The sequence below is a fragment of the Lichenostomus cassidix genome, chromosome 3, assembly GCF_008360975.1.
Source record: "Lichenostomus cassidix isolate B80296 chromosome 3, HeHo_3.0, whole genome shotgun sequence".
NCBI classification, from domain to species: Eukaryota; Metazoa; Chordata; class Aves; order Passeriformes; family Meliphagidae; genus Lichenostomus; species Lichenostomus cassidix.
The window spans coordinates 77,287,356-77,415,422 of NC_139483.1; the positions used below are offsets into that span (position 1 = coordinate 77,287,356).

Here is a 128,067-nt window from a genome sequence, read left to right on the forward strand (position 1 = left end):
GTAGGAAACCAATTTGTGAAATTACAAGTACACAAAACATGCGATATAGAAGGAACCATTGGACTATAGCAATAAAATCTGAATGAAAGGATTTAGAGATGGTCATAAAATCCATCTTGTTGACAAAAGTGCAAAGTTCCATTCCTTGGCATGCACAAACATTTGAGAAGCACAGGCTAGGCTTGCTTTGAATCAAAGGCATGTCTTGAAAAAAATTCTGAAAGCCCTTTGCTAGGACAGTTTACCATGCTGACTTTCACTTGAGGTCCCTCCCATGACCGAGCTGAAACTGGCGTTTTCTCCAAGACTTTATGGCCTCCAGTATAAGCTGGAGGCCATATAGGCCAGCAGGCTGACTCCAGTGCACACCCGCAGTACTGAGCTCAGGAGCTCTTTGGCAAGAGAATACCTATCCTTTACAGTTTTGAGGCACTTAGAAATGTGTATCCTGGAACATAGTTTTGAGCACAGTAAATCTTAATGGCAGATTAAAAGAGTTTTCAATATTAACAAATGTAGAACACAAGTGCTCTCATGTACTGCAGCAAGACAGTGCTTTACTGGGAGCTATAAAGTGAAGTAACAGCTTGCAAAAAGTCCTAGTTCTGGGCAACTCTTTCGAGTTGGTCACTTGCAACATACAAGGCTATTTGGAAAAAGCAGAAAGAAAAACCCTACATTCACATTGAGCTCTTGCTGCCAAAGCTTTTCCAGTTGTTTCTTCTGGCATTTCCTCAGTAACAGCTCTGTGTGGAGATACAAGGATGTAAAAGACATGACCATCAGTCATCAGTCATGAGCATGTCCAGCTCCCTTGAATTGCCAGAGGTAGTCATCATTTCAAGAGAGTCACCAGCCAATGCTACAACCCCCTCATCTTGAAGCAGACCACATTTCTACACAACCTTAGTGTTTTGTAAACATTTAGTCTCATTTTAATCAGAGTTTCCTCAGAGATATCTGTAGTGGTGCCTGGAAGGAAGACTATTAATAAATTACACACATCTTGACATGCAGATATGGAAACCTGTACATGAGGGAAGCAGCATGCTAACAGCTGTCTTGGTCTGAAGCATCAACCAAGAGCAGAAAGCTGCACGAAATATCTTTTAGCCCAGAGCAGATTAACTGACATCTCCCAGAGTTCCTAGTCAGTATTAACATGTCCTTATAGTTGGCTATATTAAAAACAGAAACTTCATATACCTGGCTTGGGCCTCTGCTGATGGTAGCCTTCCTTATATCTTTGCAGAATTCACTCACTGGAGAGCAAATCACCTGCCCTGATTTCTGCTCCTGGGTTATGCTCCTGGGTTATGCATTCCAGACTCTGGGTCTTACCTTGTAGCCCAAATCTTCAGTTCTAGCCCAAGCAACAAGGGGCTCCTCTTAACCCAGATATGGACCAAGAAAAGGTGTGGCCAGTATTTGGCCTCTCACAAGGAGTGCCCTTGCTGCCTTCTAGGGGGAGATCAGGAGAGAAGTGAATCTCTCATTTTCATTCCTGCTGGAACCAAGCAGTCCTCTCAAGGCTTTTATTAACTTTTCAGAATTCTTGGCTTTTGCAAGCCTCATGACTCCTGAAACTCCTTAAATCCTGCTCTGAGGGTCGTGTAAAAACTTCCATCTGCCTTGATGTGGATTCCACAGTGTTGCAAACTGTGGGTATTCTGCATGAGAGACAAGAGGTATTACAGATAATCCACCACAGTCTGAAAATCTGAGTTTGATTTTTATCTCTACTAGAGAATATTTGGCTTTGCTTTAGTAGAAAAATTAATTTGTTGTCAGGTGATCTTTTGGGCTAGAACAAACAACTTTAAACACAATATTTATGTACCAAGAAAGCACCTCACAACTGTTTCTATTTAAATCTGATTTTCTTTGACTAGCTAAACCCCTGTGTTGTTCCATTTGAAACTTAACAGGATTATCTAACTGAAACAAATCTTGAAACAGCTAACCATAATGCATAACGCTCTTTTTTCAACTAAATTTCTTTATACTATTCTTCGTGGTTAGTTCTATCTTAATACATGTGCAACATCATGATATTTCAATCTTAAGCTCCCCAGTAATGCATAAAAGATGTTTGTTCTCAGAAACAGCCTAGCTGGGTCATCTGGGTAATTATCTGGGTATGGTCACTTTTACAGGACAGACAAGGAAGTTCTTGTTTTACTTTTTATCAGAGACTTTATTCAGTTTTCTATGGGCTTTATCTTTAGTCTGGTTTTGTTAATGTTTTTGAACTTCAGATAGTTATCTCCACTTGTATGTCACCATATTGCTGATATTTAAGCAGTAGTGACCTTGAAGAGCTGTTTCTAGCTCTATTTCATGTCATTGCTCTATTCTTAGGTGAGAATAGTTCCTCCCAATAGGTCTCCCAATTATCAGCTTAATCTGATTGTAAATTCTTGGTTTATAGTGTTTGAAGGACTGAATCATTTGTGGTGATACAGGACACATAATATTAGCCATCTTTAAGCTTGCACACATCAGGCTGAGAACTTCCATCTGACAACTTTTACAACCTCTTTTTAAAGTTCAGTTGGAACAGAATTAACTTTAAATGTAAGCAGACTGTAGGATGAGATTTAAAAGACAACACTCTAAGTATTGATTCAAGTGTCTTTCACAAACACAAAATTCAGGACTGAGCTTTGACCTACACTATCAAAGCAGTAACTTACAGATTAGAGAAATGGACATTTGGGGCAAAGCAAGGATTTTCATGTCAGTTCCAAGCCTCATGGCTGTGCTTGTTGCAATTTTTTATTTCAGAAGACCTTCAAGATTTTCAGTCCTTTTCTGAAAAGGACATCTCCTTTTACTTCATCCTGAAGAATGTCCTCTTCCTCCTAAAGTTAGAGTTTTTGAAGGAAGTCCACACTGACATTAAAGCATATTTCTCAGCTTTGTGGACCACCCATAATGCACAAACTGCTCTCAGAAATACCTGTGAAATTCTGGAAGGATGTTCTGATGAAAGACCATTGGTCATTTCTTTGACCACTTGTTTACATTGGAGGTTTCACAACATTCTAGATAATGGACATCTAAATGGGCAAATAAATATAGAATATCAAAAGGAAATATATAGGTTTACAGCCTGCTAAGATCTGTATCCATATGTATCCTCTCTATATAAGACTTCTAGAACTGTCTGGAAAATACTCACAATGTAAAACTTCCCCTAAAAGCTTGAGTTAATGACTACACATCAGTGGGTATATCTGGCAGTAAACCTGTTTATGTCCCAGTCAAGTAGAACCTGCCCAAGTCACACCTTAAAACATGAGCAGCAGATCAAACATTTACACAATACCAGAATGGAATGCTATTGTACTTAGGGCATGCATGAAATAGCCTCTTTGTTCCTGCATTGCACCCCCTACTTCTAATGAAGACAGATATTCCTAGCACCCACATCTGTGGGTGAAGCAGTCATTGGACTACTTTGCTGGTCAAAAAGTTACCTCAGTAAATCAGAGCAGTCTTCCAATGAGTTGCAGAAGGGAATTCTGATCAGCATGTGAAGAAAAAAGCTGTTTCCATGTCCTGTGGAAGACTTGGGGCTAACTAGAGGCCTGCAGCTAAAGGAAAGATGTTTGCCTCTTATCTATACCAGCAATAACAGAGACAACATTTCTGCCATTTGAAGACAAGAAGGGAAGAAGAAAATACAACAGGTAAGAAAAACGGGCTATGGATACAGTGTGAGGGGTATGTGTGAGGGGGAAATAAGTTGAGAGATGACTGTGTATGTGTATATGACATGGAGCTCCTGGAGCAGGTCCAGGGGTGGGCAACAGAGATGATGAGAGGACTGAAGCATCTCTCTTCCAAGGAAAGCCTGAGGGAGCTGTTCAGCCTTTAGATGACTGAGAGGGGAAAACTCATAAATTTTATATCTATCAGTATGTGAAGGGAGGCTGCCAAGAGGATGCATCCAGGCTCTTCTCAATGGTGCCTGAGGACAAAAGGTAATGGGCAGAAACTGATGAACAGGAAGTTCCACCTGAATATGAGGAAGAACTTCTTTGTTGTGCAAGTGCCCAAGCACTGGAACAGGTTCCCCAGAGAGGTTGTGGAGTGTCCCTCACTGGAGATACTCAAGGACCATCTGGATGCAGTCCTGTGCAATGGATGACCCTGCTGGAGCAGGGAGGTTGGACTAGATGGCCCACTGTGGTCCCTTCCAATCTTACCCATTCTGTGATTCTGTGTGACTGTAATTCCCTGAAGATATCAGTCTGCCATTTTCCGCACATTTCTGTGCTAGTTCTGGTTTCCTTGATTCTGACTCCAGTAGATTAATCAAAACCATTTAAATACTTCTAAAAGAAATGTTGTGGTTCTTTCCCTCTGTATGCACATACAGTGACACTACAGGATGGTCACTTTCAGGGGGAGGGAGAAAGAAACTCTCGCAAAATATTCAAGAAATTCCTGCTTTCAGCATACATTCAAGAGGGTGGATTTTAAACACCAATGCTTTTGTCGGTAGTGGCAGACTCACCACTTCTCTGGTCCACACACACCAGATTCATTAAGATAGCCTGCAAGGAAAGGGCAAAGGGAAAGAGTTTTGCCATCCTCAGTAAAAAGCCATACTGATACCAGCTGACATCCAGCTTTTCCAGCACATTATGGTATCAAGTCTGCATGGCTTTTTACTGGAAAGACAGTTCCCACTTTTAAAAGAGTTCAGTAGAAGGTGCTGTAAGAGCATTATTGCCAGGAGCTGTGGAAGGAAACCTGCAGCTGTGCAGCAGTGACTGCAGCAGTGACAAATCTGCACAGCATGTTTGAACTCAGAAACTCCTTAATGCCATAAGTTGGATTTAACAAAACACTTTGTGTCCAAGAGGAAAGAGGCCTGACAGGAATCTATTGAGAAACAAGACAAAGCCACCACCTAACACCAGCTGCCATCTTCCTGTGGGGTTGTAATTGTTCTTACTTTTCCCCTGGGCTTTACACAGTATTGCACCCCTCAGGTTTTCCAGCCTGCTTCCTGTAGCAGCATTTGGGTGAGAACAGATAAGTAAATTGCAGGAGCACAGATCTTTTTGTCCTAAGTAAGGCTGCAAAGCAATTAAAATATGATGATTTTATGTTAAGGATTACAGTATCATAAAATTAATTTTTTTTCACTGGAGGAAAAGAAAGGCAGTTTTAGTATTCTTAGAGGAAAAATAATTTTAGTAAAGGAAAAATAATTTTAGTGAACAAAAAAAAGATGCAAGCAGTAGGGCTTTTAGAAACTTACAGGGCTTATAGACTTGAACCCTTATTATTCACTTCCAAGTCAGCTCAGTTCTTTCAAGAAGTCTTTCAATACCATGTGGGTCCTTTTACACTGCCAGACTTTCAAGACCCACTCCAAGTCACTCGACATATTGCTGCTTAGATAGAACCAAGCACAGAAACAGATGAAACTAAAGCTTTCAGGCTTTTACAGTATTAGAAGCTTTTTGTTCACGAGGATCTTTGAACTACGTACATTCCAACATCTTAACCTGGGATTTAAAGCTAAAAAGATTGGGGGCACATACTGAAAGAGCTCTGCTAGAGTGGTGTGTGTAGAGAATCCCAGGTTATTTTACTTCTGAATGGAACAAAAGAAAGTTTTGCTGTCTTTTTGGCAGCTTCCCAGGAATCCTCTGGCAAGATCACAGTGGTCCCACAACATACTATGAAAGGAATCCAACTCCCCATTGTCCTTGGTGAAAGCCCTGCAGAGGATGGTCTCTACGGAGCTCAGTGCAGAACTGGCAAGCCTGCAAGAGCATGTGTCAGCTTGCACAGCAGAGACACAGATCAAGGCCTCAGACACACAGGTGCATCTCTAATTGACCAGCAATAATGTCAGTGAATTACAGCTCATGTCCCATATGAAGCAGATTGGGTGGCTGGTGGTTTCTGTAACATTGCAAGGTTTCCAGCAAAGTCAACCAGGAACTCTCCTGTACCTGCCAATAGAGCCCTTTTTGGCAGTAGAATTAAAAGAATAAGAACTTTCCCTTGGCAGCAAAGCTAGTAATTCCAAGCTTTCATTTACAAAGCTCAGCTTACTGAACTGAACCCAGTATTACAGCCTTATCTGAGTCATGCTTTGAAACACAGTTTCTTTCACATGGTTTGTGAGATGGAATGGGAAATTTCTGCTCTTGACTACAGCAATCAGTTTCATCTAATGTGGTTTGTAATAGGTGAAAGGATCAGTCCAGCTTGTGATGGAGATCAGATTTCTCTCATTAACAAATACAGCATTCCAAACCATTTAGGATTCTTTAGCCAGGAGAGATCAGCAAGTCTCTATAGAGCACTATCTGCTTAATAACCAAGAGATGGATATTATTGAATATATATATATATATATATATATATATACTCTTGAATGTTACCCACTTTCCATTCTCAATTATCCATAGACAAATTACCATTTCTATTTAATCAGTACCTAAATAGAAATAGGAAAGTAGCATAAGGTGGTTACAAGAATTATCATTTTACAGCTACCATCTGATATTGATTAAACACATTAAGAAATGGGAGATTTTTAATTTTCTTGAACTGCCACCTCTTCCTCATCACAGTGATAGCATGTGTTGGCTTTGCTTTCTCGATTTTCATTGGCACAAGGATGTAGTGTATAAATATACTTAAAGCCAGAAGACAAACACATTTACAGGTTTGGGTTTTTGGGTTTTTTTTTCTGTTGTGGAATTCAAGAGCTGCCCTGTAAAGAAACACACCTGAGGTAGTTAACTTAAACCTAGGCTTGTCCAAGTTGTTATTCAAAAGTGAACACTAACGTGACTTTTCATTTCTAGTGGGGAAAGAAGTTTACACACATCCCACCCCCCTCCAACGCAAAACAGTCAATCTCACAGATTAGAGAGTTTAGGAAAAGTTTAACACAGGCATTACAGCAGCAGCCAGTTCCTCCTCTGCATTCCCCACATGACTAATGACAATGTATTAAACACGCCAGAAAGCATTTACCTTGTCCTCTATTGAATCAAGAGCAAAGGTCCTGTTTTTAACAAAAGATCTACAAATATCTGTTATGTCTGGACTCTCAAGTCTCCCCTCTTAAAGTAGAATCAGGTCCCTGATCCAGTTCACAGCACTACAACAAATGGCTGGGTCATAATAAAAGAAGAGGGTGGGGAGGACAATACAGAACATTTCATCATGTGAAAATGTGGCCTTACTTGAAAGTAATGCTGATGTCTTTTTAGCAAGGTGATTCAGAAAGTGAAGGGGCACCATCTGTTTTCAACACATAACTCCAAGTCCAGAATAACTTTCCAGTTTTAATAAGAGAACTCTCCTTTTGTACAAAAGTGGAGAGGCTGTACTAAGAGTTACCCCCAAAGGATCCCCTTTAGTGCTGCCTTGCAGCCCTGAAGTACCTTGAAGAAGACTGACACTTGAGCTCCTGTGCTGACCCAGCTGGCATTTTGATACTAGCCTTGCCAGTGCTGGGTAAGTTTCAGGTCTACTTTGTACTTTGACATGTCTGAGACACATGCACCCTGGCTCTTCGGGATTAGCAAGTTTGCAGGCATCACGTATTTTATTATGCTTTATGTAATTTTTGACAGCAACTCTTCAAAAAGGTCTTCTTCATAAGAGCCATAGGCTACACTTTTCTTTTTTCAGGAATGCCCATCTTCAGATGACTTTGTATGCGTGTTCAACCATGCCAGTCCCTACTATAACTTGGCAAGAGCTTCCACAAGTTTCTGCTATGGATTTTTCATACTTTTTCTGCTGAAGTAAGAGGTAAGCTGCATAAATGTTTAATTTGCACCTCATAATCTATGTGTGTTACTATAAAGATTGTAACACAACCTGAGTTACAAAGAGCCTGAAATACTGTGAGCCAGTGCCCAAAAGAAAATGTGCTCTACTTTTATGTAGCTAAACAAGAATTGTGAGAACATCGGCTTTGAGAGTGCAGTTTCCCAAAACCTTCTGTGTTGGTTCTACTTAACGAATTAATGAAAAGGCTCAAAGAAGCATTATGATCTCCCTTTGCAGTACATTTTCAGTGTTATACCTTCCTCTTCCTCAAACATAAAGGGCTCTTATGCATTATGTTTATGGGCATTTTTGATTTCAAACTAAATTGGACTGGCTCACATTCTGATAGCCATGCACTCATAAGCAAGAACATGCTTGTATCCAGGTCGTCTGACCACGATTCACAGCAGTGACACAGTGCACAGGGGAACACACCTGTCATGTTGTGACCACATCTCCTGGGCTAGAAGTCAGGTTAAAGGGAATGGGACACAAGCACAGCAGTGATACATTGACTCACATAACCACTACTTACAACATCTAAGAATGCTTCTGTTTGAATTAATTGTTTATTGAAAAGCTCCTGAACACCCCAGAATTATGCTTTGAATGTAGAAAACATGGTTAGGGAGACCTTCTAGCTAGCTAACTTAACAGGTGTTAGCATCTTGATTCCTCCAGCCTTGCAGCCAGTGAAAGTCACAAGCCAAAAAGTGCAAGCATTTGGTGTTGAGAAGGAAGAAGTTAGGCCTTAGAGAAAGGGGTCTGGGAGCTTGAAGAGACACTTTCCAAGGCTATTTAAAGCTACGTCTGTAAACAACAGCTTATGTAGATCAGTTATCAAGTCAGACTGGAAATGTAAGAGAATGTGTATCCCATTGAACAGTATTTTGAGAGTCGACTCCTCAGTCATTTTCTCCTGACAGTCAGCCCTAAAGGTTTAATGCAATTAAATATTCTAGTTTAGTTAACCTGAGAATTAATCTCCTCTTATTACAATGACCTTTGTTTCAAAAGTCCCTAAATTTCATTCCTGTATACAAAGAACATGTTTATAATACAACAGTATGCACAAAACCATATTCCTCAAAATATAGGAAAGATACATTCAATTGAGATCATCATTGATATTAGAAATGTCCTTTGTAACTGAGAAGTGAGATGCAGAACCTGAAAGGTCACAAAATATGAATGTGATGTTGTCCAGCTAGAAGCAGGAGAGCAGAAAACAGGATGAGATGGAGTAATCTAGTCTGTTGACCCAGAAATGAGCACATCTGGCAGACAGACCTACTTAGTATTTTAAAGGGAATGTGACAGAAGGACTTAAGGTGCTCACTAGAATAGCTAAGTGCCTCAGCATCAGACTCCTACCAATATAATGAAATTATAAGATCGTTCAAGGTGAAATTTATGGCTGAAAGTCCAAGTCCTTATTGAAAATCCACACTGAAAATCAGAACTGGCTATAAATCAGGATTATAAACCTCATACTGAAGAGGGACTATCAGAAACATAGCATATGAAAGATGTTTAACACCTTAGGTATAGAGTCAAAGTAGTTCAGATGCTAGCCTCAGAGTTAAACTACTCTTTTGCAAAACCTATTACTTGAAGTACTTGGCTAGACTCAAAGTTAATAACTCTTTTTCTGAAATCTAACACTTGCAGCATGTGGCACATCAGGTAAAAAAAACCCTAAACCTCACAAACTCCAGGAATCACTGTGGAATAGGCAACAGAGGGAAGGGACTGCATTTACTGGGGGTTGCAGCAGTAGCACCCAGAGCCCTGCAACTAATCTGGCATCAGCAATTTAAGTTGCCACGAAACTGTGAACAAAAACAATGAAGTGGAATAGCCAGCAATATTCCATTTATACTGTAGATTAAGTTTTTGAATAAACAAACTAAAAGTGCCCATGCCTTTTGTAAAGTCAACTTGAGGAAGGAAGAATGTAATCTTAAGAGAAAAATAAGGGAAAAAATATGGTGCTCAGTCACCTTGATGGGTAGGATTTTTCTCTAGTCACTCAAGTTTTAGGAAAACAACAGTGGACTGCAGCTATGCAGTGGAAAAGTCCAAGTACACAAAAGAAAAGCTGTAATAAGAATGAAGCTTGGAGTTAGATTACTAGCTGTTGTTAGTTAAGGTCTTTACCTTACCCTTGGTTTGCTCACACACCCCAAGACAGCTAGTTGATTGCTAGTCCCAGTAAACTGCAATAGAGGGGGCACAGGTTTTCTCACTCCTGAGGATGTTTCTATCATTGTTATTGGCTCAGTCTTCCTTCTAGGATTTGTCTTTCCCTCTGGTCACTGCTGACATGTGTCCAGGCAGAACCCTGCCTAGATATCCCCAAAACACCTGTGTAGTGTACTTACTAGCCAATACTAATGCCAGTTGTTCCAGCATCTGCATGTCCCACCAGACACTTGCTGCAACCTGAGATTAGTCACTTGTATTCCTTTTCTCTGTCTTTAAGTAATAGTAAATGTAACGCTGCACTTGTGTTAATTAAGTCCAGCAACAGAAATCACACGAGTAACTCCAGTCACAATGGCTGGGTTTCTCTCTGTGTGGGTACCCTCCGCCCATGCACAGACACGGGGCATTCTTTCTGTGCTCTGGTGCCCATCAGGCTGCGGCTCCTTAATTGCCTCACACGCACAGAGAGTGTGTGCTCACACTCCAAATGCTACCAGCCTCATTAGTTCCTTTCACACTTCATTTCTCCATGCGAGGCATTCAGAGGTTTCACAATCTGCATATCTTCCTTTTAAGACGTCACAGAGCTCTTCTGCAGACCTTTGAGGGACTAACGAGCAAGATGTCTCTATTTTATTAATTAGCTGCTTCTCAGCCGTACTCCACAGCTCTCTGCTAGTTCAGCTGCTCAGCTATAGTAATTAGACAACTCACTTTTCAGTCTTCTATAGCATTGCCTTAGAGAGAAAGTTCAACTGTTTCTGAGACTATGGTACATTCTGGCAATTATTAGGCATCTCCTGAATGACTAATAGAGAACTCGTGCTTTCTGTATTATTCACTGCAGCATTACAGCTCCCTATTCTAGGCTTTGTCTCAGGCACTCTGCTGTCAATATGTGCCATCACTGGCACTCGAGTGTCCAGATGTTATCTGAAAGATTCATTATTTGCATCATTCAGACACAACAGTCAAAAAGCATGTATTCACATTCCCTCAGAATCAGAGTTGCAAGTAAAGCGGGTAGTGTTACTTCTTTTGCTGCAATACTTCTTAAACAGGAACAAAATAAAGCCAACAAACATATGCTGTCTCTGCTTCGTGCGCTGGAAGGCTTGCTTGTATGTCTTAGCCCATGATTTTTCTTAGCTACAAGTAGCTCATGTACTCACAGTACCTGACATGCAGAAATTTATAGAATATGAAATGGTCTTTTTTTTTTAGCTTGCCAGTCAACCATAATTAATATTGTGCAGTGAGTACAACTACGAGGGAAAAAATATCTTACATCAGGCTTAGTTACTTCACTTGCTAAAATATTTCCTTAAAATACCAAACAGTGTCCATGGTGAACAACTCTCCAGATCCCACAGTGATCCTACTGCTTGCTATCTTCTCTATTCATTTATATTACCAAGCTACTCACTTAAGCCAAGCTGTGGCTCCTTTCATCTCTACAAAACCAAGCACAAAAACTCAGGAGGACATGCTGTTTCTTAGTAAACACACCTTCAAGTTAACATTTGAAAGCAGTAAAACAGAATGTTTTTCCCTTCCCAAGAGGCAATGAGAAGCAATGCCAGTGTCTGACAGACTGTTAAGCTGTATGTGCTGTGCATACAGTGATGAATAAGTTCATCCCAGAGCTTGCTGGCAGCATAGATATGTATAGACACAGCTGGCCAGATCTTAAGCACCTGCTGCCTGTCTCCAAACATTCCTCCAAAGGCTGTAGGTCAAGAAGAGCCTGGGATGTGCACTCACTAGGGCCCTTGGTCTTGTCTGGATGAATGAGGTGCCCAGGACTACGGTCCACCTCAGAGAACACCTACCCCTGTAGACAGCCACAGTCTGTATCAGTCACTGCCACTGTACCCCAGATAAAAAGGAGGCTAACCCTGTAAGACAGGGTAACTTCTTTTTTTGCATGTGATCAAAAAGGCATTGCAGAATGATTAGTATATCCTTCATAGTAGAAAAGAACTAACAAATCTACTTACCTATCAGTGTAAGAAAACTTGAACTAAGTTAAGGAAAGTTGAAGCACTTCGACATTATCTTGGTTTTCTGACATGCAGCTTGCAGAATTGCCCCTCTTGTTGCCTCATGCACAGACACACACATGCAAACAGTGTGGTCCATGCAGTTTATGCATTTAATTAGACAACTGTGAGCATAAAGTTTGGATTTTTTTCATTGTGAATGTAAGAGGGGAAATGAACAGGGAATGTCAGCTCTCTATTGAGCTTCCATAATTCAGTGAGATAAGGCTTTACAGACACATCAGTCAGAAATAGTGCCAGAGTATGCCAAATATCTGTTCAAAGTATTTCAATGAATTAAATGTTCCACAAGAAACCAGTGACTTCACTTGTCTTCACTTCTTAGTCTGGTTGAGTGATGGACTTTGAACTATCCTACACTTAAAACCCCTCTTCAATCACTCTTGCATTGATGTGTTTGCTTAGACAGATGATGAGGAAATTTTCCGCTACCAGCTCTCCAAACTCGCTGTTAATAACCACTTAGCTCACTAAGTGCTAAGCTAACCAAGGTTAATGCACCTCTTAAAATGAACTGCCAGAAACAAACCCCAACAAATATAAAACATCTTGCAATTACTTGAGTTGTATCTGACTCTTACTTTGCTGCAGCTGTACCTGCTCCCCAGCCCTTAGTCCCTGGAGCCAATATTATCAGGGCAAATAGTACTTGCTCAAAGCCTGAGCACTCAGGTCTATGAAGATAAGTACCAGGGTTATGGCAAGTAATTGAATTGTTAAAAATGACAAACTGAGCTTCTGCCAGCTATTGTCAGCAGATACTATGACAAGCAAGAGATAGAGCTCCCTTGGAAAACAGCTCCATAAAATGGAATGAACTCTGTTGAAAACTTAGGACCACTGTAAACCTCCCTGCTTTTCCTTGAGATGCCAAGCGTGTAGCTCTGACCGCCTGCAGTATAAACAGATAGCTATTTAGAAACTTGTATAAAATAAAATTCCAAAGCAAAACACTCCAGCAATTCTCTGTGAGCCCTTCATCATCTGGTGGGAGGCTGCAAGACTAAGGATGACAGGTGTCAGACATGCTGCGTAATGCTTGGCTGAGGAGAGCTCTGATGCTCCAGCAGTACAAAGCCCCATGAAGTGGTGCAGGAAGCAGGAAGGCTCAGATCCAGAAGGATCTCTTTGTGTATTTCAGTCTTTTCTCAGATATCCAAAAAGCAATATAAAGCAGGAGCCAAGCATATAGAGAAACATAAAGCTACAGTTGGCATCTTCATTTAGGAATATACATATGCTAGCAGTTTTCCTTCTCCTCCACCCCACATAGGGTCCAGGTTCAGCAAATCTGTTAAACACTTGTTTAGCTTTGATGAACACAAACCTTCCAGACAAATTTAAAGTTTAGCCTGTATTTTACTGCCCTTAGGAAATGTACCTAATCAGTTTCTGTTGCTGGCTGAAATAAGGCCAGTTTGACAATGAACTTCCAGTGAAGTCCATACACTTCATTCAATTAGAAAAAAAAGAAATTAAATGTTCTGAAAGTGAATTAAAAATCCAACCAGCTCAAGCTCACATTTCATCAAGCACAAAGACAAAGCCAGTCATTTTCCAGGCTAAGTACTTTTTCTGGCACTGGAGTTCAAATGTCAGGTGAATAAAGGTCCTGGTTACAGCAAGCATTAAAAAAAAAAACCAAAAAAACAAGCATCTTTTAAAAAAAATTCAGAATTACAATATCAGTTGTCAAACACTAAGTTCTGTCATGATGGCTATTTCCACAGTAATGAAAGCATGTTGTGCTTTATGGCACAGCTCTTCTCCTGTCCATTTTATCAGGCAGTGAAAATAAGTGAAAAAGAAAAAGAGAAGGCCTCTGGCCTTCTGGCTGTGATTCACACTGTGGGTGTCACACTGTGCACAAGGCTGAAGCCTCATGTTCCCAGGCATGCATGGCACTCATCCTGCTGCCAGGGCTCTCAGGACACTGATAAATTCTTGATATTGTTTAAAATAGAAACCAAACACACTCTTCTTCACAACACACATTAAAAAAACCCACACAAAGTGATTTCTACAAAATCCCTGCTGAGCAGAAACTTCTATGACAATTAGGCATAGCATATGCTTCAGATTCTTGCTAGATTCAAACATGTGAAGGCTACCATAAGCCCTTCATCACTGAGGTTATCATTGTGGTACACCATGAAAAAATCAAACCTCAAGAGACTGTACAGAGCTTCAGTCTAAGATCAGGACCCAGATTCATGTGTAAGAAGTTGAGATTCAAGACAAAACATCCCACTTGTGTCCTGTTGAAGGATGATGGGATGATCTGTGCAAATGTCAAATCAAACATAGTTCTTACCAAGGTACTTGAGCTTTAGAAAACACTTGCTAATGCTTTAGCACCTGCAGCTACTTTGCTACAGTTTTTCACACTTTCTTATGCCCAAATCTGAATGCTTCGTGCACCTCTGTGGTTCTGCACAGCTGGTTCTGTTCTCCCTCTGAATATACTGGAGTTACTAATATGTATCATTTCTTTCTTACCAAGATGCAAATGCATTTCTGATGGCCAGAGCACATAGAATCAAGAGGTCTTGGCATTTTCCTAAATCCCAGATTGCAAGGAAAGGATTTCAGAAACGAACTTTCTGAGTATCTTACAGTGAGTTTAACACCGTGTTTCTGTAAGGCTTATATTCCTGGATCCAATTAAAAGTGGCACTGGGAGGTGGTGGTGGTACCCTTTTTGAACACACAGCACAACAAAGGAATCCAGATCAGGACTTCTAATCTTTACAGTGTACCAGTATTGTTCTGTAATAGTTACTAAAGTGTCAGAACTCTATTCCTGACAGATCTCATTTGCAGGCAAAACGCTTACTGTTGCTACAGAAAACACGCAAGCCAGTGAAAGAAGAAAATCATTGGCAATTACTTTTTACCAAGTTAGCTGAAACATTTGCCTTCTGATTAGGATTCACATACACTGACAACTCAGTAACATGCAAGAGGCAGATGATGAGGCAGGGTTTTATGAAGTGACCCCTTGGAGCCTGAATACAGCTTCCTACGTAGCAACTGTTACTGTGTAGGGCTGGTTTTGCCCACAAAGAACTCACTTTCCCTGGTAATAGTTAAGCAGCACCACAGTGGGTTTTGGCCTTTTAATTGTTTAATTGCTTTTTGTTGTTGAATGCCAACACCTCCCATTCTCACCAGGCAGTCCAAGGAGATCTTAGGAGCAGTACAACAGTTATTGTTTTGGATATTTTAATCATAGCATTTTGTTGCAGTTCTTAGTAAAACATGTGAAAGTCAGCACAGACAGTAAGGAACTGGCAAATATCTGAAATCAGAGCTTCTGCCCAGAAAAACATTTTGACTCATAGTGCCTATGAAGCCTGTTATCATCCATTATAGATAATGATCACTGTATTGAAGACTGAAATTGAGAAACACAGAACAAAAGAAATTATATTTGTGCTGTGTGTTTGTCCTCCAGATTCATAAGGCATGACATGCTTTCAGTGCTGAGCAAACAAATTTTGTTATCTATCAAAGCAGTTTTGTTTGGGTGGCATTTTTCTTCCCTTTAATCCTCATACACACATTGTTCTTACAATAAAAATCAGGTACTTAAAACAGCAAATGCCTATGTTGATACTGTAAAATCCCTTAACCTACCACATTCCTCTCTGTATTGGCGCTGCTTTATCTCCTTTTTATATATATTTTTTGTATCATTAAGAGTTACCTGTACAGCAGCTGCCATAAAGAAATAATAGAACAAATTTAAATACTCACTCTTCTTTCCGGCAGTTCTAAAGTAACCTGGTTAACAGGAATTGACTCCAGCCACCATTCAAGAGGCCCCACCTCAGACAGTTTCTGTAAGAAGTGTCACTGGCATGCATGTGCCTACACTCTGTCCAGGTCAGTCTTTTACCTGTTATTCCACCCTGCCCCTCTTTCTTTTCCCCAGTAACTGCCAGGTCCATAGTCACTTCACAAAATATAACTGAAAATCTTGAAAACCCAAATCCTGCATTATTCTCAGATACGTGAAAATCAGAGTGGGCTTTCACTCAATTTATCTGCAGACGATCAAAGTGTGTATTTTAAAAGCCTGCAGAAAAGCAGGTAAAAATACCTACTGTAGCACTGATTTGGGAATAATTTAGTTAAATTCATGCAAACATACGAGACCTGTGCATTTTAATGAACTGAAAAGAGCTAAAACCCTGTGTGACCACTTTTAAAAGAACAGATTTATTCTTAAGATTCATCACAAACACCAAACAAAATGTATTCTGCAGGATATGCACACTACTTGCCACAGTTCTGAATATTTGATCATTTCACCCGGAAATTCCTTCACCAATCAAAAGGCAAGTAGTTTCCCCACCTGCAAACTTAGATTTGCCCAGGAACCTTGTTGTTGTAGGGCAGCAGTTTCACAGAGGGGAATCTGCTTTTAAAGGCTCTAAAAATGCCCTTTTTAAAAAAAGCTTTATCACAGGTAGAGTTCACTCCCCTTCTCAGGAAGGAGGTAGCTAAACAAAAGCCCAGTTGAATTTAGAATACAGTTAACTACAAAACAAGAACAGGACTAAAATCACAGATTCAAAGTGGAGGACTTAGAGGGAGATACAGAGAAATCCGATAGTGCAACTGCTGTCCCTTTTTTATCTTCAGTACCAAAATCTTTTGATAAAACCCAAAGCAATTCCCAGAGTGGCAAAGCAGATGTTCCTGCATGTTCTTTCTCTGGCCTGACAGAAACCACCTCAGTCAGAAGAGAGCTGACAAAAGAGGTCTCTCAGCTTGCTGGGAGCCCTTGTTGAGGCTGTAAATAGGAGAAATTGAGTGGAAAAATGCAACAGAACATCAATAAGGGTAGAAACAGCACAGCCTGGTATGTGCCCTCCCACCATGTTCTGTGTGTTCTGGTGTTTGGTTAATGGGACACTGTCTAGGAAATGTCAGGCACCCAGAAGCAACTGGGAAGCTCATGGGAGAAGGACTCAGTGCTGGAATAGGAAGACACCTGCCTGTACAGTTTGCTCAAAGGCTCACAAGGGACCACCACGTGCTGAGGAAATGCCACAATGCCCACCCACTCTCCAGCCACACTCACTGCAGTACCTGGGGATTTTAGACTTTCCAGTCCTTATTTTGAGTTCAGTAACCGGCAATAAATTAGTGCTATATAATGTACTTTGCAATATAGAGAGATTTAATTTTTGAATGCAGCTTAAATAAAACTAGTCCTGCTAACTAGTCAAGAATATTACACAAGCTCTAGCCAACCTGGAGTTAAACCTATCAACTGGCAGGCTGATGCCAGCATGCTCACTGATCTGTTGTATGATGCCAAACAGGAAAGGCAATGGCTGAATTCTTCCTACCTTTCTGTTAGCAGAAGCACTTGTTTCACTTCTTCTCCTCTATCTGGCTACTGATTCACTTTTTTTATTTGTAAGGAAGAGCATCCAATTAAGAATCCAAGGATTATTTTGGCCAGTATTTCACAGATTCCTTTATTAAATAAAACCCTTCACCAATTGCTTTATCAGATCTTCCTTGCCTTAAAATTAGTTTACTTGCACCACTATTATCAACAGGTCAAGATACCAACTTTTCTTTTCACAGACAATACATTATGCTTTCTGTTAAAAAAAAAAGATAAATCCTTGATTTCATTTAATCAAAGCAAAGAGAAAGCTGAACTACCATGTCAGTTTCTAAGGTATTTACCAATCCAGACTGTAAGTCTGAGGTGATTTCATGTCTTCTGACAAGGATCACTGTGAAGATCACAGACAGCAATCCTTAAAATCACTTTTATTTTCATGTGGATCTATATTGCAGTTTATTTGAACAGGCACAGCATTTTATAAAGGAACTTGAGTTGGGTTACATAGCAAGATAGACATTTATCCATTACTTAAATGGAAAGAGAAAAAAACAGTAGTTGTCTTGAAAAGTTTTGTGTCTGATTTACTGATTTCCTTTCTCACATTCTCAGTCCCACTTGGATGTTTTCCTCCTCATATACCTGGACCCCTCACTGTCAATTGCTTCATAGAGGTCCTTTTTATTCTCTGCTGTTGCATGCAAATAACCAAGGTAGGCCACACAGAGGCTAATTGTTATCAGTCCAAATGCCATCACAGGTTTGTTCTGACAAGAAAAAAAATTGGTACATATTTTTAGTCAAAACACTTTTCATTAAACTCAAACATTACATTCTTCTATTTCAGCTTAGAAAGTGAACAGTAAACTAATGTGACATCTGCAAAAATCATCACTGCCTTCTTGCAGACTGAATTTTCTGGCAGCAGAAGCAATTCCTTTTGAAAAAGAAGGTTCTTTCTGGAGAGAGAACAGCACATTGCCCAGTACTCTGTATTTTGCAGATTGGAAATGCTGTTTGACCATGAATAAACAAGCCAAAACCAATTACTAAGGGTGTCTACTACAAACTTTTAACAGAATTCATCTGGATACTGGGACAATGCACTCTGCTCCTGCCAAGCAACCTTGTTTACAATACTCTAAACCAGATTTTGCATTATTATCACAAAATCTACTTTCATTATATTAAATCTATATTTATAATATGCACAAGATTTCACTCATTGCTGGGTTCTGCAAATGCAAATAAAACCTGAGTATCATCAACTTAATTTTAAAAGTAAGAAAAATCCGAAATAATGAAAAGCTACCAAAAACTGCCTCATTTCATACAAAAAAAGTTTGCATTCTATGATTTGTTCCCTTTTAAAAATTGAAAACAACTCCTATTACTTCACCTGTCAAATTACATGGGTAATGTGCCTCTAAACAGTCTTTCTGAAAGCAACTTGTCTAGGTACAGTAGAATCAGACAATGTAACAGTGAAATAAAAGCTGCAATAAACAATATAATGTTCTGGGCTCTTAACAATCAGAGTGGAAAAAAGTAAAAATATTTTTAGTTACATTTCTGAGTGGTTTGCATAACAAGAGATGGTTATATAAGGCACACAGAACTGTGATAATTACTTCAAAGCAATTATATCCCTTCAAGCATATTTAGTTTCTCTCAGAACAACTGTCTTACAGGTTTAATGAAAAGCTCTGGGTTCACAGCTCGGAAGAGCATAGTCGTCTGAACACTCCTCAGTCCTGGTTTTCTTTCTTTGGGTGTTTCATTTTCATTTGGAGGTTTGGTGGAAGACATGTTACTTAAGGTTGAATACTTCCTAGAATTGAATACAAACCAGGTGTAATTTCTGTAACAATACCGAAAGAGCTGCATGCACTGAATGCAAATTCACGGTCAGTTTGTCTTGTCACAGCATGAATTTTAGTTGGTATAAATATTACTTATCACCTCCAGTGTCACCTAACATTCCCAGCTTTAGCACACCCATTTTCAATCCCATTAATTCTGTGTGTCCTAAAATTAACTTTTGGAGATTCACATCTTCATACAGCAAATCTAAATCTCCTGATAATGGGCTTGGGTTTTTCACTTGCCTTTGGCTAACTCTTTAGCTACCTGTGGACTAAGCAGCATCAGTCTTCAGACCACTAATTAAAAGACAACGCTAGGGAAAATTTTTGGTTTTTAACAGGCCAGCACTCATGTCTCACTTTTGCATACATTGGGCACGTTGAAAATGCCTTGGGTTCAAACTGAAAGAGAAATTCAAGCTAGTCAGAATACGCAAGAAATTCTTTGCTTACAGGGCAGTGAGGCACGGAAGAGGCTGCCCAGAGAAGCTGTGGATGCCCCATCCCTGGCAGTGCTCAAGGCCAGGCTGGATGGCGCTCTGAGCAACAGGGTCTGGTGGAAGGTGTCCCTGCCCCTGGCAGGGAGTTGGAACTAAATGATTTCTAAGGTCCCTTCCAATCCAAACCATCCTATGAGCACCTGAGAAAAGGCGGCAAAACACGTCCTTGGCTGACCCTGATTACAGAGGGGCAGAAAAGTCACGGTGCTGGGGATCCCCTGGGAAGGCCAGGGCAAGGGCAACCGCACACCCTCACGCCGGGCGGCGAGGGGCTCCTGGCGAAGGGGGCAGTTTGGCCCCAGTTTGGAAAACCCCGGCGGGGACACCCGGGACTGCCGGGACATCGGGGACTGCCGGGACACCCGGGACTGCCGGGACACCCGGGACTGTCGGGATATCGGGGACTGCCGGGACACCCGGGACTGCCGGGATATCGGGGACTGCCGGGACACCCGGGACTGCCGGGATATCGGGGACTGCCGGGACACCCGGGACTGCCGGGATATCGGGGACTGCCGGGACACCCGGGACTGCCGGGACACTCGGGACTGCCGGGACACCCGTGACTGCCGGGACACCCGGGACTGCCGGGACACCCGGGACTGCCGGGACACCCGGGACTGCCGGCACCACCGCCGCGGGGCCGTGAGGGGCGATTAACGCCGCGCGCGCCATCCCCCCCCCCAACTCACCGCCCGCAGCCAGCTGCACCTCCCGCGGGGCGGGGCTGCGCCTGCGCACTGGCGCCCCCTGCCGGGCGGAGGCTGACCGCGAGGGCGGGGCGGTGCTCGCGTCCCGCCCTTCCCCTCCCCTCATCCGTGTGGCGGCGGCGGAATGTGTCCGTCTGGTCTGGGGCTGTGGGTCTCATTCCCAAGTCACGGAAGCGTCAAGGCTGGGAGAGACTTTTCAAATCATGCAGTCCTACCGTCCGCCCGGCACTATTGCTGTAACCCGCAACCACTAAATCACTCAGATCAAGATGCCTCTTGAACATCTCCAGGGATGGTAATTCTACCACCTTCCTGGGAAATACTTCAACGCCAGACCAGCCCTAACAATGAAAAATATTTTTCTAATGTCTAATCTGAACATCTGCTCTCTCAGTTCAAGGCCATTTCTCCTAGGCCTGTCTCTGCAGGCACGGCAGAAGAGACCAGCTCCAAAAACCTCCTTTCAGGGAGTTGTAGAGAGGAACAAAGCCCTCATCAGCCTCCTCTTCTTGAGAATAGACAGCCCCAGTTCCCTCTGCCGTTCCTCGAAAGACAAGTTTTCTAGACCATTCACGAGCCTTGTTACACTTTGCTGGCCACACTCGAGCACCTCAATGTGTTTTTTAAAGTGAAGGGCACAGAACTGAATGCAGCACTCAGAAACAATGAACGAGAAATGGGGGAAGGAGCTGGCTCAGTCAGAGGGGCCATTCACCGCTGAGCCACGCCTCAGCACCCAGGCAGATCATTTCCAACCTTAATGATTCTATCATTTTATGAAATGAACGAGTATCCAAATCTCAGAACTTCTTGTTCCATGTTTTTCTTTTTTCTGCAGTAATCAAACTGCCATTTTGGTTCGTTTTTTGAAAGATGGCAGAGTAATAATAAATTGCAGGTTATCTTTTCATGTCTAAATCCAGATGGAGTATCTAAAATCTTTTTTCTTGTGAGCAAATATAATGAGGTGAGAAAAATAATAGGGAAATAAGTTTAGGTGTCAAGAGAGTATTGAGTGGTATGTCTGGGGTTTATGTCAACATTGTGTTCACAACATACCATCTGCTAATCTGGTAGCTATTGTTTTGGTGGCATATGCCACACAGCTGATTTTGTTTGGAAAATATTGAGTAGAAAATTTGAGTGAAGCTTGCTGCTTTCATTTGTTTTCATGTTTGTCTAATTGAAAGAAACTAATGTGAGGTTTTTGCAGGAGCCTTGGGGTTTTGGAAGATAGCTTGGTTTTCTTGAGGGGAAGGGGGATTTTTTACCATACTATAGGAGATGTTCTGCATATAGCTCCCAAGCAATTTATTCCCCACATTTTACATGGCAAGGCAAAACACATCACCACACTGAGACTTGTCAAATTACTTCAAATTTGTTTATTGGCACATGCACCCTTTCCCAGCAGTTACACTGCCCGTGCAGATAAAACTTCTTATCCAAAGTCACCCAGGGTCATGATAGTATTTTCCAGATTGTGGTAGGATGGGCTTATGCCAGAACATATTTGCAATATGTGGGTGGCAAGCATTGTTGGGTTGCTGCTAGTTCTCTAGCACTTCCTATCTTTCTTATAAAGGACAGATACATCCCAGGCATCATTGACAGGGGAAGATCCTACACTGTACAAAGAACACCACTGGCTGGAGAGAAAATATTCTCCATATGAAGAGCCGTGGGATAAGGCTTCTTGTGTAAAAAAAGAAGCAGAGAGGGATGTAGAAATGGGTATGGACTTTAATGTGATTGCTGGTACTTGGCATGTCTTAAGCATGTGCCAAGTAACCAGATTAACCGTGCAGTGATGAAAAGATTGGACTGCTTAGTGTTTCTAGTTTTGCTTTATGACTGTGGGAAAGTGTTGTATTTTATCTTTAGTGTGAATATTATGTTGCTATCATCTGACCCAACAGGATGTTGAAACATTCAATCCATTAAGGCTTATGAAGTTGTTTGGCATATTTTATAGGAGAGACTCTATAAAGTGTAGAATAGTAAACATCTGTGGTATTTCTGAGTCACCCATCCTCTTAATATCTGAATATCTCTCCTGAAAAAACAACCACACAAAAAACCCTTCCTTTTTTAAACCTGAGGCTGTTACTGAGATTTATTTCCCTTTCAAATAAATTCCTTTGGGATTCTGCATTCAGTACTGTGCTTTGTGCCATAGCCATTCACAACCTGACAGCAATTTCTGCTTTTCTTGAGACTCACATGTGCTTATCATTTGAGCTGCAGAAGAGCCTCTGTAGAGCACAGAGCAAAGCCGGTGCTGTGCCCCACAGACATGGTTAGCATGCGACAGCCACGCTGATGCAGTCCGGGGAGCAGCACTGTGCCTCCTGCCTTTGCTGATTGACCTCACAGCTCCTGCGTATTTCAAGCACTGCACAAGAACAGAGCTTCACATTGTCTTCAGAATAAAGATAGCGTGCCTCAAGCTACTGATAAGCTTATCCCTTGCTTTAGAGACAGTTACAGAGCTGTTGTGAACAGAAAAAATTCTTTGTGCATCTACACTAGGACTTCAGCACTGGCATGACTTGCAGTGAGAGGGGCAACTACCATCACATTTTTGTTAGAGTTTTGATATGTGAATGTGAAGTTCACATTTTAAAATTATTTTCAAAATGTTTTACAATAGAGTTTCACAATATTTTAATTAGAGTTGATAACTGGGACTTTTTTTTTTTCACTGAACAAGTCTGGGGTAGAAGGGAAAGCAAAAATTAATAATTAGAAATACTTCTTTCCTCCTTGCTGAAAGCTAGTGATGAGGGTAACCATTGTTGCACTGAAATAGTATAGCCATATTGAGGGCATAAGAAACAAACAGACCAGCCAGACAGGGGTGGCATTGAGGGTATAGAGGGTTTTCTGTGTGGTTGTTGCTCTGCTCATGTCAGTCTCAAGAGTCCTTATGCTGATTTTCAGCAGCTTTTGCTCCTTTGTGTTGTTCCCATTGAAAGAAAGCTGTTTTCAGACAGCAGCATGCACTGTTTGGGACCCTACCACCGACAATCCAAAAGAGTTTTAAGGCAATATGCATTTTAAAAGCAAAAATCTCTTAGTGCAAATCTTCTGTGTTTCATAACATTATGTGTATGTCTTCTATAATACTTGTTCACCAGCCGTGTCTCTGTGAGACAAACAAATCACCCAGCCGTGCTTTCCAGCAAAGATTAAAGCAATTGTTATTCTTCAAACACTGATCAAGCTTATAAATCTTTTTCAACTGAATTCAGTATGGAAGGAAAAAGGCACTTAGGCTTGGCTTTCATTTTTGACTGGGTAAATTGGTTCTGACTGGGAACAGAATATCAAAACTCAAAGCATCCCCTCTGGAAAGAAAAAGCTGGTTTCTACTACAAAGAAAGAACAGAGAAACACATGCAGCCCTGAATTTTCTCGCTACAACAATACATAGCCGGATACCTTAGAGTGGGGTTTAAAGACAGATTTGAGTTCAGACTGCATTTCCAAAAAGGAAGGGCAAGGGGAGACGGCTTTTCACTTGTAATTGCTCTGGACTTCCTTGCATGCAATGTCAAAATTGCTCAGCCTTGAAGTATGCCAATATTGTTCCCTGGTCTTTTGCCAGAAAAGAAAAAAGAGTAAAGTTTACTTTTCAGTTGGATGGGTGAGGCAGTCTAATGTAAGCAGGGCAATGCAGTTGGGAAGGCAGATGGAAGAGGAGGCACAGACCAGGACTAACCCCTGCCTCCGACACCAGGACTCCCAATCAGTTTAAGGCTGTAAGAACTTAAAATCCTTCTAAGTGCCCTTTCTAATGTAGGCACCCTTTCTAATCTCAGGCACGAAACACAGCTCCTAAGAAGACAACAGAGGGTAGAAATTTCACTGTTTCAACAGGACAAACTCTGTTGTAAAGGGCTCTGACACACAGTAATCTGGAACTCTTCATATTTTCTGCACCTTACAGTTGTCTTTTAATATATAAAAACCACCACATAGAATAATAGAATAATTAAGGTTCGAAAAGGCCTCCAGATCATTGACCCTGAGATTAGCTTAGCTGGTTAGAGCATGGTGCTGGTAACACTGAGTTTGTGGCTTCAGTCCCTGTATGGGTCATCCACTTAAGAGCTGGATTTGATGATCCTTGTGGATCCCTTCTGGTTTCTGTGATCTGTGAATCCAGCCTTTGACTGAACACTGCCGTGCCCATTAAACCATAGCACTGAATGCCATGTCTAGTCGTTTCTTGAACACTTCCAGGGATGGTAGTGTTGATTGTTGAACCTTATAAAATTGGCCTCCGCCTGTTGATCCAGCTTGTCCAGATCCCTCTGCAGATCCTTCCTACCCTCAAGCAGATCAACACTCCCACACAACTTAGTGTCATCCACAACCTTATGGAGGGTGCACTCTATCCCCTTGCCCAAATCATTAAAAAAGGTATTAAACAGGCCTGACCCCAGTTCTCATCCCTGGGAGACATCCCTAGTGACTAGATGCCAACTCGATACAGGACCATTCACCACCACTCTCTGGACCTGGCCACTCAACCAGTGTTAAACCTGGAGAGGAGTGTGCCTGTCCAAGCCATGGACTGCCAGTTTTTCCCGAAGAATGCCCTGGGAATGCATTGTCAAAGACTTTGCTGAAGTCCAAAGTTCATCTACAACCTTCCCCTCATCCACTGGGTGGGTCACCTGGTCATAAAAAGAGATCAGGTTGGTCAGGTAAGACCTCTCTTTCCTAACCACATGATGGCTGGGTCTGGTCCACTGGTTGTCCTGTATGTGCTGCATGATGGCACTCAAGATGATCTGTTCCATAACCTTCCCCAGCACTGAGATCAGGCTGACTGGCCCATAGTTTTCTGGATGCCCCTTCCAACTCTGCATGTAGATGAGTGTCAGTCACATTGGCCAACCTCCATCCCACTGGGACCTCCCTGATTAACCAGGGCTCGTGACAGATAATGGCAACCTCTTCAGCTCCCTCAGTACCTTTGGATGAATTCCATCTGGTCCCACAGACTTTTGAGAGTCTAAATGGCTCAGCAGTCCATGAACTACTTCCTCTTGGGGTGCAGGGGATCTACTCTGTTCCCTGTCCCTGTCTACCAGCTCAGCAGGTTGGTTGCCCTGAGGATCACTGGTCTTTCTATTGAAGACTGAAGCAAAGAAGGCATCAAGTATTTCAGCCTTCTCCTCATCCTTGGTAACAATGCTCCCCTCTGCAACCAATGAAAGATGGATATTTCCCTTGGCCCTTTTGATGTTGTTAATGTAATTAACTTTTTATTATCTTTCACAGCAGTGGCCAGATCAAGTTCTAGCTGAGCTTTCACCTTTCTTTTTTTCTCTCTTCATGACCTAATGACATCCTTGTATACTTCCTGAGTTGCCTGCCCCTTCTTCCAAAGGTCATAAACTCTTTATTTTTCCCCAATCTTTAGTCAAAGCTCCCTATTCAGTCAGGCTGGTCTTCTTCCCCACCGGCTTGTCTTTAGTGCATGGGGGTGGCCTGCTCCTGTACTTCTAAGATTTCCTTCTTAGATTATGCCCAGACTTCATGGATCCCTCTGTTTTTAAGGGCTGTTTCCCAAGGTACTCTCTGAACCAGTGTCATGAACAGACTGAAGTCCACTCTCTGGAAGTCCAGGGTAGAGGCTCTGCTGATCCCACTTCCTTACTTCGTCAAGGATCAGAAATCATCATTTTGTGGTTGCTGTGCCCAAGACCGCCACCGACCACCACACCTCCCACCACACCTCCCACCACACCTCCCACCACACCTCCCACCAGCCCTTCTCTGGCTCACTTACCAGCTGTGTCAGAAAGTTACCTTCCACACACTCCAGGAATCTCCTAGTCTGCCTGCTCCCACTGTGATGAGCTGCCAGCAGACATCTGGGAAGGATTTTGTTACCTGCAGTCCAGCTCCAAGCTCTGGCACCTTCAGTCACCCTCTTGAGGCATCAGCTTCTCTGGGGACAGTGCCAAGGTACAGATTCAGGCACACGTGTAAGGCTATGTGATAGCTTCTTTTCTGTAAAACTACACATAAAGTAACATTCACATATAATTCCTAGATAAAAGCCACAGTAAGTTTGAGCTAATTAAATTATACCATGAATAAATTATATTGTGAAGAATTCATTAAAGAGGCAAGGAGTTCAGTCCTTCTGCTTATTTTGTAACATTACTATAGCCACATCCCAGGTAAAAATAGCCATGAAAGCATTGGTGCTTGATGAGATGCATCAGGCAGGATATAAACACTCCATTGCTTAGTTATTAAAAGTAAAGTTACAGGCTTCCTGTTGGGGAATGGTTGTGCTTCCTAGGCCAATGTGGGAACTGATTAACAGATACAGTAAACAAAATAGATTTCAATAACAAACCCCAGGCTTCACTTGCTTGGGAGAAACACTATTTTAAAATTGCAAGAGAAAGGCTTTTCTGAACATTTGTGTAATGCATTGTTAGGAGTTGTGTGTGCCTAAAAGAGTATTTGTGTTTTGTGGACAGCTGACTTGCCCAGGAGAGCACAAAATGCAAATCTGATGTAAAATGTCAAAGAGCAAACAGGGTGTGAGTTAAGGCTCACAGCACACATCTTCAGGCTGTGCTACTGTGCATCTGTGAAAATACAGAGTGCAGCATTTGAGCTGATGCTGATGAGTGCTCAAAAGATGTAGATAAATCCTATGACTTCAAATAAATGCCACAGTTTCCTCATATCTTTCTGATGATACAAGATGCTTTATGGCTCTGGTTTGAGCTGTGTGCCAGCAGAGATGATCAGGTTTCACTCATTTAGTTTCTATTCCCTAGGAGATAAGCAGTTCTGTTTTCCAGGCTTAAAGCAGTAACTCCCTTTCTGAGAAATGAACTGTTGATTGTTAATTCCACTAGAAAGCTGGGATCCAGCTGTAATTGTTCACTGATACACAGGTAAGTTAGAGTTTATTCTTATAAAATACAGTTTCACTGAATGAGAAGTTGATTTTCTAATGTTAATAGGCTTGATAGTAGCCTCATGCAAGTGTCCCATCAGCCAGCATAAACCATGGATATAATCCTCTTTTTGTTGCACTGTTGCAGTACTTTATAAATACTACATAGTTAAAAGCTGTGTGATGTGGCTAGTGACAGTTGCTTATCCAAGTGGAAATCTTTTGACTATGTAATTTCTTTTTTATTTTACAAGTCGACTTTAACAGTAGCCTGAATGGAGGAATATTACATATTAATGTTGAAGATCATTTGCTGTAGAGAGAGTTTTTTGGTTTACATCAGAAGAGCATGGGAGAGATGGGTTATCTGTTTGGCATGAAGGTGGTGAGAAATGCAGCCATAGTCGTGGAGGTGAGATATGGAGGACATCACGACCTAAAAAAAAATATTAAGTAATTTTGGTGATTTCTGAGCTTAATTTTTTAAAATTACGTAGTTTATCAAATAACAAAGAAAATAGTGAACCATTTCTGCCCTTTCAAAACTCATTCATTGCTGCAGAGAAGAGACCACAGCAATTAGGAGCTGGCAAAACTTTACACTCAGCAGCTGCTGTTTTTTTAAGTGGTGTTTGTAGTTTCCCTGAATACAAAACAAGATGGGATTTTGCCATAGTTTAGAAATTATGTTTTCAGAGAAATGAATGTTTGGCAACTAAGATCCTGAAGCCCAGAAAGGAAGGAGATTTGTCCCAAGCCACTGCAGAAGCCTATGCCAAATTCAGGTGTAAAAACCAAATCAACCAGCTCCAGTATTTTGCTAAATGACAAGCTGAGCCCTCTTCCCTCTAGTGTTTTCTTTTCCTTCATATAGCTGGCTGACAAATAAATACCTAGGCTAATGTTTTCATACACCACATACATGTTTAAAACAGTAGTTATTTCTTCTTTTAATATCACGGTAACTAGAGGTTTATCTCCCAATGGACTAAAGGGCTTATTTCTTGCTCCAAGGAGTTAAAAGTTAATAATAGGCATAGAATAGTGAGAGGTTAGAATCAGTGAGCTAAGGTAGGTGAAAGCAAGGGACTGGGCTGTGAGAGACCATGGTTCTTGTCTTAGCTCTGCCTCTGATGTGCTGAGTGATGCTGGATAAACCACATCTACCCCTTTACAGCACATGTTTTCTCTGTCTAGATTGACACTATTTGTAGGAGAGGATGCCCTTTCCCATTACCTGTTAATGAAGGGTTCATATCAATGAATTTCATTCTAAAGTGTCTACAGTGTCTACTTTTTGTCTGGCCATGAGAGAAGAGCAAGCTATTGCCAGTATGTTTACCTCTGTCGTCTGGGGGACTCCACTTCTCCTGGAAGTATCTGAAGGATGAAATAGGTGGGAAACCTTTGGCTCACATCAGCCTGAGAACCTCAAATCTGCTGCATAACCAACCACTAGCAGTGGTCATGGCAGAAGTGAACAACCTGGCCAGAAGGGCTGTGTTTGCTCATGGGTTGTCAGGCTCTACCTGGTTTGTTTTTGAAGAGCCTTAAAAAACAAGTGTCAATACTATATTAATGTTATAGATTTACTTATTTTATAAAAAGAGGTGAGCTGTCTGAAGAAGGCAAGGTTAATTTTTATGTCCTCTGTTTTCTCTTGCTGACTCTCTCATGAAGACCTGGAGATCACCTTGGCACTCTCACCACTGAACAAGAAGCAAAGTCATTGCAAGGTGAGTGACTTGTAACAATAATTTTTCAGCTCCTATTGCAGATGTGCAACAGTTTGAACAGCTGGTGCATGTGCAGCTTTGAATCAAGTGATACTGTTCCTTGGTGTTCCCAGGAGGTCTCCTGATCCTTCCTCTTCCCTAGGGGAGCACTGGAATAGATGCAGCATGCTGAGGGGACTAGTGGTGCTTCCATCAACTTAAGAACAGACTGACCTGCTAGGAACAGTTTCTACACAACTAAGCCTTCTTAGGGCCAGAGAACAAAGCAAATTGGTGTTTCTCAGCCTGTGGACCTCACACCTCTGGTAGTCAGTAAGAAAGCAGTAGGCAGTCCATGAAACAAAGACTCAGCAACCATAAAATGGATGCACACCTCCTTATATCAACAAACAGAAAAGATAAAGGGAAAATGCAGTTACTAAATGCACACCTGAAGTTAAGCTTGATTATCTGTTTGGTTGTTTGTGGAAACCATTGCTTAGTACTTGTTTTTCTTTTCCTCATAACACTGGGACAATCCTTGGTGTTTGGAAAAAAAAGTGTCGTGATGATGTTTTGATTAAAGTGTAAAAAAAAAAAAAGGAGAGAATATACTTTAAAGATTGTTACCAGCTCTGCATTTTTATGATCATTTATCTTCCTCTGTGATTTCTACTTCTGCTCTCTTCTTTATAATTTTTGCCACTATTTACAGTGCTCCTTCTTCCTGTTATAAAAAAATAAAAAAAGGATAAGTTGTAGGTGCAGCAAATACTCCCCAGCAATGTTTAGATCAGAAAAAGGAGCTCTTCTGTCTCTCAAACTGTGAGGATAATTTAGCTTGCTTGTACAGAATTGATAGATCCACTGTTCAGAGGCTTATGTTCTTTCTCTTATTTCTCACTGTTCCATCTCCATTTCCCATAGTACTGTGCCTTCTTCCTGTAACTTGCCAGCTTTTTGAGCTCCCAGTTGCCTGCCCTCTTTGTGCCTCTAACACATAAGATGCTTCCCCACTGCCTCTCCAGTTACTGTTTGTTCTTGCATTTTCTTCTTTCCCTGCCCTCCCCACCGCCATTTTCCTCCACACAAAAATACCTTTTCTGCTTTTAAAGTAATTAAATTAGCAGAGCTGATTGAAATCTAGGTGAAGTAATTCTCTGAGCACTGTGCTTTTCAATGGATACATTACTCAATGCACATTAGCCAACCTCCTGTAGGCCTCAGTGAATGACAGAAATGAATATTTGATGAATATATTCAACAACAATAGCATTATTCAAACACTTTACTCAATAAAGTACATTCAGCACACTCAGAAGTTAATGGTGCATTCAGGTTACTGTTTGCTCAGCAGAACACGTGCCCAGCCCCAAGGGGGCAAACAAAGTCACCGATACATGTCAGGGGAACGGGGCGGGGGTGGGAAGCCTCTTCTGGTTATTTGTGCCTCTCGTGAGCAGCACAAAGTATATGTATATGTTGGTGGGGGGGTGTTTAAATCACATCTAGGGAATAAATTATGTATGTGATAAGGAAGAGAGATTACTTCCTCTATTTCCTGACTGGCAAATTTTGTTTTCATGCTTATAACTTGTACTTCAGCTAGAAATGAGTAAACCAAATCAACATATTTCTAATCTTCAGCTTTTCTTCAGACTGGGGAGTGCATGTGTGTATTGAGCAGAGGGTTGAAGTGAATCTAACCTCAAATCCCCTCTTTTCACTTCTTGCTCCATTCAATGTTTCCTTGTGGACTTGGTGCAAATAATCTACTGTTTAAGACTCTCTAATGCCTGCTTTGTAATTTCTAGTAGAGGCCAAGTTTCCTTTGTGGTTTTTATGTCCACAGTACCAAAGAGATTCCCCCTTTAACGTTTTCTGTAACTTTTTAAAAACTTAAAGTCATTACATTTTTAGTCTCAACATTGGACATTACCCCAACAGAAACTGATGTTATCTGCATTTCCCACAACCTACTCAATTTCTTTAGCCAGCTTCCCTTCTTCACACCCTTTGTTTCTTTCTGCACAAAATGAGCCTCATCCAGATGTTAAGGCTGAAATCTCTCCTTGGCTACAAGGATTTGGATCACACTTTGCCTCTCTTGTCCTCAGGTTAGCCAGAATACAATTTTGCTAAAGCATCATGCCCTGACACTACTCAGCATCTGCTGCTGTGTGTACTGCCACTTCTTGAAGTTACAAAACCTCATACCACTGACATATTTTTCCTACTGCTTTGTTGTGTGCTCACTAGATGGGTTTTTTTTGTTGTCTGAATCCACACCTTGCTCTGAATTTCATATAGCCCACTTAATGTATTTGTCTTCTCTAGCCTCATCTAACTTAACCCCTCATCAATCTGTGCCTATGCTGTCCCATGAAGTCAATTTTCTCTTGTTTACCTGTTGAGTAACTCCTTATCCTTGAAGCCAGTCTTATTTTTTCTGTTCCATATGTTCTTTCCAATGCCTCAGTGAATTAATTGTATTTTTAAACGATACAAAAGCATCAGTTAACATCCACATCTATAGCAACAGTGGTGCATAAAGCAAACAAAGCCTTTTCAAAGCACATTTGCAGCTCCTTTGAGCAGAGGAGCTGGTTACAACCCAAACAATAGTATGAAACAAGCTCTGTGGCCCTTTAGGCTTGAAACTGAAGGTTGCTCTCTACAGCCATTTCTGATTATCAAGTGAAGGCTGCAAGTAGAAAAAAAATATGGCCAAAGTTCTGCAGGCTTCTGGCTGCAGAAGCATTGCTGGCCACAAGACTTGCCCTGCAGTCCTCCAGTAAATTTCAGTTTCTCTTTGACAGGGCACACAATCTAGGAACCATCTTCAGTTCTATGGAATCCCTGATGCCTCATTACCAAACATCTAGGTAGCAGAATGTGTTGCTGTCTTTCAAATTAGCTGTGCAGGGATTTAATCCATCCAGTCTTCTGGCTGGTTAGAATTTGCCCCTTGCTCAGGATCTGTTGGAGATTTTAGTCAAATTTTTGATATCTACTTTCACTGGTCAGGACTTTGTTTTCTCCTTCATACTGTTCTTCTCATTGTGGGATTGAAAAAGAAAGTGTAAAGTTTTTCTTTTCTAATCCCTCTTGTTGCTCAGGTAAGGAATTAGCAGCTCAACTTTGGGAAAAAAGAGACCTCAAGGTAAATTTCTCAATCTATATTTAGATATTTCCATGGCCTGATTTTCACCAGTGTTGGTTCCCACTGATTTTTGTCCCTTGGTGGTGACCCAGTATATCTTTAATTTCTGTTCTTCTGGAGACTCAGAACTGGTGTATCTCCAGCCATGGATTGATAGGTGACATCAGGTTTTTTACATTAGAAACGGATGGTGCAGCTCTAGTGGCCATGAGCAAATGCCCCCTTGCAGCCGTACTTGTTTACATGGAATAACATTCAGTATTCCCTCCAATAGTCCTCGTCCACATCTTAAAGGCTTAGGAAAGGCCTCTTGAGATTTTCCTTCAAATCTCTTCCAGAGGACAGCTCATCTATAAGACACACAACACACACGTGCTAACATTCACTCTTGCTCAGTGAATGCTTTGTTTCCTTGCCCGTGATTTATTACATAGTGGTATCTTCATGTTTGCTGTTCAGCTCCTTTGAGACTATTGTGACTGTGTGTTACTTACCTAGAAAGCATTAAAGCCCTGAAGCTGATGTCTTCAAAAGTTTGATTTAAACTTCTGTTTGGACTCTGTAGACGTGGAAGACAGAAATAGCTCTTTAATGAAAAAGTAACCACCCTGCCAAACATATTTAAAAACATAGGAGCATATGTCTGAAAGGATTTAAGCTGATATTTCCCTGTTACCTTTTTTATCTGCAGCATAAAGGAGTAGCTTGGCAACCATTTTTCCCAGTATAAATCAGCAATATATTAATTTCTGCAGCTGTCCCTCACCTCCTCAAATGAGCCCTCAGGTCTCATGGTAGCAAAGCAGGAATATCCAAGTAACCTTGCTTCCCAGCAGAAATCTGGCCATAGGCAGAGGGTATGAAGGCTGCGGAACTGAGGAACAGCAAAAGAAGTACTGAGCTTTCCATCTGTGTTGAGCTTTACAGTACCACAGAATCATTTAGGTTGAAAAAGACCTCCAAGATGAAGTCCAACCTTTGACCAATTTCCACCTTGTCAACTAGACTATGGCACTAAGTGACGTGTCCAGTCATTTCTTAAGCACTTTGAGTGATGGTGACTCCACCACCTCCCTGGGCAGGTCATTCCAATGCCTGAAAACCTTTTCCATGAAGCTTTGTGATGCTGTGGCCTGATTACTATTTGTACTCAAACTTGCTAGTAGAGGAACTTGTTCATTACATCAGCAGTACCTGCAGCTACAGCAGCATCAGTGGGATGCATGTGCCACTGCAGCCACAGTGGCTAGGCAGAGCCTGCAGAAGTAGATGGGATGAGGGCATTAAATGACAGAACACAAAGATGGGGAAGCTTCTAAATTCCCTGCTCGCTTCATGTCTTCCAGCCAGTCTGTGTCCTGGGAATACATCCACTTTTTGCTCTTACAAAACAAAGGAGGTTGATATCCTCAAAGATCCGCTCAGACCTGGAGGTGGGGCCAGGTGCACAGGTGACTGTATATTCTTGGTGGATACCTCAGGTCTTCTTTTGAGTCTGACGAGTCTCACTGCCAGTGGCTCCTCAGGCAGCTCTTCCAAAAGAAGCATTCCAGAATTAGGACAGGGGAAGACTTGTGTGGATTAGAACCTATAACACAAACACACACACACACACACACACGTATTTTGAGGTAATAAGAAATAAAACAAAATCCAATGAAGCAGGAACAGGTTTAAAATATTGCACAAGTTTACCCAAAAGTTAGACCACAGACAAAAAAAAATCAATTTGCATTTTTGTAGTAAACATATTATGGGACACTTGCCTCCTATGCATAAATTTGAAAGTGAAATCTGACTTGACTGTATGTTGTATTTGCATAACTTACAGGGCTAAGTTGAGTGTACTTTCGTGGTAGTGTCAGCCTGAACTTGACAGAGAAAGCTCTACCTGATAGTCAGAAGACCCTCAGGGAGAACAGGCACATTTCTCATATAGGACAGCTTAACAGAATGATTAGACTTCAGCCTAATTGAAAAAATGTATTTAAAAAGCAAATAAATTTTGTTTAATAGCTTTAGAATGTATCAGAATTACTAAATTATCAGGAATAAGAACAACTTGTTCTTATTTAAATGCTTATTAATTTAAAATTACTTTTAAATGCTTAATAATTGTTTCAGCTACTGGTTATATTTCATGTTGAATGAATGTCTCATTTTTCTTCACACCTGAGCAAGCATCTCTCTGATCTTGTGTTTCTTTGATATAGCATTTCCTTCCTTCCTTGAAGAAAAAATGAGCTGGGCATTCCTACGTGATCTGCTGAGCGGAGTAAATAAATACTCAACAGGAATTGGAAGAATTTGGGTAGCTGTCGTGTTCATGTTCCGCTTACTGGTTTATGTTGCTGCCGCAGAAAACATCTGGAAACATGAACATGATGAATTTGAGTGCAATATCAAGCAGCCTGGTTGTGAAAATGTCTGCTTTGACCATTTTTTCCCTGTCTCTCACATCAGACTTTGGGCTTTGCAATTAATCATGGTCTCCACCCCTTCACTCTTGGTTGTCTTTCATGTTGCTTACAGAGAGAACAGACAAAAACACCACAACCAGAAATTTTATAGAAATCCAGGAAAGATAGACGGTGGATTGCTGTGCACTTACCTAATCAGCCTAATTTTAAAAACAGGACTTGAAATAGTTTTTCTTGTTCTGTTTTATAAATTGTACAATGGATTCAAAATACCACATCTTGTAAAATGTGACATAAAACCATGTCCCAATACCGTAGACTGTTACATTTCCAAACCCACAGAGAAGATGATTTTCCTCTATTTTCTGGTGGCAACTTCATGCCTATGCATCATATTAAATCTAAGTGAACTGAGTTATCTGATTTTCAAATACTCCATAAAATGTTATCTGAAGAGACATATGAAGAAACAGCAAGCCTCAAAACATGCTTGCTGTGAATCAGAACTCATCAGGTACAACAGAGCAGCAGCTGCAGGACAATTGCACAACAGCTCCTCATCTTTGCCTCTGAATACGCAAGATGAACATGAAAAATGTTCCCCGCTGACTTGAAAGAAGGCTGGAGACCACCCTCCCATTACACAAGCTGTTTTTGACAAATTGCTTTTCCAATCAGTGCTTTGCAGAACCAAAAGGATAGTTCCATAGGAAATAGTTTCTCTATTACTTCTCCATTACTTGAGCTGATAAATTCAGTTACATTATGTATGTCGTACATAGAATCATTGAGATCTTTTCATGTTGAAACAAGGAATGTAGAAGTCTGAGATTTCCATGAAGCTTTAATATAAACACAGATGCTTATAGTAAATCATGCAGAAACAATTGTTCAAACAGTTGTGTACTGAATATTACACAGAATTACTTTGGTACAAGCAAAAAGAGGCTTTTTATATGCAGAGATAGGAAGAACTTGGTACTGATTAAGATGAACATTAAGGGGATATACAGCATTTGTCAGGTGGGTGGATGAGGTCTGGTAACTGCTGAAATGGCAATGGGAAAGTGCTGGCATAGAGTGACTGCTGGTGCCTTGAAGTGAGCTGGATAGGCATGAGTTCATTCCACTGGACTACTACAAAACATCTCAAAAAAAGAAAAACTAACAAGAGGTAGATGCATCTGGTTTAGCCCATGGTGATAAAGACAGATTTGGTTATTTAGCTGTTTGTGGAGCACTTCTTTCTGGAATTATTTGAGCTCTTACAGTTTTTAGGCTAATAATCATCAGAAAGCATCCTTTAAGAAAGGCACTTGCCCAAACTTGTGTAAGCAGCATGTACCAGGGTATAGAGTTAACTCCTGGTCACCTGCACCAAGCGTCTCCCATGTCATAAGACTTGTCTTCTTATCTGTTGTTGTGGTTGTGGCATTTAAATGGACAGCTCATTCCCACTTCCCTAGAATCTGAATAGAGAAATGCAGACTACACCATATGGCAGAACAGTAGCCAGTAGTCCCTAGTATTAAGTAGCCTAGAATCTGGTCCCTTTACTAAGGCTGAAAATACTGCTACTCCTTCAATAAATTTCTCTGCTGTAGAAGAACATGTGAAATCTAAAAATATGAAAAGCTTGCAGCAGAAACAAGGTAAAAAAAGAATAATCTATTCCCTCCCACCAAACTCCAAAGTATCTCTTAAACACCACACACCTCTGCTCTTTGTTACGTGTGTTGTTTGGGCTAACAGGAAAGGGACAGAAATTAGCTAACACGTATCTTCTGTTGGGCCCAGGCTCCTAAGACAATGAAAAGTAGTGCCTTAAAAAACTTATTTCAGGGTAGTGCTCTCTTTCTGTTGCTGGAATGAAAGACCTTGGGACATACACCCAGTACTGATTTTCATCAAAATGCACTGTTTAGAGAAAAACACCAACTGAAGTGGAGCTGCCTGAATGCTGAACTAATTTGATTGTTCATGCCAGGATAAGGAGGAAGAAGCAGAAGCAAAAGCATGCTGTTTTTTTTCACTCAGGCCCCCTCTGCTCCCCAGCTTTGGTTATAAAGCATTACATTTATGAGTAGCAGTTACAGAGCGAACTTTAGGAACTAATGAACAAGCTACGAACTTTTGATGGCGATTTTCAAAGTGAGGTTTGTTGTCTTTTTTCCCTAAAATAAACCTACTTTTATAAAATATGCAAAGACATTTGCTGCTGCTGAATTTAGCAGCGACAGCAGTCCCTCAGATACCAGCTTGCCAGCTTATGGCCAGTTAGTTTTAAATCCTGAGTGATGCTGAATCAATGCTTATATAGAGACAAGGTACTTCATACAATTCAGAGCAATTTCTGTTAAACCTCATCACACACAGAATGTGGCTCATGACAGAAATGTCATGAAAGTCTTCTGCAGCTACTGGACAAAGTGCACCAAAGAGTTCATGAAGCAAAACCACTAGGCATGAACCCTGTGCAACTGCAACAGCTTAAGTAACTGACAACGAACCCCAAAATTATCTTAGCCCATCTACATCCTCATGGATAATTTTAAGACAAGGGCAACACTATCTAAGAAAAATATTTCCAAAATATCTGGGTTTTAATAATTAAGGACAGATTTTTAAGGGCACATTAATGAAAAAATATTTACTCATTGCTTTTAAAGTAAGGTTTATTTGAGAGAAAATGAAGAGAAGCAAACACAGTTTAGCCAACACAGGTTTCTGATAAAATTAGTGCATTAGCTGCTCTCTAATAAAAAAGTTTATTAAGTCAGGGCTTGAAGGGTTTTGGAGCATCCCCTAAAGCTCTGTGCCTGGTCAGAGATTCCCACTTAGACCAAAAATTTTCCCATGAAACAAGAACTCTAATTCTTTGGAATGTATATTCAAAGTTTTATTTTCAATTCTATCTTCCAACAGCCAAGAAATGATAAATTTCAAAATCAATGTTTTGAGTCTTGGAGGATAATTCAGTTTTGACAAAGCCAGTACAATGAGAAATATTCTGAAAAATTATTATGGACCAACTCCACATAACCCAACTCACTTGCAGCAAATCCCCAAGTAGCCTTCACATAATGTGCTGCAAAATTTAAGTGTTTGACAGGGCTACTACTGAAAAGGAAATAACTATCACTTAACCTGAGAGAACAGATACAAATTCATCTGCTTTCTGAACCTTGCTCTTGGCAACCGTTTGGTCTTTTACTGGCTCCTTCCCTTTCCCCCCTTTTACATGCCTTTGTTCTCCAGTTTGAGTTTCACTCATCCATGCATCCCTGAAGGCATTTGCTGTTACATTTTTGGTTCAAATGAGTTTACAGGTTTGGTCCCAAAACTTCTGAGTGACTCAGACAACATTTTAAAAAATAGAACTCAAGTGCTGTTCCAAAAGGATATTAGCAACCGATAGGAAGTTGATCTGAGCCCATACTGTAAGGGAGAATTAACATGATCGCTGCATGCACATTCATACAAAAATATTTACCTCATTTGTATTTCAAAACATCCCTGCAAACATCAAAAGATCTGTGTCCTACATAGATTCTCATTTTCTTTAAAAACCAAGTAAGCTTCTTGCCTTGGGACAGAAGTTTGAAAAAAAGACACAGAAAAAGTATTTCCCTATTTGCTTATAGCTTCATCCCTCTATTCCCTTCTCCTGTACCAGTGACCTCATTTCCCACCCCTTTATTCGTATTGCCACCATACCAAGGCTCCAGGTTGTGCTGAGCAGGGCATGAACAGGAGCTTCTCCAGCTCAGGGATATCAATCCCAGGGTAGCCTGTCCCTGCCCACACAGGTGGGAGCCCCAGCCAACTAATTCTTTGGCACAGAAACTAATTGCAACAATTAGCCAACTACTCTCCCCTCACCTGATCCAGCAACTGATTCCAGTGTTACCTGTACAAACATTGCTCACTTTCTATCCAACGGCCGCAGACCGAATGTTCCAGTGTAATGCTCTAGAATCCACAGTCCCCCCATCCTCCTGAGGACCACCCTGAAACATGTGGGGACAAACCCACTATTCTTATTTACACTGAATTAGGGCTCAGGTAATAGCAGATTTCTTTATAAACATAGCTGAGCACCAGAGAGGCTGACTGTCAGTTTAAAGGCGTCTTTCCATCACATAACAGTCAATACTCTGCATCCAGACAGACTCCTTGATTTGGTTACTTCTACATCAGCAACAGCTGTTGCTTTAGTCAGCACATTCCTGATGGCAACAAGGGGCTTAAAAGAAAATGTCTTTGCTTGAATGCTCCAGTTAATGGGGGACAGCTCTCGAAAGTAGAGACACAAAGGAGAAGGACAAGGCAGAAGACAGAGAAGGACTGGGCAGTAGGGCTGACAGCACCTGCAGGGCACCTGCGGGGCAGGCTGAAGTGCTGCTGGTACAACCAAGCTCAGCCACCTCGGAGCCCCATCTCACCCAGCAGCCCAAAGGGCTACGGTGGGGCTACAGGCTCCAAAGAAGCTGCCCATCCAGGCATGCTCTGCTGCTAGGGTGGGAGGTTTTCTGTATCGCCCAAGGTTAAACATCTAAATACAAATTTCCTTGGGAGTTTCTGTAGGTGGCAATACCAAATTGGTGTGCCCTCTGCAGTCTGTGACATTTTTAATCATACCCTTTGGTACCCCACTTTCAAGTTCAAAATATTTTTTTTAAAAAGGATTAACAAACCCCAACCTAGCTTACCTGTTGGACAGGCTGTCAGTAACAACCCAAAAGGGAGGGTGCCAAGGAAGGTACTAATTATATTGGTATAGCACCTGCTTTAACTGGATTGATTGGGATGAGACAGTATTAATATTTTATTCTCAGAAACTCGGATCCAAATCAGAAATTACTTCCTGGATATTTATGACATTGGAATTTTTATCTTTTTTTTTTTTTTTCAATAGCATTCTAGTATAGCACTGTGTAGCTAAATAGTTGTATGCTATTCTCAGTCCAAGAACTGCAAATGATACAGTATCAGTCATCGGGAATGCTGAAACTATTCAACTTACACAACACAAACATTCTTCTAAAGACTAACAGTTGCGAGGTCTGTTGACAGTGATTGCAGTAGATAGGTACAGCTGAAAACAAGAGAATTCAGGTGAGCTTTGTGGATCCTCTCCAGAGGATCTCTGCCCTCTTCTCCCCTGAAGAAGTTCCCTCTACAATGACCGTGGCTGGTATCCAACAGCAGCTCCATCCAAGGGGACCAGTGGCCTCGGGCAGGTAGAACATGGCACCATGTACTTGTAAAAATTACAATGATCTCTCCTAGAGTCAAAATGCAAGGGTTTATTTTGGTTTTATCATTCTCAGACTGCACCTTTGATTTACTAACTTGGTATAATTATCAGTTTAGTCACTTGGGAGGGGTGGAAAGCAAGAGGAGCCGATGGGCTCTGTTCAAATGGAAGCACGGGCTTTCTGCGAAGGTAACCAATTTAGCACCATGTAGCAAACCAAGGGCTGTGCCCAAGGTGAAATGCTGTTGCTTTTCCGCTGTTTCATACATAATCCTCACTCTTGCAACAAGTCACTTCATTTGGTTGTAGGAAGGTGCCCTCTGCACTGATATTCAGGAATTGTCAGAGATTCCAGGTGAATAGCTTACGAGCAATCAAGTGTAGCATTTAATGCAAAGCTTTACATCGCAAGACAAGTTCATAGAAAAAAAAAATCAAGCCAATCTCACCCAAGATAAAGACTATTTTATATTACTGAAGGTAGGTCACATCCAGTAACGAGAATAATCCAAGAAAAATTTTTGGTACCACACAATCCAGCTGGCTGAGTCAAACATAATCATGCATGAAAACCAACACTGAAGATTCCTGGGTACGGACAGCTCCCACCAATGCATTCACACTTTTGGTTACTCAACAAACGGGATACCTGTAATTTCAGTTAGCAGCATACAGAGGAATTGCTCCAATCCAGGGCACTGCAATCAGCACCACCTCTGAGGCTCGTTCCAGTGTGGAAAAGAGAGGGTGTGAGAGTGGTGCCACATACAGTCAGCAAGAGGCAGAGGAGCGCAGAGGGAGCCTATGCCACCAATAGAGCACAACCACCGAGTTTATCTGTAAGATCACAGTCTCACTTCCCTTTCAGAAAGTGCCTTGTTTATTTAGTTTTTAACGGTATGGCATAAGGACTTGTGTATTTTATAGATAGATACCAAACTGGTATTATCAAAATAAACCATCTGTTTTTATAAACCCACTATTTACAAAAACGGTTTTTGAAGTTTTTTTGTTTTGTTTTTTTAACAAAAATTAAACTATACACCAATCTAAGTTACAGAAACAAAAATAACCTTTATAAGATCACATGTATAAAACAAGAAATGAAATGTGTTTTTATTTAAGGCAATACTGGGCTACTTCACAAATCACCACCTCAAATATATACACTGCTCCACACTACTAATTTTCTATCACATTCACAACAGATTCTTTAATACCAAATATTGTTTTAAATCTTCAATGTAGCAAACTATTTTTATTCACATTTCCATTTTTATTATGGAATCATAAATGCTTTGTATCCAATTAAAAGCAATGAAAAATGTAGCTATAAGAAAACTATTATATTTATGTGTTAACTACATATGAATATCATCCATAGATACTGGATGTTAAAATTTACAAAAATGAGGGTGTGTCAGTACGTTTAACCTATGAAATGTGATCTTATCCAGCTTTTCTTCTGTAAATAAATGTTTTATGCAAAATAAACTGGATATGGCAGACTTACCTAGCTTTAGTTCAAAAGTTCTTAATTTAAAATGATTAAAGGACAGTTTTAAAAACTTGCTCTCTTAGTTACAAATTAAAATTCCGAATATAAATGTGTCATTTAATAGTTTAGACTTACAGACTGCTGGTGGCAGCAAATGATTTACAATAATAAATATATACAAAAAATGTATCTACAAATAAAGAAAACTGTTATACATGAGAAGTAACCTGGTGAAAGATACCCATCACAGACAACTCACAAAGATTTAGTTTATGGAAAGGACAATCTGATAGAAAGTTGAGGTCTTGATCAAGTATTTACAACTGAAGAAATTACTCTGTTCTTCAAGTCCCATAGGGATAAAAACAAATAAGACATTTACATGACTCAGGTCATGTTTTTTGCTAGATTAAATCACTTCAAAATAAAAGAGCTCCACAGTTACTAGCATGCTTGATGGCTTCCTATTCAAAATAAATTCTATTACAGGTCACGGTTAAACATATTAGGTTTTCAGTATTTTGATTCCACTTCCTCAGTACCCACAACAATTACTTTTGCAACTATAACCTCTGGATTATCCTCCCACCGTCCTTCAAGCTTTCTCAAACTGACAACAGGTTTCATTTCCTGAAGTTGCTTCAACACATGTTCAGTGCAGTCTTTAAGAGTCTTGTCTAACACGATCTTTACATTATCACCACATGGAAGCCGTGATGGATTGGCAAATGGTACAAAGGTTTCAGTTTCAGAACATGACCAACTGACGTTATCACTTGCTACAGGGGCCTTCTCACTGGCTTTCCGCGAGTTTGAATGAGATCCTTTTTTGGTTCCACTGCTATGGTAGTCTCTTTCCGTGTTTTTCTTTTGCTTCACAGCAGACTCTTCAAGGAACTTAAGGAATGACACTTCAAAACCCATTGGCTTGAATGAGCTCCAGTCGAAAGCTGCAGGTTGCTCTTCAGCTGTTTGAATGGCAACAGCAGTCTCTTCCTCCTTGTGCAGGCTACTCACGTCACTGGGCAGTGCTTCCTCTGTTTTCTCAGCTCTCTTTCTCTTATTCTGAGATACATTTTTTTCTTTATTTGCTCTTTTCAGGTTGTTCGATTTTTGCTTCTCTGAGGGGCAGGAGCTGGTTTCCTGCAAGTCACTATTTACACTGGAAGAGATTTTTGCTTGATTTTCAGCAGTTGAACTATCCTCATTAATTAGTTTCGTAATGAATAGTTCTGTCAGTTCATCCACTTCATCCTTCTCACCTTTTTCAGTTTCCTTTTGTGGTAAGGTAGTTGTGCTTGAATCATTATTGCTCGCTATCAAACTTGGTTCAGGCTCTTTCACATCAGTTTTTTTATCAGTTTCCTCTTGCTCACAAGAGGCTTCCTTTACTTGGGAGACAGAGTGTTTTTTAGATACAATAAGAAGATTCCTGTGTTGGGAAGTAAATGCTTTGGACAGCTTGTGACATTTATAATGCCTTATTATGTTACTTTCACTTGTGACTACAGACGAACATCCCTTTATCATACATGGATATTGAGTTATGAATCTGCTTGTACATTCTGACAAGGCATCACTTCTGGCCTTTATAAAATACACATACTTGCCACGTTTCAGTGAATAAGCCTTATTTTCTTGAACCTGTATTCCTTTTGAGTTTTTGTTTTCCAAGTTCACATTTTTCTTTCGTTTCGTTTTCACTGAGAGCCTGTTACATTCTTTTCCTGATCTATTTTTGAGTCCTCTCTGTTTAGACTTCAATGGTTTCTCCTGATTTGCTTTGCTAGAAATGTTTTCTTGGCCTGGTGTCAGTCTCCTAGGTCTTATTAGATGATCTTTATGCCTGTCATTATGTTTGTTAAAAATATGCCTCAAGAGGTTAGACCTAGTAGCATAAATACGGTCACAGCCTTCACAGTCACACTTGAACAGGCCATCATCTTCTACTTTGTTTGGCTTTATCTTAACACAGTGATCCGTCTCAAGATGCACAACATAGTTAAGGTATGCTGTAAACGAAGACTTACACTGAGACTGGTCACAAAAAAACCTTCCCACCTCTGGGGCTGATTTCATATTTCCAATTTGCTCTGGGGTCATGTCATGAAGCCTCATATAATGCTGTATCAAGCTGGTAACCTCCTGGAAGATGCGGGAGCAGTCACTCACCTCACACCTGAACTCTCTGACAGCAGGTTTGGTTTCCACCTCTTCACGTTCCTCTTTGCTTTGCTCATTCTCCTCCTCCACTTCAGCAGAGAAGGCAGGGAGGTCTGATTTGTGCACAGCTTGGTAATGAAGAATTAGGTTTTGTTGTATTGTGAAAGCTGCAAAGCAGCCCTGATGGACGCACCGGTATGGTCTGTAAGGGCTGTATCTAGGGGGAAACTCCAGGGATTTTGTTACGGGCTTCCTACCATTCCTCTCTTCTTTTTCCTTCCTGTGCTTCCTAACCTTGCGTGCTTTGGCTTGTTCCTGCGCACTATCAAAAGATGCTGCATTATGCTGCTCCAGTGGAACAGAAACCACCTGGGGAGGTTTTTCCAGTCTTTCAGGAATATTATTTTCTGGTAGAAGTTTTTCCAGTACTTTTACAGGCTCTACATCTTCCTTTATCTGAGCTTCTTTGACCAATGGAGGTACAGTTTTATTTTCTATTACTAGTGTCTGCAGAGTTTTTATTTCAACAGGTTGTGGGGCTGTGTTTACAGTTTCATTTTGAGATCTTCTGCCATAAGGTCTCTTAATTTTTAATTTTACCATCTCCTCTGTTGTAAAATGATGTACAAGCTGACAGTGTGCACGGAGATTAGAGTTTCTTGTGAATGTTTTTGGACAGGTAGCTACAACGCATTTGAATGGGGCATACTTCAGTTGATGTTTCTTTATTTCTAGTATCATTTCTGCAGTGTACTGATGGATCTTGCCATAGTGTTTAAATAATGCGTCTTTTGTCATAGCACTGTAATTGCAGCCAGGATTCTGACATACAAAAGGTTTATTAACTCTATCGCTGAACTGAATGGTACTTGCCTCTGGAGATATCTGGATGAGGGGTTTATTTTCAATTGATACAACAGGAACTGCCGGTGCTAGCTTATCTGCTGGAGGACACTGAGAAACACTCTCAGATATGTGAACGGGAGAAGCATCTTCTAGCTTCAGTTTTTGCAAGCCTTCCAAAATTTCTGATATTTGAGTCTCAACCTTTGGAGATGTCTCAGACTGAGCAGAGCTACCGTTTGCGGCAGTAACATTCCCTGTGTGCACAGAAAACTGTGTAGAAGTGGGTAGTTTTACACTGTGTGCAGAACTTTCTGAAGAAGCCAGTGTGTTATTTACCTGCAAGTTCTGTCCTGAAGCAGCAACAGTATCCTGAATTTCAGTTTTCACCTCAAGTATCTGTGAATTCATAGCAGTTTTAATTATTTCCAGAGTTTTTTCAAAGTTCTGCATAACACTGTCTTGTGAAATCTGTTCTTCTGAATTTGCCTGCACACAAGAATTTACAGTCATCATTTGGGAATCCCCATTTTCAGTTTTTACTGTTAAGGGGGGCAGAACTGTAGGAGCCTCAAGATTTGTTTTGAAATTCTCTTTGATACTGGCCATGAGTAACTGATTGTCAACATTATTGAGTTTCTGCGCAAGGTTTTCCACCACCGCTTGAGAGCCACAATTTGCCAGCAAGTTGGACTGAAAATTTTCTCCCTGTATCTGTATGCTTCCTTCAGTGCTTTTGGTTAAAAGTCCCATCACTGTTGCATTATTTACTGCTACTTTCTGTGACGTATTGGGCACAAGCAGGGGTGTAGGTGTTTTCCTCTTCCTTTTTGAAGAGCTGGTTCCCTTCTTATTCAAGTTGCCTGATCCCGAATTCTTGGGACTACTTATAACTGAAACTCGTGAACTGTTCCCTGCAAAGTTCTGCGCTGCTGCAACAGTGTTAGAATACGAGCTAGGACACAAGCCATTTTCAATGGTCTTTAGCATTAAGTCCTCTGTTGCAAAACCTGGCAAACTCTTGCATTCATTTAGTGGAGGAATTTTGGCATTGAGGGTCCTGTTTTGGTCTGTTAGCAGGGTACTGGGGTTACAGACTGTCTGCAGCAGAGGAGGCACAGCTGAGCTGGGGAGAACAGCTGCACTTATCTGAGTTGTACCAGAGACACAACTTGTTGTAACCACACGTGGAAGTACTTCGGTGTTATCAAAGGTACTCGGGATGCCTGCAGTTTCCAAGGCTTGTTTTATAATTTGATTACCTTCCTCATTCCCACCAGTATTAAAGTTAGTCACATTGGCCCGTGGAAACATAGTCTGCAGTGTGGAACGATTTTCAGCTGCAAGTAACTGGAGGAAGGATGGATCTTTAAAACATGTCTCTGGATTGAAGGCAGACTCTTGGGGTTGCTGCAAGTTCAATGAATTTGAAGAAAGAATCATACTGGCAAGCAAAGATTGTCCATTAGCCTGCACAGCTTCTGGAGAAATTTCTGATCCTTCAAGAGGCTTACAGTAAGACCTCTTAGATAAGTGACCACCAAGTGATCTAGGATTAGTAAAAACTCTGAAACACCTGCTACAGATAAATTTGCCATCTCTAATTATTGCTGGCCACTTTGCCCGCTTGTTATGTTTTGGCTTCCGTTCTTTCCCATTTGAGCCTCTGCCACGGTCTTTTTTCACATTTTCTGAAGCTGGATGTTGAGAGCTAGTTTCACTGAAGCTACTTTCATTACTCAGTCGTGAAGGAAATATTTGATCAACACTTTCCTCTTTTGGGAAAGCAGAACTAGTGTTTCCTTCTAGGTGCAATGAAAAGCTATTTGTGTTATTTTCCAGTTGTGAGAAGACTGAATTTGGAGGATTCTCTGCTGATGAAGGAAAGAGAGACATTGGACCATTTTCTGCAGGCAAAGGAAGAAAAGGATCTGAACCACCATCTATATTCAGAGGCATAACTGTTTTTGCCAGATCATCCAACTGGGAAGGTAAGGATGCAGCAGACAAATTTTCCATTTGTGAACATAAAACACTCTCAGGCTCACTTTTAATACGAGTAGACAAACTTGTATTTATGACACTTTCCACTACAGGCAACACAGGATTGGCCAAATTTTCTAGGTGGGTTGGGAAAAGAGTATTTGAGACATGTTGCACTTGACTGGAACAGGTGGGATTCAAATTTGATTTGTTCTGTGCAGAAAAAGCAGCACCACTGGGATTGCCCACTTGTGATGGCATAAGATATACAATCTTCCCATCATTCGGCACATTTTGCAGACTGCTGGATTTTCGTGGTTTCTTATTTTTACGCTGCATTTTAAAAGCAGCATATTCATCAGGGTGTGCTGCCTTCATGTGTTTGCCAATGCTCTGTGATGAATTGTATGTTCGAGTACACCCCTCAACCTGACAATTAAATTTCTGAATTGGTGCTGCTGGTGACACAGCAGGAACTAAAGAGCTATTTATGTTAGGCTGTGATGGAATAAACGTAATACTTTCTAAAGTTTTTAAAGGCAGGTTATATAGATGAGCTGCAGCTTTAATACTGTCTTCAATTTCAAGTTTGGAAATGGGTACACCGTTTCGATACCCTGTCTGATTCTGCATGCTGAATGGATTTACAATGCTCACTTGTCTTTCTAAGCTTTTTGATTCAAGGGCTTCTGGTTTTAATGTGTCTGAGGTCACAGAAACAGTTTGAATATTCTGAGTCTGACTGAGACAGTCTTCTTCCTTTCTCTCTTGGAAAACTGGAAGACAAGATTCAACTGATGGGCACAACTGCTGGACTCCAGGTTTAGTGGTATCTACTTTACTGGCAGTAGCAGCCAATTTACCTCTTTTTACAAAGTTATCTCGGATCTTCTGGTTAACAACAGACAGCTTAATGCTGCCTGCTGGAACTGTCTCTTCTGTCTTCACTGAACCCACAGGAGACTGCTCTGAACCAGCAGTAGGCAAGGAATTGCTTTGCTGCAGTGCACTCACTGATGCATTTACACTTTCATTCCCTACTGGTTCTGCTTTGATTTGGTTCCAGACGTTTTCTCCTTCAATGAAACTACTTTGGTTTTCAGCTGGAGGAGATGTCAATTCCTCTTTAACTGCAACTCCATCAGTACTTTCATTAGTTTTAGAAGGCTGACTAAGATTGGGCTGATTAATTTGGTTTTCAGGCTGCTCTTCTTTTTCAGGCTGCTTGTTGTGATCCTCAACGTGCTTTTCCAGTTCGTTCTGTGAGCGGTACACCTTCCCACAGCCTGTGACTCTGCAGGTATAAGTATTATAGTGTTGGGCTTCATGATCATAAAGTAAATAGGCTTCAGAAAACACTCTGCCACATTTGGGAAACATACACTTAGCTCTGAAGACTTGATGCTCTCTCCTGTGTGTCAGCAGCTCAGCATAACTGTTAAAGCCAGCCTTACATTTCATCTGTATGCAGATATAAGGCTTGCTGCCACAGTGCATTTGTAAATGATCATTCAGGTGAGTAACACTTACAAAATGTCGTCTACAGTACTGACAAATCACTTTTTTGCTTTGCATTTCAAGAAAACGTTTAGCTTCTTCATTATCTTTATGGGCCTTTGCATGTGCTATTAGATTTTTAAAATACTTAAAGCCTTTTTTACAAAGTGTTACAGGGCAGGTGAATTCATTAACAGGGGGTGGCTTTTGAACTGGCACTATCTCTGGTATGTAAGGTTTATCTTTGTCATCATTTTCATCATCTGAGCCATCGTTATCATTAAACACAATGAAGTCTGTTGAATAGAGACTGTTCTTCTTAATGGGTCGCTGCTCCTGTTTGGATACAGAATTAGTTTTCTGATTCTCATTGGCAGTTGCTATTTTAGGAGGTCTTCCCAGTCTCCTCAGTGGTTTCATAGCAGCCAATCTCTCTTTGCTGGATTTTTTCACATGCAAAGTTACATGGGGAACAAAGTTCTCTTTAGAATTAAAATTTTGGGCACAAATAGGGCAACTGTAAATTCCGTCTTTATAATGTTTTTGTGCATGTCTAACTATTCTATGACCTAGGAATTCCTTGTCGCATAACACACAATACTGCATGTAAGCTTGCCAGTTCCTAAACCTAGCTGATATGAACCCCCTCTCTCTCAGTTTTTTTATTTCTCTCTTTTTCTGCTTTTCATCTCTGATACCCCTAAGAAGGCTTGTAGCCTCATCAATACCAGCAAGCCCATTCAGAGAAGTTTCTTTATTGTCTTCTTGGCCATCCTCAACCTTCTCATAAACTTCACTATCGTTTAGTTCATCTATGGATGACACGATGGATGCCTCCTCTCCCATAAGTGCCAGACACTGACGCTTTAGAGTTTTCCAGTCCCAGAACTCTGGATCAAAAGGCCACTGAGTTTTCAGTACAAGTAAGAGCTCACAGCGCAAAGAATTTGGTATTGGAAGATTCTCTTCATCATACTTCTGGTCAGGCTGATTATATAGCATTTCAACAGCATAATACGCATCCACAGTGGGTTCCAGAAGAAATTCACTCAGTTGACATGCACGTTTGACCTCCAAATCATCTGGAAGTAAGCAGGAGATAGTTTTGCAAATAGATATCTTGACATCTGCATTTTCACTGGATTCCAAGCGCAAGGCTTTCACACACAGTTCAATGCAGGTTGCAAGTCCAGCACCATCAATCTGTAAAGCAAGACTAATTTTAGTAAGTCAGCTTATAACTCTTTCTATACTTTTAAGTAAAGATATCATCATTCATCCTAAGCATCAGAAAAAATGCACCTGTGGTTCACAGTAATACTTTTTACCTTAAGAAACATAATGAATTGTTTCCAGATGCTATTCCTTAAGTTGCATAATTTGTCTTCATGCTACTAAAAAAATGTGGAAGTTTATATACAACTAAAAGACAAATTAATTGTATGTTTTGTCTAATTTGAGGACTTTGGGACTGTATGTTAGAGGCATTTGATTTATATTTGAGCAATATTGAGCCTTTTCCTTGGAATAAAGCCTGTCAATTGTGCCACAGGTATTCGAGATGACCTTCTATGAAAAATTAACACTTGGTAGAATTCAAGTGGTAAAAATCGCTGCAGTTAAAGAAAAACGTGATCTTCAGAAAGATCTATAATTTGGAGATCACTGAAGGTAAAAGGTTTATCCTCATTTTTAAAAGTTATGTCACTTCAAAGTCAACTTACCTCAGCTGAACACTGAACAGATTGAGTCCAACTGAAAGCAGTAAGTATAGTACGTTTTGCTAAATGTTCCATCATTTAAATGTTCTAAACTTCATGTTATCTTTACTCATCCATACCCTCAGGCAACACCATTTACGTTTACAGCCACTTTACACGTTTTTTATGCTGCCAGGGATGCACAAGAGGCTGTGGCATACATGAGAATAAAGTATATCAAATTTATGAATGCACAGGTCGACTAACTACATGATCTCCAATTTCTGCCAACAATTAAATGGTCAAATTCTCACTGGAGAAAAAAATCACTATGGCATGGAGCAGGCAGAGATCTTGATATCACAAGACTCTGTGAAAGTTATTTTCCTCCCCCCTCTCTAATTCCAATTTATTTTAGACCTTTTGGGGGGAAAAAAAATCTTTCAGTTTAGAAGCCCATGATTAGCCATACCAGAACACTGAAAAAGGAAACTAGCAATTTTTATGCTTAGAATTAATATCCTGACTTACAGAAATCTTTGTAAGAGCTCAATTAGCTATCAACATTAAATATTGCAACTACTAAGGAAACTAAGAAAATTAGATGACAAGGTTAGCAGAGACATGAGCAGAGTTTTAATACAACATTGGATCACAATGACAAGTATTTCATTTGTCAAAATACACTGCATTCATAAGTGGCAATTCAAAAGGTTTTGGGTTGTTGAGGGTTTTTTGTGTAGTTTTTTTCTTTGTCTTTCTTAACGTCCTGTAGTTTTCCTTTGCTTATATATTAGTATACATCCTTCATTTCCCTTCCTCATAAGCTTCTCCTCTCCATTTTCAGTAGTCTTTGAAATATGGAAAATAATGGTGAGGAATGTTAGAGCCTGCTTACAAAAAATACCACATTGAGAGGGCACTGGCAAACCTAGAGGCTATAACCTCACCTTGTTTTCTTCATCTCAGTTGTGCCATACAGCTTTTCTGTTTAACCCTCCTCTTTTTTACCAAAAGAACAAAAGTTTTCATGATTCAAAATGAATCAAATTATAATTTACCTGCACAAGGAAGATGCTATAGCCTTTCCTAAAACCAATTAGGACTGCCCCAAAGCTGATGCTACACAGAAAGACAGGATGTCCAAGAACCTTTCATAAATTTTCCTCATTACAGTTCCATTAGAAGTGCCAAAAATATTCTTTCAGGAATATCCTTACCTCTGAATTAATTACTTTAATCAGGAAGAAAATGTGATAAACAGTCTTAGTTAACACAGAAAGTTGACGACATCTCTCTAGATACACTTGAATAGAAGGCTCTACCCTTTGCTGCAGTTTACTCCAGAAAAGAGTCAGTTCCCTAGAACAAGAGAACAATATTTCAGGGCCATCAATGCAACCACTAATCTGATCACAAGAAATGCAAGGCTAAGAACAGTTTCCATTTTGTCTTTGGGAAAGGAAAAAATCTGGAATTTATTCACACCTTATCTTAGTGAGAAAAGCTTTTATTAAAATACCCACACTATTAAGTATCTATATTTCAAAATTATGACAATGACTCATTTCCAGAAGGACAGTTCAGAATAAAACCCGTACTACTACAATTTATGCTACATAATTTCCTTGTGATGTGGTCTTGAAAAAAAGGAAAGTCTTGCACAGAAGGTTACTATTCACAGGCTGGAATTGTGTACTTCTGAACTCTTTGTAACTACCAACAGCACTACCAACAGCTATACAAGATTGGCTTTTCTCTGTAGTAGATACATTTTGTTCTAAAGCTGCTCTGCTGTAAGAGCTGAATGTGACTGTGATTTAGTGAGAAATTTTCCCCCAAAGCCAAACAGTAGCACTGTATCTACATCATCTCACTCATTCATTCCTCCTCAGGTGCAAACAGACAAGAGTACCTAGTACCTTCTGGAATGGTGTAACCCCCAAATCTTTAGCAGAATCTCTGAAAGCAAAATCCTGCATAAGGAGTTTTTTCCTGCTGCTGCACATAAAACAGAGATGCACAAATGAAGCTAATTCTTCAGGAATTATATAGGTTTGCTAGTTAGCAGAAGGAAATTCAAACCCTAAGAGCTCAAATATCTGCCAACAAAGACCAGTTATTTGGTCCCACATCAATGAAAGCAAACCCTAAACAGTAAGTATCTTCATCTAGGTTATTATTGTGGTCATAGTAGTAGTAAAGAGCTCCTTCCTTTCTAAGTTGGTTAGCAAAACAAACACTGTGTTATTACAGGACAGAAGGAACAGTACTTACGCATGAAATGCTGACATAATGCTATCCAGTTGCCTGCAGATATTAAATGTCTTATTTCTACAGAAAAATTTTTAACCAGCTATTGGTATTTGCCTCATCATACATACAGTCTTCAAATTCCTGTAAAGGATGCTTATCTTGCAAAATCCTTTTTTCTTTTCTTTTTTAGCTTTCCAAGAGTCTTATCTCCTTCCTATTTACCTCACAGATTTTATCACCTAAAGAAAGTTAACTTATGGTTTATGTATCTTCCCCAGACTAAGTTTTTGTTCTTAGATGGAAAACAAGATTCAAACTCACCAGGCACAGTACATCTCCCCTTGCTGCAGCTGGCGAGATAGAAATGCTGCACACAGAATTAAAGCACTTTTTTCATCTCCATCAGATTCCAGGTTACAGATCATTTCTAGAGCATCTTTGCAATCTACTTCTGCAATCTAGAAGGGAAGAAAGAGAAGAACAAGACTAAGAAAGTGGTTTCGTTTTCAGACATACAGTCACATGAGCCTTTGCAAGAATACAGTAATTCAGAACTTTAATTTAACAGTTGGATAGATATGAGCTTGAAAGCAAATCAGTACATTTCTAGACAGTGTCAAAACTGATTATGTCACCAGAAAAACTGTTTTATTGAAGTGAACAAACTTGTTTGTTAGACATATCGCTTATTTGTATCTATTGCCCCAGTCACCTAAGAATTTTAAAGTTTATTAATTATTCATATAGATAACATACGTATGATAAAATTGTGATACACAGACTTAAAACTTTAAATTGTAGCTTAACGCAAACAGAAAATTACCTGAAATTCTAATCCAGTTTACTTGTCACTGATGTTACTACTGCTTTAATACAATAAGCTGGGTGATTAATGAATCTGGAGTTTAACATGAATGTACTAGAACATTTCTTAGAAAAATCAAAGAACTGAAGAAAAGGAAAGCTGTACAGTAAGAAGCAGGTCAACTGAATGCTGTTCTAGAAGAAAAATACAGTCTGTACAAGCTAATTTATTTGTTCAAGTACCAATGGAATTACTTAGTTTTGTGGCAAATCAAAGGAAAATCACAGTTATCCAGTATTATTAGACAGCTGTATCAGTACTGAATCAGTGCACTTGCTGTAACAACTACTGTCTAATTTAATTTTCAGCAGACTGGTTTGATTACATCAATTAGCGCATCTGGCAGGACATGCTGGTATTTATTCTTTGACACCAGCAGTTGAAGAATAGCTTGACTATGACAACAGCACTGCTGGAAGTCTCTCTTGAGAAATCACAAGACCACCCAAAGCAAGAAACAGAAGTGCTCACCCAAACACCCAGCTGGTCTGGCACTCTGGGTAAGGCGGCAGCACAGCTGGGTTGGCCACCACAGCATCCAGCAATCAAACACAATTTTGAATAGTACAACTACTTATTTTTACACCTCTAAACAGACATTTTGTAAATATACTAACAGCCCTTCGCTGAATATCATTTGAGGTTTAATACCTTAATGTAATATTCTAAAGCAAACTGCATTTCTTAACATGGAACATTGTAACTGTAATAGCAATTTGGACTGTAGTTGTGCTTTGCTCAGTGCCCCATCTCAAACAGGGATTATCAATTAAAAGCTTAGAGAAGAATAGGGACAACTGAACTTATAATAAGGGAACTTTTATTCATTAAAAGCTCTTCCAGCATCTCAGACCTCCTAAGGGACCCAGTTTCCAACAAAGGTTTGTATAGGTATAGCCATCAAGTCTGTCAATCTAGCATATCACATACTGCAGGTCTGAATTCTTCACATTATTGAAGGGAGCAATTAGACTAATCCAAGCTGAAAATGAGCTCAAATGTTACTTTCCTGCCTGTTCTGAATGGATATAAAATTTTTCACACTGACAATATACTTTTTTACAGGTTGGGTTCTTTTTTTTACCATTTTCTTACTGTTCTCACACTACAAAATGACTGTCCTTCTCAGATCATAAATCCACCTTGACATGTCAAACTTTATCTGCCTTCTCTTGGTAACACATGATCCTTCCAAAATGGTTAGCAATACTGCAAACAGTTCTGCAGCTGAAGCTGCAAATCTAAGCAATCCAAAGCTCAGAAATATCTGAATTAGGTTCTCTCTGATAACCCAGTCTGAACTTATCTGTATGTTCTGACATCCAAAGAAACAAGGCTAGCTCATTCCTTTTGTCCAAAGGATTCACAGTTCATTCACTGAATGAGCCCATTCTGTGTTGGGGCTAAGTAATGAAGGAAGCCTATTTGCAGGGTCATAAATTCCAAGTTCCATTGCATGTCTCCACCAAATAAAGATAAGATTGCACAGCCCTGTCACAGCCCCCCCTGAGCCTGTTCTGACAGGATCTGCAGCAGCCAGATCTGGGAGAGCAACACCAATCCAATCTTACTGAGCATCTGAACAACATGCTCAGTGAGAAGTTGTCATCTTAGAATTTAGTCTATATCTAGGGCAGGAAACTCTTCCAGCTCTAATCAGTGCACAGCTCTCATCCCTTTAAGTTTAATTGCAATATGCTTAATATTTAACATAAAAAGATGACAGCAACAAGAAAACAGCAGAGACACTGACAGACAAGTAAAGTGACATTTGCAGTTAGTTTTCTTTTAAGAAGGAGAAAAGCTCAGCTAAAACTTTGCAGTGGGATGAGAAATGATGATGCCACCTGAAAGAATGCAAAAGACCAAAGCTGTCATCTCCTCTCTGGCTTCTGTATTTAAATTAGAAGGATTTTATATTACAAACCAGATCAAATATCTGATTTCACCTTCAACTGCACCCAGACTTTTGGGTGAAGTTACATTTATTCTCTGAACTGCAAGTAGCATCTAAAGGGCCCCATTCTATGTACTAGGTATATACAGAAAGCAGTATGCTTAAAATAGTAAGAGTGGAAAAGTTATCATCTTCACCTTACTAATGAGATCTGAGGCAGAGTTTTAAAATACTTCAAGCAAAATCAAACACAAAGTTGTGGCACAGCCAGAAAATGCCTACTAATGACCTAATAATACACTTCCATGAGTGTTTTGAGTCATTACTACTCAGCTTAAAAGTGACTTGAATGAAAAGAAAAAGAAGAATACCAAAAATATTTTAGATCATATTTTAGAAGAAAAACCTCTTCGATAGAAAACCAGCTTCTGATTACTGACTTTACTATCATTAAAGAAATAAGTCTAAGAAAAAAAGTTCTTCATTATTTTGATTATTTACTTACTTCTTCCATTAGCTTTTCATTTGGTGATCCTGAACAAAGACAGACCAGGTAGGTTTGTTTGAAATTGCCTTTTGCACTGATTTCTGGATGGTCAGAGCAGAGTTTTGCCAGGGCAGTAGCTTGTGTTAATTGCTTTGTTTTCATTAGGTGCTTAATACGCATATCCAGCAGGACGGGGCCTTCTGACACTAAAAATTCATTCACTTTAGAAACAAAAAAAAAAAAAAGCCAAAACATTATTTGCATGTTACAGAGTTAACAGATGGCATTTACTCTATCATGGTTGACCCCTAAAATTTACATAAATCAAAACAGATTAAAAAGATAAGAAGCAAAGATGAGGAAAGGCTTCTTGGTGAACTGTACTTCTTTAGCATAAAGATGCCCTATCACAGACCTTTAATATACTTGCAGGTTTTAATTCATTCTAATTTCTTGGCAAAACAGCTGCACATAAAACAGACTGACAGAGCATATAAATATTAAAATATTTAGATACCATTTAATTATAGTTCTACAGAAAGACAACACAAAGCCACTACTCTCACATCCTTTGTATGTTTGTGCTATGCCTTTGCTAACAGTTGCCTTTTAAAGATTGTGCTATTAAAGGATATATGTGACAAGTATAGAAGTTTCTCAACCTGTTTCTATCAGTGTGAAATGTTTCATATTTCACATCCATAGAACACAGTCAAATACTTTAAAGTTCTCCAACCAAATAAGTTTCCTTTTTTGAAAAAACAGGCTTACCTTGTATACATTTGACTGTGCACAGTCTAAAACTCAAAAGACACAGGTATTGAACTGTATTTTTCAGATATGCTCCCACTGGAGTCAAACTCTGTAGTCTACACTAACAACCCAACTCTAGGTGCCTCAGTGGAAGGCATAAGAATCCCACAAAAAAGGGGAACATGGGTTAATGTTCTGATTCTTAAATATACATCTCTGGTCTCATCCAATCTTCAAGATCTAAATTGTTTTAGTTTTGAAGTATGAGGTTTAGTACTACCTTCAAGATATTTACAGTCAATTATAAAAACTAGACATGTAGACCATCAATTTTATTTAATCCTTTTGACATCAACCCCTCCTTGTTTCTACAAGGTAGATACACACTGCATGAAAAAACAACTTGGTTTTCAATTATCCTCACTTTAATTCTATGAAACATTCTCACATCTTTTAAAAATAGACTTTTTCTACTGTTTTTTTCTACTGTTCTGTGAAAATCAGAAGAGTCATTATGCACTTTCAGTGTTAGAGTAAAATCTTGATCTTTACTAAATGAGATTTTTTTGCAGTTTTTGGGTACTTTCATTACCCCTTCCCAAAACTTTCTGGTCATCTGCAGTGCTCATTTTCTGACACTTCTTGGTATGAACCTTCATTATATTCTTTTTAATTTACTCATACTGAATTTCACCTGAATCATGTTGCCCATTCACTTAATTTATATTTTCTTGACTTTTCAAGTCCTGTTTGGTCTTGATGAAATAAGTGATTTCATCACTTAGTAAATTAATTAGTAAAAATTTTTTACTCACGAGTAAAAAATTAATTCTCTCTGTAATATTTGATGTATTAGAATACGAAACAATGAGGTTTGCTAAAAGAAAAAACCTCATCTGATTTCATTCTTTGCTTCTTCCCATCCTATTTAGTTTGATTCACTAATGTCTTTATTTCATTTCTCCTTCTTCTAGCTACTTATATGAAATATTACTGAAAGTCCATCTTGAAATCAGGTCAACCCTTTACTGCTTTAGTGAACAAGACTTCAGGGCAGAAAATACTGCCTTTTGCAGAAATCAGGCCTGTTAGACCCCATTATTATCTTTTATGCATTTTCAGATTTATGGTTGAATTATTAATTCAACCAACTCCTCAGTTGTTTTTGTTCATATCCTTATACCCTGTTACAAATGATCACCAATGGCCAACTGATGTGTAAGAATATTCAAATCAAATGAGCTCCTTCTTCCTCTCCCCGTGGCAATGAAGCTATGACCAAATTTGTATTTATGTAGGAACAAAGGAAAACCAGAGCACACTAACAGACAATTGGTAGACAGTAAACATTTTCTGTATTTATTAGAGGACATTCTAAACAGCAGATAAGTGTTCCTTTAATGTCATGACCAATGCATTATAAAAAACTTTCATACCTCTGCCAAGCCACAAATGACACTGTGACTAACCACATTCAATAGTCTAACCTTGCTCTTCCTCCACCAGGTACCAATAATCCTTTCATCCACAACATTTAGTCCCAGATAACCTCCCTGGAATAACACCGGAACATTTTACCTTATTTCTGTAACAAGATACAGGAAGACCTTAGACTTTGAGATATGTTGGTAACCTAAGATGTTTCACTCTGATTTATTATTGTAATTGCTGCATTTAATATTGTAAACACTATGTTCTATCTGCTAGTTCTCAGTAATCCCCTTCCTTTAGTGTTTACTGCTTCAGCCAGCCTACCTTGCATAAGCATCAGCACATTTTCTGTTAACTTCTCAACAAGACACAGGAAGACCTCAGGGTTAAAGCTACATATTAGCTCTTAAGCCTTTGTTCTAATCACTGTGATTATAACCATTACGTTTAATATCTGAAAGCTCATTCAAACCATTAATTTTAATTATATTTATTTTGTAACTGAACTATAGCTGACATTTTAAGGCAAAAAACCAGTGTTGCGGTTACAGGACTAAGGATACAGTGTTGCGGTTACAGCCTTAAGGATAAGATTTATTGAGGGAGGTTTTCTTTGTTTTTTTAAATATTTTGTAAATATATTTTATCGTGCAATGTCAATTTCAAAAGTTATTGTGGACAAATTGTTTGTTTACCATACCAATTGTAATTCATAAAAATGCTTTGAGACACAAGTGCTTTTCTAGAACAAGTCAGTTAACCTCTATGGGTGTAAACCCTGACATATTTAATGGGAATGATTATTGGAAAAATTATTAAATGTCATTTTTGTCAATGCTCCCTTATCCATTAAAATTCACAAACATGTTCCTGCCAGGCATGTACAAAATTCATATAAAATTACAGAACATGAGAGAATAAAAAAGATGTGCAGATAACATCTGACAGGTGGCACTACGATCTACCAAGTCCTGCAAATTAACTTGGACAGACAGGGATCTAACCTTTTAGACACCTTCCCTGTTATTCCCTTGAATCCCATAGCCGGCAAGTCAGGTAATTCCATGCCAAGTTCACAAGGACTATGAACTTTTATTACAGGTATTGCTCATAACATACATGGATTAAACCACAGAAAAAGTAATCCATAGATTAGCAGCACATGAGAGCAGGAATAAGCTCCAAGCACTAACAGGTTCTCTGTGGAAAGACAGTCCCGATTAATGTCATGTTTTAGCTGACTAGAAGACTTGAAGAGCACAAAGAATATTTGCCTTACAAAGCACTCATAATCCTACTACCAGACCCTTCATCAGCTGTAGGATAGGTACAGATTAATCTACCATAGGCCTTTATGCCTTCTTGACCTCACTTTGGCCAAGGAGGATGAAGCCAGGAGGTGAATATACATGTGGACAATCCATCTCAAAGAACTTCAGCTGCTAGTCAGGAACCTAACGTACTGGATTTGGCTGGGGTGGGGTTAATTTTCTTCACAGTGTCTGGTATAGGGCTGTGTTTTGGCTTTGTGGTGAACACAGTGATGATAATGTGGAGATGTTATTGCTGAGCAGGGCTTACACAGAGCCAAGGCCTTTTCTGATTTGCATGCTGCCATGCTGAGGAGGAGACTGAGGGTACCTGGGAGACACACAGCTAGGACAGGTGACCCAAACTGACCAAAGGGATATTCCAGACCATGTGACATCCGTGCTCAGTATATAATGCGGAGGAAGAAGGAGGAAGAGGGGGGGGGACGTTTGGAGTGATGGCATTTGTCTTCCCAAGTCACCACCACACATGTGATGGGGCCCTGCTCTCCTGGGGATGGCTGCACACCCGCCTGCCCATGGGAAGCAGTGAATTCATTCCTTCTTTTATTCTGCTTGTGTGCACTGCTCTTGCTTTCCCTGTGGAACTGTCTTTAGCTTGTGAGTTTTCTACCTTTACCTTTTTGATTCTCTCCCCAGTGCTGCTGGCGGGGGAATGAGCAAAGGACTGAGTGGGGCTTGGCTGCTGGCTGGGGTTGAACCATGATGCTTCTTTAGTCATCTTCAAGTGTTACTCCACATGTGCATTCACACTATGGGTGACTCTGAACTGACTTAATGCTTTCTGTATCTACCAGGAGCTGGGACTTGGATTCCTTCATGCAAACTACCTCTCAGCACTATTCTGCTGAATGCAGCATCAATCCTGGCTGCTTCTATGATGGCATACTGTCTGGAGAAAGGGTAAAAGAAGTTCCAGATGGCTGCTTTGAATATACCCAGGATGGAAACATTATTTTGTTTTCTTCTCTCAAAACTGAGGCTGCTAGTAACATTCAACTTCTGGCAACAGATGCTCTGATTACTGAAAATAGTTCCACGTTAAATTCTGCCATTAAATTCTGCCTGTTATCCACCTTGACAATCTCTGGATAGTGATGATTGTATCCTGATCTACTTTTCAGAGAGGTGTTCTTTAGATGCCTCCCTACTACATTTAAACTTAAAAAGAATTCAATAACCTAACTCTTGGCATCCAGGTTTAAATCTCTAAGGATAATTAGAATTAAATATCAAAAAAGCAGCTGCAGCCTGGCTTTTCATAGGGTTATCAAAGATCCTTTTCCTCTAGACAGTTCGTCCACTCACCCTCAGAACCTGCTGAGGAGATACCAATGACAGCTTTGAAGGATTACACTATAAGTACAAGAAAATGAAAACCTTGAGAATGGAAAAGCAGTTTTATGCTGAAAAGCAAAAGCCACACTGACAGAAAGTAAGGATGCAAGTGCAGTGTTTTAAGATTGCATAGGCTACTGCATAATCTTAAACACTTTGGTGTACTTCAACTTTCAGTCTTTGGCACACTAAGCTATAAGGCTGCACAGACAACCACACAACTTCAGGAAACCTAATTTTTGGTTGTCATTAATTCAGATCAGCTTCAATTCTAGATTAGTATCAGTCCTGACCTCACATTAAGCTCATTTGGTAGTTCAGGAGGAGGCCAGTAAGACAAAAGACCCACTATGATGTGAAGAATTAAGACAACCTTACTAAGGTTTCCTTCTGTAACCAATTAATGAAGTGGGAAAATGTGGAAAATTCCTCTCTCCACATACAGGTGTTCCTTGTCCATCATATGCAATCCTGAGAAAAAAAGAAGTCATGCATGTGAAACCTGAAGTAACAGCAGTTCCAGTCACCATGCAAATGCAATGCAATGTATCACAGCAGTATGGAAACATCTGATGGGTGCTACAGCAGGTGAACCATTTACTTCCCGTACCAGTCAGCAATCACAGCTAATACTGCCTTCCTGAATTTAATGGTGTGGATAGGAGATCTCATTTCCACATGTCTACAATACCTTTCCAGACTTCTTTCTCTTTGGTATTGACTAGCTGTCCCCACTACTTGAGTGGGAAACTGGTAGAGCTGTGCTCCACAGCAAAGAATGTTACCAGTCTATGTCTGAAATATTATTTAAGAACACTGGTACTTTGCTATCCTCATGAACTAATAGGATTATGTAATTTTGGGTGATCTTTCAAGTCTAAGATGTCCACAATGCTACATAGACAAAACTCCAAATTTGATAAGACATTCTTTAAAGACACAGGAAACAAGTTTAGGTGGAACAAGAAGGAAATTGATGTGAACAAGCAAATATTTTACAGCTCCTGAGCACACTTTTAAGAGGTAATACTGTTGAGAAACCAGAATTTGAATTGGGAAGTTTTAGGCCTAGTCATGTAATTGTTCTCTGTCGTATTGGGTAATGACAAGGGACAGAGGCAAGAAACAAGATACGAAGAACTGGGGAAGCAATCTCTCCTTTTGCCACTGAACTGCTTGAGTGAAAGATTGCTTGAGTGCTCTTAAATTAGCGTAGATTGATCCAGACCTAGGAAACACAAAAGCAGTTTCTCAGGAAACGTCTCAGATAAGAGTCACAAATAATGCTATCAACTTCAGAGGTCCACTCAGGAGACCCAAAAATGACAACCAAAGATGATCCAGTTGCAGTAAATAAATTACATTTTAAGCCACCAGTCAAGAATAAGAAAAAATACATTCCCTCAGCTCATTAGGAATCCAAATACTCATTTTCAGCCTAGTGTTCCATACAGTACAGACTAGCATTGTGGGAACAAGCACAATCACAAATGACAGTGCTTATGCTTCACTTGCAGAGGAAGAGAGATACATTTGCTTCAGAAACAAGTAAAGTGGGGTTTCAGCACTACAAAGCTCCCAAGAGAAGATTCTCTTTTATTCACTGCACAGTATCTTGTAACTTAAGCCAGGTTTCCCAACTTCTGTGATCAGATATGGCAATGCCAATGTTTGTCACCCAAGGTGGTGACAAATCAAGGGGACGGAGAATATTTCCAACATGAAAAAATCTTGTATGTGCACACCAGCTCAAATTTGTATCTACTGCATGCATGTAGTTTCTGCAGCACAATTCATGACAAATTTTACTGGTTTATATCATAGTACTGTATGAACATCTTGTAGTAAGGCAGCAATACCCATCAGCAAGGAAATCAGCGACAGGCGTGCTGTTCTAAACACCGCTTCAAACAACTGGATATCCATCCTCTACTTTTTTTGAGCTCCTTAGTGTATGAATCCTTACTGACATTACATTAATCAGAAAACTGAGCTGTGTGCGAGGCAGTCAGAAGTAAGGCAATTAATAATATGGCACTCAGAAAATGGTATCCCTAACATCTTAAGAAATGAGTACTTCCTGCTCATATTTAGGTGAAACGCATGCAATAGGCCATTCTCAAAACTAGGAGAGCAAGAGAATGACCCAGTTCAGACAAGCCTGCATTTCCTTGTCTGTAATCAGAACCAAGCAGCTGTGCTTTGTGGTCAGAGAACATTAACTGTTCTCGCACTATGTCCCAAGTTTGTACAGTTTAAAAATAAAGGAATTCGAAAGGTTGTTCTTCTCCAAGTGCAGGACCCTGCATTTGCTTTTGTTGAATTTCCAAAGGTTCTTCTCTTCCTCTCCCTTCAACCTGTTGAGGTCCTTCTGAAAGGCTGCACAGCCCTCTGGGATATCAGCCACTCCTCCCAGTTTTGTGTCATCAGTGAACTTGCTGAGGAAGCACTCTACTGACTCTTGGATCAGAGATTCCTGAGGGTTGGTCTTGTCAGTGAAGATTGGTGCAAAAAAGGCATTCAGTAACTCTGCCTTCTCTGCATCACCTGTTACCAGGGTCCTCCCTCCATTTAGTAACAGGACCACATTATTCTTTATTTTCCTTTTTTAATTGATATATCTGAAAAAGCCCTTCTTCGTCTTGACATCTAGTTCTTCTTGACATCCTTGGCCAGACTTAGCTCCAGATGTGACTTGGACTTCCTTGTCTCCTTTCAGCTTGCTCTGACAACCTATCTATATTCTTTTCAGGTGGCCTGAGCCTACTTCCATCTCCTGGGCATTTCCTGCTTACACTTGAGTAGTGACCAGAGTTCTTTATTCATCCATGCATGTTTCTTGCCCCCTTTACCTGATTTCTTGCTCATCAGGATGCATGGTCCTTGAGCCTGGAAGAAATGATCCTAGAATATCAACCAGCTCTGTTAGACCCTTCTTCCCTGCAGAACCTGTTCCCATTGGATTCTTACAAGAAGTTCCTAAACATGCTAAAGTTAGCTCTCCTAAACTCCATGGTCACAATCTTACTTATTGCCCTGTGTCCTCCCCCACCAATACTGAACACATGAGTGAGTTCTTAAAAAAACTCAAATATGAGGCAAGTAAAATATTAATTAAACCTCTCTCTTACAAGTACCTTACTGTTACAATGGCTGGAGGGTGGCTGAGAGCAAGCTAGTAAAGGAGTACTCTATGGGACTCCAAGGGGTACATACAAATCAAACATCTGTATTAGGTGTATAATAAGTAATTAAAAGAAGTAACAAAATGCAAATCTTGTGGAAGAGTAAGCACAACTTTTGTTAAAAAAAAAAAATCACATTATACATTTGCAGGACTTATCCAAGGGAGCTATGGTAATTTGAATAAAAGGAGATCCAATTTATTTTCTAAAGGCATTAAAAGAAGTCAATCAAATCCCTAAAGATACCAACCTCTCTTGGCAGTAAAAAGAAGATCCTTTTACAGACAAATTATTAGTAAATAGAAAAAAAAAAAAGAAACCAAACAAACTCTCAGTGGGTTTCCTTAGGATCTGTACCAGGGACCTCTGCATATGTCCAGCACTTTTATGAACATTTGGAAGAGGGCAGAGAACCATGACAAATCATGCTGACAAAAGGATGGTAGTAAAAACATGCCAACCGTCCCTAACAGGGCATAGTAGATAAAATTTAAATGTTGATAAAATCCCCAAAATTATTTTCATGGGGGAAAATAATGCAAGCCTAAGAGTACATACAGGCATGACACGGCAAAATCCTAACACTGAAATAGGTACTAGTCTTCAAGAAAATTTCTTGTTTAGTCCTGATTTGAGAAAACATTGGTTCAACGCCCAGTCAAGAAGCAAGGCTAATGTTAGGAAGTATTACGAAAGGAATGCAGAAGGAAGCAGAAAATCATATTGACTACTGAATAAACCTTCGGTTCCCCGAACAAGGAATGAGACAGTAAAGTTTGAAGACACTACAGAAGAGAGAAGATGAGATATGATAGCAGTTTATCAAATCAGGTCTTGCGATGCATTCATTAAAAGATACCAGAATAGTTACCTTGTCAGTAGATAGAAAGTATCATATGAAATAATCGGGCACCAGGGTAAAATGAGGCAGACAGCAAGAGGAACTACTTCACCTGGTGTAACAATTGTGCAACTCTGCCGCAGATGCTTAGGTGTGATGCTTTATACAGATTCTAAAACCATTTAGGCAAAGAATAAAAAAAAAAAAAACCCTAACATTTATTCACACAAGGATACCACTTGTGAATTGCAATCACCAAAATGAAAATAACATATCAGGGCACTATCCCTGTAAGCCTCTGCTGATCATATACTCTTCCCTATGCAACTGCTGTTAGCCATTCTCAGAACTCAGGTCTAAATGAATCTTCAGTAAAGGCCCTCTTGGCATTTCATAACTGAGTAAATGGCATTCTCATTAAAAAGATATATATGCACTTTTGGGGTTTTTTTATGTCAAATAAATTTTGCATATTAGTATTGAACTTACCCCATCATAAACTAGCCTGTATGTAAACTCCCTTCACATGGCTTATAAAGAAAATGGCAAAAGAATTCAAGGCATGATTATGCTTTATGCAAAATACCAACATTAAATCATATGTATGTTCCCATGAACATACTGTCTTAATAATTCAGAAAATGCTATGTGCATATGTATTTATATAGCTTATAAATTATCACAAACTATATTGAACAAAAAAGTTCCATATATCATAAAAATATTTCAATGTATCATAAAAATGAAGTATATGTTATCCCAACCATAATGTTAACTTTTACCTTTATCTGGGTCCAACTGTTCCTGGGAAAGAATAGCGCACAGCACTGGGTTCTTCCACACTCCCTTCTCTTGTGTAAGTGTCGTTAAAATGTGCAGTTCCCGGCTGCCATTTTCCATCAAGTTTTTATGAGCCACCTGAATAATATATTTTACAGAACAAAGTATTGTTTAAAAATACATAAATTATGTGTCTTTCATACTCCTTTATACCTTAGGTTGACCAAAAAAAAAAAATTCTTACCACACAGAGAGTTAAATGTATAACAAAACAATCTTAACATTCACCCTACACAGGTTTTACTTCTGCCACTGTTGCCTAAGATTTAAGCTGAGAAACCAAAACAACTGAGTGCCTCAAACTCACCTCAAGATTTATTAACAGGGCTACTTCTGAAATTTCTGAAACTAAATTTTGAAATAGGTCTCTCTTTTAAAAATGGATGAGCAATTTCTCTGGTCCACATATTGGTCTGGTACCAGGTGCCTAAGCTTTATCTTCTCAAACTCTTCAGCAGCTCAATTTTTATGTACTGAAGACACTGAAAAAAACATTTTTATGATGTCGAAAGATTTTAGCTGTTAAGACCTCACTGCATGGTTCTATGCAAACACAATGAAACAGGATGGAGTCTTAAAATAAAATATCTTTCACTGTATTTATATTCTAGAATAAATTCTGTGAGCGGATGTACACTTGGGAGCAAACTAAATACCTGCAAAAATCTGTGGCTTAATAGCAACACACAACTTAAACTGGTCCTTAAAAAATAATGCAACCAAGAAATGGCTCATATTTTTCTTTTACTTTTACACCTGCTCTCAAGGCTGTGGAACCCCTCAGCATCAAACATCTCTTCAGAATTGATTTATATAAGGCAATTATTAGTCAAAATTAGCTCTAAAATAATCAGCCTTTCATCTTCCTATATTATTTTGGCTGAGAATCCTGAGGTAACTGTATCTAGTTTTTTTCACTATTATTCTATTCTCTTCCTCACTACTTTCTTTTCAACTGTAGACAGGACCTCCCACTACATATTTCTGATAAATACAGAGGAACAGAACTTGTTCCAACACCCTCCTTTAAAGCAAAGCTCTAATCCTAATCACCCAGTGCCCTGTGTGAGATCTAACAGTCCTGCAGTATCAAGCAGACTTCAGTTCATAAGTTTCAAACAAACAACCATATATAGTAAAGAATTACTTACATGAACATATTTCATTTCTAAGAGTGTCAATAGTCAACTATATTTTAAAACATGCAATTTCTTTCAATAACCTTAAATATTTTTTTCTCCACAGCTGCTGCATGCACGCAAATAATATGACCTTCAGCATTTACTGCAGAGTACATAGGATTTGTACAGATGAAAGCCTTGCTCCTTACAGACATGCTACATACTCAATACCCCTAGGTTTCCAAACCATTCTGAAAAGCTATTAAGTCTTCATTTCATGAATCAAACTCACCTGTACAAAAGACTGAAATTCTTCCCATTTATTTTCAGGTAAGTCTAGAGGCAGACACAGTAGAAGTTCAATGCAGCTTCTGGAAGTCAAAAAGGAGTATTATTTGAAGCAAATTTTGACTTTAAAATTGTACAATCAACAATTCTTTATTCTAATATCGAAATAGTCATTTTTTGAAACACCAGCCACAAAATAGTTTGCTTCCTTGAACACATAAAGAAAAAGGTCATGAACACTCTTGAGAAACTGTAAAAACAAACTCTCTAAAAGTCACCATAAAAAAATTATCATTGAATCCAACCCTGTAAAAGCCTGTGCAAATTGATGCACTTTCAGACTGCATACAGATTAATAGCAGCAACGTGTTTCAAGCCAGGAATGTTGGCTTGTCCTCGGTCAGGAATCCTCGCCTTCAATTCCAACAACCAGACAGTCTCCCTTACATACAGCATCCACCATGAGGAAGACAGGTGCTTAGAATTGGATTGGGAAAACATTAAGGCAATGAAAAGTTGATACCATACAGACTGGTTTTAGTAACCAAAAAACCATACTCACAGTGCTAAACGTTCAAGCACAAAGGCTACATTTTCACACTCAGAGGTAAGGAAAGGTCGTGCTTTAACATAACTTCGGATAGCCACCGTGTACACCTCCAACAGAGGCAGAGGATCTTCTGATGTCTTCCACTTTTCTGCATATTCTAACAAAGTCTATTTAGGAAAAGGAAAAAACAATCCAAAAATCAGTAACAAATGCAAGTTTAAAATGTTATAGTCCTCACTAGTAGATCTCCTTCATATGAATTACATATTCTCAAAGCATGCTTTTTTCCTTAAAATTTACTGTTTCATTAACAACTGACACTTATAGACTCCACACACAATCATTCTCTGATCATATAAAAATGTTATGAGTGACACTTCCTCCCTGTGGTAACATCATATGATTCATTTTACATACGTATTTTCCAAACACAGTTTCCTAAAGAGCATGTCATAGTTAAGGGACTGAAAACCCACTTTTAGACATTCACCTCTACACTTCAGCTCCTAAAGCAAGTAAATTTGAGTGTATTACTCTTTATTTTAACTTCTCTACTTTCAGGAACAGTTTTACATTTCCCCTGCCTTGCCACCTTGAAGATACAAGTATCATCAGGACAGTGCTTTTTACATGGCTCTGAAAGGAAAATATGTTCTATGCATTTCAAAGACACCACTGATACACCAAAAACTCATTAGTCAAAAAATGGTTTTCCTACTTGTCACATGAACACCTACAAACATTGACTTCAAAATATAACTCATGAGAGTGACAAAATAAACATCACCAACCAAAGTACAAAAGATGTAGTCAAGTCCCCTGCAGTCAAGGCCAGGGGACTCAGACACGCATTAAGTCTGAGTAGATAGCAAGGTTCTCCAGTCAACATCCAAACCACAGCCCGCTTGGATCTCTGCTATCAAGCCAAGGGTAGGTTGATAGATTGCAAACTAATTTGTACACCACGGCAGGCTGCATGGAGCCTGTCATATTGTGATCAATTTTGCTGTTTGCCTCTTGAGGGGAATAACGTGCACGAAGCTGAGAGTAAGGAAGAGCAATATTCGTTGTCTGACACCCTACTGAAAGGAGGGCACTTACAATATATTGTTTGCAGGAATATGTTGATGAAGCTGGGAGTAATCTGAAGAACACAGACTCTACAGCCTTTTTGGGCAACCTGTTTCTGAGTGTTTAGAACCCCACTAATTAGGATTTTCCTCCATCAGTACCTAGCAGTCCCACAGGCTCTCAACAGAGGGATTAATCCCCCTCAAACTGGTGTTAATATAGCTGAGGGTGTAGCAGGTGCTCAGCCAGGGCACACTGGAGGTTGCTAAGCAGCACAGCCAGGTTGGTACCCCAGACCCAGTCCCAAGCTTCTACGGGCCCAGGGGGCTACACCCTCCCACTCCAGCTTTGTGCTCACCTTAGCTTAACTACATGTCAGTGCATTCCCCCTGGATGCTGAGCTCCGTCCCAACAGTCTCTCTGACCTCCCTTACCTTGCTTGCTCCCACCAAATCACTATCATCCACAAAAGTGCTGAAGATGTGCTCTGTCCCCTTATTCAGTTATGAATACAGATATTAAGAGAATACTTGGTCCAGTAATGAGCTTTGACAGGATGGCACAAGCAGCTAGCTGCCACCTGGACTTTATACTATTAAGTCTTTGGGACCCACACTTCAGCCAGTGGACTACTTCAGAGATTTGAATATTTGAGTATTACAGGAGATTAAATACTAGGACCTGCTGATGTTGGGCAGAAAAACACCTGCTGCTATCCCCTCATCTGCAGAACCACCTACCTCATCACAGAAGGAAATGAGGTTTGTCAGTGTGAAAGCATGTCACAGAACTCATACTGTCAAGGACATTTAGTAAAAGTCACAATTCCCCTTTTTATTAAGGTCGGCTGTAATTAAACCAATTTTGACAACATTGGCTCAATTCTCACAAGGTTTGTTCCAGTAAGGAAAATCAGAGTCCTCACAGCAACAAAGCTCCTCTGCTACAGAGTCCCCCACACACCTGAATAAGACACAGAACAAAGTGGTTCTCCACTAATTTAACATCAAATGTCAAAATTTTGTTTAATTTTTAACATGAAAGTACAACTATCTAAAGGACTTGCTATGTCTGGGATACAATGCAACTCAAATGATAAAATGGGACTTGGCACAAGTTCATGTATTAGAAAGTAAGAAAACCAAATGTTAACTATTCTGGAAAGGTAAGCCACTCATATTAAAAAACAGCAAGACAAAACAAAACTAGGTTTATTCTTGTCTTCGATTCTGCTAAGCTTAGCTTAAGTTCAATTCAGCATTGCCCTAAGTTAGCAGTCTGTACCGAGTTAACCAGTGGTAGTATTAAGAACATATTAAAATTCTTGTATTTGGTAATGTCCAAATAAACCGTCAATAAAAAGTGTCGAATATACTAAACTGAACCAGAAATCTGTTTCATGTGGTCATTTTCAGCTACAATATCATCACCAGGTTATGTATTGCTCACCCAAAAGAGAGACCCAAAGATATCTCATTCAAGGACATAACAGGTTTTGGCAAACTGCTACATTAAAGCCTAGTTTGGTTTTAAAGGAGATCTTACTACATGATCACCTTAAAGGAAATTACATAGTCTATCTCTCTCCTGCAGCAGAAGATGCTTCTGAGCATCTAGTGCATCCTACTGGAACCTTGAACCTGACTGGAATACCATCTGTTTTACCGTAACACTCAATTTGATGCTCTCCTAAGAGCAGCAAAAAAGCACCACAGATCATGGCAGAGAAATCAAAGAAGAGCAAAACAGAGCTGAAACATGAAAGAAGCAACAAAGGAAGACTGGATAAACAAGCTAACAATATTAGCAAACACCATTTCAGTACCACTTGGCAATTTTGCTCAATGCACTAGAATAATCAGATCAGAACAAAGCAGTTGCCTTAAAAGAATCTTGAAAGAAACTCCAGCGAAAAGCCTCCCTTTGTCCTAATACTCACATAACCAGAAGAATTATGATTTCCGTTATTGACTTGTCACATGAGACATGTTTAAGGATGCTAGCAGCAAAACAGCAAAGCTGAACAAAAAACAGCCCAGGAAAATACTCTTCTTCACTTTTTGGGTCTTGAAGCAGTGCTTTGGATGAAACAGGCAGTAACTCCTTCCCCTTGTCCAGCTGATATAAGTATTCACATTAAAAGAGTGAATAGCACAAACTTCAGTTTACATGAATGCCACAGAACTGCAGAAGAAACCCTCTCTCCTTAAAAGCATGTTGTTTCTTGATAAGAATTCACTAGAGCAATCAATACTGCACCTTTCACAGTACAGTACTGCAGACAATTTAAAATAAAAAGCACGGTCATATAGTCCTTTTTCCTTATGGAATAAACTTTCCTTCTTTAAAGTGCTTTGGAATGACTTGCATTTTTGTACTGGAGAAAACACCACACAACTGCTTTTTGTTAAATGAGTATTACAGCTTAACCAATTTCACACTTGCTTAAAAGGCAATTCTCCCCGTAAAGGGAAAATGTGAAAACAAGTTGCTTGTGAGAGAGATGCACGTGCTGGTGAGAGAGATGAGACGTGCTGGTGAGTTGCTGGTGAATAAGAGAGGGACAAACATGATAATCTGAATTTCAGCACAGTTTACTGTCCATATGGATTCATAGATATGCTAGGAAAATTCTTTGCTTTAGTTTGGAATGCTACCTAGCTCAGACAGTACTTTCCTTTATGATTAATTTGAAAAAATGTATTTCTCTTTTAAGACTAAATATATATTTAAAAAAAAAAAAACAAAAACACCAAACCAAACCAAACCACAACAATAACCAACCCCTCAAGTGTTAGGTAACATATCAGACCAACACAGCAAGAGCATAAACTACCATGCAGTTTCACCTATCTTTTATTCAGATTGTCCAAAATTGCTACAATTGGCCAGGGAGCCAAACAGCCAAATCGGGCCAAATAGCTTCTGACAGTAAGGTGAGTTGATATTTAGGAAGTTGATCTGTGTGGGAGTCCCGTCCATGGGTGCCCCAACCACTCCGGAGTTCGGGGAAGGGAGAGACTGCGGGAGAGGGCGGGGCCCCGAGGGAGCGCAGGTGCTGTCTGCAGGTCGGCGAAGCAAAACAGGAGATGCAGTCCAGATTGTCGGTGCTCCAAGAAGGGTTTATTAGGGTAAGGGGTGAGGGGAGTTGGAGGGGTCTCGGGGCATCGACAAAATGGCCCCGAGCCCTCTTGTACAGTAACTTTTATAGGGGGAGGGGAAAGGGAAGGAGGAGATTTGGGGAACAAATGGGGAAAGGGGGATTTCTGAGCGACAAATCATATAACCAAACAAATAACTGCTTAAATATGAACAAAGAAGAACACTCTAGAATCATAACCATATAAGGAACCAGGGGAGGGGGAGAGAAATGGCTGTCACCTTGTCAAGCCTGGGTGCCTTCCAACTGGCCTGGAGAGCAGGGGGTCCTGGGAGTGTACCAAGCCCAGGATCCATCCCCATCTCTCTCCCAGGGGCTTGGGGCACCCAGGTGAGCCATGAACACTGCAGCAGATCTGTGAAGTCATGAATCCTGTTTAATACTTGAAACATCAGGTCCCTTGATGTAAATCTCATCTTGAATGTGGCCCACTTACCTTTACTCATGTCTTCAAAAGACCACAGCAAACAACAAGATTAATGCAAGCTTTGACAAGTCAAGGACATTTCAAACTTAGCTAGCAAGCCAGGATAACATATCCTGGAAGTCTCCAAAGTGTTGAGGAGAAGAGGGAAGAAGAAAGGGGTAAGAAAACAGGAGGCAGGGAGATGTAACTAAACAACTGGTCATCTGAGAAGTGTGACTGAAGAGTATCAAGAATATTCTCACCTGCCACTGCAAAGATGGCAACACCAAGAACGTAAAGAAGGAACTAACAGCCTCAGGAGAGAGACACTGATTCATAACATGACAAGTGACCATGGAAACCCACAACAACCAGATCAGGAAATCTCATGTTTCATGGCAGGTAGTCAGCATGCTACAGAACCTCCAGCTAGGCAGTATCACCATCCAATCTGCACATGGGGGGATACTGAGGACTGCTGGCCCATTATGACAGAACCTAGCTGGAATTCTCCCAGATAAATAGGAACTTTGAAGAAATACCATGTGGTCAAGTAATACCAGAAAACTGGACAAGAGAATTATAAAAGCACTTGCAGAAACTATGACAGTGCAATGAAGACCACTACAATCCACATTCAGATTATTAATAATAAACTGAAGCAATTAAAATCTCATTTTTAAGATATGAAGTTCAGTAGCAGTCAGTCAAAATAGACATAATCAACAGATTGGTAAATTCTCAGAACACACCATCCAGCAAAAAGTATTTGATGTGTTGGTGACCTGTTACTACCATCTTTTAAAAGTGGCAAACACACTGCATAAAGCAAGAAGAAAAGTTTGCACAATAACATACTGGCACTAATTTCAGCATTAAATAGTGCTATTTTTATCTCATATATATAGATCAGCCACTTCCAAGCCATTACATGAACTATATTAAACACTTACACCCACCACACCCTTCAAAAATATTCGTTAGCATGACAGATTTCCTTGTCTGGATGTCTCTAGACTATACAGCACTGCCATTATACAAAGAAAATCAAATTCATTCTGCTTTGCCTAATGAATCACTGTTGTGCCCTGCTTACAACCATAAAAAGAAAGAATTTTACCCCCAGCCCTGGGCCTCATTAAGTTATTTATCTCCCTAGTCAGGACATGCTTGTTAATCAAGCCAAGTACTGTATTCAGCGCACAGCAGCAAAAGTTTTGTTCCTCTGTGAGACTGAAATGGGCATTTTATTTTAGCAGCAGCTTACAGTCAAGAATCCTCCAAAAGTGGAATTATCTTCATCTGTACAATAAAAACAAATACGTGTTATATCTGTGATTTAAACTGTGGAAAATGTATAGCCACAGGTAACATTCAGATAATTTTCAGTCTTTATCAGAACCCTTACAAGAATGTTGCTGTAGCAACCCACCCACCAGAGGATGCTTTAGTGAACAATCTTCTTTGCTAAAACTAGCCCTACAATACCAAAGCAGTGCTCAAATATGCTTTATATTAAAAAGCAGCATTATTCACTATTAATGGGAGTTACATGTGTATGGTCCACAGCTACATGTTTCTTCAGTTCTGAAGAACAGATTCTTACCCTGAACATATCTGAATAAGGGTAAGCTTACTTAAATTAATGTAAGGACATGTCTGCGACTGTTGTTTTCATTCCCTGCTACACCCAAAGGACTAAGAGGCTGGGAAAGTGACAGACAGGGGTCACACAGGTAAACTGCACCTCTCAAACCACTCCAGCAAGTAGCAAAACCTTTATTTCAGTGACTTCCCTCAAGCAAATTCACACAGGAGAAAAGTCCAAACTACCTTTTAAATATACACAGCTGTATTTTAAGAATGTAATGCCCAATAATAATCTTACTTCTGCTTGTCAATATCCAAGTTACTAAAATATGCAACAATAAACCATGAGAAGTAGGCAAAGCCAGATGCTGCAGCTAAGGGTATGAAAATACTGATCATGTCTGTTGAAAATCTTCCTATGCTGACTGCTGCTGAATGTGAAGAACACTGACAATGCAGTCATTCTGACCTGTGAAGGAAACAGAACAGACAATGGCTCCTGGTTTTTGTATTACCAGCATAGTCCTCTCTTTATATTACAAAACTGAGGCGTAGCCCTAAAGGTAAGCTATAAGACTCTTACCAAAACCTAAACTGAAGTTAAAATGGAAATGTATCCCAATATCCAGTATCCTATGCAATTACTCATTCCTAAACTGCCATCTTTCTGCTTTTGACACTTTAAAAGTAATTTAACTGAAGCTTAGACAAGTGAGATTCACTGTATCTCTCATAAAAAATGTTTTCCCCTTCATGATTCTGTACTTCATTTTTGTCACCTTTAGCACTGATCTCCACACCTTGCAGATAATCACTAAATGAAGACATGGATTTAGAAGTCTGACTAGTAAGCCCAGGTCATTTCTATCTGCTGTATTCCTTCTCCAACAAAGGAGCTGTCTAATATTCAGTTACCAAAATAATCCAATTAGTAAGACCAAAGACACCTCCCACAATACTAACTCCAAGGGTCTGTAATCTTGAGTCAGTTTTCACTTCCAAAACCACAACCTATCTGTTTCTCCCTGAAAAAGTATTTCCCATGCATGTACTTCACATCACTGACCTTTTAGGTATGGTAGTCATGAGCTACAAGTAACTGCTTATGTTGAACTATTATTCCAAAGAAAATAAAACAAGATTTGAAACTGCTGGTTAAACTTTCCTTTCCCAGGGGAGTTAAGAGCACCATGAAATATTCTGTAAAGTTCTTGCCGTATCCATGGTTCCACAAGGGCTGTTCATCAGTACCGGAACACACACAGACACAACTCTCTGCTCGAACTTGAGAAGTCTCCACCAGTTACATCTTGCCCGTAGATAAGTTCACTGACAGCCCTTGCATCTGGGAGCAGTATCTTAGGGGAAATATTGAGGAATCTCAGATGTGCAGCACTCCATTGCAGAAGCACATAAGGCAACTGTGCACAAGCACTTTTCCCAGAGGGTAGCACATTAAGGGTGTGCACACATCCTGATCCTTGGGAAACCACATACTGAGGTCTCACTACAATTTTGGTAACTAGGCCATCAGATACAGAAACTTCTAAAAACATCTCATAACCATATAGGTTTATGCAGTTGCTTTGAGATGATACCCAAGATGAATGTGTTTCCTTATAAAAATGAATACGCTGGTGTTTTTTAATACTGATAAATTCACTGCTGAAATACCTACATGAGATACGTATGTACAAAGTTAAAAAAAAACCCCAATGAATTATATTCTGTCTACCTGCAATGTAAAAATAAAGCTGTTATAAACAAATACATTGTGCATGCATGAATTCATCAGATCAAGAACAGAACAATACAGTGAGAAATAAAACACCTTTATAAAAGGGGTCAAAAAATGCTGAATGGCCACTAAGACACTGCTTTCCAGGAATAAAGACAACGGAATGAAATGCTCTCTAGTCTTTTTAGGATAGCCAGGAAGAAATTTCTCATTGCATGCAGAAGTGACAAGCCCTTGAATGGCAAGAGAGCATGGGTACATGGGTACAGAGAGACAGCAAGTGCTAGAAATTGCAAGACAGCTTAGTTCCTGACAAAGGCTCTGAATCCTGAGATGAAACACAAGGAATGTGATGACGAAGTGGATTCTCAATCAAGTAGCTAGGCAGAGTCATAATGTTGGTGCTATCTTCTGACTTAACAACAGCGGAATAAAAAAGGTTGGTTTGTTTGGGGTTTTTTTTCTGGGAAACACAATACTATGCTGATTCTTGGGCTGAGGCTAAACATTCATCTCATTCAAAAGAAGTTCATTTCTGAAAGTTGTTTTTTTCAGAGTAAAATTCTGAGCCTGAAGCATAATCTCACTGACTACTACAACCATTAAAGAACTGAACATGTGATGAAGACAGCATTGCTCAAATTCCTGGAAAGCAGACAACAGTCTACTTTTTAAGGTCAATTTACGATAGTTTACAAACTAAGCTGTGCTTCTGGCCTTGAGTTTTTTTGTGCAATTCCAGCCCTGTGTGAGTATCATTACTGAATCAAAGGAAAAGTCACAGAACTGCACTGGTAAAATAGAAATAAACCTGTAAGTAAGTGAACAGATCTCTCCCTCCCATGTGGAGCATTAGTCCTGGTTTACAATAGTAAAATCATCCCTGCCCCAAGAACTCAGTGCAAAAGAACTCAATTAGAAGATAATTAGGATGATAGCAGGCACAACCAATGAGCACAAGACCATGCACTGGACAGTCATTTCCTCACAGCATCTAAAGAGGAGTTGGTTCAAGAAGCATTTCCAGACCTTCAGAACTTAAGTGAACACAGCAACATTGCCTGTGATGCCTCCCTCCTGTAAGGAAAATGAACAGACTGGTTCAGAATAGCTTTATAACGTATGTTATTTTTAATTAAGTATTTGAGATACTAAAAATATATTCAAAATTCAAATTTAAACATATCTGGAGTTAAGAAGCTTTCATACCAATGCATTCGTACCAGATGATGTCTTTGTGAAGTCCCATAGCAAAGTTACATCCTAAAGCAACAACAAAAAAAATCTTTACAGATGTTGAACTACAATTATTCTCAGCCTTGATGATCCAGAGCTTCCAGAGATGAGAACAATCTTTTACTTTTGTGATTTCTCTCCTTGCTTTCTCTCCTCCTTGTTGTTCAGTGTTTTACCAGAAGATGGAGAACAAGCCCTTCATCACACAAAAAGCCAACTGCTGCAACTTTTCTTTAAAAAATGGTGATGTTAAGGTTCCCATGAAAGGTTCCCACCTTAATTTGAGGAAACTAGAGGCAGCTAAGTAATTGCTGGGTGGCAACCAGCATTTATGTTCACTTTGTACAAGGACAAACTACCCAACTAAAATGTCAAATGAATAAAATATTCAAGCAAAAACTTGAATAGTTCTTGAACTAGTTCTGCATGTAAAAAAAAAAATCCTACTTCTACTATGTCTAATTTAAACCAAGTCTATCTCAGACTGCCCATGAGACATTACCATTTAAGACACTAGAAACAAATACTATTTTAACAGATTATTTTTAAAGCATTTAAGAGTAAACTAAATGTTTATATAGTATAAACCCCATCTCTTGCCCATTTAAAAAAGTACAGAGGAAAAGGAGGGAACCAAAGAATATGAGTATCTATTCCTTTCACTGTGGTATGAAAACCTTCGGATCAAGACATTCTCCACATCACCATGATCATAATCCATCTTTTTTCTCCTTTCACCTTTGTCTCCAACAGAAAAACTCGAACATAAATGATCTGTTTCCATTTTGTTTTTTCAGTTGGGATACCCTACAGGCAGTTTTACAGATTTTTACATTAGAACAAAACTTACATAGAAAAACACAGATATTTCAAACCTGTCCACAAGCATCAGACAGAACAGCATCCAACTGAAACGCTGTCGCTATCACAGATTTGCCATAATAAAATCAACAAGATCCGTATTTATTTATTTAGAACTGTACACAGAGAGGTCATTTTACACCAAAACAACATAGCACTGTACTTCTAAATAATTTCCAAAGCAGTTTAATTATGCAAATTAAAACTGGCACTACTTAACTGATTCAGTATTTGTTTACTAAGGCTTAGCACTGTTACCTTGATTTTGTAGCTACACAAGTGCTGCGAGAATATTACCTCTTACATGTTTGTTATTATAATACAACACAATCCAGAATCAAACAGCAAAACTCCAGCAGGCACACAGTATCAGACTGCATTTACAAAACTGTGGATGACATAATCTAATGCAATTGTATTTTCTACAGGACAAGTACTATTTAAATTGTGGTTAAGATCAAAGAACATCAATCTCAATTTGTACTCAATTTACAGTTTTAAAACCTATCAAGATTTTAAGTTGTTGAAATGCTATTTTTACTTGAATGTCTCTTCTGAATTGTTTCACAATAAAGTTGTTAAGCAAAGTATAGCTCCAGAAAGCCAAGATGCCTTTGGCTCAAGAATCAGATGATGACGCTTTAATTCTAATGGAGATATTGACTTGTGCCCAGAAGAGAGGACTGAAGCCAGACTCTTAATTCCATCACTTACTACAAGATTGTATTTAAGCAATTGTTTTCATTCTCAATTTCTGCAGGCATGGTGCAGAGCTATTCAATTTTTTTTCCATTACTACTAGTCTTCTCCACTTACAAGCTGCAGTTCCAATCTTTGCTGGTTTTTTACTTTCCCTTTAAACAGAAAACTCCAGCTGCTTTCACACTTTGCAAAGCCATCATAACATCCCTGGCTTCTCTACCCTGCAGCTGAAAGCAAGGGAAAGTCATGTCAAGATTAGTGAGTAGTGAGTGAGTCAGCAAGTCAAGACAGACTCATTCAGAGATTAAGCTCAAAACCAGAATTTGAGTTTGCCAATTAGGTTCTGCTCCACAAAAAGTTCACAATGATTATAGCATCCCAGTGCAATGCAACAGGAGCAGATCATACAGCAGAAAAGAGGGGTCTGAAAACCCAACCCTCCAATGAACCCACTACAGGAGGTCGTATTTCAGACTGGCATTCAGCTGGTTCCATTAACCGGATACCCATTAGCAGCTGAAGTAAACTATCTGCAACTGCTTCTGGAGTACAGCTTCTGGTTTAGTTTTGTCCAAAAGGCATTAAAATTTCCATGCTACCAAGCTGCTCCACAACGTAAAAAGAAGTGTGGTAACAGGGATGATCAGATCACTTTCAAAGCAAACCCTGTGTCTGACCCAGAGTATTAACATACAGGAACACACTCTTTTGGTTCACATGTATCTTCTAAAACCATTCTTTCAACCACTGTCTCATTCATCTTTTGAAGAGAGAATTTCAGGACACTAAAAGTAAGTTTTGTTAGACTTTATGAGCAGCTATGTTTTCATACTCTTGTCTGTACTACAGTGTTTCTCCTTACACAGGAAAGAAAAACTGACCTGTGTTCTGCTCACCCATGTATTTGAAGTACCACATACGAGACAGCACTGATTTTTATTACCGGTACCTTCAGTACCCAGATACACAGGTATGAACTCTGTGGTATAGATAACCATCACTTAATAAGAATTGATGTTTTTCAGCGTTATTTAAACAGAAAAAGCATGAGCTCAAATACCTTCAAGTACTAGTTGCCTGAACAGTTTTAAAGGTAATCTGTAAAAGTCTTGCAAAACTCTATGAGCCTTTTTTTAATAAACATTCTCCTAACACCATCCTCTTTATGTTTTTTTATTCTGTCTGAATTCTCAGAACAACCAAGTAAATCTAAAATGCTACCTATCAAATCAGAACAAAAAGAATTAACTGATCTACAACTGCACCTTTGTTTTTGTGGCAAAACTGGAAAAATTAACCATACACATCTACGTTTTATGCTGAAGCTCCACCAGAAAAGGAAAAGGAGCTGCACAGAAACAGCAAAAAATCAAGACGTGCAGTAACTCATGCCTCTGTTCATACTTAAGGAAAGCTATCCTCTCTGGAGACTTTTTAGAGACAACATTTAAGTTCAGAATACACAGAAAGAAAAGGTAATTGTTAAAGAACTGATACAACTTGATGACTAATTTTGATTTGTTAGAAAGAATTAGAATACTTTTGAAATCCAGTAAACGGAACCAACTACCCTGCAATGAATGATTCATTTTCTCAGTCTGTTCCACCACTACACATTCATACATATATTCAGCAGCTTGTAACAGAACTACATATTATGTAGTTTATTATGCTAAATAGGTTGAATATCATTCCACAAAATTTAGAATATGTGAAAGTTGAACAAAGATAAAAGCTAGTCAGAATTATCATTAGCTACTTTTTAACTCTTGCCTAAAAAGATTCTCCTCAAATAACCACACCTACTTAGGTCTCCTTTGTGGATTTTTTTTTTAAATAAAACTCATTGCAGGTCTTGTTACCATTAATATGCAATTACTAAACATATTTCAACAATTCTGAAAATGCAAGAGTGCACTGAGTACTTGAACTCCCCCCTCCTCTCCCTACACGTATTTACACTATGTAAGGCGTTAATGACCTTGATGACTTTTTACAACTACTTGCTGTAACTCTCACAGTCATACATCTCTAGAAGATTTAAGATGAATTGGGGGAAGAATCCATGTAATCACCTTAGGGGCAAGTTTCTTTATCAACTTTTGGAGGATTTTTTAAACTATGGTTACGTTACAATTTTTAAGAACATTAGTACCCTGACTCTTTGGCACACAAACATAAAAAGTTAACCATGCCTCTAATCCAACTATTTCTATTTCACTAGGCAGATAAAGTAACAACAACAACAACAAAAAAAAAATCTCGGTTTTGTTCTCTAATGCATATAACTTTGAGGAGGAGGGAAGTACCACTACCCCCAATTTACAGATACAAAACCAAGAGATATAACTATGCTGCTGGAAAAGATATTTTCAAGGCTAAGTCTACATTGGAGGAAGGTTTGAAAAAAAAGCACCTCAGCAGATACAGAAGCAGAAATAGAGGAATAGCTTGTGAGGCTCTGATACAACTCTCATAGTAATTATGTCATCTACCATCACCCAGAAAACTTTAAAAAAACACCAAACCCACAGGAAGGGAGACAACTGAAAGATAATTACCAAACACAGAACCTTCTCTTAACAGATAGAGAGCTGTTTCTCTCCCAAATATAAGTTAAAAGGCACCAGCAATTTCCATGTTTTTCATCTGGGCATGCTGCACATACCGAATGAGCTCAGTTTGCTAATTATTAAACTGAAAATGGCAAAACAAAGGAGAAATTACCTTGGCGCTATTTCTCACGTTATTTTTTAGGCACTATTTTGCTTAGAATTCAAAACCCAGCTAGTTTTAGAAAAATACCTAGAAAAAGCTAGAAAATGAATGGAAAGCCTCTGGTTACACCCATAAACTATTTCAGAACAAACAAGTTATTTAAAACTCCAGTAAATAACTTCATTAAGCCTCATGCTTTGACACATACAGTAATAGAAATTACCATTCTTTAGGCTTGCCTTTAACCTTTCAACATTTTGCATTTAACAGGCTCTTTCTGATCTGGTCATTAGTATTTGATTTCTCTCTTGCATCCTAACATAATCAGTGAACTTGCTATAGTTCTAGGCTACATTTCTCTCTATTCAGATTTTCAATCATGTCTCAATTCAATGTTGTCATCCCAACATTCATATTTTAGTCTGTTTAGTTAAAAACAGCATTCAGCAGTTGGCTATTAAACAAGCATTTCATGAATGTGGCGGGATGTTCATTACAGTAAACTTTCATCCACTGCCAGGAAATCTAATTTACCTATTCTTTTAATTATCAGACTGGCATATGGGCAGATTAAAATAGGAGGACAGCCAGAAATAACTGTGTCTAATCTGGAAATATGTAAATTTCCTGCAGCATAGGTGACTTGAACCTGCCCTCTCATCAAGTGAAATGAGACATTACAATATTTCTATAGTTCACCTGCATTACATTTTTGTACTAGCTGTCTGTATCAGCCGCATACAACTTCTCCCACTGTTACTTCAAACCTCTTTAATGCTGATGAGAACTTAAGTGATAATCTTCTTCCTGAGTAGAAAGGTTACTTAATTGCCAATTTAAACTTGTCTACCCAGCACGGTAAAACTGGCATACCAAAGGGATGCCTTCCATCTGATCTGCATTTCCAGTCAAAGAACAAGGCAATATCTACCACACTGTGTCTAATAACCACCTACGTCCTTTTACCAGGGTCAAAGTATTGCTGCCACTGTGTCCACATGTGTGAAAGGAGAGGAGCCAAGGCCATACTTTCTCCTCAATATGTTGGCATATCTGAGCTGAACTCTTGAGTTCCTGCCATCACACTGACACGGCAACCAAGTCTGGCTGCGTATCCCAAAGCAGCTACACAAGTGTCAACTAAAACATCATATAAGTTCCAAGTCTATAGAATGGGGATAATGAAGTTTTATCATCTTCACTATTACAGATTCATAAACTGAAGTTACTTTTTATCCCTGCAATTCTCTCCGTAAGAGCAACCCTTCAATGATTAAAGAAAAAACGAAGTTCAGAATCACAACAGATACAATCTGAACATTTAATCTCTTCTTGTACCCGTCCTTGCATTCACTCTGTTATAAAACAATGTTGTTATCACAAGCTCCTGAGACAAGCAATCTATGACAGAGCTACAGTATTGGTGGATAGGATCAGAGCAACCTGGACTTACGCAGTGTTTGACACTGTCCTGCGTGACATGCTTGTCTCCAAACTGGAGAGGCATGGATTTGATGGATAGACCACTCTGTAGATAAAGAACTGGGTGGATGGCCAAATGCAGAGTCGTGGCCAATGGCTCACTGTCCACATGGAGACCAGTGGTGCCCCTTAGGGATCGGTACTGGGCCTGATTCAACATCTTTGCTGGTGACACTGAGAGTGGGACCAAGTGCACCCATGCACATCTCAGAACAATAATTAGATTTGTAAAAAACAATTATGCAGACAATGTTCAATAGATCAAAAGCAGTTACTGTGCAGTTATCTTTTATGACTATTCAGATATTTACTTCAACAAGCTTCACACAGTGAAACTAACCACAGCATCAGAGAATGGGGGATACATGCTCATGTCACACTGGGGATCACCTAATTTGTCCCCATTTGTTACAAAATACAGAGGTTGTGAATCTGCACTAAAATCCCTCACTCTGCTGCACCAAGTGATCATACAGTTTGGATCATATCACAGTAATCACAGAGAAAAGGTGAGATTCAGAATGTGCTCTGGTGAATTTGCTGGTGACACCAAGCTGTGTGGTGCAGTCAACACGCTGGAGGGAAGTGATGCCACCCAGAGGGACGCTGACAGGCTGAAGATATGGGCCATGCAAACCTCATGGAGTTCAACAAAGAGTTGCAAGGTTCTACACCTGGGTCAGGGCAATCCCAGACACACCTAAAGGTTGGGCAGAGAAGTGATTTGGAGCAGCCCTGCAGAGGAAGACTTGGGAGTGATGGTTGAAGAAAAAAATCAACATGAGCCAGCCGTGTGCATTCACAGTCCATAAAACCATATGGAATCCTGGGCTGCATCAAAAGGAGCATAGCCAGCAGGTTGAAGGAGGTAATTCTTCCCCTTTACTCTGCTCTTGTGGGACCCCATCTACTCTACTGCATCCAATTCCAGGTTCCCAACATAAGAATGACAGGGAATTTTTAGAGCAAGTTCAGAGCAGGTGCAAGAAGTTGACAAGAGTATTGGAACACATTCCCTATGAAGACAGACTGAGAAAGCTGGGGCTGTTCAGCGTGGAGAAGGTTGTGTGGGGTATACTGGGGAGCCAGAGAGAGACTCTTCATCAGGAACTGTCATAACAGCACACGGAGTAGTGGGTACAACTGAAAGATGAGAGGTTTAGGTTAAGCATTAGGAAGAAATTCTTTACTGTGAGGGTGATGAGACACCGGAACAGGATGCCCGGGTAGGCTGTGGATGCCCCAAGCGTGGAAGTGTTCAAAGCCAGGTTGGGTAAGGCCTTGAGCAAACTGATCTAGTAGGAAGTGTCCCTGTCTGTGGCAGATGGGGTTGGGACTAGATGATCTTTAAGCTTCATTCCAACCCCTTAACATTCTCTGATTCTACGAATGACAAGAGTGAGGAACTCCTTATTCATGACTTGATTTAATGACTGATCACTGGATGTACTTTACCAATTTATCAAAACAATATTTGGTCTACTAGATACAAAAATACCAAACAGGATCTGTCTATTCAACAGAACTCATTCCATCATTCTGAAAAAACTGCAGAGGAATCACCCAAAATTCTGGGGTTTTTTTAATATTGAAGACACTGAGAATGCTACAACATACTCACCCCACCAGCTCAAATGAAAACTGCTCTATTCACCCCAAAACCCAACAGAATTACAAAATAAAGACTGGTCTTTATCCTAAAGAATTTTACCCCAGGGAGTTAAGGTACTCAAATCAACAAATGCACCTGGTCCAGCATTTAGGAGAGAATGAACACTAGGAGTCAGTGTTTGAAGATGGATGGAGCTTTGGTAGCTGTCCATGTTACATGAGCTCCTATAAGGACAAAGAACTGTATGATAGCTCAGAATGACTAGCAAGCAAGTGAGAGCTATATTACTTAGCACAGGATCTTCCTGTTTTGCTGATCAAAGATTAATTTTCTTTACCTTCTTACAGGAAATTATAAAGCTATAAATATTGTATACCAGAACACTGTACAGCAGTTACAGAAGAGAAGATGGAAAAGACATTTGATCAAACTATTCTTACCAAAAACAGGCACACGTTTTTGCAAGTTTAGTCCAATTTCCTACTGGATCAGGTCTATTTTCAGAGAATAATTTTATAACACTCCATTACCTTTTTAATGTTACATATACCTTCTTTCTTAAAATCTTTGCTCTGCCAACTACTACACGTTATTAGATTAACTCTTCACAAATGAAAGCAGCACAGCTCATCCTTAGAGATCAAAGATTTGAGAAATAATACCATGGAGTTGTCTTTAATGCATATTTGGAAAGATAAATAGAAAAAAATATTTCATACCTCAAAAAAACCACTTCCTAAAACACAAGACATTAACTTCTTAACCTATGCAAAAGCACAGACCTGTTACAATGGGAAATGCTAGTTTCAAAGATAGTTTCAAGCCTTACGGTTTACTTGTTATTTAAACTTAAATTTGCAAATTGTCATACATCATCACTGGAAAGACACCGGTGGCCTCAGAATGTCATGCTAGTTTCCCTCATGAAAACTATGTAACTGTACACACTGTATTATCATTGCTCAAGGATATGCATGGAGGCATTTAAAAAACGCTAATGAAAAATTTTTGATACATGTTCTAGTTTGTTCCGTAACTTAAGGAAGACTCATGTAGAAACAACCTACAACATACAGTATGTCTGCAATAAGCCTAGAGCACAAGAAAATGATAACATTTAAATGGCAGAGTAAATGGAAAAGGCCAGATGAAACTCCCTGATTGTTAGTAAAAATGGACGCAAAGATCCCCCAAAACAGCACTTTTTTTGCTGCCTTCCCTCAAGACCTGTGGTTTATGAAGCATTCATTCTCCATCAAAATAACAGTTACAAAAAAATTAAAATATACAGAAAATGGACTGAACATTTAAATAGATATCTAATGTCCTTACCATGAAAGTGAGACATACAATGTAGATATTTTGGTAGAATGAGATGCCTTACTGAATGTTAATATTAACATACATAACACTCCTTGTACAGCCCTGCACAATGATTTCTCTAGTCAATATTCCATGGTTTTTTAACAGTGAATCTTCAATAACTGCAGTTTTAGAAAGCAACCTAGACGCTATTGATATACATTGTACAAAAGTGGGGAATAAAGTTTGGATTTGTGGGAAAAGGTAAAGGCAGGAATGTATGTGTCAGTACAGAAAGTACCTAATCCATTCAGTCATGCTAGCATAGATGTGCAGCTACTGCTTACAGCCAACTACTACAAGTAAACTGGAACCTACAGTGAGGTCTTCAGAGGTTTTTTTAAACAGATGAAGGACTATGTAAAGCAGAATGCCTCTTAGTCTTTGAATGGGCAACAAGAATCAAGGATATTAGGCAGAAATGTATCCACAAAACATAACCTGTAAGTATTAACTTTTTACTAGAAGTGTTTCTTAGAGAAATGGTGGTTTGCTGATAAAAGGGATTTTCTCCATAACTTCGGTAAAAGCATCAAGTAACTAACTCAGCAGAAGGTGCATCAGGGTAACTCTGAAACTAAGTATCTATTTGCCGAACTTATATGGGAAGGTGAGCTTTTGTCAACATGCTGAAGTTTTATTAATTTTTATCCCTCCATCTACATTTTGTCATCTTCTTAACTAGCTTAGTTTGTTATGCTTCAAAGAACTATCATTCTTCTCTTTAATATTTAGACTCAGAGAAACAGTATGTTTTAACTTAAATTCTAAGTCTTAGAAAGACTGTCACCTTCTTAGCAAATTCTTACTAGACTGCTACCTTCCCTGCAGTTAAGGACTTCAAATATACCATGCACGCCAAGGATATAACAACAAAACAAAAAGGAAAGGGAAAAATAAGAAAAAAATTAACATCGAGAACTGCAAAAACTGTTCTCAAAAGTAAAAAGTATAGAAGAACTGAAAATAGCATTGAAAATCTAAGAGGCGCTTCCAACAGAAAGGGAATATGCTACTTCTCGTATCTACATGTGATACAATAAATCACAATAGTCTTAAGCTGCAACAAGATAAGAAGTTATTCTGCAAGGGTGGGTGTGGCTAGCACAGTTTTTCCCATGGGAAGTTTTCTTGTGTTTTTGTAAATAAAGATAAAGTTTGGATGTTTTGGAACAGTGTCCCAGAACTTAGACAGTGCAGGCCTGGCCAATCAGGCCTGGGGGAAGGCTTCTGACTGACCAATCTGGGTGACTTTTGAGAACTCTATAAATGTGATGAAATCAAAACAATAAAGGTCATTCCTTCTTGCCACTGAGAACCGATGCATTCATTACTCTGCTAGCTGCTCAACAGCGACAGGTGGGGGAAGAAATTATTGAAGGCAAAGATAACTGAACTAAAATGTGTTATGCAGGGATTTTTAAAAAATATTTTAATGGATATTTCTGAAAACAGATTAAAAAAGCTTTTGTAGCTATGGCCTACCAATAATCAATGCTGCTTCAGAATCATGGTCTACCTGGCTTCTTCAATACAGGAAAATTTATTAATAAAACCTTATAGCACAGATCTCAGAAATTCTAATGAAGACCACCTCCAATCTGGCACAATGCTGAGGCTTGATGCCATTATTGAGGACGCTAACAATGAGAACACTTATGCCCATTGGTTATATTTACCCTAAACAGCGAGGGTATTGTCTTCTAAATATTTTTCATACACATTTTATCCAGATATGTACACATACTGTTTTATTTGAAAGCAAGACAATTTCCCTGACTTCATGTAGTTTAGCTTAAAAAACCAAAAAAACCCCAAACAAACAAAAAAAAGAACCAGGGGGTTTGGCTTCTATCCCCCTCCCCAGTCAAAGAGATAACATGACTGTTTGACATGGCAGGTCTTACAGTGATGAAGTAGCACAAAAATGCCCGAGGCAGCTGAAAGCCTGCATGACATGACATAGTGGTGACAGGTGTTTCTCCTCATGCACTTGGGAATCTGTGTGGTGTACGATATTTTAGCAGATTCTGTGAGATTCCTAGCAGCTGTATATCTCTCCCTGTGTAGCAGAACATCTGGAGGTCACAGGTATGTAATTAAAATTAAACCTATTAGATGTTATGAAGGGAATCTTGCACTCATGGTAATGTATTTAGAAAAAAACAGAACTGTGAAACCAAAAGCAACACAGAATGATAGAAGCAAACGTGTAAAGACAGAAACAACGTAACAGAAACTTTTAAGTGTTACCTCAGTACAAGAACTGCTCACTGAGCTCAACAGAAAATACTTTTTACTTAAAGAAGTAGAAGCTATAGAATTCATGTATTCTCAAAAGAAGAGACAGAGTTGGTTAGATGGGGAATAATTGAACTGAAAGCTCAAAAATAACCATCTTACCAACAATTACATTCCACCAGTTTGTGCCTACATTATGTAAAAATCACTGTCAGCTGTTTAGCCAAACAAAATCTAAAGTGGACATCCACCTATACACTCAGAGAAGAGCTTGATGAAAGTTGTCTGGAGTAAGAAATCTTAATGCAATATTAAGAAAAAGTGCAATATTAAGAAAATAATAAGAAAAAGAAGAAATGTCTTATATTAAAAGGGCACCTGACATTTTGCTGGTGGTATTTCTCATCATCAGTGAACACTAATCTTATGGTCACATCACAACTACAGGTGTTTGATCAAATAGCAAAAAATACCCTTCAAAGACTGTTGAGGTCTTTATACATAGAATTACTTTCGGCAAGGGATCATGCTCTCACTCCTGCAGGAAAAAAAAAAAGCAGCCTACTGAAACATTTCCTTGTCATTAGATTAAGACAGACTCTGGGTTTGGATAAATCCAGATCATGCAAGAAAAAGGTTTAAGAAATGCTTTATTTCAAATTTTATGGATAGAACTGAAGATTGTTTCTGTCATCTTGGGTCTGAAGAGGAAGTTGAGAACACAGAGACTGAAAGTGAGGTTGACTAAGTGACAGTTAAAGATGGGGACAGCACCAGAAAGTTGTCAAGTCTGTAAGGTATAAAAACCGAGTGCCAATTATAGTACAATTAATAGGTGACTTTATAAGAGAAAATATAAGACTACTCTCCAACAGAGACAAATAATTGGCAAAAACTTCTATTATACAGTGATTACAAGTAAATAATAATAATAATTTTATATAGAGATATGCAGGTCTGTTTTTGGGAGGGACTTCTTAGATTATATATTCCCCAATATTACCAAGATCTGCTCTAGCACCACAGCACACCCAAAAAAATAGGGTAGGACCTTATGCTCCTAATACTTCACTAGAACCTCAACACACAGTAAAAACCATCTTAAAACAGTAGGAACAAACTACACAGCCAGAGGAGTTAAAAACAAGGTTTCTTTAGAAGTTTTGGGGTTTCTTTTGAAATGCCCAAAAATATTCATTACCCCCTCCACATTTTGTATCAGCATTACACTTTTTCTGCTGGTGTTAAGAAGATTCTAGGTTACTACTGGGTAAACTGCCTACACTAGAAGGATATTAATGAGTCTACTAACAGCTAAGAACACTTAACACGTGATCTTTCTCATAACAGGCAGACATGACAAAACCACCAAGAAATGAACCAAAAGTGCAGAGAAAGTCATTGAGGAAAAGCTGCACAACAATCCAAATAATTTCTTATGCTTATAACATAGGCTACTTTGTGTTGACAACTTATACATTAGTAGAGCAAACCTAACCATGTTACAGTTTTGGAGAATTTGTACCACAAAGTACAGCAGGAGAGAAAAAAAAAACCCAACCCTTACAAGCAGATTCAGGAAAGAGATGAAGTGTCAAAATAACAAAGGAGGGAAGACTCAAAGATAAAACATGTCAACTACAAAAACCAGAAAAGGTAGAAGCACCATAAAGATTTCACAACTAGCTAGTGACAAAAGAAAATTTGTTAGCAGCCTGCAATCTGGTATAGAAAAAAAAAAAAAAAAAAAAAGAAAAAAAAAAGGTACGCTGGGTAATAACAACTGGAAGGGAACACAGCCCATAGTGAGGAGCTCTGATATACCCACCAGCACCACAGTCACATAGCTCTCAAGCAAAAAACCCCAAACAACTCCAACTGAATATAAACAACTGGTCACCTTTAAGAGCCAAGTCTGAAAATAATCTAATCAGCCACCACACAGTGACAAGAACAGCAATCTTCTCTGGACCATTCTGAATTCTTGCAAAATTTATACTTTCAATTTTTAGTCACTACAGCTGAAGGTACTTGTTTTGTCTGCCACAGTCTGCACACATATAGTTCGTGACAACATAACCGTTTGTCAAGGATTTGCTAATTACCAAATTGCAATGGAAGAGCACAAATTGCAATTAAAAAAATCATTTTACACATATCCATACAGATGTGAATTCCACTTGATAACAATGAAAATAATGCTCTCTATTGCATTCTGACAATGGAGAACACAACTACAATCACACAGATCTGGTACAGGATTAAGGTCCAGTCTATAATCCCCTTAAAATTTAAGAATAATTGCATCATTTCACAGAGCAATCAGCAGCAGCGCACAAAAATCTTTATAGCTAATGAAATGCTGCATATAAAATACATCAAAGTAAACTTTATTCTTAGAAGAGAACAGTTCTGTAACTTTTCTCTCAAGGTACAAGGGGTCTTGTTTTTCTGTGTTCTTAACACTTGTTCTACACTGTTGGGTTATAAGCAATAAAATATTTCAAATAGAGATTTTTCAAAACGAGATTAAGGATTTGGCTGTGCCACTCCCGTTTCATTTAATAAGCATAGAATACTTAAACACTTTATTTGCCTTTGAACCTAAGGATCTTTCCATGCTCTACTGCACATTCTTTAGCTTCTATCAATTTGAAAATATGCCTATTTCTCGAACACTGTTACCCAATTAATTTATAAAAAAATAGAAGTTAATTTATGGCAACAAGCAAGGTGGTCGCTGGGCTCCACAGTGACTACTTGGCAAAACAAAACAAGGGCACCAGACCTTCCAAGATCTGTGCAGTTACTGCATGCCTAGATCCTAAGCATGAAAAAAAAAAAAGGAGGTGAATCATGCTGAGAGAAATACTACAATATTTCTTCAGTAATGAGCTTCTAGACCTAAGATACAAATAAGTGATATATATTCAATTTATGTATATATATTATATAAAAGTAACAACTCTGAGTTTTATATACTTGACCAAATCATTCTTTCATGCATATATTTTCAAGGACTCTATTCTAGAAGTCATGGCAGATACCTTTAAACTGTTACTTAAAAGACTTCTCAGATGGCTCTTACATTACATGATTTTTCTACAACCTGTGTCATGCAGTAAAAACTAAGTAGCTAAGCCTACGATCTGAATCCGAATACTATTTTGTGTTAGCCCAAATAAAGGATTAAAACTGTAGAAGAGGCTGGAAGTATTCTGGCACCACAAGCACAGGTGAACAGATTTTAAAAAATGCCTGCTGAACCACTACGAAACTACTTGCCCAACAACAAGACTTTTCAGTACATTAAGCATCTGTTTAAATCTCTGTTTAAATTTGAAAAGCAGGATCTTTAAACATTGAATGGCATGTCTCACCCCTCAGCGTTACACATCAGCCTTCAGCCTGCAAAACCAGATATGGCTATACTATAAATCTTGGTGTGGAAGGAATGGTAACTCATCCCATGATACTTTGATTTCTATCTAAGTCACTTTCTACACTACTGATTTGTTCAGTGAGACTTTTTTGAAACGTGCATGGTTAAGAAAATTAGTAAACTTGGACCTTACAACAGACTTTCATAACAGTCATTAAAGTAGTAAGAAGAATATTCATACTTGTTAAACTTTAAATGAATCAACTCTTGAAGCCACTCACTGAGAACACATAACCATAATTTCACTGATAGATCTGCTTTAGACATCAGTAATCTACTCTGTACATGTCAAGGATGGTGTCTTCATTCCCACCTACCCAACACTACTTCAGTTCAATGAACAGCTCATTCACAATTTGAGCTGTAGCCAGGAAAGGGAGATTTCCACCTCTCAGTGTTTGAAGTTAAGAAAGTAGGCACAAAGATAAAATAGCCTGAGAACACACTGATCTGAACTAACATAAACCAGTCTTTCTGTGCATAAGCCAATGTTTCTGTGCATCTACATGGACATTCTAACCAAGCACAACATGATAAATTTTCACCAGAGGAAAAGAACCTGACATAGGAATCATCTATATACAAAATAAAAATATTTAGTAGTGAATCTTCCTGGTTAGTAGAAACTAGAGACCAGTTCAATCCAGAAGCGACAGACGCGAAATTAGCACGCTACAATGGCTACCAAGAATCAACTCTTTAAGAAACCAGACAAAAAAAAAAATCATAAATAAAACACATTTCAAACCAACCATGTGAATTCATTCTTATTCATTCCACCTTTTAACAATTTACCTGACCGTCCATGAATGGTTGACAGTAATGTGTAAACAAACACTATCACTTTTATCAGACAGTCTATTAACAACTAGTGGTTTCTGTGGCCTAAAATATTTGAGAACTTGTTTTATACATTGGGACTTAATGCTATCCAAGAAAGGATACCTAAGAGAAATCAGGGCCATGTATAGACACAGACATGACTAAAATGGAGCAGTCTGCTTTTTCAGCAGTCTGTGGAGCTAGCACCACAAAGTTTGTTTAGGAAGGGATACTCAGCAGGGTCACCAGCTCAGAGAAACACCTGCAAACAAACCCTGCCTTAGGACCAGCCCAAGCTCCGGGAAGCAGGCTTTTTCCCGACGGCAGAATAATTACATACAATGATGTTTCTAACAGTGCCGGCTCGGGAGCCCTCTCCCGAGGTGGGATTGCGCTCCCCTTGACAGGGCGAGAAAACAGGGACCAGCACCGCAGATCTACAGACCTGCCACCACCACACCACCACCTTTTCCTTCCCAGGATGGCAGAAACTCCGTTATCCCTCCAGGGTACGAGATAGGGAAGGGAGCGGGGGGAGGAAAGGGCATAGAGCAGGAGCCCCGCGCCGAGGGACCCGGGACGGACTTGCAGCTCCTGCCCGGCCCCTCGGCGGAGCGGCGGAGCCCCCACCTCCCGGACCGCCGCCTCCCTCCCTTCGCCCCCAGGGGAGGAGGGGTGTCGGAGGGACGGGGGGGCCCCCGGTCCGCCACCGCCAGGAACAAAGGGCCCTTCGATAAGCCGAGCCGCAGAGCACAACAAAGGGGCCTGGAGACCGCGAGAACCGGGGCGGGGGGAGGCGAGGCGGGGGATGGGGATTACGGGCCGGGCCGGAGCGGCAGCGGGCGCGGGAGCCGCTCCACCTCAGCCCACAACGAGCGGCGGCAGCGGCGTCGATCGCCCGGCCCGGTCCCGAGCACCGAGTCCCCGCTCCCCCCCTTCCCGGGCCGCCCGCCGCACCGGGCCGCCGGCTGCGGGTTCCCCGCGGCGGGGGCGGCGCTGGTCCCGCCCGGCCCCCGCGCTCCGGCCCGACGGAGCTCACACACACCCCGCGGGGGAGGGGAAGCAGCGGGCGGGGGCAGGGCACGAGAGGAAGGGAAGGGAAAAGGGAAGAGGCGGCCTGACCTGGCAGAGCTGCTTGCAGTACTCGGTGGCCGCCTGCACGGCCGGCTCGCGGCTCTCCCGCAGCCCCGTCTCCAGCTCCAGCAGCCGCTCCCGCAGGCGCCGCAGCTCCAGCAGGTCGCCGCCCGGGCCGCCGCTCTCCCGCTCGGCCTCCTCGTCCGCCATCTTCGCACCCCGCTCCGTCGCGTACGCAGCCCCCCCACCCCCTTTCCTCCCTCCCTGCCTCCCTCGGCTCCCCCCGCTCCGCTCCCGGGTCACGTGATTACACAATGCCACGTTCCAGGGACGGGGGGTCACGTGCGGAGGAGATGGAGACGCGCGGGAGCGCGCGGCGCGCGCACGCGCGCACCGCCCGCCGTCCCCCCGCGGCGCAAAGGACTGGGGACGGGGAGGGGGCGGGGCCTCCGCGCCTCACGTGACGGGACGCCACGCGCGCCGGGGCGCGCCCCCGCGCGGCCATGTGACGGGGTCCTCCCCCGCCCGCGAGGCGACGCGTTTTGGCGGCAAAACGGCAGCAAATGGCGGCGGCCGCGGGGGCGGTGAGGGCGGGCCGGGGTGGGCGGGTTTTGGCGCTGTGTCTCGAGCTCAGAATCACGGAATCAAATAGGTTGGAAAAGACCTCTCAGGTCATCGAGTCCAACCTGTGTCTGAACACCACCACATCAACTAGACCATGACACTAAGAGCCACATCTTTCCTCGTGCGTGAGAGGACCATGTGGCACGAACCACTGCTGGGCCAGCCATGGCCAACACCACTGAATTTTTGTGGAGTGTTGATTACCTCACCTTTCTTCATCTGCAGGAAGCGTGTTAACCTCAAGAATGCCACTGAGTTGTCTTCTTCATACCTAGATCGTCCTGCTTTTATTATAATAGGGAATGGGGAGTGCAGCTTGGCTCTTCACATGAAGCAGTTGAGATGTGGAGGTTCTGGAGGGCTTTGTTGTCCTTGTGGTCCTGGTGCTGGGCCAAGCACCCTCTCACACTAGTGATGTCCTCACAACAGTGCAAAGCTTCAGTGATGGACATTGTCCTTCCCTGCATCTACTAAAGGAGCTGAGGAGACTCCTGCATCTGTCAAAGGTATTGGAAATACTAGAGATGGGCATTGATCCCATTGAAAAGGATCTGATGGCCACGGAATTGGTGTGGATACATGTTTTACAGTCTCCTAGGCTGCACGGGTTGATGTGGGTTGATGGCTTCATGCTCCACGTTGCCAGTGCTCATTGAGGAAGTTAGGAGGAAATGTGTTACTGCAGCAAGAGCCCTGCCTGAACTGAACTGAATCATTTCTCATCGTCAGCTGGCACTGAGAGAAGCTGTCTTAAGCTGGGCATTTCACATAATCTGAAAAACGAGGAACACTGGTACTTTGCACAAACTTAAATTGTTTGTAACAGTCTTTTGGAAAAACAGACCACTAAATATGCCTTTCAGTCTTGCTCTGACCCAGGTTTAACTCAATATCCCATACCCGCTACCTTATTTTGTATGACCATTGGATTGATTTGGTGTTCATGTTCTCTTTTTTCTTTTTTTCCCCCCAGAAAGGACAAATGACAGTACCTACTTCTTGCATACAGTTGACAGCTGAGGCGTTTGGTGAAATGAGCACTAAATCAGGGCTGGGAAGAGATGAGGTTCCTCCAGGATTGCAGAAATGTCAGTCTGCAAGTCTAGACATTTGCAGTGATAGCACTGAATACGCAACAGTTTGGAGATAGGCTTGGGAATGTGGTCCAAAAATGACCACATTTTGGGCCATAGCAGTTAACCCAAAGTGGTATGTTTCTAGTTTTCCATACGAGCCTCCAAGTATGTATCTTATTTGTGATTTGTAAGCCTGAAACCTTTTAAGTTTCTTGACTTTCATTGCATGGGAAATCCAATCTGTTACAAGCAGGAGAAGAGAAAACTTTCAGCTTTTCCATTTAAGGCTTAATGTAGTACCAGGAATATCTGCTTGGTTTGCATGTATCCCTTGCTACCAAACTGCCTATCGCGCCAATACTAATCAGTCATGCAAGTGCTAGAAACAATGGCCTGAAGACCTATTTATTCTTTCTCAATAATTTAATTCATCTGCAGGAACTAAAATACCTTCTTCTCTGGATAACCGTGTCCTATACTTTGCTGTTTGCAATTATTTTCACTTAACGGTGAACCACAATAGCCAATTTCATAGTCTGTACTTGTTTTAGCTTGCTGTATTGTTTCTGTCTTGACTACAGGGTCTTCTGAATTGAGCCCAGGCCAGGAAGGAAGGAGAGAGGTGGAGTATGGGTTTCCCACTCATGCCAAAGGTTAGCACTTGAAGAGGGTAGAGTAAGTGTTGTTTTGTTCTCATCAGGGTTGAGCGGAAAGTAGCCCATCCTTCAGTTGTGCTAGCCTGGAGAGAACTTGCACTTAAGCCTCCAGGGGCCTTGTGCAAGGGAGGATTCCTGTCTTTAATCATGACTCACAGCCAGTTAATTGCTAAGCTTATATCTAAGAGACCAAGAAAGGATTTAGTAACTAGAAGGAATGACCACAAATAGTGGTGAATAACAAAGTTATTTTTTTCTTGTTTGACAATAGTGAGAATATGATGACAGCGACTGAGTCAAGAATGGCAATGGCCTGAGAAAGAGGAAAAGAATAAGGAGCAACTACAAGGCCATGTTATTCATCCTGTGTTTGAATCCTGACAGAAACTACACTGTGGTATATAGAGCTCATGGAAGAGAAGAGCTGGTGTTTGATGGTGATGGGAGAAATAGATTGTGCAGGGAAGAGGTTCTTTTCTGTTTTCTTCATGGACGTGTGGGGCAGACTATGTGACAGTGGAAGAATGTAAATATATGAGAGAAGAGGCTTACATTGCAGTGTAAATATAGTCAAGTAACCCACTTGCTGTTCAAATGGTAAATACAGAGAAGAAAGAAGCAGATGAGGAAAATGTGTGTATGGGGAAGGACAATGAATCCCACAAGTGTGGCTAGCACAGGTCTTTCCCATGAGAAATCCTTTTGTGTTTTATAAATAAAGATAAGGTTTGGATGTTATTAAAAACAGTGTCCCAAGACTTGGACGGTGCAGACCTGGCCAGTCAGGCCTAGGGGGAGGTTTCTGACTGACCAATCTGGGTGACTTTTGAAAACTCTATATATATGATGAAATCAAAACAATAAAGGCCTTTTCCTTCTTGCCACTGAGAACTGGATTCTTCTCTCTGCTAGCGGCTCAACAGCGACACACGAGGGGTGAAAAAAATTAACCAATCTAAAGAGTCCAAGGAACAAAGAGGGTGGAGATGGTGAGAAAGAACAAAAAAAGGATGGAAGACTGGAAGGGGAAGGACCTGACTTCTACACCAGTTCAAAGACCCAATTTTTTGTTAAGAGAAATTGAAAAGCTTATTACCTGGGTGTGCTGGAAATAAAGATCTAAGGTAAAGACTTGTAAGGATTCATCACCATCAAAAATTTCTTTGGAGTTCAAATACACTTTTCCCTGTTCTCTTATTCTTGCCACGTCCTTGACTGATTGGTTATTTCCACAGTGTGGTGTTCTCCTAGCTCCATACTTTGATTCTCATGTCTCAAATAAACCTGTAATTTGGAGGAAGCACATCAGATACTCTGTATGTTTTGGGATGCAGGGCCTGGTTAAAAATGCATAAGAGTTAAAGGAGTCATCATTACCTAAACTCCCCTGTATATGGGTTATTTACCTATCAGTTGTTTGAAATAGCTTTAATAATAGAAAAATAAATAGTGTCCCCCTATTTGGTTTTAGATACTGGAGGAGGGAAATTGAGCAAATGGCAAGAGAAATATCAGAGGTTAGGATGATAGCAAAGAGAGAGGGTTGGAATAGTGATGACAGTGTGGCTTAGGCTGTATGTAGCTGATAGTTGGGAGGAGGACTAACTCTTCCAGTGAGAATGTCATGTTAGGAGGAAACAGCTGAGATACTTGTATATAATTGGAGCCCTGGCAACAAAACTAGATCTTTTAGGGGTAACAGAAGATATGACAATAAAAATTAGGACATGATCACACAAATATTAAAACACTCATGGTGTTTGGGAAGCAAAGGGGATTAATGGAGGATTAGAATTTGCAGTGTGATAGATATTAAAGAAACAAACAGCAGCTGGACAGATAAAGTAGAACTTGTTTGAGTTGGTGTTGTGAAAATGTGTCAAAGAGCTTCTGTTAGAGAGCATGAAGATGATGTGCTGGAGATGTTTGGCTTCAAGCCTGGAGAGAAATTGGTTTTGGGAGATTATTAGGAAAAATACTACTTGGAAAAAAAGTAGGTTGATAACTAAGGTTCTTAATTTCAAAGGTCAAACTTTGAGAAATTAAGGGAATGAACTGGTGATGACAAATGCATCTAGGTGGTAGAGGACTTGCATGTGGAAAAAATCTGACATCTGCAAATCTCTGAAAAAACATATCTGTAATTCATATCTCAAACAAGAGTGACGGTCAGTCCCAGCTTGATAAATAGTCACTTCAGAAGGGTTATTGGGAACAATCAAAAGCTTGAAAGGAATGGAACAAAATGATTACTTGAAAAATATTAAGAATATTTTTATAAGGGGTAAGAATAAAGTGAGAATTTTGAGAAGCTTTCCTTTACAAAGGAAATTAAAGTGGGGGCTAATGAGAAAGAAGATATGAAAACGAATGTTTCCACATTTGAGATGAAAGCAAAAAACCTATCATACCCATCTGAAACATCAGAAGATCTTTATGCGTGCAGAAGTTTCCATTAATGATGTAGGGGAAAAAATGAGCTGTAGTAATGAAATGTGCTGATGATACAAAATAGTGAGACAATTTCAGTATGAGAAGGATCAAGACTAGATTACCTTCAGAACTTTAATAACAGAATGGATTAATTTTAGTAACACAACATGCAAGGAGACTGATAGTACTTTCTGCTGGGGGAGAACCTCATTCATTGGAAGTAACAGTGGGTAGGAAGTGCCCATTGTGTTAGTTGATGATGACCAACTCATAGATAAAATCTAGCTGCAAAAAAAGTTACTAAAATCACATGACATGCTAGGTCAGCTGTTTCTATTATACTGTAGATAAAAACATTGGTCTCATCTCATCTGAAACTATTTATGCGATTCTGGTCACTATTATTCAGAAAAAATGAGATCGCACTGCAGGAGGTACAGAGAAGGACTCAAAGAAAGATCAATAAAATGGAGAATCTGTTTCATGAGAGGAGAATAAAATTGGTTCATTTAGTTTAATGAAACTAAAGGTGAAAAAAAGTGTATTTTCAGTCTGGAAACAGTAAAAGTAAGCATTAGTTAGGACAAAAGTTTTTTAAGCTGAAGGATGGTAGTGTGTGAAGAAAAATGGGTTAACTGATTACTGAATATGTTGAAACAGACATAGCTATCATGTTAGACAATAAATAGTGCTATTTCTGAGGCATGTAAGTGTTCCTTCACAAAGTTACAAAAGACACTTCATGAAAACAGTAAAATGGTAGATCTATGCAAAGGGATCTGATAATGAAAATTAACTGCAAATAAAACATAAACTCCAAAAGGGGCAAGAATATGAATCTTGTATAGTCACATCATTCTTAATGATACCTCTGGCTTCTGTCAAGGCTGGGGCCACATTCACTTATGTTCAAAATCACTGATGTAGGTCTATATATTACTCGGTAATCAACATGACCTATGAATCTGTCTGACAGCAAGAAAAAAAAGCAACTGAGCAGAGCCTGGTCTGTAGGTTGTCTTTGCATAAGCTGGGAGGAGAAATGGAGAAAGTTTTTGCAATATTCATTTTCAGGTTGCAGAAAGGAGCAAATTAATGATGAGGGAGGATAGCACATTTGAAAATACAGCCTGGGTTATAGCTTGAGCTGTTTTTTCAAAAGGAAACCTTACAAAATATTTTCAGAGCTATCTTAAAAGCAAGGGAGTGAATATGTTCTCATTTCACATAATTTAATACAAACCACAGTGCTAACACCTGTAATTAATAATACCTTTCCACCTTTCCAATTGTGTTTTCTGTTTATCATTTTCCTTTGTTCACTTCCCAGTGCTCACTGCCTGAATCCTCAATAGTTTTATTCTCACTGAGAGAATCTAGCAGAGTTGTAGCTATGCTTTAAAAAATTATTAAGAGAAAAAAAGGGTGTCCTAGAGATGGATGTGTTTTCCCATCATTGCACTCTTTTTTTCACTCCCTTCTCCATTGGGCAAGATTTGGCTTTTCAATTAGGAGCATTCCACAGAAGCACTTTTTTTTTCTTTCTTTTTTTTTTTTTTTTTTTTGGTGGTTGCTTTTATTTTGTGTCTAAGAACTGAATCTTTTTCATGAGTATGGAAGAAAGAGATTTGGCATCAGGATAAGGCAGTTCTTGTGAGCAAGTCAGAGAGGGAGAGGAGAGAGTTTATTTAAAATAAAAACCGAGTATCCTGCTAATAGGTAAAGGAAGAATTTACTTGTAGGTGCAAGGTCAGTTAAAAGAACGTTTTGTCTTTCATGTTGATCTGCACTCTGCTTTCCTGACTCTTCATTATTTAGCTGTTTTATACCCAGTTTATTACTTAGTAGTGACACACAGTTCTTTGCTGTGAGAAATCATAAAACAGCTTCTCAAGAACATGTTTTACAGCAACACATTTGTTTTAAAAAATAATATTTAATTTTTCAGCAAATAAATACTGGAAACCTTTGGTAAAATATAGATCCCTGTGTCAATAGAAGGAAAAAATGGTACAACCTGCAAATGGCAGGAGGAGGAAATAGTGAGATGGGCTTTAAGAATGGGCAGTATAAATGTTCTCTAATCCCTTACCATTCTCTGGCTGATGATGAACTACACATACTGCCTGTTACAGCAATATTGATTGCAATCAGATGGTAAAATCATTGCACAGAGAAAGAAGTCACTGCAGTGAAAATGAAAAGATGGAAATTTAATGAATTCTTGATTAAAAAATGATTTCTTGGAATTAAATCAAAACCTCATTCTTATAGCTGAGAGTTCGTCATGGGAATAACAAAATGCTGAAAAAATATATCAAGTTAAAAATTAGTTTCAAACTATGTATTTATCTTCAGCAGCCATCCTACACTTTTCATCAACATTCCTTGTGCTACAAATTTTCCTCACTCAGAGCCTTAGATTTACTTACAATTAATCCACTGATATAGTGATGGAGATTCTTGCTGGAATGCATTAACTTCCTCTGTTAAATCCCCCCTCAGGCAAACCTCTTGAAAAATATTTCCTTTGTCTAGAATACACAGTTTAGTAGCTCCTTTCTTATAGTGAGGTAACAATTCTTTTGCAGTGATTTATGCATACTATTCAAATACAAAACCTGCATTAAATTATGCTACATTAAAAGATCTGAGACGCGCATGCCATTACTTAGGCACTATTGTGCATAGGAAAAATGTAGGTTTGATCCTGTTGCCCTTCAAGCCCGTGTTTACAGACACAGTGAATCATTGCGATGTGGCCTTGCAATGATGTAGCAATGCTGAGTAACTTTTGGCTTATAGAGACCAAATAGACTTTCAAACTCACTGATGACCATGTACACCTTTAGTGTTTTTATTATTCACACAAACAAAGTTGTTGTGTGGCATTTCAAAAGAAACAAGCTCAGGACTTCTGGAAGGAAGATTTCACAGCCTCTAAAATAGCCTGTTTAAATGCTTTGCAATCTGAACTGTTTGATTGGATTCATAATACTTGACTTAAATCCCTGCTGGAAATTCATCTGATCTTTGTTCTTCCTCTAGTTGTCATGGTGGAACAATAGCCACCAAATCTTTTATGGCAGCTTACTACATTTTTGAGTGCTACTATAATATCTCTCCTCGAGCTCTTTATTTCTCAATTTACTGCTCTATTTCTAAGCCACATAAACCTCATTCCTTCAGCTTTCCTCACAGCTGGTATTTCCTATTCTCCTTGCTGTTATGTGTCCACTACCCTCCACGATGGACTGCAATTTTTATTTCTTGGAGCACAGTGACCAGTGCACAACCCAGTTCTACACTTGCTGGGACTTTGCCAGCGCTAAATGGAATGATTATTCTTTGTGTCATCTATTACATTGTTGGCTCTAGTTTGTGATCTCCCGCATTGTTTTCTGCCTACACAGTCATTTCCTATTCTATATTTAACTTTCTGCCCTCATTAGATTTCCCTTTCCAAAATGTTGTCTGGTTTGTATTTTGTCTGATTGATTTTAGGCTGATTCTTCAAGTCCCATTTTTAGTGCTATTTCCATCCTTCAAAGCACTTTGCCACTTTACCCAAGCTGATGTCACTGCCAAACTGTGTCAGTGCACTCATGTGCCATCGGCCAGGCTGTTAATGGATGTGCGCTATAAAACTGTTCCCAGGATGACGTACTGTGCGCTCCTCCTGAGAAAGCTTCCCAGAATGACAACAAACCATCAATTACTGCACTCTGGGAGCAATTTTACAAATGTTGTGCACCTACTGGGTTGCTACTTACCTCTGGAATGCACTGACGTGGCTTACTTAGTGAAATGCTGTGTGGAACAATGTCAAAAGCTTGTCATTGTCGTGATGCACCATATCTGCTATTTGCATTTATTTGCTAAAGCAATTATCCTGTCAGAGAATGAGATTAACATCAATTGATACAATTCTTTTCATGACTAATGCATTTCAACTGATTTTTAACAATTATCATAACCTTCCAGGTATTTACAAATTTTTATTTAATAATTTGTTCTATTTCAGGGGATAAAAGTTAGTTTGACAATATATAATGCTCGAAGTTCTCTATTCTCTCTTTTAAAAATAAGTTTGCATTTATACTTTTCTAGGGTTTGAACCTTCCTTGCTTGCAGTTTTTTCTTGAAAATCATCATCAATGATTCAAACATTACTTCAGTTAATTCTCTGAACATTCATAGTTAATTTTGTCACAGCCTGCTAACTTAACCACCTCTAACTTTTTTCCCCCCTAAGTATCATGGGGTCAAGAGTTGGACTCTACAAGCTTGTACTTGACAATCCCAGTACCATTTTACAACATGTGTGCTTAGTGTCAAAAAATTGTTGTAATCAGCAAAGCGTGTGTGCTTGTGTAACCCCTCTCAGCCAACGTGTAAGTACATGATTAAATGCCTCTGAAATCACCGGGACTTGCGACATTACCCAAGTTAATGAGACTTCACACCAGCGGCTGCTCTGCAAACAACTGCAGACTGCTCACTTGGGGACCCGGTGTGATCCCCTGCCCTGAATTGTGTTTGAATATCTGGTTTCTGTTGATATTATCTCTCCCTCTGCACGCCGGGATCGCTGCGAAGGGTGTGTCGGTCGGGCGGCAGCGCAGAGGTGAGCGGAGTCACGGCTGGGTGTAGCGAGGTGTTAAAGGCAGGGCGTGTGCCAGCCTAGCCTCAAGCTAGACTCTTGTCTTTGGCCGCGGGCAGGCTGATCGTGGGAGCTCCACCCCGAGTAGGGAAACGTGCCGAGGCGCCTAACGTGTGCTGATCCTGAGTACGGCAGCAATCCAATGACACCGGGATGTTGCTGTGTCTCCAGTGACAAGCCTTGCTTCTCAGCTGAACACAGTAATTCAGGTGAGGCAGCACACTGCTGTGTCTCTACTTCTTTTGTGACTGAACTGGTCTGTGGATGTGAGGCCATATCACAGCGGTGGATATCCTGGTGCCATTTGGTGCCTGCAGGATGCCTCTAAATCCTGTGTTGATACCTGCCTTGGCCTTTTTAAACCTGCTTTCAGAACATTGGTGTCTGTAGTGATGCTTTGACAAAAACTGTAGTGGTTGAAATTGGGAATAGGTAGAGTATTTAGGTGGGCTGCTAAAAGGTGAGGTTTTGATATTTTGGGACTTGCTGTGAAACTTATCTGGCCAAATATAAGAATCTGAAGTGCAGCTGTACATGCCTACACCTGAGATAAGATGTCTAGGTTCCTCTTACAACCAAGGAGAGTGGTCAATTTACCTTGGCCTGAGATAGTTGTCAAAAATAGGTCTAGAAGTGCCTTTTCCCCTGCTTTTGATTCTGAAGGAATATAGAAAGTCAGTTCAGCTGTCTCTATGGCATTGCAGTTGCCTCTGTGTGATCAGACAAATCTCAGGCTCATTCAAATAAATTTTGCAGGTTATATGTAGCCATTCCTTCAAAGATAGTTTCCAAATATGGTAAATAAGGAAAGTGTCAGTTCATATCCATGCCAGCTTCTTTTCCTTATTCCTCTTCCCCATTTTTTCCTCTGTATTCAGTTTTATTTTGTTAGACTTTAATTTGCTAGACTGATGAATCACTTTCTCCATGGTTAGCGCTTGCTCATTCCTCATTTGTATCTGGCACTGATCACAATTTTTTATGTAGGATTTTGTTGAGTGGGAGGGAAAGCATGTGCATAGGATTCATATTTCTTCTTGGAAGCATTTGCTAGACCACCACCCAGATACTTGTGACCCAGCACTGGTTCACAGACAGCAGGATGAATAAGTCCAACATAAACTGATGGTAATCACAGAGGACCCTTTTGTCCACCTCAGGAAACTGAACCCATTACTCACTACATTCCCTGTCCTGCCTGTTTGCACCGAGCAATTCTGCAAGTTGTGCTCTGAGGAATACTAATAATGTATTTGTGAGTACTAATTCATGGCTTGCTTACTATAGCTTTATAAAGCATATTGCTATGGATGTCAGTCTGAAAAAGTTCCCAGAAATGTTGCTTCCTCTGTTTCACTGCACATTAAAACAGCATTGGTGGAAGACCTAAAGCAAACAGCCAGGAAACTGTTAAAACACAAAGATATTGGCACTGAGCTTTACTTTTCTCTGTCAGAGTGAGCTGATTTCACACACACAACCCTTTAAACTAATAAATCAATAGTAAACTTGTGACCTTATTTGCTGTAATGAATCACTTGTATTGCCATGTTCTGCAGCATATCAAACAGCAGCAAATCTGGTTTCACTGGCCAGTGCACTCTGCCTGGTTCAGTGTTACAGTGAAGCTCTGTTTAAATTAAAAATGTATGTTTCAGCTTGACAAGGCATATCAAATGTTAACATTTGTTCCCTAGTCATACTTAGCTTGGTAGTATTTGGTCCTAGCCAGTAGAAGTAGCAAAGCTGTACTATCTCTGAGTTTCCCACCTAATGTTTAGATATGGCGTTTTAAATGTTTTTAAAAAACCTGCCATAACAACTTTAAAAGATATTAGCAGAAAAAAAAAAGTACAGTCAGTTAACAAGTGGTGACATTGAAATGTTTTTATTAGCTTGCTAGCCAAAAGGTCTGATTACCTTCTTAGAGTAGTGTGGAGTGCACTCTCAGATATCAACATAATGAAGCTGGAGCTGAAGGTTTGCTTTAAAGATTTTGTGTGGCACTTGCCAGCATGACTTTTTGCCAGTCTGTGATTATCTGCCTCTACCAAAGACTCTACAAGCTGACAGACCTCAATACATATTTTTACGAATTCAGACCCAATATTGTTAAATACATTTTGTGTTAGTCTGTAAACTTCTCTGCCTATCAGACTCTAGGTGTTGGTGAAGTAACTCCTACCTGTGAAGGTGATTATGTTCCTGAAAGTCTGCCGCATTTGCAGCACCATCCATTCGAAGGATGCAGTGCATTCCCTTCTCAGTATCAAGCCAGCAGCATGTTGATCTGTAGTTGTTATACTATGTAGGAGCTCGCATCATGGATAAAAATGTTTTGAATAAAAAGATGGCCTCTGCTTCAGAGAATTTTCAAGATAAATACCTCACTGAGTCAAGAGATTACAAAGAACATAGACAAAGAATCTAGGAGGCAATTAGCAGATAAGATCAATCCTCCCTTTCCTCCCTGTTGTGGTAGCCCTTGCAGAGCTGTCCACCCCACGTCTGCCAACGAGTCTGTGGGCCCCAGAAGAGTCCTGGGAAGAGAATTATGTCTAGCTCACGGTGACTAAGTGAGTCAATCCCAAGATGCTCCAGGGCTCAACTCATGAATATGCACCTTTCGGGTGTTTGGTTGGCTACCCACCTCTCCTCCTCTTCATCCCCTTATATGGATCCTTTCTAGAATGTTCGCCTTTGTTCCAATGTAGAGTCTACAATGATTGGTTCAGTTTAATGTCTCTCCCTCGTCCGTAAATAGCCTATTGGATGTTTCCCTTGTCATTCTTCTGTATATGTATCTCCATTGGCCTGCAAGCCAAAAACTCCTCCCCTCTCAGTGTCCATTATAACCCATTGAACAACCCCTCTCAGTGTCCGTTATAACCCATTACACAACCCTTCTCGAGGCTCTTCTGCGGACGCCTCCAGTCCTTCTCCACTCTCCCGTCCTTCTCCTGATCCTACAATAAACCCTCTGGAGTCCTTCCAAAAGAGCCTGCATCTTTTGATTCACCACGCTCGTGCCTCAGACTGCTGTGTCTCTCTGGGAAGCTCCGCGCTTCCAACGGACTACCCTGCAGGCCCTGCGGGGCAGTGTCAGAACTGAGCTTCTCGGACCTGCCCTCGTCCGCGACACCTCCCCTTTGTAACCTCCTGGATATGCTGTGGAAAGTTACAGTGAACTTCTACTTATAGCATGTCTCTCAGATTGTCTAACTGCAAAAGAAAAAGCATGATTATATCCATTCCAGCATATTAGACATTAAAGATGCTTTGGACTGGATTAGTCTAGTCCATTGTATCTTAAAGAATGGATATGACTATCTAAGCCAACTTTCTTGGTCTGTCTATAAGCAGTGGAGAGAAACAAACAATTGGAGGGCATCACCCATTTTATTCTAAGGTAAGAGCTAGGACAGAGTAGTTGAATGGCACCCTGAAAATGCCTTTATCTTTCAACTGACTGCCAGATCATCCAGTATGGGCATTGGCCATCTGTACTGCAGATGTCTAAATTTGAGGGGATTTGAATCCTTCTGTGGTAGCTTTTCTCCTTCTGTGCATTTGTGCAAGGGTAAAATATCAATAATCTATACTTCTTGACAGGTTACTATTGACGTGCATACAGAATGTTGCATGAACAAAGTAATTCCTGAGAGCTGAAGCAGGGAGTGATCCCCTGAAGCATTTCCTACTGTATTTCTCATGTCTGAAAAGAGGACACACACACCATCTAGACCATCGGAACAGGAAACTTTATTCAGTCATTTCTTAGCTCTTTCATTTTGTGTTCTAAACTTACCTGAAGAAATAGTGTCAATCACAAAATAATATAAAACAACAGCTTTTAAATTTTTACTGGTTTTCTCACTGCCTTCCCTGCCTCCTCCCTGCTCCCAAATTTACAGCTTAGACCTTTATAGTTTACTTAGATAGACATTTAGCCTAAATTTGAGATGTAAATGTAATGGATTGCTGGCCCCTGAGGACAGCCATGTAATATTGCTGGCAGTGAATGGCTACTGTTCTGCTGTGTGAGAATGGCTATATTTCAACAATGTGGGAAATCAACCCTACATATCCAGCTTTCAAAGCACTGTAAGATCTATTTTGAAGTGTTATTATGTAAATGTAAGCCCTTTTTATTTCTGATAGACAACTGTACGGAGGTGGACAACGCTGGCCCGCTTTACTTTCCAACATGTCATTAATTATAACACTCTAACCTGTTTTCTGTGTGCTGAGTCACACCAACAGCCAAATACCATGTCTCATTTCCTTTATTAGTTGCTCTGAAAGTCTCTGGCAAATGTGAAACAAATGCTGTGCACCATTCCTCCAAAGGGTAAGTGGCTGTATGAAGGAATTGCTTAGACATGACCAGAAGAGATCTCTGCGAGTGTGGGAAATGACCTGCTGCTCTGTGTAGACCTAAGACCTTGTCTGAAAATTTTGGTGAGGCCCAGAACATGTCAAACATTAGTTTGATATCTAATGTCTTAAGAAGAATGCCCGAGTGGGTTGAAGAGAAGGAGTTTGGGGGAATCACTTTACTCCCCCAAAGACAGTATGAGATGGTTAGTTCTCCAGGGCAGGAGACTGCTATCTGCTTGTTCTCTGTGTGGGTTTCTTAGGTGCTGCTGCAATATGGAACCTAAGTATGGTGAATTTTTTACTCAGCCAGATACCTGGCAGCCACTTTTCTCTGTGCAGTAACAGTAGAGAGGGTAACAGCAACCTGGTAATGATCCTCTTGGTAATGTGATAGAAATAACCTGTTTTCTTCAGAAACCTTTCTCCAGCTAAGTTTCTATGTCAGTGCATTTTTTTTTTTTTTAGTCAGCACTTTAGGCTACTTCTTGCTTGCTATAATTTGATTGGAATTTGAGGAACCTTAGCATTTTTTCTGCTTTCATTTGTAAAAAGCAAGAAATACAGTTCTATGAAATGTGAAAGTAATTAATAATATAAACCTCTACTAATAGAAGAGGTAATGCGGTGAGCATATGAAAGCATTCAGATTTGGGGCTAGAAAAGGATAATAGCTAATTGTCTGAACAATCATTACTGTATAAGATAATGAGTGCTGAAATAGCTAGTTGTATAAATGAGACATCCTGCATTATTGATCAGGCTTCTTTGTTTTAGCTGCACTAGAGGTATGCATTTCACTTTTACATGGCTGTTTATTAGGTCTAAACCTCACATACAATGATCCACTTATATGGTTTGGGGGGCTGTGTGTGTGTGTGTTTAGTGGATTTTTTCAAGAAAAAGAGATAAATGATGAAATATGTTTAAAGTAAGGCAGAATTATCTATTTCTCAAGGGCTACCCTGACGGGGCTACCCTTGTGGTGCAGGAATATATTAATTGACATAAACAGTTTGATCAGAAGTCTATGTAGTCCAGTATATTACCTCTGTCTGATAATAAATCAATTAATAATAATTAATGTTTCAGGAATCTAACAAACCTGGTTACTTCCACTCAGCAGTGCTATACATCACAGGAACAGACCTTCCTGAGTTTGTGATCTCATTTAGTCATCATACAAGGTGTAGTCACTTTTGTTAATTAAAAGTAGAGAAAAATAATATTGAAATGCAATCTCTAAAGCCCTTGAGGTTAAACCTACACGTTAATGACATTTTGTTTGCTGTTCCATGACGCTGTGAGAATTGTAATATTATCCTAAATTTGCTCAGAGGAATTGGATTTCAAATAAACCTATTCATAGAAGACACATGAAAGCAGAGCAAAACAGAAATCATCATCCTATTAGTACTGTAAGTTGCCTAATAACAAGCAATGATTAAACATTTTGACCTTGAAAAGTTGCAGTAAGAAAGGAGAAAAAACTATATCTCTTCCTTATAATCTTTCTGATTTTCTTCAATGGCACAGTTTTCACTTAGCTTGCATGAAATAATGTTTATTGCACGTATTTCTGAAGTGCCATAGTCTATAATATTAATTATTTTAAAAACAACAAAAAAAAATGTATTAGTGAACCCTCTTTACACTATGGTTTTAGACTAGGAGAGGCTTTCCAGTCAATTATTTATGTGCAATGAGTACTGAAAGCCTTATTATCTCAGAATAATCAATGTTTGGCTGAAGCTTGAGAACACTAATAGCTAATCTTAAAAGTTTTGATCCAGTGTCATTTGAAATAATGGCAGAACTCCCATCAATTTTAAACAAAGGAGTCTGAGGCCAAGAAGTATTGCTTTGAGAGATAATTTTGGATAATCAGTTGAAAACATCTGTAAAAGAACATAAAAATTGACTTTCACTGTCTGCATAACACATTATGAAGTATTTTGGCAGACAGGAGCTCATAATGGTGTGTATCTGTATTTTCTGTTGCCTTGGGGAGCCTTTTTTACACATATATATGTATATACATACACACATATACGCACTGAGCTGGTGTTACTGTCTCTGGGAATAAACAGATGGCAGCTGAAAAAATTAGGAGCAAACTGAGAAGGATTAGGGAGACTCAGTGAAATACTGAAGTACTTGCCTATCTTTTTATTTAACAGTTAAATTACTTCTTTTGTCCTTTGAATACCCAGCAAGTTTTTCTCTCCAGGATATGCTCTCACTCATTCTGGTTGTTCTCTCTCTTCAACAACTCTGATAATTTGCCTATGTCAGTGCAGAGTGACTTGTGGTATGTGGGAGCCTCTCTCCTCCTGGAACATCTGGAAGATAGCATAAGAAATGAAGGAAGTGACACCCAAAATGCAGAAGATAGTGCTTCAGGAAGCCTTCTGGTGCAGGCTCACACTTGAGGGTGCTTTGTCAGCCTGTAGGGCAGGGCTGGACAAAGATATTAAGGAGGCATTTAAAGATTGCAAGGGAGAAGAAAAGAGAAGTTTCTGGCATTTGGTAAGCATTTAATTCTCTCATATGGAGGCTTTTCTGATTTTGCACAAATGATTAAGGGTGGATTTTGGTTGCATTAGGACGAAGTTCTGAAATGTAATTTAATTATTATTGAAAAAAAATCCTCCAAAATGCAACCTGCTTGTCCATCCAAGCCAAAAATGCTATCAAAACTTCATTTTAAAGTTTGTTTTTTTTTCTCATTTGCTTCCCTGCAGGGATTAGGAAGACCAATAAAGAAGGCAGGGATAAACAGAGCAGTAATTAAAAAAAAAAAAAAAAAAGTTAGGTGTGCTCTCTACAGTCTTTTCTGCTGGGGTAAAGTATAGCAAACCTTGTATTGCCCTTATTAAAAGCAGACAGATTCTGTTTAGTAGTGCTAATATGTGACCACGCTGGGAGGGGGTGATTCTGTTTATTTATAGAGTTTTTTAATAGAAGCATTTGTTTTCTGAAGCAAGGGAGCCCTTCCCCAGTCTTTTACTGACAGTGCTGGGTGTCAGTGCTGAGTGGTGAAGTAGAAAAGCTTTCCTCTAGCAAGGAAGAGGCAGCATCAGGAAGCAGCCTGCAGATAAGCAGATATCGCTAAGTAGGGAAGTAGGACAGATACCCTGAGACAGCATCTGGCAGAACAAGGGAAGAGATGTGGACTCGCCTTTCCAGAGAAAGCCAGAGAAGGAGATGTAGGACTCCTAGAAAAGAGCCTAAAGTTCTGAAACTCAATAATATTTAGGTGCTGAGCTCACACTGATTTCAGCCTTAACAAATGCTATATTTAGTATCACATATGTTCCTTAATAGAGTCCCAGTCTAATTTAGGAACATAAAAAGCCTTGAAGAAACTTGAAAATTTTAGTAATTTATTGCATTTTTCCAACCCAGAATGGCAAAATACTGATCTTGGCAAAGCATATTTGATGGTCCAGTTTGGGGTACATATTTACCTAAATTTTCATCCATGTGCTTTTATAGACCATAAAATCACGATACCAGTGTGGCAAAAAACTTGTAAGAGTATCACTAAGTGAATTAATAAACTAGAGGGTCCCCTGTCCCCTCCAAAACAGTGAGCCACATTCTATCATTTCTCATTCAGTCACACATTAAGACAGATTTGACCAAGTATTTTTAGTTGGAGATTTGGAGCAGCTAAAGTAAGAAATCCTCTTAATAAATATAGGAGCTTTTTTTTAAACTATCTTTTATACCAGTGTAATTCCACTGACTTCAGAAGATTTATTCCTAATACATTCTGATAGGGAAAGAGTACAAGGTTTTGGGCACTTTTATTTTTCTTTTTCACTGTGGGGATAACATTGTCACTGTGCTTGAAGCTTTCTAATGAAATATACATTTTGAGTAGCTTTTGCTTTTTACTAGTAGACGATATGCTACAATACATAGGTAAGTAAGTATCAAATATACAATACAAAGTTTACTTATTTTCCTGATTATGAAGATAGTTTTCTAGCTTTTGTGAAGCATTACAAGTCATCCTGGTTTTCCTGTAGTACTGCAAGCTGAGGTGAGTACGAAATGGGCAGGACAGAGGCACTCTATAAGCTTCAGCAATTTTCATCAATTCACTTTGAATGACAAGAAATATTAAGCTTCTGTCTTCCAGGGAAGCACTTCTCAATAAACTGTGTTTACCAATAGCTTTCAAATTTCAACCGTATGTTTGTTATTAAATGAAGCAAGATTTGTAGGGAGAGAGACTTTTTTAAAGATTTATCTTTTATTAGACCAGCACATATGGTTGAAAAAACTAGACAAGCTTACAGGTGGAGAAATCCATCTTCAGTTGTGAAACAGAAGCCAATTTCAAGCCGAGTGTAGGCTGGGGACAATTGTTTTGAGTTTAACTTTTTTACAGTGATGAGTTGAACAAATGGAAGAGAAAAAGGTGTCTGACACCTTGAAGCAGATGAGGTTGTTAGTGAAGGCAGAGGTGATGAAGGTTGCGATAAATGTGTCTGAAATAGCAAATGCAGTCTGGGGGTGCTGCTGTTATTAAAAAGAGAGTCAGGGCAAGGGGAAGAAAACTGAACAGCAGAAATCTACAGAGGTGTAATTCACCAAATCCAGCTATACAATAAACATTTTGTAGGAGACTGATTGTTTTGCGAATAAAAGCCTCATTTTCATAGGAACAGGAGAAGCTGCAGGGGGTCTCTTTCAACATCCCATTTCCATCAGTGTGTGACACAAAGCAGGTGCTTGAAAGGTAATTTTAAGCCTTTGGTTGTTTAGGCTTTTTTTAAGCTGTAAAGCATTTGTAAATCTCTCTGGGTAGGACAGTGAGCAGTCCAAGGTAGCTACCCTGGGTTCTCAATGGTGAAAAATTGGCATACTGAAAAAGTGCCATAATTTTGTATTGAAATAAATGTTTTGGGCTATTTCTCTCTATTGTCGGTAACGGCAATCCAGAGAGAGTAACCAGGGTTTAGGTAGCTAACTTCTGCTGTGAACTTGTGACTTCTGAAATGAACCTCCCTCAAGTCTCCAGGACTTGGAAACACGACAGGGTCTTGAGCACGGACCCAGGTCTGCATTGCCAGGGGCTGTTCCCAAAAGGTGTTTGAATGCTCACCTCCCCTTTGAGAAGAAGAAGGGAAATGTGGAATGGATGCAAGCCCTGCTGTACCACTTGGCCTCGGTGCCAGGAGGCAGAGTAGGACCTGTCTCATTTAGCCAGCATCGACAGACTCTGTCACTTGAAATTGAGGGCTTACTAGTTCTCTAAGCCTTAAAAGCTGCACTCTGGTGTAGTTTTCAGAACTGCGTCAATTGTGTTAGCTTTACTCTAAAACCAAGATAAGATCCTGCCAGAAATCTTACCTTTATAAAGGTGATCCTTCTATGTTTCTATGTTTATCCATGCATACATTTTCCAGACATTAAATTCAAACACACATTCTTCTAAATATTTGTATTGATCACTACTGCTTTTTGGTTTTTATTCTCTGCTAAAAAAATGCCTTTGCTATAGTAGTATTTCATGATTGTTTTTTAAATAATATTCCCCAATTTAAAAAGAAGTGTGAGAAAACATTCATAATTTGTTTCTTTTTTGAAAATGAGGTTCTGTTCACTGAAAACTGCAGCCAAAAAATGGATGTTCAGTGTTTGAGTTCCCCAGGAAACTCATACAGCACTGAGCTTGTGCTCTCAATCTGACCTTTCTTTCATTATATAAGAAAAAAAATAATCCTTATAAAAGTCAGGTTGAAGATAAGATCAGCATGGTGGGCTGGTAATTACATAAAGTGATGTTCAGTCATTAGAGAAAATGTACAGTTGATCCAATGGCTTAGATGTGGGCGAGAAATATGATCTGATTTTGACTGGTATAAAAGAAAATGCAACTTTTTCATACTTCAGTTTTGGGAACTTACATCCAAGCATCAAGGACAGCTCATCTTCAAACACCGTCCTGCAGTTTCTCTGATTTATTCTTGTTGAACAAGGGAGGTAATAAATTTTTATTCTTTTATTATTATTAAAGAGGAACAATTGCATATTTTTGACATTCTCTTTCCCATTTCTCAAAAAATTTTCTTCTCCTTCTATTCCATCAAATTTTTTGCTTTGAACGTTAACTTAAAAGTTACTTTGGGATTAAGAAACATCAGTGCTTGGGATTAAGCTAACTTTGTAAATAAGAGAAAATGAGGCTCTAGAATCAGATTGCAGCTAAACATTGATAATTTTTGATTTCTGATTGGGCCCCAAACTTCTTCATTAGTAACTTTGTGTTCTTCATGAGTAACTTTGTGTTTTTCTTCTGCTCAGTGGTGGCAATGTCTGTCGAATGTCAAACATTGCACAGCCTGTTTAGAGTCTTTAACAGAAAAAGACAAGATATTGTAAATAATGAGGTGAGACTTTACCTGCTGGGAAAGATTTCAGATTACCATCTTTCCAAAGGAGCCGCTGAAATACAGGCATAATATATTTTCCCAGTAGCTTAAGAAAGATAATATTTAATAGAACAAAGCAAAAGCTTTCATGGATTTGATGGTGAGATGAAATGAGTGGTGAGAACATTAACTGGGTTAACAGGATGAGCACAGTCAGAAAATTCACGTAAGATCATCAGACAAAACAGCTATTGCTCTGGAAAAGTAGAGATCACATCTGTGGTTTATTGACAGGTCTCTTTGGTGGTTTGGTATGAGCTTGACAATCTGACTCAATAGAGGAAGTGCAAAACTGCAATTTCAATTCCCCTTTTGGTTAATGTAATGTAAAAAACTTCCCTCTGAGATTCCCTTGAGCCCTTACAATGTATCAAATCATAGCATTATGTGTTCTTGAAAAAATTAGGATGAAGGATGCCATGATGCCTTCAGCAAAAAACATGAAACACAGGATAATCAGTCTAGGGTTGTGCTGTTAGTCTATGGCTGGCTTCTTTTATTGGAGCCATTGAAGCATTTAGGCTATCAAAAGGCTCAGGATGATGTGGAAACAGATAATTTGGAAAAGTCTGTCTGTCTTCTGCTGGTGCATGAGACCCTCCAGCTGACTTCTTGCACTCTGGGGAATGTTCCCTTGGATGGAGCAGGGTTTAACATTAAACTGTGGAACTAGGTTCCAATGCAGGCAAGTCACACCCTGTCTATGCGGTTGGAAAGAGGATCTGCAGAAAACAACCTTTAAAAAAGCACTTTATTTTCTGCAGGTAGGGATCTAGCCAACCTGTGCAGCGTGGCTCTGTAGATGCTGCTGAGCTCCATTCAGTTCCCAAAATATTTGGCAGGACCATAACAGGTTGTGGATGTAAACAGTGTGAAGGACCACTTTTCTCCTGCAGACACAGCTTACTCTTGTCGAGAGAGCAGGTCACAGAGGGCTGGCAGCTGCTTCTCCGGAGCCTGACAGCCATGTTCAATGCTTCCAATGCTTCTGGTATAAGTCCCAGCAGAGACGGATAACCACAGTTTGCATAGAGCCTGTATGCATACCTACATACATGCATTGAACTGACATTTTGATACCTCTTCTAAATGCTTATTTCCAATGCTTCCAAAATTGTTGCCAGTATTTTTTCTTCCTGATTGTTATTGGCTGCTTTTAATTCCTTTATCGTCTGTTTCTGCCAGCTTGAACTGACTCACTGGGCGGGTGGGAGGGAGGAGGTAAAGTTACTTGTACCCAGCACCCCGCCTTGCCACCTGGAAACTGCCACCTTATCAGTGTCTTTGCCATCCTGCTTAGTTGGGTTTCAGATCATTCTCTTTCCTCTATTTTTTTTTTCTGTGTTAATTGGGAAGATGCTTGTTTCCACTACCTTCATTCATTGCACTGGGATGCATTGCCCATCAGTCTTACTCATAAACTTTGTTTCTTTCCACTTTGGTAACGCTTATCAGGCAGGGGCCATGCTCTTTTCATCCTGCCTTTGGTCTCAGCCTCACATGTCTGGGCATGATCTTTTTCTTATTGCTGCAAGGATGGAGCTTGCTTTCCTTTTTTTTCCTGGTTTCAAAGTTACCTTGTAGGGCTTGTGCTCTGCTGCCTTCTGGACTGCTACCTTTGAGGACTGCTTTGTATGTCTGTATAATCAATGAACCAAGACCTGCTGACCTGTGTATAGCAGTCCCACATCCCCATATATCTCTGGGAATTTGTGCAGTGATGGAGCATCACTCTGCTGATCAATACTGTCTTTGTACACATGCCAGTGCTCCAGGTTCAATCTCAGATAATGACACCAGGCAAGTGACTTTCACTTCTTGAACAACCTCAGGTTTGGCTCTCCCTCCAGATGTGTGCAGGCATTATTTGAACATTTGCATCACCATGGCAGTCCTTGCAGGGAGTCTGCCGGGGATGTGCAAAATCTATAAAGACATACATTTGTTTTATGTGAAAGCTATCCTCATTTAATTATACTTGATTTTCTACCATGGCCAGGCAGGTGTTCAACCATCTCTGGGAGAGCAGGGCTCCATCATGCATCATGATTACTTGGGAAGATGAAAGCCATCACTCCAAATGTTACTCTCCTTCCTTCTTCCCCCAGCTTTATATGCTGAGCATGATGTCATATGGTGTGGAATATCTCTTTGGTCAGTTGGGGTCACCTGTCCTGGCCATGTTCCCTCCAAACTCCCTGTGCACCCTCAGCCTCCTTGCTGGTGGGGTGGGGTGAGAAGCAGAAAAGGCCTTGATGCTGTGCAAGCCCTGCTCAGCAAAAGTGGAAACATTCCTGGGTTATCAACCCTATTTTCAACAAAAATCCAGAACATATCCCCACACTAGCTACTATGAAGAAAATTAACTTTATCCCAGCCAAAAGCAGCACACTGGTCTATCATAAATTTTAGACGGTTATGAGATTTGAAGTTCAGGTGTTGTGGCTTATATGACTATTCAGGAAACAAAGAATCATTAAGGCCAGAAAGAAAGGCATATCTTTGTTATTGCAATGAAGTCAATTTTCAGAGTCTATAAAATGCACATTAGTACACTGCATTTTCAGTTTTTGATCCCAGTTCTAAATTATCTCTGTTACTTACAGTAAATGCTGTATCTGTGTATAGCCCTAGATACTGGTACTGTACCCAGTGCAAAACAGTCCTTCAAAAATACATGTATTTGTATTTCCAAGCAGATTATGGATTGCTACGGGAAGTATGCAGCTGTCACGTTGACCATTTTGTCTGTATTTCTACATCTTCTTCATACTTTCCCAGATGGAGAGTTTCTCATGCAGGGTAAGCTGCTTTCAGCATTCAGAAATAGAACAATTATAGAGAGTATTAATTAAATTTTCATGTTTTCTAAATGTGGTCATAAACTGTATCATTCAGTTTCATTTATTGACAATGAGGGTCTAACAAATCAAGACCATTTCAGTATGAGTACACTTCCTGTTTATTCTCTAAACTTAAGGTCTCCAGGTCAAGGATGTCCGAGATGATCATGTCCTCCAGTTGGTGTGGGTAACCTTAATCCTTGAAACACTATCAAATAGAAACATTTAGTTTCTTGTACTCCTGCAATCTAAATGATGATGTAACATTAGGAACAGCAGAACCACAGCTTTTCCTCATAATATGCAGAATATTTTTCCTCTGTAGCGCCCAGAATACGGGATGCTGATAGTGTAGCTTTCCATGAAAGATGCGTATTAGATTTTAAGGGTATTTTGGAGGTTGCAGGGTTTTTTATTTAGTCACAAATAAAAGATAGAAAAATGTGATCTACAAGAATCTACAAGAATTCAAGATCACTGAACATTTTTTAAACTCTTGATAACAGCATCTTACCTGAAAACAGGCAATGTTTAAGAAGCACTACAAATCCTGCTGGTGCTTTTAACTATCTACAGCTAGTGGGAAGTTTTCTAGTACGGCTAGTACTGTAAACATAGAAACAAACCCTCACAACTCTCACCAAATTGAAAAGAAAACCAGAAGAGATACGGTAGTGCTTGTGGTTTATCTAGAAAGCCACAGCCTAGTTTTACGGCTGGTTCATGTTGCAGAGTTGAAAAAACCTGAGGAGGAGAGCTTTGGTGGCTGTGCTTTTCTGTTCTGCAGACATCAAGCAGCAGAATGTGGCTTGTGCTTCCTCTTATGGCCTGCAATTTCCCTTTCTTTTTGAAAATGCTAATACAGCTGGATACCAAGTAAAAGTATCTTCCTTATATTTTTATGGCAGGTTGTCCAGAGTGCAAGCTAGGGGAGAACAGATTCTTTTCCAAGCCAGGAGCACCCATTTACCAGTGCACTGGGTGCTGTTTCTCCCGTGCCTATCCCACCCCAATGAGGTCCAAGAAGACCATGCTTGTTCCAAAGAACATTACATCAGAAGCAACGTGCTGCGTAGCAAAGGCTTTTACCAAGGTGCGGGTGAGAATGAGATCTGCTTAAGCTTCTCTTTTAGGATGCAATATTAAGCTGAAGCAGTGAATAGTAAAGAATATGGTTTTGCTTGTGGACACTGGAGAACAATTTGAGGGAAGAATCCTTGGCATTTATATCCTTTGTGTCTTGGTTCTTTCTTTTTTTCTAAAGAGGAAATCAAAGCATAAACCAGTAGCAAGTCTGATATTCAGCTGGGATGAGGAAATTGGTCCAGTGCCACTGAATTCTATGAAATTGCTTTGTCTCATGATGCCTGCAGCTCTGGTGTTGGGCTTGTCCCAGTATTTTCAAGTCTCCTGGATGTGCACACTTCCCTTAAATACTATGCAGTGTGTGTTTGTTTTTAGTAAGTCAATTGCCTTGTTTCTTTCCTGCATAGACAGGAGTTTTCTGGGAAGGTGTCTGGTCAATACTATCAATTACATATATGGGAAAGAGGGACCAAAATCATCAGTGCTCGTTAGACTGAGATTGTGTTTTACTTTTAAAAGTATAACCAAGAGGGAACTATAAATGTGTGCAAGTACTGTGAGCATTTAACAGTCATCTGGAAGGTTCTTTTAAAGAGAGATTCTCCTAAATCTGATTATTTTGGGAATGATTCTGCTCCAAGTGAAGGAACCTTAAGTTTTATGTAATAAATGGTGACATAGTTGAAAAGAGCTAAGGTGTCTATCCTATGGTGACCTGAATCAAGCTTATTAAGTGTGTCAGCTAGAGGTTCAGCTGAGTTACCCACTCACAGATTTGGTACCTTTGAAATACTTTAAGGTACTGAAGTCATGAGTATGGCTGGGAGACACAGAACCATGAAAGAGCTTCTAGGGTGACAGCTGGTGAGAGGCTTGGTGAGATACCCTCTGACATCTCAAATGGCAATTGACAGCTCAGTGTGTGCAGCTGAAGAGAACACTGGGTCTCCACTGGCTGTAATGAGAGACAGATACCTGTCTTGAAACTATGCTGAACCCATCCTTCCTCTTCACCTGAGAAGAGCATAGATCTTACTCTACATTGGCAATGCTATACTTGCCCTGAGGCAGCAGCTAGAATTTGGTTGAGATTAAATGGGAAGGTGACTCGTTGTGTTTGTGGCCTTCATTTTTGTAATTCCCATGTGATGTATTTTAAGGACACTTTCTGATTTGCCATAGATTGGTTACTTGACACTTCTGGAAATTAGACGCTTCAAGAAGTGTCCAAATTAAGGACACCAAATTATGTTACTATGCATGTCACTACTGAAAACCTTCACATTACAGTTCCAAAACCAGTGCTGACACAGCTTCACAGGTTGGTGTTGAGGTCATTCTAGTGCATGTACCCCAAAGGCCCAGTGTACCTTGATGTTAAGAAAACGTTTTCAGACATATTTTACTTGAAAATACTGTTTTTACTGTGCAGCTAATGCTAATTATTTGTCATATGTGTGTGTGTTCTTTTTTTAAGATTACCCTTAAGGACAATGTGAAGATAGAGAACCATACAGATTGTCACTGCAGTACCTGCTACTATCATAAATCCTAAAGCCTGTCCCTTTGTTAATGATCAAGGACAACGGTGAATGGAGCATTTGTTTTTCAGCTTTTATAGCACCATGGTGTAAAATCTTATGTTTTCTGGTAAAGACACTGGGTAGACCTTTGGATAAGATAGATGGCTATTTTATTTCCTCTTTGCTTCTTCATGCATTTCAGTAAGTTTAATTATTTCCATTAGGGATAAAATACAGCACTTGCATGACCAAATGCTTGATCTATTTTTAAAATAAACTGTCAGTTAAATCATCAATGTTTATTGAGGAAAAATGGTGATTTATTAGCTTAACAGACAAAAAAAAAGATTCTGATGCAATTAAAATTTCTAGATTTTTTTTCATGGGAGACGGTGGGAAGAAGGAAGGGAGGGATGGGAAACTGAACAGAAGAAGAACTATTTTCTCCTTATTCACTTAGTGATTAGATTTTTTGAAGATGCAACATATTGTTTTTCCTTCTTCTCTTCCAATTTTATTTTACCTTATGTGCAGAAAGTATAACAGTATAAAATCTCTGCGCAGTACTCTAGCTTTCTGTGCCATCTTTTATTCTTATTTGAATTTAATCTCCTCCCAGACAGACAAAAGATGCAAAATCAAACATTATAAATAATTGTATATTTTTTGTGTGGCAATGGTGGAATAGTCATACAACAGTATTAGCTGTTCAAACTGCTTACCTTCTGTTTGTCTTCAGCGAGGCATAGGGCTTTAGTAATTCCCAAATGCCTCGTGCCAGACCCAGGCATACAAATGCAAAAAGCAGGGAATGTGTCAGGCATGAAGCGTACCACAGAATATGTACTCATAACAGATGACATTAGTATCATAAACTTGCTCAGTTGTAGTGGGTTGCATTGGGGTCTCTGGAGGAACTGCTTGCAGGTCTGAAGCCTGCCCATGGGAACTGAAGTGAATGAATTCCTTTGCTCATCATCCTCATTTCTGGACTGACAACATCATCCTTGCTATGGTCACTGGCTGCAAGTGTTCAAATGTGCTGACTCAAAAAGCCTCAGAGATATTTTTTGGGGATTTCCCTGCAGTAGAAGCTGTGAGGATAGCAGTCAGACCTTCCAATGGGGAGAGGGAAGGTTTCCTGGAGTGAGGCTGCCAGGGTGGCTGGTCTGTCCTGGGCTATGGCCGTGATACCCATGCTGATGCCAGATGACTGAAATCGTTTAGACGACCCCCCAGGGCTGTGCCGAAGATTGGCTTCTAATGATCGTTTAAATCTACCAATCACCCACCCTTCTGTCTATTGGAGTGCAAATTCAGGGCTGTTTTCTAAGAATACAGTCATGGGGCTTTGTGGAGAAGAAAAGACTTTTCCTAAGTAGAGGAGATGAGGTTCTTAAAGAAGCCTTATTCAGCGTATGTTTAGTAAACCTTACTAGCCTGATCTCCACGCCTTGACCCCCTCTGATGTTCTAGCTTCACCGTGCTATTCCTGGGAGGTGTTTTGCCTGACTTGGTCTTGAAAAAAAAAACCAAATCTGAGAAGGAGACTGACCTTGTTGCTTCACTATTCTTACTATGCTGGAAAATTTCAATATTCTGGAAAGCTTTTCCCTTAGTGTTTTATCTAAGCCTCATTTGCTTCCACGTTACTTTTGGTCAGAGGAGAGAAAGTTAAGTAGGGTGGCCGTTAGGACTAGTTTTATAACATCAGCAGAACAGGTTTTCAGTATGAGAAGTCTAATTTCTCATTCCGGATCATCACTCAAAACATTATGGGAATACATGGCAATCAGCTGATGTGGCTGACTCACAATTCCAAGCTGTTGTATAATTTTATTAAACGTGATTGATGTGGCTACTTTTGCAGGAAAGCCAGGTCCTACCTGGGATTCCTGGGCAACGAGAGAGGAGTGATTTGCAGCTGCAGTATGATTACCTTCGGGAATGGGAATGGTATTGCATTTTCTCATCACTTTGACAGGACCAAAAGGGGGAGCAGGGAAACACGTTCCCTGAAGTTGGCTTGCAGGAGTGATGAGCCTTTTTGTGTGGTGCCAGCCTTCTTGGATGACATCTTACTCAAGTGATCTCCAGCAGTATCGAGTGCTTGTTTGTCTACCTATGCTTGTGTTGCCCGTAATAGCAGCAGAATAAACTTTTATTTGCAACTTCTGAATGTACTTCCATATTTCATGTTGTAAAACCATAGAAACACCAATTAGAGTGAAACCCATACTTAAAAGAGTTACTCTAGCCCCGTGTCCTGCTAGGATGCCTGTCATTTTTTTCAGCGGCTTTCCCCCTCTTTCTTGCACCAAGCCTTTTAGTCGTGAGCTCTTCAACTCACGGCTCCCTCTCCCCCGCTCAGGCGACCTTAGGCACCAAGAGTTCGCGAAGTGTGTATTGTGAGGCTGTGTGGAATGGGAGAGCAGCCGCCTCTTAAAGCTATCTGGCTCTAACTTTTCAGTTTAGAAGTAGCAACACATAACAAGGAAAGGGGTAGAATAAGCACGCAGATACACAAACTTAACAGCAGGTGGTAAAGGAAACAAGAAGACAGAGCAGACCGCTTCAGCCGCTGGTTGATGGGCGATTAGGGATGACCCTCGGGCACCACGGTGGGGGGGCATCCTGGGCTCTCTAAGCCGTGGGAAGGGGCATCCTGGGGTCCCTAAGCCGTGGGAAGGAGCATCCTGGGCTCTCTAAGTGGTAGGAAGGGGGAATGAGGCTGCTCTCGGTGCCACGGGTCCAAGTGTGGCAACTGGAGAAGGGACTCACAGATCGTGGTGACAGCAATTAGAGAGACCAATATGCCAGAGACCAGCATGATAAGGTCAGATGAGACCTTATCAATCTCTACAACTACCTAAATGGAGGTTGTAGCCAAGAGAGGGTCCCTCCATTTTCCCAAGTAACAGGTGATAGGACTTGAGGTAGTGGCCTCAAGCCGTAGCAGGGGAGGTTTAGATTGAATACTAGGAAACATTTCTTCACAGAACGGGTTGTTAAGTGCTGGAACAGGCTGCCCAGGGAGTGGTGGAGGTATTTAAAATATGTGTAAATGGGGCACTTAGGGACATGATTAAGTAGTGGACTTGGCAGGGCTGGGTTAATGGCTAGACTAGATGATCTTAAAGGTTTTTTCCATCCAAAATGATTCTGTCATTCTCAAAGAGAAAGCTCATCATCTGGGGTGAAATCATTTCTTCTAGACACAATGTCCCAATCGGAGGGACAGTGGATAGGTCAAGTTGCCAGCAACTGGAAGGACCAGGGCGTATATTTATGTGGGAGAGATCTAAATATTAGTATGTGTAAATACCAAAATGTGCTTATTTTTCCACCGTTAGTGTAATCCTGTATGTATGTGGATGTGTATTTGCATGACAAATTGTAAGATGGACTAATTGGTGAGCAGGAGGAAGCCTGAATCTGGAAGAACTCAAAGTCTGAGACCATGCTGAATAAGGCAACACAGGGTCTGGTCACAGGTGGACTGAGAAGGTGTGCTAATATTCAAGAAATTTATGACTGTAGAGAGGCTTGTGAGACAACTGTGTGATTCACACATTTTCTTGCTAGCAAACTTCAAGCTGGACTGTCTGGAGAGTAGGAGAAGACCCACTTACTGGGTAAGGGAGCCCAGGTGTGGGTATTATGTGGCTAGCACAGGTTTTTCCCATGAGAAATTTTCTTGTGTTTTATAAATAAAGATAAAGTTTGGATGTTGTTGGAACAGTGTCCCAGAACTTGGACAGTGCAGGCCTGGCCAATCAGGCCTGGGGGAAGGCTTCTGACTGACCAATCTGCGTGACTTTTGAGAACTCCATATATGTGATGAAATCAAAACAATAAAGGTCATTCCTTCTTGCCACTGAGAACTGGTGCCTTCATTACTCTGCTAGCTGCTCAACAGCGACAGTATTAGAGGGTTTTACAAGCTGGGCTGATATTCAAGGATCTGTGAATGTAGCTGCACTTGTGAATCTAGAAAGTGAGGACACATGTTTTCATAGAGGATTTCAACCCTTATCAGTTGGAGAGGAGGAGGGAGAGAGCTGTTGGTGTTTATGTGGGTGTGGCTGAAGGCAGTGGTCAGTTGGGTAATCTCTTTGTGCCCCTCTAGGAATGAAGCTCAGCTTTGGTGATGGACAAACTTGAACACAAGAATAGGAGCTGTGTCCAACAGACTGGGATGAAGACTCCCTTTGTGCCCACAGCTGGGTTGCACCAGTCACCAAGGAGAGATCCCTGGGTCCTGGAGTGCACAGGATTCAGCAACCGACCTTTACATTCCTAACATACATTATCCAATTTTTTTTTTTTTGTCATTGTAGCTGTCAGAATGAGGTCAGAATCTGTTTATGTTTGAAAGTAAGTGCAAAAACCTAGGCCGTGGTTGGAAGAGTGGTAATGGTAGATCAGTGGGCCAACTTACAGTCAGGACTAGGAAAAACAATGCTACATGTTATTGGAAGCTAATACAGTTGACCATAATAAAGAATAAATGGGATAGGAATAGGAATTTTTACTGGAAGACAATCTAGATTTATATTTGTAGGGATTAAATACCATATTTGCAGTAGAAAAGGAAAACAGAAAAATAGCAATATACTGTTTCCTTGCATTATAAAATGGCTGAAATAGAGGCTTGATTGGTCATATCTATTTGAGAGGGCATGGACAGACAGTGTTGTAAAATCAGAAGAAAAACTGTGCTCTTGTTTCCACAGATAGCCAAAGTGCATCTTCTATATCTTAAGAACATGGTATTTGTGCATGGAGATAAAATGAAGTCTTTGTCAGTGTGGTTTATAAGTAATAATAAATCAGTCAGACTCATACTGTGGATTAAAAATGCTGAAGATCAAGCAGGCTGAAGATAAAAATGATATGTTTTTGCTGTCACAGTGACCTATATAAACCTACATTACCACAGTCCTAATGACAAATTCATTCTGTGAGCAGAGGGACTAGTGAAGCTCAATTTCCTGACTATCCATGCCACATCTCACTGAAGATTCATTTTGCCATGTCCTCAGCAAACCCCTCTCCCTTCTGCCTGTTGGTCCTTTTGGGTGCCCTCCCCGAGCTGCTGCAGAGCCTTAGACAGAGCCAGGGCTGCTGTTTGTCCATCCAGCATATTTTCTTAGGGCTGCTACCAACTTCTTTTCAGTCAGACCCCAATTTTTATATTTTGGCATTAGTAGGTGTTGATTTTCACAGAACTGCTAAGACCTTCCAAGTGCTGAGGTCATTACCCATCCTCCAAAAATGCTCAGAACTGACCAGAGTGTTAAACAGTTGCTGAGGAGCAGCTGTGTGGACAGACAGACAGTGTGAGTGCCTCACTTTTTCCAGCTGACAGGCTGAAAAACCTTGCAATGATTCTTAGGTACTGTGATTTCCAGTTCACAGCTAGTGAGAGCAGGAACGGTGTCTTCCTGGCAGAAAGAAGATCTCAAGCTGCAGGGATTTTAATGAATTGACATTTCAGACCAGAACCTCTTACTCCCGGCAAGCCCGAGAAGCTCCAAGTGAGCAGTCCTTTTCTCTCCCTGTCACCCTGCCTAAACAGTGTTTTTTAATAGTTGTGAGGGGGAAAGAAGTTATTCCAGGGCTTGTTTTGGATAAGCACAGGCTATGTGTCTCTCGTTTACAGATGGATGAATGCTCCTTACAAGTTGGAATTCAGTTAATACATTAATATATAGCAGAAGTCTCTTGCAGTGGAGGGAAGGGCATCAATGAAGATTGCCATGAAAGAAGATTGATTTGAAGATGATGCCAGGAAACTTGTAAACTCATTCAGTGATGAAATGAAACTAACAGTTAATCAGGTGTCTGCTATAACAGGTTTTGGAAGATTTCACTATTTAAGGGGTTTCCCTGTTGCTCTGCAGTTTTTCATGTTGCTGACATATGTTAACCCAGCACTTGGCCTGCTGTCAGGTTGGAGTAAGATGCCATCTCATTATCTGTACACATGTAAGCAGTAAATCTAACAGTTACTGCTCTGCAAGACCATTCTGGGTGTGGAGGCATGAGAGAAACCAGTATTCTTTTTGTTGAGGAAAACAAAAAGCCAGAAAATTTGCCTTGGGAGAGGACTTCAGCTCAGTGTAATTTCTTTAGAATTTGGAGTTTATTGATTTAATAATTTGTTTTTAAAATAATCTGTCTTTCTCAATAATTTTGATGGTCTAAAAGCATAAGAAACAGGTCAAATCAATTATCCTTCTAGCCCAAGCACTTGGTTTCTGACTCTGCCAGTACTAGATGCTGTTCATGGGAGCACTAGAGTTTGGCCATTTCTTGCAGTTTCCCTTATGCCACTCCCACAGTATCACAGAATCACTCCCACGTGTGTCAGTATCCACATTGGTTTACTGGGGGGTGCTAGGGGTTACATCTCTGCCTTGTTCTTTTTGTGTCTACCCATGCACTTCTTTTGCATTAATTTATCCACTCTGGTTTGAGCCTGCTGATATTATGTGCCTTCATAACTTCCTGTCACAATAAGTTATGCAAGTATAAAAAGTACTTACTTACTCTATTTTAAACTAATTCCCTGGATACTGACTTAATTATTGCGTAATACTCAACTGTTCCTGTTCTCAGCATTGTCCTTTCTATCACAAAGACCCCAGAATTTCTAGGGTTTTCCTCATAAGGCAGCTGCTTGATCATTTTGGTTGGTTTTCTTCATACCTGCTTTAACCCTGCTTCACCCTTTCTGAGATGCAGAGAGCAGACCCTGACCTGTACTCTAATGTGGTTATACCAAAGTTATATGTGGCAGCAAAATGATACCCTCTGTCTTGTTCGGGTACCCCTTTTCATGACAGTGTTTTAGCTTGTATTGTGACCAGAGATTTGTAAATAATGACTATTAAGATTTTTTTCCTGGCATGCCTCTTCCAATTCTGCATTCAGCATCATCTGTGGTTTGTCTTATTTTTCTCTTAAAGCATTAACTTATACTCTGAAGCTTATCTGACACCCATTTGGCCATTTTGTTTTTTTCTGGTCTTTCTGGGGTTCTTCACCATCAGCATAAGCATTGGCTGCCTGAAAAAGAGTTTAATACCATCTATGAATTTGGAAATGTCACAGAGGATTTCCTTCTCTGGTTTTCTAACTAATATGTTGAGTAAAACTGATTCTTGAAGGTAAAAGGTCCAAGTTAGTCTTACCCTTTGTTTCCAATCCTTTAGCCAGCTGAGCTGCAGATTGGCTCCACAACTCAGATAATTATGAAGTAGATATGCGTTTATTCCAGCTGGGGTGCATGGGAGGTAGCCCCTCCAAAGGCATGGACACCGTCAGCAGCACTTCACTAGGTTTATATTAGGTTACAGGTTACATATGCATAAAGTTAGACAAAGCCCCTATACATATTCATTACCTATCTCTGCTTCATATTATAATGAGTCCAAAGTTCATTTAAATATGCTCGCACAAGTGCAGTGTCTCAGATTAATTGTGGGCAGGGGTCCCAAATGATTAATGAGGGCGCAAAGAGTAGTCTTCCTCAGGATGAACTGTTCACCCTGTTCCCTTGCACATGCTCCCTTGGTTTTTGGTCCAAGTCCAAGCCTGAAAACCAACTTGTACCAGTTCTGGGGTCCGAGAGCAGGATGTTTGATCACACTCAGTAGTTTTTCTCAATTATTTGGCTCTCTTCTCTATATCCTCCCCAAAACTATGTAGGCAGAAAATCATTAAGCAAATAATACATTGTCTTCAGAAAGCAAGTCTTAGTAAATCATTATCCAATCTCTGGCCTTCTAAATCAGTTCAAAAATTATTATCTAGCTTCTAGTTCTCCTAAATTAATAAATTCTAGCCCCCTAAATCATAGCTTTTACTTTGTAAAAGAAACACTTTCTCCAATCTTGTGGAAATTTTCACTTCTTTAAAAACACTCTTTAAGTATTATTTTGGCATGTCTCCATTTTCTCCAGTGTTATAATAGTAAAACACCCCAAGTCTTAGTATCCAGTTCAAGCTGTCTCGAGCTGCTGTTTGATAGGGATTGAACAATCTCCTGGTGATTGCTAAGACTGTGTTTACCCTGCTGCTGGGTTTGGAGTCAGACCTCCTTACAGCAGAGTCAGTTTTCATTTCTTGAAAATTTTGTTAGGGTATTTTCTTTTGGAGCAAGCCTAGCTATAGTTTAGCTCAGAGACAGCAAGGTTTGAACTTCCTACACCTCTTCGTGGAGACAGCCTAGAGAAGAGTCAGTCCAGGAATAAAACCACCACTCCAATCACAGCTCCTATCCCTGTTTCTCCTGCTTCCAAATGACTATAGTAAGTCACCGCTAGCTTGTATGAACACCATAACTTCTACCACGTGGTCACAGCTGAGGTAATCAAAAGGGAAAAGCCAACATGCTCTTTTTCTCGGATTGGGGTTTTTTTTTCCTTTCCATTTTATTCCCCCTCATTATTCTCTGCCCATCTTCTTTATAGTGATATTCTATTGAGTGCAAAGGCCCATCAGGTGTCATCCTCAGCAGAAAGGGATAGAGAATGTTACTCCTTGTTCTTACTCCTTAACACAATGTACGCTCATTAATTTAAATAAGATAAGGCAAGATGAAGGCATGAAGGGAGAATGATTTTTGTTTTTCCCTGCAGGTTTTCGGGTTAGCTTGATTTGGAACAGCTATGTTTTTACATGTGTTTGTCATTTCACTTGTTTTATGCCTTCATACTAAGTGGTTCATAATGTTCCTTTCATGCAAATATACTCCCAGAGGAGGATACAACAGCAAAGCAATTCTGAAAAGTCACCAAATAAATAAAAGCACAAAACACTGAGCCATGTATTATTGGAAGACATAAGGGTGCACAGTTGCCTGAGAGCCCAGGGGAAACTGCTCCAGCTGAAGGGACCTCCATGCACAAAGCTGGAGGTAAAAGTCTGAAACAGTTCTAAGTTAATGTTTAAAAGAGATGGGTAATTGCATGGCGATTAGGAACATTTGTAGCCATAAATGCAAAGATAATGGGAAGCATAAACAAATCCATTTCTTCAAAAAATAACTTGGCCCTGTAGGCATTAGGAGGAATGGGTTTTTATTCCTTTTTGGTCAGATCAAATACTTGTTTGTGATAGGTTGTTTTGGGTTTTTTTTTTCATTTCCTTGGGCATGAAGCATTAACCATTGCTGGGGCAATGATATGGGGTTTCATAGAGCAACAGTATTCCTAATGAGGATCTCTTCTAGTTTCTTAGTATTGCTGAATATTTTCTGTCCCAAGCAGAAGAGAAAACATAATCTTGCTCTAGACGTGTGGTCTAGCAGTGGGGAGACTGAAAACCAGCAGAGTGTTCAGAGTAATAAACATGGAGACAGCATGATGCTATTTACTATAACAACTTGCCTTTCTGTGCTCCTCAGTTTGCCCATCTTTGGACAGCATCAGCACAGTGGCTTTTTGCTGGTGCTATGGGTGCAATAGATTTCTGTGAAGTGCTTGGGAAGAGAAAGGTGGTGACAATATGAATGAATGCAGTGGTTATGCTCTGGATCCATCCAGCGGTTGTGTTGCGGATCACCTCAAGAAGGAATTGAGTTCCTGGCTGTTGATCTGGGTGTAAAGGCTCTGCAGGCTTAAGGTGATGACCGTGGAACAACATATCTCAGTGGCTGATGTGACTGGGTGCTCATGTGGCTGTGAGCAGTAGTGTAGGGAATGAGAAAGGTTTTTTTCCTTTTGAGCTGCTTGATTAGAGAATGGCTAAGGGGCAAAGATAATGCTGGGATTCTTACATGAAGAATGTGTTAGATAGCACACAATGCCTTTGTTGTATACATCATCTCTGTTGAGAAATGATTATGTGTTTGAACTGTGCTTTGTAGTTTCTAAAACCCAATTCACAGGCAGTGTTTTTTTACT

The 128,067-nt window shown here is 40.0% G+C and overlaps 4 protein-coding genes and 2 long non-coding RNA genes across 14 annotated transcripts; 4 read left to right on the forward strand and 2 right to left on the reverse strand.

The window, feature by feature from the left end:
* The first annotated feature begins 2,022 nt into the window (after positions 1–2,022).
* On the forward strand, positions 2,023–18,226 carry LOC146440041 (uncharacterized). 2 transcript variants are annotated; one of them, XR_014851017.1, is made up of 4 exons: positions 2,023–3,695; positions 5,658–5,849; positions 7,681–7,803; positions 15,870–18,226. It is a non-coding gene; the product is annotated as an uncharacterized LOC146440041 (long non-coding RNA). The 2 variants fall into 2 exon arrangements; XR_014851018.1 differs by lacking the exon at positions 5,658–5,849.
* Positions 17,882–20,549, reverse strand: SMIM8 (small integral membrane protein 8). Of its 4 annotated transcripts, none has more exons than XM_085056381.1 (4): positions 20,410–20,500; positions 19,692–19,733; positions 19,156–19,297; positions 17,882–18,233 (listed from the first exon to the last, which is right to left on the reverse strand). In XM_085056381.1, the coding sequence occupies exons 2-4, from the start codon at positions 19,697–19,699 to the stop codon at positions 18,075–18,077; spliced, it is 309 nt and encodes a 102-aa protein (XP_084912507.1). In that variant the 5' UTR covers positions 19,700–19,733; positions 20,410–20,500; the 3' UTR covers positions 17,882–18,074. The 4 variants fall into 4 exon arrangements, with proteins under 4 accessions (XP_084912507.1, XP_084912506.1, XP_084912508.1 ...); XM_085056380.1 differs by having other exon boundaries at positions 20,392–20,493; XM_085056382.1 differs by lacking the exons at positions 19,692–19,733; positions 20,410–20,500 and adding an exon at positions 20,524–20,549.
* Positions 20,550–27,748: 7,199 nt separating this feature from the next.
* Positions 27,749–41,060, forward strand: GJB7 (gap junction protein beta 7). Its single transcript, XM_085056388.1, has 2 exons — positions 27,749–29,217; positions 34,573–41,060. The coding sequence occupies exon 2, from the start codon at positions 34,599–34,601 to the stop codon at positions 35,391–35,393; it is 795 nt and encodes a 264-aa protein (XP_084912514.1). The 5' UTR covers positions 27,749–29,217; positions 34,573–34,598; the 3' UTR covers positions 35,394–41,060.
* A 69-nt stretch (positions 41,061–41,129) lies between these two features.
* Positions 41,130–92,683, reverse strand: ZNF292 (zinc finger protein 292). Of its 3 annotated transcripts, XM_085056385.1 has the most exons (8): positions 92,472–92,683; positions 66,919–67,073; positions 66,361–66,439; positions 64,890–65,025; positions 55,247–55,449; positions 52,301–52,437; positions 50,944–51,085; positions 41,130–49,226 (listed from the first exon to the last, which is right to left on the reverse strand). In XM_085056385.1, the coding sequence occupies exons 1-8, from the start codon at positions 92,631–92,633 to the stop codon at positions 42,051–42,053; spliced, it is 8,190 nt and encodes a 2,729-aa protein (XP_084912511.1). In that variant the 5' UTR covers positions 92,634–92,683; the 3' UTR covers positions 41,130–42,050. The 3 variants fall into 3 exon arrangements, with proteins under 3 accessions (XP_084912511.1, XP_084912512.1, XP_084912513.1); XM_085056386.1 differs by lacking the exons at positions 64,890–65,025; positions 66,361–66,439; positions 66,919–67,073; positions 92,472–92,683 and adding an exon at positions 59,363–59,624; XM_085056387.1 differs by lacking the exons at positions 55,247–55,449; positions 66,361–66,439; positions 66,919–67,073; positions 92,472–92,683 and having other exon boundaries at positions 64,890–65,022.
* Positions 92,684–92,767: 84 nt separating this feature from the next.
* Positions 92,768–96,079, forward strand: LOC146440045 (uncharacterized). Its single transcript, XR_014851019.1, has 2 exons — positions 92,768–95,446; positions 95,714–96,079. It is a non-coding gene; the product is annotated as an uncharacterized LOC146440045 (long non-coding RNA).
* A 5,724-nt stretch (positions 96,080–101,803) lies between these two features.
* CGA (glycoprotein hormones, alpha polypeptide) lies at positions 101,804–118,449 on the forward strand. 3 transcript variants are annotated; one of them, XM_085057406.1, is made up of 5 exons: positions 102,009–102,084; positions 108,553–108,781; positions 115,401–115,503; positions 116,453–116,637; positions 118,108–118,449. In XM_085057406.1, exons 2-5 carry the CDS (start codon positions 108,614–108,616, stop codon positions 118,183–118,185), a joined length of 534 nt encoding a protein of 177 aa, XP_084913532.1. In that variant the 5' UTR covers positions 102,009–102,084; positions 108,553–108,613; the 3' UTR covers positions 118,186–118,449. The 3 variants fall into 3 exon arrangements, with proteins under 3 accessions (XP_084913533.1, XP_084913532.1, XP_084913531.1); XM_085057405.1 differs by having other exon boundaries at positions 102,025–102,084; positions 108,548–108,781; XM_085057407.1 differs by lacking the exon at positions 108,553–108,781 and having other exon boundaries at positions 101,804–102,084.
* Positions 118,450–128,067: the final 9,618 nt, after the last annotated feature.

Bases quoted from the DNA above. Each gene is read 5' to 3' on its own strand.
- SMIM8 (XM_085056381.1), bottom strand. The intron at 18,234-19,155 runs GTAAGACAGTTG...TTTTCTTGTCAG, and splicing joins CAGAGCTTTTCATTAAACCT to AACAAACCTGTGATGGCATT.
- GJB7 (XM_085056388.1), top strand. From the start codon at position 34,599: ATGAGCTGGGCATTCCTACGTGATCTGCTGAGCGGAGTAAATAAATAC.
- CGA (XM_085057406.1), top strand. From the start codon at position 108,614: ATGAAGGAAGTGACACCCAAAATGCAGAAGATAGTGCTTCAGGAAGCC. The intron at 108,782-115,400 runs GTAAGCATTTAA...ATTTCCAAGCAG, and splicing joins AGAGAAGTTTCTGGCATTTG to ATTATGGATTGCTACGGGAA. The intron at 116,638-118,107 runs GTGCGGGTGAGA...TCTTTTTTTAAG, and splicing joins TAGCAAAGGCTTTTACCAAG to ATTACCCTTAAGGACAATGT.
- ZNF292 (XM_085056385.1), bottom strand. From the start codon at position 92,633: ATGGCGGACGAGGAGGCCGAGCGGGAGAGCGGCGGCCCGGGCGGCGAC. The intron at 65,026-66,360 runs GTGAGTTTGATT...TATATTATTCAG, and splicing joins AATTTCAGTCTTTTGTACAG to GTGGCTCATAAAAACTTGAT. The intron at 51,086-52,300 runs GTGAGTTTGAAT...CTCTTGTTCTAG, and splicing joins GGGGAGATGTACTGTGCCTG to GGAACTGACTCTTTTCTGGA.